The sequence below is a fragment of the Gasterosteus aculeatus genome, chromosome Y, assembly GCF_964276395.1.
Source record: "Gasterosteus aculeatus chromosome Y, fGasAcu3.hap1.1, whole genome shotgun sequence".
Lineage (NCBI taxonomy): Eukaryota > Metazoa > Chordata > Actinopteri > Perciformes > Gasterosteidae > Gasterosteus > Gasterosteus aculeatus.
The window spans coordinates 12,953,591-13,075,486 of record NC_135709.1 but is presented as its reverse complement, the minus strand read 5'-3'; the positions used below and the strand labels follow the sequence as shown (position 1 = coordinate 13,075,486).

At 43.3% G+C, this 121,896-nt stretch overlaps 3 protein-coding genes and 10 long non-coding RNA genes across 13 annotated transcripts; 7 read left to right on the top strand and 6 right to left on the bottom strand.

Annotated features, from left to right (window-relative positions):
• Positions 1 to 1,180: 1,180 nt before the first annotated feature.
• On the top strand, positions 1,181 to 2,960 carry LOC144391195 (uncharacterized). Its single transcript, XR_013455084.1, has 2 exons — positions 1,181 to 1,711; positions 2,309 to 2,960. It is a non-coding gene; the product is annotated as an uncharacterized LOC144391195 (long non-coding RNA).
• Positions 2,961 to 8,354: 5,394 nt separating this feature from the next.
• On the bottom strand, positions 8,355 to 13,931 carry LOC120812218 (uncharacterized). The gene is made up of 10 exons (XR_013455086.1): positions 12,987 to 13,931; positions 12,790 to 12,883; positions 12,306 to 12,422; positions 12,065 to 12,216; positions 11,520 to 11,666; positions 11,312 to 11,369; positions 11,029 to 11,116; positions 10,682 to 10,735; positions 9,602 to 9,656; positions 8,355 to 9,422 (listed from the first exon to the last, which is right to left on the bottom strand). It is a non-coding gene; the product is annotated as an uncharacterized LOC120812218 (long non-coding RNA).
• Positions 13,932 to 13,952: 21 nt separating this feature from the next.
• Positions 13,953 to 17,199, bottom strand: LOC144391198 (uncharacterized). The gene is made up of 6 exons (XR_013455089.1): positions 16,560 to 17,199; positions 16,068 to 16,207; positions 15,556 to 15,908; positions 15,122 to 15,321; positions 14,895 to 15,042; positions 13,953 to 14,809 (listed from the first exon to the last, which is right to left on the bottom strand). It is a non-coding gene; the product is annotated as an uncharacterized LOC144391198 (long non-coding RNA).
• Positions 17,200 to 19,733: 2,534 nt separating this feature from the next.
• On the top strand, positions 19,734 to 24,654 carry LOC120835664 (uncharacterized). The gene is made up of 3 exons (XM_078097959.1): positions 19,734 to 23,671; positions 24,373 to 24,454; positions 24,536 to 24,654. Exons 1-3 carry the CDS (start codon positions 22,007 to 22,009, stop codon positions 24,652 to 24,654), a joined length of 1,866 nt encoding a protein of 621 aa, XP_077954085.1. The 5' UTR covers positions 19,734 to 22,006.
• Positions 24,655 to 33,646: 8,992 nt separating this feature from the next.
• Positions 33,647 to 38,886, top strand: LOC144391196 (uncharacterized). The gene is made up of 2 exons (XR_013455085.1): positions 33,647 to 34,144; positions 34,937 to 38,886. It is a non-coding gene; the product is annotated as an uncharacterized LOC144391196 (long non-coding RNA).
• A 1,419-nt stretch (positions 38,887 to 40,305) lies between these two features.
• Positions 40,306 to 77,481, top strand: LOC120812206 (ran-binding protein 10-like). Its single transcript, XM_040168018.2, has 15 exons — positions 40,306 to 40,677; positions 47,925 to 48,036; positions 53,357 to 53,409; positions 58,696 to 58,863; positions 59,006 to 59,028; positions 59,845 to 60,029; positions 60,663 to 60,775; positions 60,996 to 61,104; positions 61,272 to 61,420; positions 61,520 to 61,739; positions 62,685 to 62,824; positions 63,102 to 63,250; positions 63,358 to 63,469; positions 63,555 to 63,696; positions 64,638 to 77,481. Exons 1-14 carry the CDS (start codon positions 40,479 to 40,481, stop codon positions 63,683 to 63,685), a joined length of 1,863 nt encoding a protein of 620 aa, XP_040023952.2. The 5' UTR covers positions 40,306 to 40,478; the 3' UTR covers positions 63,686 to 63,696; positions 64,638 to 77,481.
• Positions 40,684 to 44,866, top strand: LOC144391199 (uncharacterized). The gene is made up of 2 exons (XR_013455090.1): positions 40,684 to 43,187; positions 43,223 to 44,866. It is a non-coding gene; the product is annotated as an uncharacterized LOC144391199 (long non-coding RNA).
• Positions 77,482 to 95,526: 18,045 nt separating the features above from the next.
• On the bottom strand, positions 95,527 to 96,269 carry LOC144391197 (uncharacterized). The gene is made up of 2 exons (XR_013455087.1): positions 96,154 to 96,269; positions 95,527 to 96,081 (listed from the first exon to the last, which is right to left on the bottom strand). It is a non-coding gene; the product is annotated as an uncharacterized LOC144391197 (long non-coding RNA).
• A 4,927-nt stretch (positions 96,270 to 101,196) lies between these two features.
• On the bottom strand, positions 101,197 to 102,958 carry LOC144391193 (uncharacterized). The gene is made up of 5 exons (XM_078097782.1): positions 102,308 to 102,958; positions 101,998 to 102,059; positions 101,832 to 101,909; positions 101,619 to 101,733; positions 101,197 to 101,524 (listed from the first exon to the last, which is right to left on the bottom strand). The coding sequence occupies exons 1-4, from the start codon at positions 102,560 to 102,562 to the stop codon at positions 101,724 to 101,726; spliced, it is 405 nt and encodes a 134-aa protein (XP_077953908.1). The 5' UTR covers positions 102,563 to 102,958; the 3' UTR covers positions 101,197 to 101,524; positions 101,619 to 101,723.
• A 9,923-nt stretch (positions 102,959 to 112,881) lies between these two features.
• Positions 112,882 to 116,610, top strand: LOC144391192 (uncharacterized). The gene is made up of 2 exons (XR_013455083.1): positions 112,882 to 112,984; positions 115,960 to 116,610. It is a non-coding gene; the product is annotated as an uncharacterized LOC144391192 (long non-coding RNA).
• Positions 114,281 to 115,699, bottom strand: LOC144391191 (uncharacterized). The gene is made up of 2 exons (XR_013455082.1): positions 115,172 to 115,699; positions 114,281 to 114,570 (listed from the first exon to the last, which is right to left on the bottom strand). It is a non-coding gene; the product is annotated as an uncharacterized LOC144391191 (long non-coding RNA).
• An 881-nt stretch (positions 116,611 to 117,491) lies between the features above and the next one.
• LOC144391189 (uncharacterized) lies at positions 117,492 to 118,543 on the top strand. Its single transcript, XR_013455079.1, has 2 exons — positions 117,492 to 117,621; positions 118,229 to 118,543. It is a non-coding gene; the product is annotated as an uncharacterized LOC144391189 (long non-coding RNA).
• A 1,023-nt stretch (positions 118,544 to 119,566) lies between these two features.
• On the bottom strand, positions 119,567 to 120,933 carry LOC144391190 (uncharacterized). The gene is made up of 2 exons (XR_013455081.1): positions 120,829 to 120,933; positions 119,567 to 120,243 (listed from the first exon to the last, which is right to left on the bottom strand). It is a non-coding gene; the product is annotated as an uncharacterized LOC144391190 (long non-coding RNA).
• Positions 120,934 to 121,896: the final 963 nt, after the last annotated feature.

Sequence of the window (121,896 nt, the reverse complement as noted above, 5' to 3'; positions counted from 1 at the left end):
ACAATGTTATAACATATTTTTACCATTTTCTTAACGAACAATCCATGAAATGTAACAACAACATTAAATCAGTCGCTGGCTGGACCGGAAGTGGATGCAGCATTTTCCTCTGACTCTCCTACAGCGGGAGGTATGACTCAATTTTCTCCTTGCTGTTAATAGAAAATTGAAACAAATTTGACAAAAATGAGCAGTAACCCTAAAATACGTATTGGGACCCCTTCATTTTTTACACATTTTATGTCGCAGATAAGAAACATCCCGAAGATGATCCAGAGAAAATGGAGGAACTTGAGCTTGTTTTAAAAAAATGAAAGCGACGTAGAAGCGGAATGTCAATGGGAAGAAATTCTAAAATATATATATAATTTTTTTTTGGTTGTTGAATTTTGAGGCAAAAACATGGATTCAAGCGCACAACACTGTCAAATACCAAATTCTGAAAAAAAGTGAATGGGTATGAAAGTTTTCTTAATGCACTGTACATTTCCAATTGCTTCTCTGGCTTCCAGCCACAATTTTTGTAAACACCCAAGCGTACCTCAATGTTTTCTCCCTATAAGAGCACAACGGTCTGATAGCGACTACAGAATCAGGCCAAACCACAGTTGGGGAGTTATAGGTACTCAAATCAGGGGGCTCGTCCGGGATGAGAGGTTTTCCTGCACAGGCGAATTCGATCTAAAACGCTTACACCTGCTGAACGCGACGTACTCCCAGGCCGGCCTCAAAATAAGGTAAGCAGAAACCTGTTACATCTAATTCTGCATATTGAATAAGCTAAAGTAAGGAGTACGTTGTGGATTGGTGGTGTAAGAACCAAATTAATACTTGAGTAATTCTCTAAAAGAAAAAAGAAAAGAATAAAAAAATTGCATCGATGGGATGAACACCGCCGAGTGTTTGTTTGCGTGCCGCCGGGTACGGGAAAAGTACTGCAGTGCTTAAGGTCTGGAATCCAAAAAAGAAGTCATTACTGTTGTTTAGTGGGTACCTGCCTGTACCAAGGGATCAATCCGTCATAAATCAAAGGAATCGAAGGGCGCTGAAGTTTGGGAATGAATAAATTAACTATGGTTTTGTCACCACAGTTTAGTGTACCTAAGTATCAAGGGATCGAAAATCCGACATGAATTAAGGGAATTGATTCGGAGTCAATATCCTGGTCTCTGGTTTGGCAACCCCCAGTGAGCACAAGACGTAATTTCAACGTTGAAATATGGTTGAAATCGGGTTGAAATGAGGTCTGAACGTCTAAGACCTCATTTCAACGTCTTTTCAACCGGCTAAAAATGGGATAAAACATCAACGTGCCAGAAAACATCAATTTGTTGACAAATGTGTCATGATGTAACGTAAGGTTGAAAGATAGACGATATTAACGTTAAGATTTTCATAATAATTAATGAACTGGTCGGCGAAATTTGGTCTACGCGAAGACGTAATTTCAACGTATTTAATATTTCACTTAAAACGTTATAAATATGAAACTACAGACTGCGTGCTGTTAATAAGATGCGTTTAAGACATAATAATGCGGGCAGGTTCAAACATTACTTGTAAACACGTAACTCCGCTCACATCTGTAACGCGCATGCGCGAGTTCTTAGACGCCTGCAGAGCTCCGAGCGGACGCAGCACGAGGCGAAGTTACGGCAGCAGAGCGACATGAACGGGCTGATAGAACCACGACTACCGGCTCCACTACTCTGTAAGTACGCGAGTGTTTGGATGAAGCACACATGGAACTATAACCGGGTGTTTTACTTGTGCTGCCCACCCGATACGGGAAAGACGGCCCTTTTTGTTAAGCTAGTTAGCGTTAGCGCAGGTAGTTTGCTAGTTAGCATGCTAGCTTGGAGCATGCTAGCGTGCAGCATGATGACCTGGACCAAAAGCAAACATCCCAGAATATTTTTCGTGTGTTTGGTGTTACTAATGCGTTAGGTTGTTGCTGTACCCATAAATGTTATTGCATTTCACACTGAAAACGTTTTTAAAGCAATGGGGGCTAAATACAGATTGCAAGGGTGAAGGGCTGAATTCAACAAGTTGTGGTCTGTAAACAAGAGGGCCAACACATTGTAAGTTACTGCTGCTTAAAGCATGATACTGTGTAATATACCTGGACATGTTACTCCAGAAATACCATAAGTTGCAGATGAATTGTTATCTTGTTGATAATGTAATAAGTGAACAATCTATAAATGAGTGTTCTAACACACCTGCTGCTGTTATTATTACTAGTTTATTACTGTCATCATAAACCCAAATGACCAACTTTGCCGTTGTGCTTCTCTCCTCACAGGTTTCTGCGGGTGGTGGTTGCATCTGATGGAGGTTACGTCTGATGATGGTTGTCCCTGCACTGGTCCTGCCTTACCCCTGGCTTAGTAATCCACAATATTAGAATCATTTCTGTCGTAGGAATTGGATGTACTGTACATCTTTAAATTGTTCATACTCTACACACCTTCGGCCTTGCTGTTTTCTCCTCAGGTTTCTCCTGGTTGAAGGTTTTTTACATTTTGGGGGTTTTGGGACAGGATGTTGCATGTTTACAGATTGCAAAGATGAACAAAATAAAATGATTTGAATTGAATAAACACGTTGACCAGAGAAATCTGCAATTGAGGGCTGTTCTCTGCACTCTGACTCCCTTTACACAAAGAATCATCAAGTGAGGATGACGGAGATGCAGCTGATTTCAGGTATACTATCCCAACTCAAGTGACTCAGATCCACATCTTGTTACAGAATCTAAAAATGAAGTTCAAATGATTCAGAAAAATGGTCTACAAACACAGAATTGTTGTTGTTGAACACAGAATTGTTGTTTCTGCACTTTTAAATCCATAGTTTATTTCCCTGAAATATATATTTTATTTTTGTATTGTTTTTAATTAGGAAAAGTGTTATATGTATAGTGTTATATTTATAATAAATGCAAATGAACAAAATAATGTGTTTGTCCTTGTTAAGGGCTGTTAACATGACAACTGTGACTAAGTATGTAACTTGTAAGTTTCCAGCGAGCAATTTATCCCTTGAAACAACGTTTAAAAGACGTCTATGGCCGGACGTTGAAAAGACGTTGCAAATTGGTTCAAAAGTGAAAGTTGTTTCAACGTCTATTCGTAGACGTTGAAAAGACGTTTACGTTTAGACCACATTTCATCCAGCGAGCATTTCAACGTTGAAAAGACGTTTAAAAGACGTCTATGGCCCGACGTTGAAAAATGGTTTAAAAGTGAAAGTTGTTTCAACGTCTATTCGTAGACGTTAAAAAGACGTTCACGTATAGACCCGTTTTCAACATGATTTATAATATCGGTGGTAAACTTACAAATGTGGACGTAGTTTCTTTTTAAACCTCTAAAATAATGATATAGCACACGAGAGGACGAAATATTACCGTATTAAAAAATCACGTTGAAATGTGGTCTGAACATAGACGTCTTTTAAACGTCTACGAATAGACGTTGAAACAACTTTCACTTTTAAACCATTTTGCAACGTCTTTTCAACGTCGGGCTATAGACGTCTTTTAAATGCCTTTTCAACCAAAAAATGCTCACTGGGTATAGACTGCTGAGAGTGTCAGCTGAAATTAGACTTAAAAGCGTAGGAAAGATTTATTTACTAAAAAGAGGGGAAACAGTCATTGGAAATTAAGAGATGAGAAATAAGGAGAATTGTTGTATATAGTGCCCGTTTTTTGTATTGATGTTTGTAGTTTTTTGAGTCTTTTCCTAAACTCAGAGAGAGGCTGTAAATTGTTGAGTGCTGCTTATTGAGTGTATAATGCACGATACACTTGATACAGTATCTTGATGATGGAAGCAAATGTCTGATCAAAGGAACATTGACAGCACCAGTACAGAAAATATGCAAACTTGTTAGACGGTCATCCTGTAATGGTTCAACAAGTAGTACACCTTTACGTTTGGATACGAAAACCATGAGAGGTTGGTGATCTATCAGTGATGAATGAATGGATTGGATCAAACTAAGCATGAGCTGAGTTTGTGTTTGCAAGTTACAGACATGTCTCCCACCCTCCACTGTGCTTTTGGGCTGAAGAGCAGTAAAAGTGGAGATTAACACTGAAGTGGGGGTCTGGAACAGATGGGTCCGATGCTAAGTTGATTTATTATCTCCTGGTACTTTTTGGGATCCAGGGACACACACTATTCATTGTTGTTTTATGACCCACAAGTGTTTGGAGAACTTTTTGTTTATATCACTGGGGTTTGAGGTTCAAATTCTAATACATTGTTGGAAGCTGTAGGGTTTAGTGACTGATAATGCAAATGCTCGTCCACTTGTGAAAGTAGTTACGAAGGTCAGCAAATTGACTGTAATGATGGAGGCCTTCAGTGAGGCCATCGGATGGTTTATTTTGATGGGAAAGGAATGGGGAGGTAAGCAAAACGGGAAAAGGAAGTTGAAATGTTATGAGAGACACACACAGGTATTTGAAAGTATGACCGAGGGCAAGTGGAAGTATAAAGATGGAAAAAGAGGTTGAAGAATTATGCAGTAATGCACAGGGTTTTTTAGAAAAAGGTGATCACACATCATGAGAGAACAAACAGGCTGGAGGTAAAAGGAGAAAGAATTGACTGTGAGGGTGAGGACGTGAGGTAATATTTTTGTGTAATCTTGGTATTAGCAGATCTATTACTTCGAGGTTCGACTGAACAAAGAGAACTTGGTTGGTCAATTAGTTGATGAAGACATGAAACAGTCATACAACACCATGAGGGTGAGACCTACAAGCTCAAAAAAAAAACCTCAAAGAGATCATTGAACGGGGACATTCAGGCAATATTGGTGTTAATTTTTCCTGATTTGACTATGGGGGTCAATAATCAGTTATGTCGGAGATTTCAATTTTTATAAATGAATTGCTCATCAAATCGGTTGGAAACAAGGCCGTTTGAGAAAGGCATTTTTTTTAAAACAATGGGTAAATACTCTAGGGGCAGATGAAGATATGCAGAGGCATTCTTTACATCAATGAATTGCATTTTTCATTCAGCTGAGGCTCTAATCCAAAGTGACTTGCAGTAAGTGATTTTGAAAGGGAGGGAGAGACAGATTCTCAATCAAAAGCCTGCAGCTGCAGAGCCATTTTTAAGCTCTCCAAGCTATTACTACACTTTTGATTTAAAAATAGTAGAATTGTAGACATGCATTTAAGAAAGAAAAAGAAGATTTAAAGTCTTTAAAGCAACAACGGCTAAAATAAGCGTAATAAATCTCTGTTGAAGCAGTGAGGGTTTTATGGGAGTAAAAAGGTCACAGCAGTGAGAAGATGTGTGGGAGCAACGATGGAGGCCAAGGCTGGACGAAGGTTTTATACCTCCTCACTTTAAGAAGCACACACACACACACACACACACACACACACACACACACTGCTGAATAAAGTTAATCCTGAGTGCTATTATTTCTTAGTGATATAATTAAGTCTATGCATCTTTCTTGAATACCATGATATGTATAGAATAAAGAGGATAAATGGTCCGTTTGCTTTTCAGTTCAGAAGAATAAGCTCATCATTACTGGGCTGTCAAAGGTCGGCCAAAAACTTTTACATGAACAAGCAGATTGTAGAGGGGATTTTATGAAATCAACTAACAGGTTGATAAGTCATTGCAACTTTTAGTTTCGCTGAACTACTTTCTTTTTAAGTGTAACACTTGAGTCAAGGATTTAAAATGATGAAAATTTTAGATAAAGATTATTAGAACAAATAGAAATAAAGGAGCGTGTTGAGGAGGTCCTTATGCAGGGGGAGGAGGAAGAGGTAGCCGCAGATGGGGAAGAGGTTGTTTCCACTATGGTATGGAGGGGCACCAGGTTAAGGAGTGTCCTGGTAAAGGAAGACAGGGGAGGGGCAGAGGTGTCTCACCCCAAGAAGCATGGGCTACCAACTCACATGCTGCACCGCCCCCTAGAGGACAGTACCCCACACTGGAGGACTGGGGCTATGAGGCAGATGCCTCTCAGTGACACACCCCCGAGAGAGACCCGGACAGCAGGGGCAGGGCAGACCCCATGATGTCACTCACGGTACTACAACAACTGCCGTTCCTCGTTGACACTGGGGCCACGAACTCCACCATACAGGCAGCGGGCTCGTCTGCTATGTCCAGGGTTAAAAAATTCTGAGATCAAAAGGGGGAATTGTGAGATGCATGTAGTGGTAAAAACATTCTGTAAACATTTGTCCGGTGCTAAAAGCCAGGTCTCAGTGGTTGACCCTGAGATGGAGAGATAGAAAGATTTAGGGTTTGCAGCTGTGTTTGGGGAAGGGGATCATCTTGCTCTCACGGACCTTCGATCAGAGGAGCATTGTGTGTTACCCTCAGCTTCACCTGAGTTCTTATCTCAACTTGATTAGTGGCTTCTCGAAACTGGCGCTAAGAACTGTCTTCAAGTGTATAAAAACTCTTTACTCTTTACTGCTCGGGGACGCCATTACACAGAACGCTGGAATACGTGCTGGTGTGTTGGACCTCCTGCCTGCAAGCAATAGTTAGAGACAGATATCTGCGGAGAATTGCTCATGTAATCTTTTTCTCTTCTAAATAAATGTTAACTTTTTGACTTTAATTGATCAACGTGCTGGATCCTTCTCATCAATCGACTCGGGGGGATCGGAGATCCCGACAACGGGGAGGTTGCCGCTCTCAGGGTCGTCAGAGTTGATTGGGTCTTTGAGGCGGTCGGATCGACTCTGTCTATGAAACAAACTCTCCTCCATCTGAAAAACAACAAACAGCTTTTTAATGGAAACAGTGGCAGAAAATGCTTGTTCGCTCATGCAATGGGTTATGGGAGAAGTTCTATTCTACTCTGGTATTCAGCTTAGCCCAAGAAATGAAACACGGGTAACAGCTAAAGTCACTCTGTGCAAAGTAAAAAAAATGATTCTACCAGCAATTCATGTTACATCTTATTTGTTTCTATTAACTCCAAAATAATTCTAGGGATATAATGAACAATTAGTAAACTGGTAAGCCGGTCTTTGTTTTAAAAAGTAAAGAGTTCCCTGTTCGCCTTTATGCTAAGCTAAGGCAAGCTGAGCTGGCTGTGTTCCCTTACATTTAGGGAGTGCCAACAAACTATTTAGCTTCCAATTTGGACACACAACTCAACACCACGCTAGAGACTGTTAGAATTTGAAATTGTGCATTCTGTGTATGTGTACATGGAGGTGTGCTCAGTGTGTATGGTGTATGTGTCTGTATGGCCACCTGTAGGAGGTTCTGTTTGTGTGTTTGTTCCAGGATGTCCCAGTTGCGTTTCGGCACGACATCCCAATAGTCTGCCTTCATCCTGTTGAGCTCCTCCTGGACTTGAGTCAGGTCTTTCCGACACACATTCAGAGCGAGCTGCAGCTCCATCCACGTCCTTGGCCACTTCTTTCACAATGGAAGGAATACCAGAGCAAAATAAGATGTATATGCATTAAATTGCAAAATGTAGGTGGGAATATATTTATAAAATTCTAAAATTAAAGTTTTTTTTTTTATTGCTTAGATGTCATTGGGCGAACGTGACTGGCTTTCTTCCAGATCGTTTTATGAAATCCAGAATGTACTTTCACTGCCGGTACTACCACACCTCATTTTTGAATGAATAAAACAGACTGAATAAAATGTTTTGATTAATGACCTTTACATATGCTAGTAGGTAGGGCTTCTAACTTTGGACAAAGTCAGGGTTGCTGTTCCCTGTTTCCAGTACTGGAGCTAAGCTGAGATATATGACTGTGAGAAAGTGCAAAACTATTATTCAGACCGCAAAGTGAAAATCAGTGGGCAACGTTTTTAATGAGAAATACTATCTGCAACTGACAATTTTCATTATTGATTCATGTGTATTTTATTAGAAAATTAAATACACATTAATCAATAATTAATAATTTGATGAGATAAATGTCAGAAACTGTTCAAATGTGCACATCACATCCCAAGTGAAGTCTTGGAGAACTTGTTTTCTGCAACCGTGTTGGGATATGTTCATTATGTCCTCAGTTGTGGTGATGGTGTAGTACAGTGCTGATCTATGTTGTGCATGAGCCACAAGGGGGCACTCGTTTGCATTGCTGTTTTGTTTGTCCCAAAATGGAGAGACAGCGAGATCCTCCTTGTGGCACTGGCACGCAGTGGCACAACTCGCGTCAAGTAAGGGGCGGGCGTCGCAACGCCACCCCGAGTGGGCGGAGCCAGGCTTTCCCGGAAACGGCCGTTGTTTGTGCGACAGGTTAGCTGCCGTAAATATGTTTTTTGTAGTTCTTTTTATTTTATTTAATGTTTTTTTTATTTTTTTTTGATACACTACATATTCCCCACCTCTATCTCAAGTCCAACGTATTCCGCTGGGGGCGTTGGAGAGGGGGGCGCAGACGGGGGTGTTCCACGGGGGGGATCGGCGGTGTTCCGCGGGGGATCAGCGGTGTGTAATTCAGTGGCAACAGTGGCACTCAATGGCACAACTTGTGGCACTCAATGGCACAACTTGTGGCCACAGTGGCACATCAGTGGCAACAGTGCCACTCAGTGGCACTCAATGGCACAACTCATGGCACTCAGTGGCCACTCTGGCAATTTATTGGCAACCTGTTAGGCGTCCTCAAAGCGCCACTCGATCTGAGAGGCTGCCGAGCTGTTTCTTGTTTTTTATTGACTTGAGTGGGGTTTTGTTTTTCAATTTATCGGGTTTGCTGAGCATGTTGAGCATGTTGTTTTGTTATTCTAGCACTTATTTTTCCTATTGCCACTTGTCAGAGGATATCCAAGCTGCCACAATAATACCTCTAGATGTCAGAGTTTATTCCAAAAATACTCTTTTTAAGGTTATTTTATTCTGTTATGTTTTCAATGAAAAGTGCTATTGGAACAGAAATTCAGTTACACATGAAAGCATAAATATTTGCCTAATCAATAGAGCTGAAGTTGTCATAAGTGGGACCATTAGAAGAATTAAATGAGACGCAGAGACCGTCAGGAAGGATATATATATATGAAATAAGAAATGTAAACAAAAAGAACAGTAACAATAAATAATATAAACATGTAAAAACAACCTGAAAATGCATTTTAAAAACTGAACTAGTCCCACTCTTTGAACAAAGCATTGACTTTGTAGCCCTTGTCAATAAATGGTGCCACAAACATTTCGTAGTCACTTTTGTACTGGAATTTCACGACAAAGACATTTATCGGTGCGTCTGCGTCGTCCTCATTTTCATCCATGGAGTTCTTGTGGTCTTGCAATGCTCGTAGCTGGTTGCCTCTGTCCATGTTGGTAATTTCAGGCAAGGTTACCTTCCCCTTAAATTCTTTTGTCTGCAACCACTTTGCTGCCAACAAGGTGTGCTCAAGCATTTTCATTTTGCCCTCATTCTGCATTTGAAGAAAAGGAGTATCATAAAAAAAAGGCATACATTTTAAATATATATATTTTTAATTAACGTTGACTATAAAATATGAAACAATAAAAAAGCAATCCATTATATTTTAACAAGACTGTATATATATATATATATATATATATATATATATATATATAGCACAACAATTACCTGTTGGTCTTTCTCATCTGTGCCTGCAGTGCGGCTGGTTGGGCTATCTGCTTCACTGAACATAACGAGAATAAATAATCACATAACTGGCAGGATATACTTTTCTCTAAAAGATGAAAAGTCCAGTTATCCGAGGGAACTACATCATTTTATTATCACACATTTCTAAATTCATTAAAAAATGTAATTTATCTGTTGTTAAATGTTGTTGTAGAAATCCATAATTCATTCAACACAGACTTCCTAGCACCTCTATTTATACACCTTACTTAGAAATTAATTCACAAACAAACATTTCTGTCATTAATTTCATTAACTTCACACTTAAAAAAAACAGACCACAAAATGTCTGTACCATAATTTTGCCTGCAGCAGCCTTCTTAAATAAAACCAGTAGTACAAAATCCACTTCTTAATGTTATTTGCTTTTTTTTGGGATAATAAATTTATATTTCATTTCTTCAATATATTTAGAATTGGCCCCTATTTGTGTCTTTTTTATTATTATTTCAAAGTAGGTTTTTGAGCCAATACTAGGACTCTGTCTCTGTGTGAATTCAACTCCAGCTGAATCTATCAACTCTGCTGTGGTCCATCTCTGTCCGGGATTCCCCCCTAGAACACCCACGCGTCACAATGTGTATATATCCTGTAGGTAGTATTCAGATGTATACCCATTACAGACATTGGTTGGACTACTATATAAAAAGAAAGACTAAAGGAGGCAGGCAACAGGAGAAATGCAAAATTAAGTTTAACTATACTTCCACCTTCCACCTCTACACCTATTGCTAACCACAAAGCCCCACCATGTCATCTTTACTTTTCGAAAAGAAAAGCAATTACTTCAATCTCACAAATAGGTGTTACCGTTTACCGTGCAGAAGGAGACTTTCTGCCTTGTGTCGCCAAAGACCAAACTTCTTTCTTAGCCACAGAATTGTTACCTTAAAAGCAACTAGAATGCACATTTTCTCACCACAAAACACATTATATTTTGTATTACGAAATGTGATGCTTTTGTCCCTCAATTGCTTATTAAGTGTATAGTCATTTTGTGTTGAATTCTATGATTCCTACCTCTGGCAGAATTACTTCTTCCAGGTACATCTTCTGCTCAACTTCTGTTCCTGTCTAACACATTTAACAAACGTTTGTTAATATTACACATGATCTCATAAATACAGACCTTTGCGTAGAAGCCGTGGTTGCAATTTTGTCTTTGGATATTATTTTAATTGCATTTTATAATTTACTATTGAAATGTAACATAAAAATACCATAGTTATTTACTATATAAGAGTTGATAAAACATTTTATTGTGAAAAAAAAACAAAAAAATGTGATGTTTGTTATGTGGTAACATGTGAATGTCTTTGGCATACCCGAATTTCATCCAACAATGTGTTGTTGGTGGCGTACTTTACCTTATGTCCAGGATAAAAAACCCTTGTTGAGGTGGAGATAGACTCTGTTGGACAGAATCTTGCCATTTTTTAGATTTTGGTCCGTATCCTTTGAACAGCATGATACATCACATGTTAAAGTAGTTAATAGCAATTGAATGTGAGTAAGACAAAGACAAAAAGAACACTTCAGCTAAGAAGTTTGAAAACAATCAATATAGATCACTTATAGCTATATTTCAAAATAATTTGTTAACATAAAAAAAGTTCTTCAAAATTAAATAATTTTGAGATACTATTTTACCTTTATTTCCTGGTCAGTCAGCATGTTGTCCACCTCAATTGATTCCAAGCTTTCCTTACTAGTGACAAAAACAGTAATTATTTTCTATGCAACCCTCCTGATATACTCTGAGTTTCAAATTAAAATTACCTTAAGATATTAGTGGAAGGAAATCATTTAGGCAAAGGTTGTTTAATTTATGTGAGATCATTACTTGCACAGCACTCACACAATTGGCTGGACAACTTTACTGCAGCCACAATCAAAGTGTTTGTCAGTCCACTCTCCATTGACCCCAGCACATTGGAAATGTATCCATTTCTTGCATTGCTCGCACTCCAGCCATTTGTAATCTCTCAGGTTTTGGTGGAGACACCTAAGTAGAACAGATAATAACAATATTAATATTCCAAAATTAACTAAATTTGGAAAATGGCTGAAAATGATTAATCTTTCTCTAGGTTTTGTGATCTATATTTTCAAGATACAGTATTTTGTGGAATTTATCAGTTAGGTTTTAGATTCCAACCAACTTAAATTTTTAAGTAAAAATAAGTTGGTTATCATGAAAGACGCTAGATATGTAGATATAAACAGCTTATTAAATGGTACTGAAAAAAAAACATTCTTATTTTTCCGTGATCATGAACTAAATAAAAAAAAATTGTTGTATTGTCTTGCTCCAATAGATTCCTCTCAATGCTACACACTGTTATTGTAACAACTAGTATTTGATTTAATAAAATTGGAAGTAAACACAAACTTATAACTTACATGCTTGTCCCCACGACACGCTGAAAAATGCAGGCACTTATGCCCCATGCAAGGCAATGGCAGTTGGATTCCGTTTGTTTTTTTTCAGCTTGTGTGAGCTTGGCCTCTTCTTTTTGTATTTCCTCTAACTGACTCTTGGTGAGAGGGAAAGCCTTTTTTCAAAGCAAAAAAAGGGAAACTGGACCAGTTAAAGTATGTACATATTATATTTATTAAATATACAACCATAAGTTTTCATTACCGTCTCTGGGATATCTTTCATCATCTTTGCTGCATGGTATTGCCGCAGAGTCCGGCATTGGGTCCGCGTCAGTGACTCTTCATCGACATTTGTTTTGGTTAATTCATTCTCAGCAGCCTATATGAATGAGAATGTAATGTCAATTGCACACAATCTGTAGGGAGTTCTTATAGTAATGTGCAATATGCCTATTCAAATATTCTAACATGCACACTGTACACCAGATTTGATGCTTGACTTTTTTGACGCTTAACAAAGTTGTCGATATTCCACAAATGTGGCTTCATAGAACGACTTTTGAACATATCAATTAAATATAACAGCCTTAATATAACATAACTGGAGAATTTATTATGTGAAATAGGGTTTAAAAAAATACAATAATAGGGTAAATGTACTTCAACTACCTCAAAATTCTTTAAAAGCAGGCATGTGCCACCCATCGTAAACACTGGTCTACACAGAAGGACTTGGATTTACTCACTGAGCAGACAAAAACCCCACAGTCTTTCTGAATCCACTGGACAGGGTATGTTACACTCCAGCCTTGCAGCCCACCCTTCTTCCGAAAGACATTTCTGGTAGTGCCCAAATGTCAACAAATTAATGAAATAACAGGTCATAGAGATGCAAAAGTTTTATGTTGTTGTATGTGTATTTTTGTTTCTGACGTAGACTAACTTGAGAAGATCAAAGTCCTCCTCCTCCAAACCGGTCCTGGTCTTTAATGAGTGATATATAGGGACTTCTTTTTTCGAGAAATCCAGAACATAATAAACAATAATTTCAATATGTAATTCACCAGATGTTGCTAAACATGGTAATATTAAAAGCACATTTTCACAATATCAATTCTATAAACAAATTAGGTTGCAACAATGTCTTAACTCAAGAACAGGGATGTTAAATATATGTCCCGGTGTTCGGTCCACCAGATACTATTCCCAATCAGTACACTGGGCACACTCTCCATGTCAAGGAACGCCCGACAACGCCTCCTCCTGGTTTCACCAGATCCCTTTCTCCTGAGTACTAGGACTGCATCTCCCATCATCCACCTCTGCTCTCGTTATCCATCCTGATCACTGTATTAGAATCACCTGTGTGCTATCAGCTCCCCTTTATCTGGACTACCCTGTTCTCTGTTCATTTGTGAAGTCTTGTTGTACCGGTACCCTTGAATTCTCTGTTTGGAGCTTGTGATTTTGACTTGGATTTTGATATGGTTTTGTGCTGTGTGCTCTGCTTTTCAACCACGGGGTTGCTCCTGCACTTTAGCTGCTTGTGATTTTTATGTCGGCATTTCGCTGGTGACTTGCCTGTGTAAATAAAGTACTGCAAATGGATCTGAATGCCTCTGCCTCTTCGTCACACTGCAACAAACACTTTTAGATAGATGCATACCACATGCCAATTTGGATCATGGTGTCACATGTTTTTTCTGGCACACTTGAGATCAAAGTGTGCTCCTTTACTAAAATTGCTCCATAAGCATTATTCATTAAGTCCTGTACTGTGACAGTACTTACCTTTGAATTGTCCATGGCAAGCTGTGCCACACGAAAGTTGACTGCCTTAAGGGAAATATTTAATATTAATTATTTCCAAAAAAAAAAGTATATTATATTGAACTTGCATATCACTTACATCATCAGTGAGCCATGGCATAACCCATGCTGATTCGCCTAACAGCTTCAGAGGACAGACACTGTTGATGTCCCGTATGGATAACGGATATCTTTGCTTAATGTTGGTCAACACCTGCCTTTCATCATGTGAGCCTGTGAAAAGTTTCCTTAACTTCTCCTGAGTGATATACAGATACATTTATTAATTAAGTTAATGAAGTACAAACTCTTGTAGTGTCCACATTTATTCAAGGTCATAAAAAAGACGCCATATATTACAAAACAATTGTAAACTACTTACTCAAAATAAAAACATTGCTTTGTTGGGTGAAATTATAATTCACACGTTGAATCTCACCTTGGCAGTATCATCAATGATGTACCTCTGGGCTAAGAATGTCTTTCTCTGGTCCATGGCTGACTTTGTTTCAAAATGTTGTCCAGTGGCTGTTTGCTTGACTACAAAAAAGTAGGTAAAAAGTAGTCGAAGAGCAGGGCATATGTTTAAACTCCTTAGTTTTTCTTCTGCTCTGCGTTGGTTTTTCTGGTGGAACCGGTCATAGAGGGCATACCTCTCAATTGTTTGGGTAATTGGATGTAATGCAGTGAACTTGTTGGCTCCGGACCGGTTTCAGTGGTGCCCCCGGAGACCTGAGATTTCCGATCCACTCCAGGACCAGTTCAAGTTTCTTTTCCCTTGCTGCATTGATGTCTGACTGTGATGGTTCACAAAGCCGACCATCATGGGGCTGAAAGAACTTCTGTTGGGTTCTATTGTTCATGTGGCGTGAAACCTGGCCCGCCACATCGGAGATGTAAACAGTTGGAAAACTGTTAAAGCTTCTCTAGGTGTACAGGAAAAGTGTAACACACCACCTATAAGAAAATCAATAATTGAATATATTGGTATCTATGAATTTGTCATTGCTTTAAAAAATAATGTGTCCCCTTTATTAATCACCTCCTGTTGTTTGAAGTTTTACAAAAAGCTTTGGATAAAGCTCCTTGAAATTCAGCAGCTCTTCCAGTCGGCTGATAAGATCGCTGATGGAGCCCTCGGAAGTGACACCGAGTGCTGCACAGGCATCTTGTAGTTCTTTCTTTTGTGGCTGAAATAATACATGTAGCCTTCATTATACAATATAAACAAAATCTTCAATTATAATACATGTTTTACTTTATCCACACCTTTTTAGACTCAAGAAGTGCATGTATGATGTCTTCATCCACCTTTTGGTTTGACACCTTTGTTTCACCGGACCTTTTCTTTAACCCTTTTTTCACCTCTGTCTTTGGGAGTGTGTTTCCAGTGCGCGTGTCCTTTCCCATCCATGGAGCCAACGTGGAATACGAAAGCAAGGACCTGTAAGGGTTTATTGTGGTGGTTCCTATTTAACATAAAAGTACAGATGACGTACACTTATGCGATATAGGAATCTTTGTATAGTGATTATACTTATTGTTTTTTTACAGGTGGCCATTAACAACATTCTTAAAACTAGCATGTTGATTTTGTCAATGACAATAACGAATAATGAATCATAAATACTAAATTTGAGTCAATAGAGCAGACCACACCAATGTTAATATAAGTGATACCAATATAAACAAAGGGGATTTACCCGGCGTGAAGCCCTCAGCAATCATCGCCTTGTCCAGGTCTGCCCATGTCCTCTCAATATCAATATTGAGGTCTGTGTCCGTCACTGTGTCCAGGTCCGGCCTTTTGACTTAAATGTCATAAAATGTACTTGTACAAATGTACACATTTACCTGGCACATCAAAAGCAACTTTCCAGTTGGCATCAGCAATAATAACTGGAGGGTTATGGCCACATTGGTGACAGGAGAACTTAAATTCAAAGTCCATGAGGGAAAGGAAGTGATGGAACGCTTTGCGTACTGTCTGGTGGTGGTATGTGTTTCTATTAAAAAGATGTATGGTGTCCAACATGCATTCACAGGCGGTCTTGTTCTGGAAGGAGAAGAAACAGCACACGTAGAGGATTCACTGTTATTTTAAATTAAAAACACAACATGTACAATAAAATGATACACTAAATGCACATTCTTAAAATGAACAAATAACACAACGCTAACATCATGTGTAATCACTAAAATTTGATTAACTTACAGCCAAAGCAGAGAGCAGGAGTGCACATAGCGGAAGAGTAAGCAACACCCTGTTGTTGAAATTGTGGAACCCGGATGTGTTGTCTTGGAAACGAACATGATTTCCGCAGACAGGGCACTTATTTATGGCAACAGAGACACCTTCAATTCCAGCAAAAGGAAAACATGTTTCAATTTTCCAGCCAGTAAGTAAAACTATTGCTTCAAAGTAAAAAGCGTTGTCATTTTGTCCATTTAAAATTACAAAAAAATCCCTGTCACAAATGAATATAAAATCATTTATTCAAAAGTTCAAAATAGAACAAACAGTTAGTGATTTGACTAACAAATAAAAAGGGTTTTTGTTCCGATGCCACTTCTTTTTGTTCACTTTAATTTCTCATACAACACTATTATTGCAATATGTTGATTAAAATGTATAATGTATTCTTTAATGTGGTATGCCGTCCTAGGTCACAAGGAAAACTGATTATTTAATAGATCATATTATTACCTTTTTCAATGTAGGTATATCCATAAACAGTGGCTGGTGTTGTTATTGTTTCCTCTATCAGACCTGGGGGCGTTGGTCCAGGGCAATATGGACAATTAAGCTCACTTGGAATGAAGCTCTTCGGTGGTGGTTTTTCTTTTGTGCGCAGTTCAATGGAGATGTTATGCAATGCAGGTATCTTCTTAGATTTGGCCAAGTACTCTGTCATAACGAGGACTTTTTGGTCATTGACATTGTATGATGAACATGGCAGTTCGGGGTCAAGGAGCTCACTTTCCATGTCTTCAATGTCCTCTGGCTGGGTATCACAGTTACTGAGAAGATTTGGATACTCCTGAAAGATCCACCACATGGCCATGTGATGGACACAGCGGTGTGATTGTCCCCTCTCCCGACAAGGACAATGCCATTGATCCCCCACTGAGTCAAAGCTCACCATAGTACGTTCAAACCGGCACCAGTTGTCGTTTTTGTCAAGACAGAAAAAAAAAAAAATCAAATATATCAACATATATGTTGAAGATGTCTCCTGAAGGTTGCAGTTCTGGCAAACACTCTGTAGTTGCAGAATGGACAATGATTGTGGCATCTATGTCTTTGATTTGTGTCCTGGCAATACGCGATAAGCCACGACACCACAAATTTCTCTGTCAAAGAACATTGAATAAAATTAGGAATATTAGTTACATGAACATTAGCTTAAAGTGTTGTAATAATTTGATTATACATTATTTTACAATAATCATGTTTAGGTACCTGTATCTCCATCTTCAAAATAAACAGCATCCCTTATATGCTTTTGATGTAGATGCCCTACAGAAGCCTCCACTTGCACAGTGCAAAATATACACTGGGGACCAACAAACTGAAGAACAGACTGTGCATCATGGAAGATCTGATGTGAATCTGTAAGAGAATATATGTATTTATTTATTGTAATAAATAAATTGTAACAAGCAATTTCAGGAAATATGTAGTATAAATCAAAGGTCCCTGCTTCATTCTAGGGGAAAAAAAATGAACAAAATGTATGCCTGACCTGAATGAGTGAACCTTTTGGTCACTAATAGTTGTTGGTAGGCCTATAAATTGGTGTATAGGCCTACCTCTGGGAAAGGGGGTTATTACCAAAACAATGTCTATGTGTCATCAGTATAGAATACCTTTGACTGACTATAAAGTCAATAATATGCACCTGCGTAAAAATAGCATGTGTCTAGTTCACTTAAAATGTTTAAACTATCACTCATTTTGTAATACATGGGTGAAAAGTAATATCACTTTAGGAATTTCTCAAAAACATTTTAAAAGTAGCCATCGCTCAAGCTAATTGTATGCTAAATGTCTTAAAACCCATTTGGTAATTACATTTATTTGAGTTGAAGTGTTTACTACTATATATACAAACAGAAAATATGAAGATCATTCATTAATTACACAATGGCCATGACAAATGACCATTACAACAATTTATTTTAAAACATCACATGTAGTGTATATACAAACAATAAAGAAAAAACTGAATATTTTTTTCAGTTTAGAGTTTGTTTTTTCACCTGTCCCTCCACAGAGGCACGGACTGCTGACTTCAAATTGCGTTTTGAACTATTAACGTGATATTACAAAAAAGTTTTTTTGTAAATTCACTTAAACATCTTCAAATGGATCAATATTATTTTCGTATTCATTTTATTCTAATCCATGAAGATCTGAAGCTCCCCAGTGAGCACAAGACGTAATTTCAACGTTGAAATATGGTTGAAATCGAGTTGAAATGAGGTCTGAACGTCTAAGACCTCATTTCAACGTCTTTTCAACCGGCTAAAAATGGGATGAAACATCAACGTGCCAGAAAACGTCAATTTGTTGACAAATGTGTCATGATGTAACGTAAGGTTGAAAGATAGACGCATCATGACACATTTGTCAACAAATTTTATCCCATTTTTAGCCGGTTGAAAAGACGTTCAGTCACCCAGGGTTAGGGTTCCTTAGAAAAACCATACGTTCGATTCCTAGACACGTGCAGCCCTTGGAGAGGTGCTGGGATACAGTAAAAATAAACAGCGCGCTCTGGAGTGCGGAGGGGGAGAGAGAGGAGTGATTAAATAAATAAATAAATGCGTTGAGAAATGCACTTAAAGAAATAAGTTTTGGAAGTACGTTCTAAGGAATTTACAACGCAGACAGACAGCAAGGTTAAAACATAAACTTGCGGTTTTAATAATTGAGTCTTAGAGGTTAACATATAGACGCATTGACTCCGGAAGGTTAGTATAAACTTTCGGCATAAATTCATTCTGCGAGACTAACATAAGCTCGCGGACACCAACATTTTCTCTGAAAGGTTAGTATAAACTTTTAGAACATAGCTGTCTGGTCCGGTAAAATACATACGAACGGGCTGCTGTTAAATTGAAATCTTTTTAACGTCTACGAATAGACGTTGAGACAACTTTCACTTTTAAACCATTTTGTAACGTCTTTTCAACGTCGGGCCATAGACGTCTTTTAAACGTCTTTTCAACCAAAAAATGCTCACTGGGCACTGACAACATAAGTTAAAGGAACACTCATGTACTACCTATGTCATCATTAATAGCCTATACAGGACGCTTTTTTCACATTGAGAACTGACTTGTTTTCTAATCTACGCGTCACCAGGCGTTTTTCTTGTCCTTTTACCGTGCACGACCGGCGAACACAGAGCGCGCGACTACTACCCACCCCCCCACTCGGTCGTTCCGCCCGCAACGACTATTACCTCCCCCCCCGTCGGACCTTCTCGACCGGTCCACGAAATATTGTCTGACATGAAACCGGTCCGTGAGGTAAGAAAGGTTGGGGACCACTGGGCTGATCCACAACGTGTATGTGTTTACACACCTCCTGGATCCTGATAGGTGTCGCTGCTGCAGCCGCAAGGCACTGATTGCATGCTCACAGACCGTAATACAGCGCAGATGAACATGATTCAGACTACGGCGTTTATATGTTCAACAATAGGAAACGTAGTCTTAGCTGTTTTAAAATTACACCAATTTTATTTTGGATTATTCCAACGGAAGAATACAAGGCGCAGGGAACTTTGAGGTGCGTAAACGCTGTTTATAGGTGCGTAAACGCTATTTATAGGTGCGTAAACGCTATTTCCAAAATAACAGAGGTGCGTAAACGGCGTTTACGTGTGTGATGGGTAGAGCTCTCCCCTCCCCCCCCCTGCCTGTTTGGCTACACCACCTTAATTGGTGATGCCTAACAGGTGTGACCAGGTGCTCTTTAAATGGGAGCTTTTGCCCCACTAGAGCTAGAGGGGGGCTTGCTGTAGGTCTCCCACGGCATAGGCACAGCACTCGCCACGTGCGGATGGGTTTGAGCGGAATCTAGAGGTATGTCAGGGGTTTTCTGTTTCATGTTTTAATATGCTTTTTAGCAGTGAAATGTTTATTGGCGTTATTTACCTTTTCTTTCTTTTATACAGGAAATGATCAGGTGGTGCAACACTGAGCCTGGTCACTGCTGTTTTTGCCTTTGATTTAAAATAGATTATGGTTACCCGGTTTATATAGTATCTTTGATTATGAATTGCGAATTTGTTTTCTTTCTGGGTTAGTGTCTTTGTTTTGTCCTACATGAACAACCATTACTGCGCCCTATACTGGGGGTCCCTTTAATGCCAGTGCAGGTGGGCATATAGTAGGCCTACAGGGGGTGGCTCACGAGGTGGAAGGCCCTTTCGGTTTATTTTGTTTGTTTGCTGTGTTTTAATTCCTTTTGATTTGCTGTGTTTTCTTCCCTTTGACCTGGTGGTGGCCCCCTTGTCCCCTTTCACTCCCCCGCCCCGGTGGGCCTCAAGTAGTCACCTTATACTGGTAGGGTACCCCAGTATAGTAATCTTTTTTTAAAGCATAGATTATATCTTGCCATAAAACCGACCAATGTTTCTGGATTGATTATTCCTTTTCTTTTAAATATTAAACCTACTTGTAAATAAAAAAAACATTGTTACAAAACTGGAACTTCACCTCTCTGCTCCCCTTTCTTTTTCATTACAACTGATATACTTTGGGTGAGAGCCCCAAAGTGACGTTGTCACCCTTGTGACCAGGCGAACGGCCGCCCCGGTTACAAATTGGCGTTGCTGGCAGGACTCTTTTTATTTTTTATTTTATTATTTTTTTTTTTAGAGCAGAGACGTGTCCTTCTAGTTCACTTTTCTGACAGTTGCTTTATGTAGGACCCCCCCATGTGTATATTTTTCGGATAGCTTACTATTTATTTCTTTTTGGGCAAAAACAGCAGTTGGCCAAAGGTTCTTCTTAAAGAGGAAGAGGAACCTGTATCCCTGTTGGCTCCCAGGTGCCAAAACCACCCAAGTCTATAGAAATGGAGGAAGGCCAGCTGGACTTACGGGACTTGGTGATTCAACTCCGGGCTCAAAATGAACAACTTTCACAAGAACTTTCAGCAACGCAAGCACGTCTAGCAAGCTTGACTCCTGGCTCTTCTGAACTCCCTGGCCCCTCTGGATCTGCTGGTCTCCCAGGGGCAGCGCCTGAACGCCTACTCTACATCCCCAGAGAAAGGAAGTGCCCCATGTTTAGGGGGAATGTGGGTATAGGAGTGGTAGAATGGGTCGAAGAGGTCCGTGCTAGCATGCGGGCCAGGCATTTAGCTCGCATAGATCAGGCCTATTTCATTTACAATCATTTGGAGGGGTCTGCCAAAGATGAGATCAAGTATAGGCCCCAGCAAGATCGTGAGGATCCAGAGAAGGTTTTGACTATACTGCAGGAAGTGTATGGATGTTCACTGTCTTATGTTGCTTTACAGAAGGATTTCTTCTCCAGAAAACAGCTAGAGGGTGAGTCGTTGCAGGACTACTCTCATGCTTTATTTGAGCTTATGGAAAAAATCATGAGGAATGCTCCTCAGGCTATACCTAACTCTGCCATTCTATTGAGAGATCAGTTTGTGGAACATGTTAATGATTCAGATCTCCGCAGAGCTTTAAAACAGGTTGTACGTGCTAAGCCATTAGTTACCCTCTTGGATGTGCGAGGGGAGGCAGTCAGATGGGAGAGGGAAGGTAGACAGCTGGAAAGTAGGCCCCGCAGTTTTTCCGTCCCCTCCATCTGTGCTACCCACCTTTCAAGGGTGTCTGAGCAGACGAGTACCTCATCTCAAAGTGAAATGGCGGAGATAAAAGAGATGCTTAAAGCACAACAAGAACAAATTAACCAGCTTTCCACCCACCTCTTGCAATTACAGAACCCCTCCAAATGGTCTCGGCCTTCGAATACAGGCCCTGTTCTCTGTAGACGCTGCCAGCAGCCAGGGCATTTTGCTCGTAATTGCGATAATGCAAGGGTCCCTTTTCAGCAACAGCGCCCCCAGGCGCATCCTATGCAAAGGGCAACTGCTCAAAATCAGCAGTCGGAAAACTAATGCCCTCTGTTTTGCAGAACCACGATTCAGAAGGGGCCATTACAGGTTCATGTCATCCAGTGGATGAACAGTGTCTCCCTCAACTTGTTAGTCCTTGTCCACATGTTGCAGTGGTCATTGGTGGGGTTGAGGTAGACTGTCTACTGGATACGGGGTCAATGGTCTCCACAATTAAGGAGTCCTTTTTCCACCAGCATTTTGACAACTCTCCCCAGGCATGCCAGTGGCTACAACTTACAGCAGCTAATGGACTCAGCATTCCATATGTGGGGTATGTAGAGCTCGATGTTTCTGTAATGGGTACAGTTATTCCCAAAAGGGGGATTCTAGTGGTTAAGGATCCTCCTGGTTCTTTGCCCGAATCTGACGTTCCTGGTGTCTTAGGCATGAATGTATTACGTGAATGTTATGCAGAGTTGTTCGGGCAACATGCCTCACCCCTTTTTGATGTCTCACTTGTGAAAGAGGCCCCTGAGGCATGGAAGAAAGCTTTCCAAAAGTGTCACGAGAGCCGGGCCAGACCTGCAACAGGTGCCAGTGGAGTTGCTAGGGTGAGGGGGAAACATCCAGTCTACATACCCGGGGGGACAGTTAAATTGGTGGCCGCGACCTGTCCGCAGAGGTGTCTTCCACCTTCCCAGGCTTTGTTTGAACCTTTTGCCAACCAAGAAGCTCTTCCTGGTGGTTTGTTAGTATCTCTTGCGATGGTCACAGTGCATCATGGTACTGCTTACATCCCAGTTGTGAATGTTGGTGACACTGATGTTAAACTTTACCCCCGCTGTGCCCTAGGGATGCTAAACCAGGCCCAGATAGTGAGTTTACCTACGGGCATCAACGAGGTTCCCAGGAAGCCAGCAGGAATGGGTACCCTGGCGACCATGAGTTCTCAGACGGGGCAGGTGAAAAACATCTCTGATACACTAGCTTCTCTTGATCTTAGCAATGTTCCAGAGACAGAGCAGGCTGGGATACGGTCCATGTTTGAGAAACATCATGCTGTTTTTTCGGCATTTGAAGGGGATCTGGGATGTACTAACCTTATAGAGCATGAAATCCCATTGCTAGATGATGTGCCTGTGCGACAGAGGTTTAGGAGAATCCCCCCCTCAGATTACGATTCTGTTAAAAATCATATCAACCAGCTCTTAGAGACCCAGATAATCCGAGAAAGTTGCAGTCCATACGCGTCCCCAATAGTCCTCGTCAAAAAGAAGGATGGAAGCCTACGGATGTGTGTGGATTATCGTCAACTCAACAGCAAGACACGCAGGGATGCCTTTCCTTTACCTCGGATAGAGGAGTCCCTCGATGCCCTGGCAGGAGCACGTTGGTTCTCAACTATGGATTTGGCAAGCGGCTATAACCAGGTACCGGTCGCAAAGAAAGATAGGGCAAAAACAGCCTTTTGTACACCTTTCGGCTTGTTTGAGTTTAACCGCATGCCCTTCGGCCTCTGTAATGCGCCTGGTACATTTCAAAGGTTAATGGAACGGATCTTTGGTGCACAGCATTTTCAGACACTGTTACTATACCTGGATGACGTGATTGTCTTCTCTTCCACAGTAGATGAGCACTTAAAGCGCCTCGATGCCGTGCTGTCTCGCTTGCAACAGGAGAAACTGAAAGTAAAGTTCGAGAAATGCTGCTTCTTTCGCACGGAGGTAAACTATCTTGGTCATGTGATTACCGAAGATGGCGTGGCCACAGACCCAGGAAAATTATCAGCTGTGGCAAATTGGCCGAGACCAACAAATGCAACGGAGTTAAGGTCATTTTTAGGTTTTTGTAGCTACTATCGACGTTTTGTGGAGGGTTTTGCAAAAATCGCAGCCCCCCTACATCGCCTTGTAGCCAACATGATAGACGCTCGCACAAAAAAAGCATCTCGGAAGATAATTGGGGAGCTTTGGACTGAACAATGTGAGAAGAGCTTCCAGGACCTTAAATCCAGATTAATTAGTGCCCCTGTGTTGGCGTATGCTGATTTTTCTCTGCCTTTCATTCTAGAGGTGGACGCTAGCCTCAGTGGATTAGGGGCAGTGCTTTCTCAGGAGCAGGATGGAAAAGTGAGGCCGGTAGCATATGCCAGCAGAACCCTGACGCCAGCAGAGCGAAACATGCCCAATTACAGCTCCATGAGGCTTGAGTTTTTGGGCCTAAAATGGGCAATGGCTGAAAAATTTCGGGACTATTTGTTGGGTCAAAAATGTGTTGTATGGACTGATAACAACCCACTTAGCCATTTGAGCACTGCAAAGCTGGGGGCAACAGAACAGCGGTGGGCGGCTCAACTAGCAGCTTTTGACTTCTCCATTAGGTATCGCTCGGGTCGCTCTAATGTTAATGCTGACTCCCTTTCCAGGCAGCCTCACCATGGCAATACACCGCCAGATCTGGGGACATTCCTTCCAGGAACCGCCCTCCCAGAATTCCTGATGAACAAGGTTGACCCTTCAGTACAGGTAACCCAGATGTCAGTGTTTGCCCTTCCGTCTCACACCCCAGATTACCTTGCCACCCTCCAGCATGCAGATCCAGTGTTGAGAAGCTTCCTTCAGTTTTGGCGCTGCAAACACCCCCCAGACAAGAAGGAACGCCAGGCTCTTTCGAAACCAGTAAAGGAACTGGTGCGACAGTGGAATAGGATGGTGGAGAGAGATGGGCTCCTATATCGTCGCATTCACCGTCCGGATGGTGGAGAAGAAATTCATCAGCTGCTGCTGCCAGCCTCCCTGCGGGAGGAGGTGCTTCAACAACTGCATCAGGGTCATGGACATCAAGGAGTGGAGAGAACTACTAATCTGGTAAGGCAGCGGTGCTACTGGCCAGGTCTGTATAAGGATGTCAAGGACTGGTGTCAAAAATGTGAACGATGCACCCTGGCCAAACCCGTATACCCTGCTGTGAGAACACCCATAGGCCATCTGGTAGCTTCCCGACCGAATCAAATTTTAGCCATTGACTTTTCTCTGCTGGAACGTGCTCGCGATGGAAGAGAACAAGTTCTCATTATGACCGATGTCTTCTCCAAATTCACTCAAGCTGTCCCGACCCGTGATCAAAGGGCCTCCACTGTGGCAGGGGTACTGGTCCGGGAATGGTTTTATAGGTTTGGGGTGCCAGCCCGAATACATTCGGATCAAGGCCGGAACTTTGAGAGCTTGTTAATCCAGCAGCTGTGCAGTTTCTATGGCATAAAAAAAACACGCACCACGCCATACCACCCCCAGGGGAATGGCCAATGTGAGAGGTTTAATAGGACCTTACATGGCCTATTACAGGCCCTTCCACCTGTCAAGAAGCCAGATTGGCCCAGCTACCTCCCACATGTTACCTTCTCCTACAACACAACCACCCATCAAACCACTGGTGAGTCACCATACCTTCTAATGTTTGGCCAAGAACCCCAACTTCCTGTTGATTTTCTCCTTGGCAAGATTCAGGAACCAATTGGAGGTACTATCGGTGATTGGTTGCAAGAACACCAAATGCGCCTCCAGACTGCCTTTGATGGGGCCAAGGAAAGGATCCAAGCAGCAGCTCGCCTCAGGAAGGAACGACATGACCAGCATGTGGCTGGTGGCAACCTGACAGAGGGTGAAATGGTCTACTTGAAAGACAACAGTGCTCGAGGCAGAGTGAAGATCCAGGACATTTGGGGTCCCCGGAGGTACAAAGTTGTCAAGACCCCTTCTGATGGTGGAGCAGTGTATTCTATCGCACCCCTGGATGACGCAGGAAAAATCAAGCATGTCCATAGAACTCTCCTGCGACCAATCCCACTAACCACCCCTATAAGTGAGCCAGACTCTGGGGAGCAAGGGAGATCACCTACCAATGAAGGAGATTGCGAACCGAATGGTGAATGGTGGATTGTCCCCCAACCAGTGACAGCTACGCTAGAGCCCTTGGTTTCCTGCCCTCAACCACCTGCACCAGCCGAATCTATTGCTGGCACCATATCCCCAGTGGATGTGGGTAATGATGACCCTATGGAAGGACCCAGTACAGTGCCTCTTCGTCGAAGCCAGCGTGAGACAGCAGGGAGACACCCAAACCCCCATAATCTCCCTGTGCCCGCATGGAGAAGCGGGAGAGAGGCTGCAACTTCTCGGGTAACTGGGTCGGGTAATATGCTCTCTGCCACTCCTAGGCTGTGGAAGTAGTTTTCCTTAAAACCGTGTTTTATATTTTTGTTTGCTTGTTGCTTGTTTTTTATTATCGGCGGGTCGCCGACAGAAAATGGGGGGTAGATTGTGATGGGTAGAGCTCTCCCCTCCCCCCCCCTGCCTGTTTGGCTACACCACCTTAATTGGTGATGCCTAACAGGTGTGACCAGGTGCTCTTTAAATGGGAGCTTTTGCCCCACTAGAGCTAGAGGGGGGCTTGCTGTAGGTCTCCCACGGCATAGGCACAGCACTCGCCACGTGCGGATGGGTTTGAGCGGAATCTAGAGGTATGTCAGGGGTTTTCTGTTTCATGTTTTAATATGCTTTTTAGCAGTGAAATGTTTATTGGCGTTATTTACCTTTTCTTTCTTTTATACAGGAAATGATCAGGTGGTGCAACACTGAGCCTGGTCACTGCTGTTTTTGCCTTTGATTTAAAATAGATTATGGTTACCCGGTTTATATAGTATCTTTGATTATGAATTGCGAATTTGTTTTCTTTCTGGGTTAGTGTCTTTGTTTTGTCCTACATGAACAACCATTACTGCGCCCTATACTGGGGGTCCCTTTAATGCCAGTGCAGGTGGGCATATAGTAGGCCTACAGGGGGTGGCTCACGAGGTGGAAGGCCCTTTCGGTTTATTTTGTTTGTTTGCTGTGTTTTAATTCCTTTTGATTTGCTGTGTTTTCTTCCCTTTGACCTGGTGGTGGCCCCCTTGTCCCCTTTCACTCCCCCGCCCCGGTGGGCCTCAAGTAGTCACCTTATACTGGTAGGGTACCCCAGTATAGTAATCTTTTTTTAAAGCATAGATTATATCTTGCCATAAAACCGACCAATGTTTCTGGATTGATTATTCCTTTTCTTTTAAATATTAAACCTACTTGTAAATAAAAAAAACATTGTTACAAAACTGGAACTTCACCTCTCTGCTCCCCTTTCTTTTTCATTACAACTGATATACTTTGGGTGAGAGCCCCAAAGTGACGTTGTCACCCTTGTGACCAGGCGAACGGCCGCCCCGGTTACACGTGCGTTTACCCTCCACTACAGCCCTGGTCGTACCCAGAGCATCTTCTCTGTGAAGGCAGCAACCACCAGTGGGGCTACGGTTGTCTTTAAAGAAGATAAAGACGCCCTGATAGCCAGAGACGGTACCAGGTTTAACATTCACGTATACGGAAGGTTGTATTTTTTGCACACTGAAGCTGAGTCTAATGATAAGTGTAACGCATGTCACGACATACAGACATGGCACGAGATATTGGGGCACTGTAACTATGACGACGTTTTTAAGTTGCAGAACGTTGTTGAAGGTATGCAGATCAAGGGCAAAACAGGCAGACCCGAGCAAGAGTGTGAGGTATGTATTCAGGGAAAATTCGCCCAAACCAGAAATAGGGACCCTGATACCAGAGCAAAAGCTCCCTTACAGATGGTACACACGGACCTCGCAGGTCCAGTAGCCACAGAGTCAAGAGATGGTTACAAATATGTGCAGTCATTCACTGATGATTACTCAAGTGCAGTATTTGTATATTTTCTGAGGAAGAAAAGTGACACCGTACAGGCTACGGAAAAGTTCCTAGCAGATGTATTACCTTACGGGAAAGTAAAGTGCATCAGATCCGATAACGGAACGGAGTTTACAAGTGGTGATTTTCAAGCGCTGTTAACCCTTAGATGCACAAGTGGGTCAAAAATGACCCGATGAGGTTGTTTTCTTGAAATATCTTCGTAATGAAAAATTGTTATCATTTCATATTCCAGGTATTCCTCAAAAAACATGTTTTTGATATAATTCCATTTACATTTTTAACTTACCTGTTATACATTTTAAGAAATTGTAGTTTTTGTATTACTACCCCAAGCTTCCATAATTGGGTCAAAAATGACCCGCATGCGTTTTCTATGGAATCCAATGGGAACCTTTGATTCTTATCAACTGTGGCTGTCAGGAATACATTTGACTGTGGACCACACAGACTATATCAGAAGTGTCAACCCTCAGGAAGATTGTTTTCGAACAACTTGTGCCATTCAGGGGTAGGTGCAAGTTTCTATAGTACATGCCGAGCAAGCCCGCCAAATACGGCCTAAAGATCTTCTGGGTTTGTGATGCACGCATCCCCTATGCAATAGATGGTATAGTTTACACGGGGAGACAACCAGGGGAAGAAGTTCAGAAGAATCTGGGGGAAAACATTGTCCAGCAGTTGTGTAGTAGATTTAGAAACACAGGTCGCAACATCACCATTACTTTTTTCTGGATTACTTTTTCACCAGTGTGCCTCTTGCGCAGCATCTCCTGGAGAAGGATCCCACTATTGTGGGGACTCTACGTCAGAACAAGCCAGACATCCCTCCTCTGATGAAGCCTTCCAAGTCCAGGGAGGTTCACAGCACAGAGTTTGGATTCAACGACAGCCTTACCATGGTCAGCTTTGTCAGAAAGAAAGGAAAAGCGGTTGTGCTCCTAAGCACGATGCACCACGACAAAGAAGTAGATGAAAATAGCAGAAAGAAAAAAACAGAAGTGATCACATATTACAACAAGACGAAAGGAGGTGTAGACACCACTGACCAGATGGTTGGCACCTACACCTGCAAGCGCCAAACACAGAGGTGGCCCATGGTGCTCTGGTACAACATAATTGACATTGCCACCCTGAATGCCTACACCTTTTTCACGGCTCCGCACCCAGAATTCAATGCACGACGGCTCTTCCTCAAAGAGCTCTCAAAGGAGCTTGTCACACCACACATGAGGAGTCGACTGGAAGGCTGCCCCCAACTGCAAACCCAATTATTGAAGCAATGGAAAGGTGTGGGGTGACAAAAGCCACAACCCAGCCACAGGAAGGAAGCAGACAGGGCCAACCAAAGAGAAAGAGGTGTCAGATCTGCCCAAGTAACAAAGATCGCAAAGTCAACAATAGGTGTGGCAAATGCAATGTACCTGTGTGCAATGATCACAGCCAGAAACAGGTAGTTTGTCTGAACTGCATTCAGTGATGAGACTTCACTGAATGCAGTTCAGACATGAAATCATTCTTCTGTGGTCCTAAATATAATACTAAATATTATATTAGTGATTATTCTTAACCAAAATGACAAAAAATGGCATAAAAACACATAGATTCTAATATGGGTCATTTTTGACCCACTTATGGAAGATTGTAGGGTCCAGTCACTCGTGCATCTAAGGGTTAAGAAAGAACAACATCAGGCATGAAACGTCAGCTCCGTATTCCCCACACCAAAACACAACTGCAGAGAGAGGTTGGCGTACTCTTTTTGAGATGGGAAGATGTATGATAGTTGAAAGTGCACTACCAAAGCAGTTATGGCCCTACGCAGTTCAAACAGCAGCAATAGTACGCAACCAATGCTTTAGCAGACGTACTGGGCAGACTCCTTATGAGTTGTTGACAGAAAAGAAGCCTAATGTATCTAAGATGCAAAAGTTTGGTTCTGTATGATACACTTACAAACAGGGAAAGGGAAAACTTGATTCCAGATGTGACATGGGACGTTTTGTGGGTTATGATAAGAACAGCCCAGCTTATTTGGTGTATTATCCAGATACAAACAAAGTTCAAAAACACAGACTGGTAAAGTTTGTGAGCAAGGCAGCTGTGGAAAAACAGACACTGACAGGTGAGCCGCAGATCCAAGCGACGACTCTGACAGTGTGAGACCCCTGACTAACGAGACCACACAGAGTAGGAGTACAGAAAATGCTCAAGAACCAAATGCACGAGCACAACAGAGTGTGACGAGTGATGAACCCGAGAGTAGGAGGTATCCAGCTAGAGGAAGGAGCACACAGTTACTTAGATGACTTTGTAACTGAAGACAGTGATGGTGACGGGGTTCATATCACAGTAGACTATTGCTGTAGAGCCGTATGTGGCATTCCACAGACTTATGGGGGAGCAATGGAGTCAGCTAACTCAAAAGGATGGGTAAGAGCAATGGATGAGGAAATCCAATCCCTGAACGAGAACAAAACCTTTACCCCGACAACACTACCAATAGGCAAGAAAACAGTGGGGGGTAGATGGGTTTACTCCATAAAGACTGATACAGCAGGGAAAGACAAATATAAAGCAAGGTTTGTAGCTAAGGGTTACAGCCAGAAACTGGGAGTAGACTATGGGGAAACGTTTTCACCCACTGCAGACTTGACGAGTGTGAGGGTTGTGCTACAGAAAGCAGCACAGGAGAGTTTACTCTTACACCAAATGGACGTGAAAACAGCGTATTCACACGCTCCCATAGACTACGAGATCTACATAAATCCACCAGAGGGCTATCAAGAGAAAGAGGGTATAGTCTATAAGCTGGGAAAATCGCTTTATGGTCTAAAACAATCTGGGCGAAATTGGAATAAGGTTTTGCATGATTGCCTAACTGAGAATGGTTTTACACAAAACCCAGCCGACCACTGTGTTTATGCCAAAGAGTCAAAAGAAGGAAAGGTGATCATAATCATATTGGTTGATGATCTGATCATTGCAGCGAGCGATGAAGAGAGACTGAAAAATGTGAAAGAGATGCTTGCAGAAAAGTTTAAAATTAAAGATCTTGGCAAACTAAAACATTTTCTGGGTATCGATTTTAGTCAGTCAGATGATTGTGTAAAGATGTCACAGGAAAAGTACACCAACAAGATTCTACAGTGTTTCAGTATGCAAGACTGTAGACCAAGAGAAACACCTTGTGAGCAAAAGCTGGTGTATACTGAGTGTAAGTGCAGTAAAGATGGAAGATGTCAGGATGTACAGAGAGGCTGTGGGAAGTCTTATATATCTGACTGTTTGCACCAGATCAGATTTAAGCTTCGTTGTGAGCAGGTTGTCACAATTCTTTGCTGAGCCTACAGAGGAACAGTGGATCACTGTGAAGCATGTACTTAGGTATCTCAAAGGCACAGCAGAAAAATGGTTTTAGGAGAGTTTTAGGAGAAACAACAGTGAGGAACTAGGTATACAGGCCTACAGTGACGCCGACTGGGCGGCTGATACCAGTGACAGACGCAGTACCACAGGATACTGTGAGAGCCTTAGGCAGGACAGCTCTCTAATCTCGTGGAAAACTAGAAAGCAGCCTACTGTCACGCTATCCACGTGCAAGGCAGAATATATGGCACTGGCATCAACCATACAAGAGTGTCTATACCTAGAACAGTTACTGGAAGGTATAGACAACTATGAGTACACACAAACTGTAGTACATGAGGACAATCAGGGAACAATCGCTCTCGCCAAAAACCCTGTAAACAGACGAAGATGTAAACATATTGACATAAAGTATCACTTTATCAGGTCAACTGTGAAAGAGGGAAGAGTGACTTTGATGTATTGTTCTACTGATAACATGATTGCTGATGTAATGACCAAACCTGTAAATAAGTTGAAACTGAAGAAGTTTGCAGGTGCTCTTTTTGGAGATTGATATGTGTATGACAGGAGTCCACATTCATTCGGTTTTATTGTTGTTTTCATTTTGCTTAAGAAGATAGCAATCTGAGTTGCTGATTAAACTTGACAGAAGTGAGGGTGTTGGGATATGTTCATTATGTCCTCAGTTATGGTGATGGTGTAGTACAGTGCTGATCTATGTTGTGCATGAGCCACAAGGGGGCACTCGTTTGCATTGCTGTTTTGTTTGTCTCAAAATGTTTTGCCGTTTTATATGAAGAAGTGATGAAGGCTGTCTGACCGTGAGACTGATGTGTCAGTGGCAGCTCGTGAAATAAATATGCCGAAGACGGCTAAAGATGGCTCATCTGAATCGTCTGCTCTTTTCCTCCGAATGCAACGTTAGCTGCAAGAATGCGAGTAACGCAACTCAACAAACCGACAATGTAAAAACCAAACTTATCCAGTTTACAATCCTAAAACCTATCAAAAGCCTGTAACAGAGATGTATTTAAAAACAAAATAACTTAATTGAATTTTCTTCTAATTAGTTTTTAGTCGATGGACTGACTGTAGATCTACCAGTGTTTTCATCGCTGGGACGGTCCCCATTCACGGAGCCTCTTGTTAGATGATTGAGGTGACAGATCAGCAGTTGCCGAGCTCCCCGCTCCTCAATCACCAATCAATCATCTAAGTATCTTGGACGATATGATGGGGACTTGCCAATGTGTTTTAAAAACTTTTACAAAGTTAATTAGAAAATAAAGACTTTGGACAAGTCTTAAAACTGTGCGATTGGCATTTTGTAATATTTGTGCCAACGACTGATAAACTCAAACACTTCAAATCGAAAATATGGTTGTCACTTTTTATTTTAATGCAGATTCAAAATAATTAAATCTTTTCTATTTATAAATAGCACATAAGACGATTGTGCAAGTTAGAGTAATGCTCTGTGTGTGTTTCTGAAAGATCTGATGTTCTATGTATGTTCCCAATTTCCATTTTCTAACTTTTTTAACATTTTTAGCAAAACTCGCATGGCACCTGTAGGATATTAGAAAGAAATATACGACCCGGTTCATAAAATTAATAAAATGCATATAGTGTACACCAGAATACAGCCATGATTCTGAAACTGTGTAATCCATAAAGTAATGACAATATTGTAAAACCACTGTAAATCTGCAACTGTAATAGAATAATATCGATGCAGTTATGATTGTATTTGATGTAATGTAATAAACTGGAATGCATGCATGTAATACTTGCACAACCACTGATATTGACTAAGGATCATCCGAAATCCGAGTTACACTGAACTCACCAGAAGACCACTCCCAGAGGTGTGGACACTGACTTTCACACCTTTAAGCATTGTTATAAATACCTGTAGGAACCATTGTTCTCGAGTTCACTGGTGGAGGCGACAGACGGGCACTAGGGATGGTCAAAGGACTGACCTGGGGCCTGTTGGTTGCTGAGTCCAGCGGCTCCTCAGCTGAGATGTTCTTTTTACCACAACGCCATCTTCTTTATTAAATACATTTGATTTTAACCTTTTGATCAGCGATGACCTCTGTCCGTCCGGCGTTTCTTCATTTTTGAACACAACACACCTTAACGTCTGCCTGGTATTAACTTCACCTCGATCAAATCCAATTATTCTTAAGAAATTAAAATTCTCTAACCTAAAGTGTTTTCATATTGCTTTTTGATGGCAGCAAGAAGCGGTTGGTAGGTTTTGAACTCTTTGATGAAGCAACCAAAGACATCAGACCTGTGGCCAGATCAAGGCATGTGAGTATCCCCTCTAACTGTGTATTGAATTTGTTTTTGTAAAAAAACAACAACCACAAAACAAAACATAACACCTGTAGTTTCAGTTCCTGGAATTTAGGCCCATGGCAGCTGATAGTATGGAGCTCCTTGTTCACGTAGCTTTCCATGTGCATCAGGAGTTGAGGCTTCCTCCCCGGGCCTGAATAAATGTAACTGCTACCTTTCAAGCTAAACTAGAGGGCGCGACCCATGCACACACACACTGTTAACATATATGAGTATATGCCCTCCATTGTCACAATCTGTTGTATTTACTTTCCTATACATTATATACAGTATTGTGTGTTAAGCGGTGGCCAATAGGATGCCCCTGAATGGACATGTGACCTAGGAGAGGTCAAATGGATCTGCGTTCAATAAAGACGACTCAGTTCAAGTCAAACAGCCATGATGCTCCACTTGCAGATCTACCAACTCTCACGGTTTCGCCGTGTGACACACGCTTTTGCATGTTTTCACACGCACTCACGCCACACAACCAATTTCTCACGGCAAAAAATAAATTCAGATTTTGGGCCGAAGCGCGTTCGTTCGTTTTCAAACTCCCCGACGATAGACGGCGCTAAGGAGCGCGTCTGTGAACCTATTCGCTGCATAGACATCCTGTTTACCCCGAAGAGTCCCGGAGTTAGCAACAGAAGAAGGTTTTCAAACAGACACAACCGCGGGAGAAACTGAGGAGGAGCAAAGACTAAGGTACGTTAATGACATGTGGTTCAATTAAGTACTCACTCTCTTAAACTTTAAATCTTGAAAGAACTGATTAGTTGTGTTTGTGTGATTTTGAGTGGTGAATGTAAACTGTCACAACAAGCAGCAGGAGAGCACCTTGTTAACCTCTTGGTGTACTGCACGCTCAAAACATCATAGCATTGTTTATTAAGCCTTAATAAACAATGCTTGATAAAAAAAAAGACTAACCAGCTTCTGATCTCCTTCTTAATACCTCATCTTTTGTTATTTTATTTATGTGTATTTATATTATGTGTATAAATTGTTTTGCTTTGAAAGGCTCCTGTTTAAGCACTTTATTTGTTGCACTTTTTTGTTTGATAATGAAAAATATTTTTCCCTAACTAAACTTGTCATTTTTTGCTGAACATGAATCATTAAGTGCTCTTAATAATACAATTATTAACAATATAGGTGAGGTTTCAGTTAAGAGTTAGTTGAATACCATTGTAATCAAAATGTCAATCAACCTAAATTGGTCAAATCTTAAACACAGGTCTATTAATTAGGCTATTTTGTGGTACATAGACAGTCATTGAGGCACAGCAATAGTTTTCTGGATGAATGTTCAGCTCAAGTCTAGAAGGCCCCACAAGTCATGAGCAGATAAACATGAATCAGAATAAGTTCAGGCATACCACCCAAAGATCCACTAGAATGCATGAAATAAGATCTACTTAAACCAGAATGTCCTTGGGGTGGACCATCAGCTACGTCTCTGCTTCTCAGAATGTAACCAATGTTGTCCATCTCCAGCAGGCCGCCCCTCTCAACGACGTTGGGCCCCACAAACCACCAGAATGCAGCGTACAACATGGGTACTACGCCAAATGAATTCCGATTTCCTGATATGAGCCACCAACGTGTGTGGCTGCGTGCGCGGCAAAATCTTGGTCACCCCCGACAAAATCTCACTCCAAGGTTTTTTGAAAAGTTGGCAGCTCTGCACTTGTGTTATTTGTACTGCGATAATATTCGGCCTAGCATTGGGTATGAACGCCGGGACCGTTGAGCGAACCATCTCTGCTAACAGGTTATGGGCCCAGAGTTGCCCAGAGAGTTTCCAACGAGTTATCACCGAGAGAAAAGTCGCGACGTACCGCGTGTCCGGTGAGTTAGCATGCTAAGCTAGCGCCATGAGTAGAAGAGCCTACGAGTCAAGTGGCCGATGGTCACGGCTGGTTTTTGACGGAGATGAAAGGAACTACGAACTGTGGGAGACGAAATTTTTGGGTCATCTCCGGCTACAAGGTTTAAAGGACATTATTCTAAACGAGCCAGACGGTGGAGATGATGAAGAGGAAGATAAAAATGCTGAGGCATACGCGGAGCTGATTCAGTTTCTCGATGATAAAAGTTTGTCGCTGGTAATGAGAGATGCAGCGGACAATGGCCGAGGAGCACTGAAGATTTTGAGAGACTACTATGCTGGAAAAGGAAAACCCAGGGTAATAAGCCTGTATACCGAACTGACTTCACTTCAAAAGTTAAGTACCGAAAGCGTAACTGAATATGTTATACGTGCAGAGACCACTATCACAGCATTGAGAAACGCCGGTGAAACGTTAAGCGACGGACTGCTAGTGGCAATGATTTTGAAGGGCCTGCCAGAGTCTTATGGACCGTTCGCTGTTCATGTTACACAGAGCGATGCGAATACGTCTTTTGCGGAGTTCAAAACTAAACTGCGGAGCTACGAGGCTACTGAGAAAATGCGCGCCACAGAGTCGAGCGACAACGCGATGAAGGCGAAAATGCAACCTGCGTCAACCAGTAGACCTACAAGTGACCATGGAACCGAGAGTGCGGACATTGTATGTTACAGATGTGGCCTGAAAGGACACAAAGCTAGATCGTGTCAACGCAAGCAGTGGTGTAGTTACTGTAAAAGCGCCACACACCGGGATGTCACCTGCAGACGGAGATACCAGCAGGACGACGCGCACAAAGTTTCCGAGGAGGAGAGAGACAACGAGTATGCTTTCCGGGTGAGCGACACGGATGAAGTGAAGCAGGGAGCTCGCAGTGCTAATAAGAAAGGACTAATGGTGGACACAGGTGCAACCTCACATATCATCAATGATATTTCAAAGTTCAGGAATTTTGACGACACGTTCCAACCACTGAAACATTGTGTGGAGTTAGCCAACGGTGAAAAGACCAACGGAGTTGCGGAGCGCAGAGGAGATGCAGAGGTCTGCTTGATTGACAGCAGAGGACAACATCAAAACGCGACGCTGAAGAGGGCGTTGTACATCCCCTCTTACCCGCAGGACATCTTTTCTGTTAAAGCAGCGACTGTCAGTGGAGCAACTGTAGTCTTCAAGCAAGGAGAAGATGCCCTGATATGTAGAGAAGATTCAACATCCATGAGTATAACAGACTGTACTACTTACATACAGTGAATGGTGAGTGTGAAGACCAATGTAAGGGAGTATACGATATGCAGACATGGCATGAAATCTTAGGGCACTGTAATTATGATGATGTTCAGAAACTACAACATGTTGTTGACGGTATGACAATCAAAGGTAAAACAGACATGTCAGCCCTACATTGTGAAGTCTGCACCCAGGGAAAGTTTACCCAAACTAGGAACAGGGAGGCTGATGTAAGGGCAAAAGCACCCTTAGAGCTGGTGCACACGGATGTAGCAGGACCTATAGACCCAGTGTCCAGAGATGGGTATAGGTACGCATTATCATTCACTGATGATTTTTCCAGCGCAGTATTTGTGTCCTTTCTGAAAAATAGGAATGACACAGTGCAGGCAACAGAAAAGTTCCTTGCCGACACAGCGCCATATGGCAAGATAAAGTGTATCAGGTCTGACAACGGTACTGAGTTTACGGGGAAACATTACCAAGCACTACTCAGCAGAAATGGCATTAGGCATGAGACCTCAGCCCCATACTCGCCACATCAAAATGGTACTGCTGAACGAAACTGGCGCACACTATTTGACATGGCCAGGTGTTTGCTATTGGACAGTAAGCTACCAAAAGAGCTGTGGACGTACGCAGTCCAGACAGCTGCTGTAGTGAGGAACAGATGGTTTAACAACCACACAAAGCAGACGCCTTACTCACTGCTTAAAGGGAAACGACCTAACTTGTCCAGAATGCAGAAATTTGGTTCAGAGTGTTATGCTTACAAACAGGACAAGAGAAAATTGGACGCAAGGTGTGAAAAGGGGATTTTTGTTGGATACGACAAGAACAGTCCAGCCTATATGGTTTATTTTTCTGACACTGGAAAAGTGCAGAAGCATAGACTGGTGAAGTTTATCAACAAAACAAACACGGAGAAACAGACACAGACTGACATGACACCTGTCGATGATGACTTTGAGCTGCAGCATAGAGTTACCAGTAAAAATACTGATGTGAGTCCAGCCCATACACAAGACCAGGTGCCAGTTCCTATGCTTGAAGTACACAACCACACACAGACACTTGAGCAAAAGAGATACCCTTCAAGAGAGAGGAAGAAACCAGAGTACTTGAGTGAATATGTGTCAGGAGACGAAGAAAGTGATGATCAAGTACTCACTAACATAGACTATTGTTATAGAGTAGCGTCTAACGTTCCTTTAACATTGCGAGAAGCTGTAACCTCACCCCAATCAGAGGAATGGGTTAATGCGATGGATGAGGAGTTACAATCATTAAAAGAAAATGACACATTTACCCATACAAACTTACCAGAGGACAGGAAAGCAGTGGGGGGTAGATGGGTGTATGCTATTAAAAACAATGCAGATGGGTCAGAAAAGTACAAGGCACGCTATGTTGCCAAGGGATACAGTCAGAGGAAAGGAGTGGATTATGAGGAGACTTTTTCTCCTACTGCCAACCTGACTAGTATCAGAGTCTTGATGCAAAAAGCGGTGCAAGAAGACTTGATCTTACATCAGATGGATGTCAAAACAGCCTACCTGCATGCACCAATAGATTTTGATATCTATATGGAACAGCCAGAAGGTTATGAGGTCAAATCTGGCACAGATACAAAGTTGGTATGCAAGCTGAAAAGGTCGTTGTACGGACTCAAACAATCAGGCAGAAATTGGAACAAGTTACTGCACGAGTATTTGAGTGAAAACAACTTTGTGCAAAATCCTTCTGATCATTGTGTTTACACAAAGGAGACCGAAAAAGAAAAGGTGATCATCTTAATATGGGTTGATGACATAATCATTGGTGCCAGTGATGAAAACGCACTGAAGGTTGTGAAGGAGATGCTCTCAGCACCATTTAAAATGAAAGACTTGGGAAAACTCAGACATTTTCTGGATATTGTTTTTGACCAAAGTGATGGATGTGTTAAGATGTCACAAAAGAGATGTGATGACAAAACCTGTTACACAGTCTAAGTTGACTAAGTTTGCAAAGTTCATGTTTGGAAAACTAACCACGTATGTGAAGTAATGTGCATGATAAAGGCAGAAGGGCCTTAATGTTTTTTATTTTTTTATTTGTTTGTTTGTTTGTTAGAGTATGTACCAATGTGAGAGCAAGTGGGGGTGTTAACATATATGAGTATATCCCCTCCATTGTCACAATCTGTTGTATTTACTTTCCTATACATTATATACAGTATTGTGTGTTAAGCGGTGGCCAATAGGATGCCCCTGAATGGACATGTGACCTAGGAGAGGTCAAATGGATCTGCGTTCAATAAAGACGACTCAGTTCAAGTCAAACAGCCATGATGCTCCACTTGTGTTATTTGTACTGCCATAATATTCGGCCTAGCATTGGGTATGAACGCCGGGACCGTTGAGCGAACCATCTCTGCTAACACACACGCACACACACAGCTTTGTTAGCGTTTCAATCATACAGTATTTGCAGCCAGCATATAATAGTCCACTTGATCTGTTCATTATTCATTAATGTGAAGTAAGCTATCCGCCAGGTTCAATGATTACTTAACTTAGTTACCTGGTTTTCTTACCTCTGTCACTGTAGATTGAACAGCCCCCCGGCACTTTCTCCTTCTTGTCCTTCCACAGATGTCTGGGCGATGTCATTTTGTAGTCTATGCTCATACGTCAGTCTAAAAAAAAGATACATTGAACACTGTAGTTTAGTTAACGCAAACTGAAGTAACGTTAGCCCTTTTGGTAGTTAGTGTAAGCTAGTGAAGCTAGTGAATTACAAATAATATAATAACTGTTATATTTTTGACATATGGAAAGTTACAAGTAAGTTTAATACGTTTACATAGCTGCAATGTTTCTATATTTCGTTATTCCAATAATATCCCAGGTTTGCTACATAGAATTGAAAAAACAGGCATTGACTTGACTTGCCTTTCTTTTTGTGATAGTGTTAATGGTGGACGTTTTATATCCTTATTAAATGACATCTCTAGCGACTTTATTGAGGCTGGATAATAACATAATAACCTCTTGCCCTGCTGATATTGTTGAATATGACCCGTCTAGCTCCAAGTTGACATTAGCATCGGAAAAATCACAACACTGTAACATGGTTTCCATGGTAACGAGGACGGACCACGCAGCAGGACCCTCGCAGTTGACCGCGGCGCGCCTAACTAATATTCAAATTTTGTAAGAGGAAAACTTTCCTTTTGAAAGGAATTCACGTAGACTTTCTCCAACCATGGAAAACAGACAATTTGTTTGGCAATGCTTCTATACAGCTGTCAACTCTGACGTTTACCAATGACAGAAAAAAGTATTTCATATCAACTGCACCTTTCAGAAGGCCACAGTATAATAGGCCTGATATCCTAAAAATAAAAAACACACACGAACCAAATCATTTAAAAACGTTTGAGACACATTTAGAGACAAAAACACACTTCTTTCTGTTGTTCTGGAGTAAATAATACCTTCGTCAATTGATGTCCATGCATAGCAAAGCTTTAGATGCTCCACATTCTCATGTAACACATATGCTAACAATTGGGGATGTAGTTAAAAGTATATATCGTTAACGTTCTTAAAAACGTTCCATAAATGTAACTGCTGAAAAACTACATTTCCTAGCTGTCTCTCTCATTGAAAGCCTTTAACCAAGATAACAGCGGCGGAACTGTGTGTAGTCCTTTCCAGAGGCGGCCACACTAAAGCCAGCGTGCTGCGGAACGACTTTACCCAGAAGCCCCTGCTCCAGCCTACAGTTCACGCTGCTGCTTATCCGGGGATGTCACACCGCTGCTATTTTCTCCCCTCAGTCCCTCTCACTCTCAGCTTACAGCTCAAGCCCACTGACACGGGGCTTTGGATAGAAAGAAAAGGACAATACGATACACAACCGGGGCGAACATGGCAGAGCTCGCAGCGGGAATCCTGCCGTCAGGAGATCCTGCTTTTAACTACCAGGAGCACGAGCTGAACGAGCGGTTGAAGCACCTCTACCCGGCTGTGAACGAGGAAGAGACCCCGTTGCCCCGATCCTGGAGCCCCAAGGATAAATACAGCTACATTGGGCTGTCACAGAACAACCTGCGGGTCCATTACAAAGGTTAGAGAGCTAGCTAAGTCCCGATGGTCCGAGCAAGTAGCCACAACAGCTGAGAGGGTCTCAGCTCAAATCTGTCAATGTGCTGTTGGAGAGGGGGGGTCTCTTTCACTCGCATACAGTATGCGATTATGTTGATTGTGTGTGCGTGCGCGCGTGCGTGCGTGCGTGGATGCGCACTCTTGTTAAATCTAGTCTGAGCTGCCTCTCCTGTAACCTTGCTTTGTGTCATAAATGAGCAGAGGAATGGCCAAAGTGGGGGACAGTGAACTTGCTAACCCTGACAGTTGGTGTCACCCCCCTCCGCCCCCCACGCTGAAATTCACCTTCAACAACACGACTCCTCTTTTTGTTTATGTGCGGTTCGTGACGTTATTTGTCCGCAGTGAAGTGTGCGTCGGACGTCCTCCACAGTTCGTACCGGACGGGGGACACTGGCAGCAGCAGCGACGCATCGAGCTTAGCGAACTAATGGTATTTAACACACAGGAGGCAGCTAACAGCTAACCGCTACCTCCTGAGCTGATACAGCAGTTAGCCCCGTGGCTAATGTCAGCTAACCGAGCTGTATTGATCTTAAACAGCAGCATACGCTGGCTACAAGGTGGAAACGGGTCAAACTTGTCGTCAACACATTACGACGCAGCTCACGCTGAGGGCAAAGCTGCAGTGGTTTAGTTTTTTTTTCTTTTAGCGAGCCACCAAAAAGAGAAAGAAAATTGCATTGTTTTGTTTCTCGCGTGATCTCAGTGGCGTTGTTCGAGAAGTCTTTTCCAGAATTGGTAAATATTTGTTTTTTCCAAAGCCTGGAAGAAACCGGATCCAACCGTTGAGGACGGTGCATGTGCCCTGAGCTCAACAACGGTCTCGCGTCCAGCCTCCAGCGGGCAGCCAGCTCGCTTCCAACAGCTGCTGCGAGGGAGGAGGCCTGTGCGCGTTGCATTAGGCCAAATCTCCCCATCTCGTAATCAATCGGTCGGTATCGTGTCAGATTTGGGCATTTCCACAACCAGGGCAGCTCTAACGTTGCCCGTCAGGCGGCTCAATCTATCATTTTTTCAGATAATCTAAACACCGTGAGTTATAGGCCCGCCAGGCCCATCAACTGGATTAAAACACAAAATACACACGTCTTTTTAACTCCCAAATCAAAACAAGGTGGTTCTTTTGAGAAGTCCTGTTCACAGCCCTTTGCCTGCCCTGTTATTTTTTTTCCACTAGCTCGCTCTGCATCTCAGGCGAAGTCAAATCCCCACAGAGGCACGGTGAGGCCTGCTGGCCTGCTGGCTGTTTACATCAGTGGAACATACAGAGGATGAGAGGATACAGGCGATGAAACCCATTTTGGAAAGCTTATTTGGCACGAATGTAGTGACGGTCCTGCGGTTGGATAAAGACTGGGAAGGCCTTTTTTATTTTATTGCTTCAAATCAAGACTCTCAGGCCGATTTGCCAGATATAACCCACAAATTACTGGATGCATAATGCATCAGATCCCTGCTGTTGAATTTAATATACGCCTGCGTTCAGTTTTATCAGTCGAGTAGATATTTTGGCCGCTGCTTTATTGATATGTGTTGAGGATGTGACAAATAGAGGTGTGGCATAGTTATTTTTTCACGAGCCTTCCATTTTCATCAGTACTATTGAGACCTAGGCCGTCTATCTCGTGTTTCCCTTGCACTCGTCACCGCTGTGGCATTGGCACAGAATGATGAATGGAGCCGTGAATGTCTGCAGATAAGATGTGTCATGTCATGTTGCGGTTATTTCCGTCGGTCATTGAGTCTTTATGTCCATGAAAAATGCCCAGATTAAGTGACACTGCACAATTGTTCTGGGCTGCTGTATAAATAGGTCTATTCTGGAGCGTGCAGGATCATTTCACTCTTGGTAGTTTTAGCTCCTGCTCTGTTCCCTCACCCTCGTGGTTTGAATGCTATTTTGACCAGTGTAGGGCTGCAACTAACGATTATTTTGATAATCGATTAATCGGTCGATTATTTCTTTGATTAATCGATGAATCGGATTTTTTTTTAAACGGCATTAAAAAGCTTTAATTTCCAACCCTTTATTCTAAAAAAGAACCTCAAATTCGTCAGAACTAGTTCTCTATACTACACTCACAAACACACCCTCATGTTCACTTGAAGCATATTCATTAAATTATTACCATCATTGTAGTGCAAGTTAAGTAAATGCATACAGCTAAAAAACAACCAAGTGCTATGAGATGAATTTAAAATGGCATTTGTAAATAAATGCATTAGAGGCTTCTTAGTTGATTTAATGGATCACCATGTGTCTCCCTTTACAGGCATAACATCAACTACCGTATAACCCACAGTATATGCGCAAGCGCACTGGACTACCGTATATGACAGCATTAAAAAGTACAACACACACAAATATATTTGTCAACAATAACCGATATGGGACAAAGCACAAAATATCAGACAACACATTGAAAGATGAATGGTCCAAAAGAGGCGAGTAAATAAAAACGTGTCTTAGTCTTGCTAACTGCTTTACTGCTGTTATTAGCGAGCTAACGCTAGCTTGATCAGCTGGATGACGAGTAAACAGGAGGCATGTTACGTCCCGCACGTCAAAACGGGACAACGTGGACTGGGACCCCCCACGCTCGCACACCTTAGACGACTAGTCGAACAGACGTCTCTCCCTGCGTCATGTGACTCACAACAACTGCCGGCTGCTCTTTCCTCTACGTCGGCTCGGTGCCTTTATTTTTATTTTTGCTCCGCGCGCATCTCCGCAACTCATTGAGTGACGTAATAATCGCGCGACACAACGAATCGATAATGAAATTTGATTTGATTTGATTTTAATCTATTTGATCGATTCGTTGTTGCAGCCCTAGACCAGTGTGCCAATTTTCTCTGTTCAAGGCCATACGGTGTCTACGTAGTCCTGCTGTGCACAGAGAGATTTGTTTATCCAATTCTAATAGGTACATAAATGAACACATAAACAAACATACTGACTCAGTGGAAAATCACTAATGAGGAAGTCTCATTTACAAAAAAGTGTAGGCCCGTGAAGGATTTCTCTACTTTATTCTGATGTCAATGAGATTTCCTCTGTACATGTGTGTGTGCATATAGTGTTGTCTGTGCCTCTTGTAAGAAGTAATGAATGAATATATAACTAATTGAAAGTTAAATACCATCCTGTGCGTCTCTTTTCATCGCCCTCCAGAATGACAGATGTTTAGGGACTATATCGGAATGAAAATTTAAAAAGGAACGTGAATAAAAACATGAATAGGTTTTCTGTAGCTTCATGTGGGAGAAACTGGCCTGGCACGGGAACTTTCTGGAGTCTCCGGTGATTGCATCCATGAAGCAAGAGACTGCCGGTGCAATCTCCATTCTGTTCAGGGTAAACATGGCAGCCACGCCAAGGAGAAAAAACAACAACAACAACAACAACAACAACAACAACACACATGGCTTTTTGACACTGCCGTCTGAGTCGCTAATGTTGGTTCATTAAATGAATGAATCATTAAATGTATTTTGAGATAAAACCTATTCTAACATTGCCTGGGAACAAGACAAACCCCTGTTAGCTCATGTCAATTCTTAATGTCTAAACAACCAAGATGGCGGCTGACGTGGAACTTTTCTGTTGAAGCTCCCTTGGGTCAAAATTAGAACAAAGTGAACAGTATAGTTCTTGCTAAAAGAAGAGAAAATCACCTTCAATTCTCAAGCTTTTATCTAAAGAGTGACACAACCTCAGCTTATCATCCTCATCGGTAAAACTACTGCTTGATGTGTAAGTAAGATATTGTTTGCTAACAACTCTTTAGGATCAGTCATATGCAAATGTATTTTTGATTGCAACTTGTTGCACTGCAGCCAAGGGGACCACGAAAATCAATTAATGCAGCTTAAGCTTTAGTAATTGTGTCAGCGCTTCATTCCAAAGCTGATAATTCACCTTCTCACGACGGGAACCATCAGATGCTGACCCTGATCCAAACCATTCTGATGCAAAACCCTCCCCGCGTGATGTAGGTCACGGCCCGACAAAGCCACGGCATCTGACAACTACGTCCTCTGACGAAATCTTACATGCAATCTTTAGATCAACAAAGAAGGTTGGACATCCTCCAGCCCTTGGCTGCGCCTTAAAGTTCTGTCCTTGTGGGAGAAAAATAAATAAATGAATCACAAGCAGAATGACCAAGCACAAAGGAGTAATCTATTGAGAAGGTGCCTGTCGAGGTGCCAAGAGCGAAGACGGTACTTTTGGTCCAGTGATACAAGGATCTAATTTCTCATAGGAGCAGCCCCATTGATCCAAAATCCCAGAGCTATCTCATCTGGACACCTTGCACTTGTCAGGCTCAATAAACCTCTATATCACCGTCATAAGTGAAAGGTACTGCAGATACAAAAAGCAAAATGTCTGCACTGCTAGAAATCTTTGCCATCTGCTCATTAAACTGGTGTTAGCCTTTTCTTTTCTTTTTGGCTGTATCAATTTTTCATCAAGTGAGTTCTATAGGTGGGTTGAAGAGCTATGGAACCGGATTGGGATCACTGTATTTGAAGGTTGAATTTCCAGAATGCTTGCTGATCATTGAATGTCGCCCAAGGACTGATCCTGTAATTTCACCTCAGCAGTCCGACACACTAGCAGGACACTAACCCTTTAACTCGATTTTTTTAACTAGGTTGTTTTGTTGTAAAAAAGAAAAAGCACAGTTTATATCACACCTACCGAGTCAGGAAGTATGTAGGGTCATGAAATGGTTTAAAACGTCTTTTCATAGTTTGGTCTGTATTACTTATCTGTTATAATGATCTTTCTTTGCAACAGAAATAATAACGTGTCCATACCAAGCACCAGTAGCTAAACCATATCAGCTTCAAGTACTAGTGTTGTTAACTGTCACCCACAGTGTAGTGGAATACATTTGTCAGTCGTTGTTGGTGCTGGTGTTTGTTGCAACTTTTGACCCTTGACCTCTAGCCAGGCATGAAAATCCCTTACCTTTCGACGAAATTCGCCGTTTTGAAACCAAAATAGGTGACCTACGTGAATCGTGTAGATTGGGGGAGGGGGGGGGGGTTCAGTGAACTGCGAACAGGTGCGCGTGTCAGAAGGGAGCGCGAGATTCAGTGAATTGCGAAACGGGGGGAGTGATGGTTTTAATATTTTCTGGTATATCTAAGTTAAGTTACCCAGGAGCTTTGTTGACAGAGACTTAGCTAACGTTACCTACAGCTTGATGAATTGAGTCATTTAACACAGCAGGAGAGAACGTGACGTTGGCCTGCTAGCTAAAGCTACGGTGGAAAATGATTAGCTAACGCTAACGCTAAAACCAGTTGAAAACCCCTGCCTTAGAGGGGTAATATCCTTCTCACCTTTTTCACCCTTGACCCGTTTTCATGCCTGTCTAGCGGAGAGGACTGACGTCACAGCTGAAATGTGACGGCATGTTTTCTCGGACAGTTTATTTCAGTTAAATTTCATATGACAGTTACAATTTGGACGGCTGGTTTAGCAACCTTTTATGAAATTGGTGTTTTTTGTCTCTAACAATTTGAACCATCTTATTCGATGTGATTTTTTTTCATGTTGACTGGTTTCAGAGTCTGTATTGTTGAAAGCAGCCAGTGTCCGACGCGTCTATGCAGCAGTAGGGAGACCTGCTGGCCTACCGACGACTCATTTTCACAAGAAGCAGCTAAAAATAGACTAAACCAATGTTGCTGCAACCGTCGGACCAGACAAGCGCACATGTTTCAAACACATGACCGTATTGTGTGTATTAACTTTACAATTGTGTGTACTAATCTTTGCAATTTCTAGTGCCCTTCAAATAAATATGACAATTTAAGGGAACGATTGTCTGCGATTGATCTTCTGTAAACGCTGTACCTGGTGGATGAAATATGAAAAATTGAAGTACGTCATTTAGCTGGAGCTAAACAGAGTAATGAAAGCGACTTCATTTTTAACTCATGGTTTGACATTTTTGCCTGGGAAGCAATTAGGGGTTAGGTGTCTTGCTCAGGGACACTTTGACATGGGACATGGGGCAGCCAGGGTTGGAACCGCCCACCTTGCGGTTCCCTCTCCACTCCATGCGGTAGAACACAACACTTAGTTTCAGACAACTATCATATTTTGATCATAACCGTTTGACCTGTATGTACCGGCGTGTGTGATAGTAGCTGTAACCTTCACACAGCTTCAAGGTATCTGCTAACAGCAAGCTGCCTCGTTTAAGGTTACAGCCTTTCTACATTACACACACACACAGTTCACAATTACTTTATCAGAAAAGGCAGCGTCAGTCACCGGTGTGATTGCGTGTAACCAAATGAGATGCACATGTTTACTGTAGGGCCTAGGTTGCAGTTACACAACACGATAGTCTCTCCCTCTCTCTCTCTCTCTCCCCACCCGAGGGATTGCATAAGCAGACATTTGAACATAGAATGACGGCCTGTAATGGTTCTGCTTGATTCCAATTGGTCCAGAGACCACACATTTTTTACCCATCACTGTATGTAAAGTCTAAGACCTGTACGCACGCATACAAATCCATGTATTGTATGTATTTTATAATGCACTCATGAAAAAGGTCACCTTAGCAAAAGTACAAGGTACTTGGAGTGTTTTCTGAGCTCATTGTGCGCATGACTCATCACTGGACGTCATTTCAGCTCTCAGTGCATCAAGTGAAATTCTTTAGATGCAACTTTTATCTGTGGATTGATATATGGCCCTAGGAAACAAAATATGATGAGAGGAGCTTGTTGGTGAAACAAAGGCTCTCCATGGATCACATTTATCCAACTCTAAAACAAATCAGATCAGTGAAAAACAAAACAGCAATACCAGACTTTCACGGCACATGAGTTTGAAAATGTAGAAACATTTTTTTTGAATAGTCCACTGCCACACGTGAGGAAAAGTTTAACTGGGTCTAGCAAACCCACCTGCGGATTTCCAGCACAATCTCCAGAATTCTGTGGCATATCATTTTTTGAGTGCTTTGGATTTCAGTTTGCAGTCTGCTTTGCCTGTGCTGGTTTTGGAATTAAACTCCGGTTTTGGGGAAACTTGTCTTGTCTGCTGCAAAATCTTTCCAAATGAAGAAGCAAACACTGAAACACATTTTCTAGAAGAGTTAACGTCTCGTATGACGTTCTGTAACGACGATGTACATGAACGCCTTGTAATTCTCCATCATTGTCTTGCAGGCCATGGTAAGAACCACAAGGACGCGGCCTCTGTGCGAGCCACACACCCGATCCCTGCTGCCTGCGGGATCTACTACTTTGAGGTCAAGATTGTAAGCAAAGGTCGAGACGGGTAAGCAGATCATTTTTGTTCAGCCTTGATAGAGTGGTGAAGGGGCGATGTTTGGAAGTTAGCATAGCACTGGGTTGGGTACCAAAAACCAGTGCCATATTGTTTCTTTATAACAGATTTCAGAGCTTCTTTTAGGTGCCTGAGCCAATTCAAATTGTAGTTTATTTTAGTTTATTTACACTACTGATGACTCCGTCCTCTAAGCAGCTAACGGTAGCCTAACGCTTGTTTAGCTGCACTAGCTAGCTAACCATCTACCTTCTATTTAGAATTATCTAAGTCACTGTTTGCCCGACCGTTATCAAAGTCTGTTTATTTGCTGCACACAGCAGTTCCGCCCACATGGACAAACACGTGCCTTGGCAATAAAAACCCCCTGTTAATTTAGTTAATCTTTTTGTGCTTTTTTAAAAAGTATTGGTTAAGGCACCGTTTAGGCAGCAGTATTTGAAAGAAAGAAAAAAAAAAACGATACCCCTACTGTTCATGTGACTGTTTAAAAGAACCTTTTAGTGTTTTTGCACTTCATGTAGCCGAGGAGTTTAGACATTATTAGGCATGTTATCATTCAACATTGAAGCAATATAAATGTCTTATTTCTGACAAAAAGGCCGATGGGGTTTGTACATCGCAGTTCGAATTGTTGTAGAAAATAAGCCCTGTGGAAAAGAAAAATCTTGACGACACTAACAGGTTCCGCTCAGCAAGATGATTCTTTTGTAATTTGGCCACTTTATTGACGGCCTTTTTTAACTTGTGTATTTTATATCATAGAAACGAAATGTAAACCACATAAACGGCCTCTTACCAAAAACGCATTAACCTCATGACGAGGGAACCAAAATTGCTACAATGGAGACTCATTTCCATGTTTTAGGATTCTTGCAGCACTCCGGCAACTTGGGGGACGTGTAGGCAAGAGCTCAGAATAAATTTGGGTAATCAGAGACTGTAATCATTCAACAAAAAGACTTGTTTAATGGGTAATGTTGGGAAAAGGGGGCTGGAGTCAAATACATCAAAAGGTTCTTCCCGCTCTTTGGTCCTACGTCACTCGTCCTGTGTAGACTGAGCAGAGGAGCGAGGTGAAGGGATTGAGTTACATCTTTTCAATGTGTCTCCTCTCAGGCTCTTGGGGACATCCCAGTCGTTGTTTCATGCTGCTTCAGAGCCCTGTCACAAGGGCTGGGCCAAAAATCCATTATTAGTATTTAGAAAGATTCTGACGGTATCCCGGCATGTTACGGTATTGGTTTTTCAGTAAACACATTAATTCATTGACCCGGAAAGGACCGCCGGCTAATCGAAACAGCTAGTTAGCTTGTTAGCGTGTTAGCTGGTTATAACACTACAGACAGACTTTGCAATGAATCGTTTTGTTATCTAACGTAACTTGTCGGGTTTTCCAAAACCAAAGACCCTCCAAACGGACTCAGCTCGTCTCTTGGGCACACGTTGTGTTGTTGCATCTCTGGTCTCTCGTTGTTCCTCCTGTATCTCTCTTTTCCGTGTTTTCATGTAGCAACAGAGTTACTTCTTGTTGTGAGCTGTACCCAGCATGCAGGTCGGCAGGGTCATTTTTTATAAATGTACAATTATTAGTGTTACAAATTGTTTATGTGTCACAAGCTGTTATGATGTGATGTTTTACTCTGTTAAAGAGTCTTTGTTGTGGGTTTTTCATGATTGTTATAAAGTTATAACTATGACTCCATCTCGACACACGTAAGACAAGTAGCTCCGACCGCTGGGCTCCGTTAAGGCGTGTAAAAATAAATTCTGCCACCTGCCAAAGAGCAACATCAGTTGTTATGGCGTATCACCGGTATGAACGGTACGTGAGAAGATCATACTGTACGGAAATCTTATACTGGTACTGTTTGAACCGGTACACCGCCCAGCCCTACCTGTCACTATGTGTCTCCTCTGATCCGGCTGATGGGCTGCAGGTGTGGCCAATGCCAGGCGCCGATTGGTTGCAGCATGTGCACTGGGTAGTACAGACCCTCTACCCCCTCCCCCAACCTGAACCTTTGGATCTGCCCCCTGGGTAACATTGGCTTTGCCCCCTGGGTAACATTGGCGTAGCTCCTCACCCCGCTTCACCACAACTCCCTTGCCTGTGCCCTATGTGGTATGTTCACTTTTTCAGTGTTAGTACTGCACACATTTTTCTGATGCTTAAACAAAATGAAAATAGCTGATGTGATGGAATCAATAACTGCTTAGTGTTTCCGATTACCATTATATTACTCCCCGCCCCCCCCAAATGGCACCCCTGCACTGCCTGGAAGGTCGGGTTGATTTACTTTCATTTTATTTTATTTTTAGCGTCAGATCACAACAACAAGTCCTTTAAGGTTACATTTACGTTAGAAGTATATACCTTGTTCCTTTTATTAAACCTAATAAAAAACTCATTGTATTTATCTTATTCACGCGATGGCAGCGGACGTCTGTCCCCCACTGCTCTCTAAAGACTGTAAACCAAGGGACACAACGACTAAATTATACCAAGCTATTGTTTTTATTGTGTGAAGTCTCCGTTTCACGGTCAGGTCCATGGATTCGCCAACAGGAGCCAATCTCATGGCACGTACCTCCTAAGTGGACGTTCTGATTGGTTGGCACTCACAATGCAGGAGTTAGTGAACATAACATTCAGATGTTATTGCTAGTAGCAACAAACAATAAGTCTTAAATTAAATTTCAGGCTTTTTTTTTCTCAGTTACCATAGCAATGGAGGCTGATTGCTCAGGCATGACATTAACTTGTGTTACTGTGAAAATTGGTACAGAAATTTGGACTTGACAAAGGGTGATCGATGAACGCCTTCGCTCTCGATTACCAAACGACAGCGTTACTTCCGAAGCACGTGGGCCTCAGCCGTGCTTCGAGATGAATGTTAGCGTAGCGCGCTAGCATGCCAACATTATTGATGGAAATATTGTAATAGCCTGCTGACTAGCCAAATGATATCTAAAAAGAAAACCGACTAAACATTCAACAGGCTAATGTTAAACATTAGCCTGTTGAACTAACATGCCAAAAGCATTACATCCGTTTTTTAGTAAGTCTAGTAAAAGACTTGACGAAACTACACCAGAAGGTGTCATTCATTTTAGGTTAGCTAGGTCTGTCTGTAATTCTGCAAAAAGTGACAATCCTCACTCGGCCAGTTTCCGTTGTTTTGATGAGGTTAGTCATTCCGGGGTTACCGTGATGATGAATTTGTGAACGTGCTTCTCAGTTTGCAGAAGAGCAAACAACTACTTATCTTGATGTGACTGTTCCAAGTCGATTACCAAATACTCACACAGAACATCCGTCGGAGCATTGTTTGTCTTGTTGCCAACATCTGCATCAGCTGTCGTCTGACACTTTCCTGCCCAGACATTTTCACCAACTGTGGTGGAAATTATGTTTAAACTAATTTCAGTGTCAGCAAAAATAGGGACGTTACAACCCAAAAGTGGTTCAGCAACATGCTCTGACCCGTCAGGACAAAAACCAGAGTGTTGAAAGTTCTCTGTAGCCGCCACAAATGCGGCTCCTATGCGCTCTACAAGCGCGTTCCTGGTTTCAAAACTCTGCCAATCACTCCTAATAGCTTGTCGAAGCATCCCAGCATCAGCTGTCTATTACTGAATCTTACAGACACAAACCACACTGATGGCATAAAGTTAAAACACTCAACGAAGCCCCATTATTAATGGACATGGCTGAAATCCGGTCATCATAGTCGACAAGTTGTATTGGGGCGCTCGCTCGTTTTGCTTGACGCACGCTCCTGATCTTGAATCTAGAATCGATTGCTCTTCCTTGGGTTCCCGGATGTTGCGGTTAGAATTTTTTTGCATTGAATTTTTGCATTGAATTTTTTTGCATTGAATTTTTGCATTAAATTTTTTGCGGTTGAATTATTTGCGGTTGAATTTTTTGCAGTTGAATATTTTAACGTTGAAAAACATTCAGATACATGATTTCAATGCATAAATATTCAGTGCTAGAAATTCAATCACCTTTTTCTTTCAAAATCCGGCATAAATATTCAGTGCTAGAAATTCAATCACCTTTTTCTTTCAAAATCCGATGACACAGATTTACTTCCATAATCCAACAACTTCCCGAAAAACGTCTTCCAGTTGACTGGTGTGTTACCTTGCGGCCACATCCGGCCTGCCGGGGCGTCCGGTGCGGCCCGCCGGCGCGGAACCTGAAATGAGTTTGAGACCCCTGCCCCAGACGTCTCTGAGGAAAAGGCAGGAAACTTGTGAATAACACTGTCCATCCGGCTCGGCCAAGAAATAAGTCATTGCTGGGTTTGAGTGGTGTCATCGACATGTGCAGAAGCTCGCTGAGACTTTGCCACACGCATTTTACTGACAATATTGACAACTCGTTCAATTATCCTTGTGAGAGGGACTTGATGATGATGTCACTGCGGCCCCCGACGCTTTCAACGCTTCCTGTCACTCATGACTTTCTTCCTTTTTGAGGGAGCTCACTTTGCCATACAATGACAGTGGAATTCAGGAGGAGCGCCACCAACACTGCCTCACCACCCACCCCTCTTCTTTCCTCTCACCATACTCAACAACCTGAAGTGGGCCTCCAACATCGTCACCATCAGGAAGAAGACCCAGCAGAGGTTGTAATTCCTGCGCCTGCTCAGGAAGTTTCAACCTCCCCCAGGAGCTGCTGGTCCTGTTTTACTCTGCCATCATTCAGTCTCTTCTCTGTTCTTCCGTCACCGCCTGGTTTGGATCGGCCACTAAACAGGACAGAAACGGACTACATTGGATCATCAGGTCTGCAGAGAGAATCTGGTTCCAGCCTGCCCTCCATCCTGAACTTGTACACCTCCAAAGTCAGGAAACGGGCAGGATAGATCGCTGCAGACCTTCACACCCTGGACACAACCTGTTTATCGAGCCGTCATCTGTAACACCACTAACAAAGACTGTATAGTTGTTAAATGTTTAAACCTACACCGGTTTTCCTTTTTTAGTGTTGTCCTTGTCTTTATCTTTTACATTTTTCTTGTTTATTTGTAAAAAGAAACCGTATGTACAGTATGTGGCGAGCAAAGGTAAATGAATGCGCCACTGAAGCTGATTCTAACTGATCGTCACTCGTTGGGGCTAAGAAAAGAGATCAGAGGTGGTTTATTCAAAGTTTTTCTGCCTGTCGTTGATCTGATTATATTTCAGAGTTAACCCCACCAAGTGGTGATACCCTGAGGTGGTTTGGGTTATGTGATTGCCTGCTGTGTAAAATCGACTCGGGTTTAAATTTTTCTTCTCATGTTGTGTGCAGGTACATGGGCATCGGCCTGTCTGCCCAGGGAGTCAACATGAACAGGCTGCCTGGTGAGTAACATGTGCATGATGTCACCATAACATAACCGGCGTGGAGATGGATAGATTATTATTATTATTACTAATAAGTCCTTGTTATATTTGTAACAAAGCTGACACTACTTTAAGGATGTTACAGTGGGCAAAAAGGGTAGATGTGTATATAAATTAATGAAAGGATTGTGAACCTCAACTTTCTTAATTCGTTATTGGCCAAACGTTTCGAGCCATTTGACCCCATCGGCAAATATTAGAATCAAGCATTGGTAGTTCTGTGTGGTGGTTGGTTTACTTAAGCCTTTATGTGTGTCATGTCCTTAAATGAACTCTCCGGACGAACAAAGGACATGTTTGATCAAAAAGTTACAATCAACAATTTAATAAAGCTGAAGGCGGGAAAAGTCTCAGCAGAGAATTTGCCAGCTTCTGCAATCCACGCGCCACCGAGTAGTTCAATGACTACATACTTTGTCTCCTGCTTCCAACAACAAACCTCAAACAGGCCAGATTCAGGTATACATACAGATCAGAAAAACAAACAAAGAACGTCTTCTGGTGCGTTCAGTGTAACTAGTCATTTTGACACTTTTACTGATTATGGACACTGTATGGTGCTTTCAATGTTACCTTGGATTTTGAATGTCTCTCTGCCAATGGACATGGCGGTGCCATAAAGTATTACATTGCATGCATTTCTTTATTAAATAAATTTTTTCAAAACCATAGCTGTACACTGATATTGTATTTTATTAATTAATCAAGTTTTGAGCTCGGTTGTCAGTTTGATTGTAATACTCCACACATGACTGACTCGATTTTTTGATTTCTCTCGATTCTCTCTAGAACGATTCGGTCTCGATTTCAGAAAAGTTAATAATCGGAATAAAAAAAAAAAAAAAAGTCCGTCCGAGATATTTTCTCGCTCGCGGAGCGTGAACTGAGGTTAGTCGAAATTATGTTATAAAACGTTGTCAAAAAACAATCGCCCCCCTTCGGTAATCGTAGTGGACCGTGGATGATGTTGTGTTCAAAAATGAAGAAACGCCGGATGGACAGAGGTCATCGCTGATCAAAAGGTTAAAATCAAATGTATTTAATAAAGGAGATGGTGTTGTGGTAAAAAGAACATCTCAGCTGAGGAGCCGCTGGTCTCAGCGACCAACAGGCCCCAGGTCAGTCCTTTGACCATCCCTAGTGCCCGTCTGTCGCCTCCACCAGCGAACTCGAGAACAATGGTTCCTACAGGTATTTATAACAATGCTTAAAGGTGTGAAAGTTAGTGTCCACACCTCTGGGAGTGGTCTTCTGGTGAGTTCAATGTAACTCGGATTTCGAATGATCCTTAGTCAATATCAGTTGTTGTGCAAGTATTACATGCATGCATTCCAGTTGATTACATTACATCAAATACAATCATAACTGCATTGGTATTATTCTATTACAGTTGCAGAATTACAGTGGTTTTACAATATTGTCATTACTTTATTGATTACACGGTTTCAGAATCATGGCTGTATTCTGGTGTACACTATATGCATTTTTATTCATTTTATGAACCGGATCGTCAATTTGTTTCTAATATCCTACACTTAACGTACGTGTCTAACTCAAGTCGCGTGTATGCGTTATGTCACAAAAGGGACATTTTAAAGAACAAACCACCATCGTTTCCTCTGTGTGACCAAGTACTTTTGTTTCTGAGCTGGGAGTGGGAATATGGTGACACAGCTTCTATCCTTAACATCACATGCCATGGCTGCATCCAGAGAACAAAAGTGCTGCTATAAAGATTTTAAAAGAAAAAGAAAATCACCCAAGCCTCTTTCAACTCATACAAACGTGCATTGTGTGGTGGCCCGTGACTGTCTGCGTTATCGTTTTGTTGGAAAATAGCGTAGAGACATTCACATGGCCACGTCGTTTATTGCAGCAAGTCTAAAATGGATTTGGAAAAACACACTCACACACACACATACGGGGACACACGTGAGCGGTTTAGCGATCCCTGACACGGGGATCGTGGGAGGAAGCCCAGTGGTCCCTGGAGCCTGAACGAAAAGCCTCTCCAAGCCAATCGGATCACTGCTCTATTCTGACCAATCGTGTTCTGGGGCCTGTTTGACCTGCTCGTATTAGATGAGATCGGTCCAGTGGCCCTCGTTTGTGGAATGCCGCGGCACCAGTTCGGCAGACTGAGAATCCACTCTTTAACACACACACACACACACACACACACACACACACACACACACACACACACACACACACACACACACACACACACACACAGGTCAATCATACTTGACACATTGAGTAATGAACAAAGAGTGCTCTCCAAATATGCTCCCTCAGTAGTTATAAAAATGTCTGATTGCTATAGGTTTGTGATACAGATGGTCGGTGGCAGTGGTAGACAGATTACTGTGGATTGCCTTAGCTCTGACTAAATTGCTGCATTTGTGTTCTAACTCTGCGGAATTATTTCTGTGTGTGTTTGTGTCCGGGATGGACTGATCTCGTCTTTAAGCGTGTACTTGTTGGTTGTTTGCGTATATGTATGTGTCTGTGTGTGTGTGTATATATATAATTAAAGTTAACTTTTAAGATTTATGATTCAAAATGTTTCAAAAAATGATTCAAAAAAGATTTATGATTCAAGATTCAAAATGTGTAAGAACCCTGTTGCGGTTCAAAATCCCAGTAGGTGAGCAGTTTGTGCCCGTCTGGCACCAACAACCACGGCGAGTTCAAAGTCAAATAAATCCCGTTTCTTCCCCATCCGGATGCTCGGTTTGAACTTCAGCGAGTTGTCTTGGCTACGAGCTGCAACCATGTGATGTCATTGGCTGATTAGGAATTTGTGTTAACAAGCAATTAAACAGCTGTACCAAATAAAGTGGCCAATGAGTGTATACATGTGTGTGTGTGACCTTATATTTCTATATGTTAGTGTGTATCCCTAACAGTACAACGTTCTCCACTGCTGACCTCTGTGTCTGATCCTGCTGTGGAGGCCTGCCCATTTCATTAGCATGTTGGACCAGTGAGCCCGGCTTTAGAGGCAATATCCGTGTCAGCAGATTAATCGAATAGCTCACCATAAACACACACACACACACACTCTCACACACCCAAGTGCACACACATAATGCATGGAGAGACAGCACAGTAGACGCTCAAGTTCAAAAGAAGGCGCCACATGACACGGAAACAGGTCCCCACAAAAATGTGAAAAAGCCATGGGTTTAAAAGTGTAATGTAAGTCGCTTTGGATAAAAGCGTCTGCTAAATGACCTGTAATGTAATGTAATGTAATATCATAGCGCGGCTGGACTACGACCTACTTTTGCTAACCCCGGGCGGCCTGGGATTTGAGGGGAGGGACCACGACGGGGCAGCAGCGAGCTGAGACTCTGTGTGACTCGGAGTCCCACCTCATTGTCAGCGCTTTGTGGATCCAGAATGGATGTTCTTACGGCTGCTTTAGTTTCTGTTGTGTTGCATTCAAAGAGAGATTAAAGTGATTTCTGCTTATGCTTGTGTTTCGTCTTCAGGGGGACATACAGAGATGTGTCTGCTGTCAGTGTAGCTCCGTTGGACGGATACGTGTAAATCACTCACATAGAATGTGGTGTGTATTCATATTTGGGGCATTTGAGTTGAGACTACACATTTGCTCATGTTGTGACTACTTGGCCGTCTTCATCTGTGCGGTCTTCTTTTTTACTCAGAGGTTCTTTTATCAGTGAGAAAACATGGTTAATGTTGAGTACACAGATATAAAATCAGAGCAGTGAATGTACTTATGAGAGCTCCCTCACGTTTGATAACTCGAATAGTAGTGGTTTCTTTTAATGCAATGTTTTGGTGATTTTAAAGTTTCCCTTCAAATCCTAAAGGAGTATATGATGTTGGACTTAAAATATTGGTGAAATATGGGGGATTAGGGTGAAAGGGCAAGCCTGGCTCTCTCCTAAGTGACACCTCTAAGGAACTCGTTATACTGTAGCTTGTTTGAAACTACAATTCAATTATTTCTGTTCCTGACTTTAATAATGGATACATCAACTCTGTAGGCCTGTATACAAATTGTTTAAATGGTGCAACGACTGAAGGCAACCTTTGAACAGTGTTTTCGTCCAAACAGTGTTTCTTTTTTTTCTTCCCTAATGTCTCTTTTCTGTGAGACGTCTAGTGAAACTACAAGAAAACTAGGATTATTCCCATCATTTGTCCTGTGAATCTCACAGCTCTGCTCAGACAAAACTAAACTTACAAACACACTTTTTTCTAAATTAAGTCTTGTACCTTTTTGAGTGACAAAAGCCTGCCGCTTGTATTTTTACAGATATTTAATTGCCAAAAAGCATTGATCTCGCTAGCAACTGGTTTTAAATAACTAACTTTTTTTTAAAGTGTCTTTTTTTAAGAAAGGCAATTCTACTTGTTGCAGTAGGAAAAGCACAGATGTCAATAATAAAACTAACTAACTATTCAATTTTACATTTTTCCATTGTTGATGTTAGTAGATGGCGCTATTGTTAGACACACTAGGGCCTCCACTACAAGGACAAGTAAAAATGTCTGCTTTAAAAAATACCCTTCCCTCATAGTCTTGTTTTTAATTCGTACCAAAAGAACTCATTTATTTCCAAATAAACTCCTTGAAAACTAAGCAAAACGCTTAGTCTGCTTTAATAAATACAGCTCAGTTACAGGCGTCGACAACAATGCATGACCTCCTCCTCCTCCTGTTGGCAGTGACTCACCAGTTTGTTTGCATAGAAGCGATCCGCCTGCTGGTCACCCATTTCACTGCTGTGTGTGTGTGTGTGTGTGTGTGTGTGTGTGTGTGTGTGTGCACAGCAGTCGATGAGTAACCGTCTCCACTCCTTCAGCAGCAACTTCCGCCTCGAGCGAGTCGTTTCACCTCAGATGCTGCGCTGGTTCTTAGAAGCAGTGTTTATGGCGAGCAGCTCTCTCTCGATGTCTGAATAGGGGGCAGACTAATGCTGTGAAGCAACACGCTGAACTCCTGCAGTTCTGTTGTCAGTCACAGGGGTTTGGCCTTCATTTTTGGGGTTGGGGTCGTCGTGGCGCAGAGAGAAGGTGTGCTGGGAAGCACAAGGTTGGTGGTTCGATTCCAGGCTGCCCCATGTTCCATGTCGAAGTGTCCCTGAGCCCTGACACCTAACCTAAGTGTAATGTAAGTCGCTTTGGATAAAAGACCTGTAATGTAATGTAATTTGCAATTTCTTCGAGTGTAAAAAAAGAAACTCACCCTGCTCACTCTTTCAGGATGGGACAAGCACTCGTACGGCTACCACGGAGACGACGGCCACTCTTTCTGCTCCTCCGGGACCGGCCAGCCGTACGGCCCGACCTTCACCACGGGGGACGTGATTGGCTGCTGCGTTAACCTCATCAACAACACTTGCTTTTACACCAAAAACGGCATCAGTTTAGGTCGGCGCAACACGTGGTCTCCCTGGACATGAATTGATTACAGTTGTGTGACACATACAGTAGCGTTGTGTCTGCTACAGCTTCATCTATAGCTGGAAATCCTCATGTTTCACTATTAACCGTTTGTCCTGTTGTCCCTCAGGTGTAGCATTTACAGACCTCCCTGTAAGTATCATCATATCTTTATCTCAGAAGTATACAAACTTAACTTGCTTTCTTTTTCTCAGTTCAGAGTTTTGATAGTATAGCATTCGGCAGCCATGAAAACAATCAAATCTGGTTCTATCAGCAAACCGGTTTGCTTCTGGAGAAAAAGCCAAAATATGAATTCAGCTATATTAGTTTTCTGCACTTTGAGCTAATGATTATTGTTGTTATTAATATTATTTTATATTAAACACAAGTGTAGCTGTAGAGACAATGACAATACATGGATGGTTTTCATATTCTACATGCGTGTCCACGACTAATTGCAGCTTGTGTTTGCAGTCGGTTTGGTAACCAACCTTTTCGTGTCCAGTGGCCGCATTAGCTGGAACATTCCCCAGAAAGAAAACATTGTAAAGTCCAAACATCCACTTTAACAGTTTACTGGCAAAATGTTTTTTTTTTTTTAAGAATAGAACAAGAACTCAAAATCACAGTTGTCGACCTAACCAGCATTTATGGTTTCATAGCCTGTTGGTGTTTTTTGTTCATTCTAAAATAGTCCATCTAAAACAGTATGTACTCACTGACCGCAACTTAACAATTATCACAGTTGAAAGAAAGTTGTGAGGCTTAGGCACAAAGTTCATTTTTGCATTTCAAGTATCCTTTAAATGGCAGGTTTTTATATTTTGTGGATCATTTGCAAGTGTCCCACTTCGTATAAGCTAATAAACTGATAACTATGACGAAACTTATAGCTTTCTCATAATAACCAGACACGCACTCTTGTATGTGATAAGAGTCCTCATTTCTTTCTACACCCTCTACCAGCCCAACTTGTACCCCACCGTGGGGCTGCAAACTCCGGGAGAGATCGTAGACGCCAACTTTGGCCAGCAGCCGTTTGTCTTCGACATCGAGGACTACATGAGCGAATGGCGAGCCAAGATCCACGGCATGATCGCCCGCTTCCCCATCGGAGAGCGGCTGGGCGAGTGGCAGGTTGTCCTGCAGAAGTAAGCTTTAGTCACCGCCGCTCGCTGAACACACACACACACACACACACACACACACACACACACACACATCCGTGTTGCTGTTGAGTGAGTTTATCTGAAAGCCTTTGGGATGACGGCTCAGAGCAGCTGTTCCATAGAGCTCCACTCCTGTCAAAAATGTATTAAAAAAGCGTCTCTGTTGCACTGGGTGACACATTACCTTGAAGATTGGCACCGTAATTTATTTTGATTAAATCCCACTGACACCTTCCTGTTGCTGTAAATACTTATCAGATCTCCAAAATTTATATTCATCTACTGCGGAAAATACTCCCCAACAACTGCACCATTTACCAATGTGTGAGTGAGGTTTGCTGAACTGTGTTTGGACATTTCAATCAATGTTTAATGATGAAACGCTTCGTCCATGGGCTTTAAAAAAAAAAATGCCAATAAGAAAATTAGCATTGTTTGTCGCCAATAGGAACCAGTGTGCTCGGGGCCAAAAGCCACAGTCAGGAAGCCTTAGAGACGGACTTACTCACCGTTGATGGGATCAACAACAACAACATGAATATAGAACACGCAAACTCATCCTCTTTAAGAAATTCAACCTTTAACCATTTACCTTCCGTTATGTTCCGTCTCCAGTATGGTGTCTAGCTACCTGGTGCATCATGGGTACTGTGCCACCGCTACAGCCTTCGCCAGAGCCACAGAGACTCTGATACAAGAGGACCAGACGTCCATAAAGAACAGACAAAGTGAGTGAACCAACCGACCACGTCCATATTGTGACGTCACTCAAAAGGGCCAAAGAACGGCCCGGGCAGCTGCCCGCCTTTACAACTTTTCTTAGTCAAATATTACTTATTTTAAAAAGGAATTCTCTCCGTGTTTGATGACTCGGTGGTCTCTGCTGTCTGCGTCGGTTCCTCTTGATCATTTTGCTGTGAATAGCCCTGTGTCTCTTTGGTCCGATAGGAATACAGAAGCTAGTGCTGGCAGGACGGGTGGGCGAAGCCATAGAGGCCACTCAGCAGCTTTACCCCACCCTCTTAGAACATAACCCCAACCTACTCTTCATGTTAAAGTAAGTCAGTGTTTGGAGATGGAGGGCAGGGTGGAGGTGCTGTATGAAACTGTGAGGCCGAGCGTTGATCGTTTCCCCTTGAGAAACTCGCTACCTCTCGCTTTTTATCATTTATTTGAATCCGCCATTGTGACGTCAGTGTGCCTCTCCTTTTTTTCTTTTTTTAGGTGTCGTCAGTTCGTGGAGATGGTGAACGGCACAGACAGCAAGGTCTGCTGCTTGAGCGTTCGCTCCCCCAAGTCACAGGACAGTTACCCAGGCTCCCCCGGCCTCACCCCCCGCCACGCGGCCGGCAACGCGCACCTGCACGCCGCAGGTACACATGCTCACCGCCGCTACGCCTCTGGTCTATTTTTAAGACCAACAGATCGTCAACGATGGAAACAACGTGTTCTTTTTTAAATCCGACTTGCAGGAGCCGACAGCCCAACCTGCAGCAACGGAGTGACCCCCCCCGCCAAGTCAAAGAGCCACGGCTTCACCGGCGGCGTCAAATACGCCAGCGTGTCGTCCTCCTCCGCCTCTGCCTCCTCCTCCACCTCCTCCTCCCCGTCCTCCGTCAACTACTCAGAGTCCAACTCCTCCGACTCCACGAAGAGCCAACCACACAGCGCCAACAGCACCCAGGAAACCAGGTAGGGAGGGGCTGAGCCCACAGCGGACATGCAACACGAGTGGAGCGTAAGGGAGCACGTTATAAAGCGGTTATAAAGCAATGGATCATTGAAGGTGCCACATAGGATAGGTTCTTATTAATGGAACAGAGGAAATATTCTACTTTTCATCTTTGTGTTGAGTGAGGCGCGATATGTTCTGTTAATTTCCCTGAAATGCTTTTGAAACGCCCAACTGTGACGCTCTGGTTTTATCGGCCAAAGGTTTTTAGATGTTTTGCATGAGGACCTCCAGTCTGTGCTGGGTCGGGTCTTCTTGCTGATTTGAAATGGGTGGGGCGCGGTTGATAATATGTGACATCACATTGTTTTCGGCAAGCCAATGTTCACCCTCATTCATCAACCTGGTGCACTTTGAGTACAAAGTGACTAGACCTACGAAGAGCTTTGCCTCGGTTGACAATCAAAAATTGGACAAAAACTGTTTGTGCCCCTTCCATCTGGCAGGAGGCTGAGGTCCATCAGGACTAAGACCTCCCGCCACACGAACAGTTTCTTCCCGTCGGCAGTCGGGCTCATCAACAGAGCCCGGTCCCCCACTGCCTGACTATAACATTCCACCGGTCACTCCCCCTCACACTGCACATGCCACTTTAACTGCAATTCATCACTTTGTCGTCACTTGTCACTTTGTCTCTTGTCTGTTACTTGTTCGTTAGTGCACTTTATGCTTAATATTTCTCTTAACTTTTTAATATTTAAATTTTTTTAACTTTATTCCCTTGTTTTATACTAACCCATAGCCTTAGCCTTATTCTACTAACCCATTGCATTAGCATTTCATTCCACTTTATTTTATTAATTGTGCACTGTTGTCTTGTCTGTCTACTGTCGCGCACTAACCGCCAAGACAAATTCCTTGTATGTTTGACATATTTTGGCTAATAAATGTGTGTGCGTGTTTAGCGACAGTGAGATGGATGTCGAAGCAGAGCACTATACCAATGGCGTTGTCGAGGGCTCCTCGGCGCGAATCATGAACGGCACGTACAAACACGAAGAAATCCTTCAACCTGATGACAACAGCATTGGCAACGGGGTCACAAGTAAATGCACACACACACACACACACACACACACACACACACACACACACACACACACACACACACACACACACACACACACACACACACACATCTACACTCTGCATGTAGCATATTTGCAGAATCATGAATATTTTATGTTGTTTTTCTCCTTTCACCTCTTGTTTCACTCATTATTTTCCTTCCTTTTGAAGAATCTTTGTGTGCTTTGTTGTGTACCCTCCTTTTTAAAATGTTCTGCGTGTCTATTTTAACTGCGTGTGTCTGTTGCCTGCAGATGACAGTTGCAGTAATGGCAGACAGCTGTGTGGAGGGAACCAGGCAGCCACAGAGAGGATGATCCAGTTTGGACGGGAGCTGCAGATGCTCAATGAACAGCTGTGCCGCGAGTACGGCAAGAACACCACGCACAAGAAGATGTTACAGGTATACTCACACATATAGAGAGAGAAGAAAAAAAAGTATACCTTGACCCAAACAACAGCATCTGTATTGATATGGGCCGTGTGTGTCTGTCCACCCTGTATGTGTAGGATGCATTCAGCCTGCTGGCGTACTCAGACCCGTGGAACTGCCCCGTTGGCCAGCAGCTAGACCCGACCCAGAGAGAATCCCTCTGCTCCGCACTCAACAGCGCCATACTTGGTAAAAAGCAAACGCCATTCAAACTACAAGTCAAACTGTGACTCTCGTGTGGCTCCCTTGCCTGACCGTGTTTTCCCCACTCCAGTGTCCCAAAATCTGCCCAAGCAGCCTCCGCTGATGTTAGCGCTCGGCCAGGCCACTGAGTGTGTTCAGCTCATGGCCCGGGTCCGGTCCGGCTCCTGCTCCTTCGCCAGAGTAGACAACTTTTTGCACTAGCCCAGGTCCAGGTGAGTGAGTTAATGTGTTGTAAAGTAATTGAGCTTTCAGCCTTCAGACCAGGCGCCCTGCTGCCTGCTTTCTTTCCCCCCTTGCTGAGGAGATTCACAAAGGTGGACAAAATAACTGACTGCCCCAGTATGACAGTTTTAAAATAAGTACATTTTGAATATAGTTTTAAATGAATCCTTTCACTAAAACTGAAACGGAACCTGGAAGTTAGCCCCCTGGATCAGTAATTAGCTATTTGCTTCCTGGGCATTTTTCCAGCAAACCCAACAGGCTGTTCAACTGCAGTAACAACCAAGACGTTTTACTTATTACTACGTATTCATTTAATGACGCAGAACAGGACAGATAAAGGATTTCTTTGTAGGTGTATTTGCTGTTGCTTGGGTTGCAGAGAGGGGGATCCCAAATGTTTCCTCCAGTTGTTTTTTGGGAAGTGAAACAATAACGCTTGATCTTCCTCATGATAGTCCTCGGTAAACACTGCTCTTAGATTCTTTAAAGAAACAAAATCCCTTTTATTTTTGTTGTTGCTGTAGCTTGTGTTCACAGCCTGGCTACGTATCCACAAGTGTCTCCATGTGGCTAAAAAAAACTAGGTTCACATTACCTGAATCTCTACTGCAGACGTGACCTCAATTAAGAAAATACGATCCAGAATGAAATATATCAGTGTCCTGTTAGTATTAAATGTTATTTTATATAAATGACCTCACTCTCCATTCATTATGTTCCTACAAGGAGTTACATTTATGATAAAATATTTAGTTGGCACATTTTACACTGGTCATATGGTGCATGAGGTAAAGGGAACTACAATTACTAACTTATGAAAATACCAAAACATCACATCACCACTGTGCAGGAATATGACCACAAGCTGTTTGAAATCATGCTACATTCCTTCATTTCCTTGCTTAGATGACTACCCGTCTCTCCACAGGTTAATGTTAAGTGGCACCGGGAGAAGAAATGTCCAGCAGATAGTTGTCATGGCGACAGAGGAAAGAGCATGCGTGTGATTGGTGTGTTTGGCTGTCCATCAGACCGAACAAGTGGCATAGCCAAAGGAGGAGAGCAGCAGAGAAGAGAGCTTCCTTTTTAATTTAGTATTATCAAACAAAGAAATGTGTGACACTATTTAAGATCATTTATTATTATTCTGTTTATCTAGTCATTTTTATAGTTCTTTATTTTTTTGTCAGTTTGTTACAAACAAATTGTGAATGCCCTTTTTATTTTCTCTTCTATTTTTACATGGATGGATTTTAATTTTCTGCGATCAGTATTTTACTCACGTTGATGTTCACCATATCACAGGCATCAATACCATCACCAAGCTACCACGGTGACCCACAAGACTCTAGGTCAGCTTTGCAAACCCCGAGACATATTAACGTCATCTTAGATAAGTTGCAAAAGACAAAGATTTGTTTATCCTCCTAAAGTACTCAGTGCATTCGTGTCTTGAAATAAATTCAACCGGGCCGAGCAAACAGGCTCAGCATGAACAAAAAAACACCATTAGTGGTGTGGAGCAGATCAGGAGGTCCAGTCAAGCCTGATTCCGTATAATAATAAACACTGCTGCTGATATTAAACTAATGAATGGATTTATGTGAGAGAAAAGAAAATCCACTTACTGCTTTTCTATTGGTCACAGTAAAAAAAAATCTTTGTAAGAAAACATAATTGAAGGGCCTCTGTAGTAACCAGGGGTTGATGGATGGGTGGATGAAGAAACAGTTTACCCCTAAAGTCTAAATGATATACTTTTCTTCTTACCGAAAGTGCTGTTAGTTAATCTGGTTTTAGTTCCTGAGTGTTCGATATATCGGCCTTCATGATTTTGTGGTTTCGCATAAATAGAATGGGACTTGATGACACTTGGCTCGGGGTGCTAAAAGCACCAATAAGATTAATTTGACAAACTATCTCGTAACAAATCATAACCCAGTAAAGATAATATGCTGACCTTGTTGTGCAGAGGTTAATGCGCTTTTCTTTTTTTCAGCCAAAACTATAACCCCCAAACGCAGGTCTTTTTTTAGACCAGCGCTGTATAGTCCCATTATAGGGGGGAGAATGTGGACATCTCTATTGCAACTATCTCCAATCCTCAGCAACTAACACCAAAACAACCTAGACTGATAAATAGCCTGACAGGTAATGTGAAACATATGTGTCTCTGATGTGGGGGGAGAATTTTCCCTTTTTAAATTGGAAAATAAAGGTGCCGGAACCTTAGTTTTACTGTAACGACCGATCCGCACCAGCTGCACACCTGTTATTTCGGTTGCCAGAGTAAAGAAAATCTGTATGAAAGGCAGACTAACAAGCGCAGCAGCTTGTGGACTGAAGAGTGAAGTCGCTCTTGAGAATTTCACTTGTGGCGCTTGATGTCAAACCCCTCTCAGGTTGTGAAAACCACCTATGCGTAATGGAAGAAGGTGTTGTTTATTCCATTCAGATCCCTCTTGTTCTTTAACATCCAAAAACTTGACTTTATTATTGTGTAGCCCCACTTTGTAAGTTTGTCCAGGAGTATTATGTCCAAAACAAAGATGTAAAAACAAATTTTTCTATTGACCAGGTTCGCTGCTGACCACTATGAGATTTAACCACATTGCTCCTGATTTGGGGTCTGACCAATGACCGAAAAACGTCCAAACTATCACTACTAGGCCTTCGACAGCATGAAATCACAGCTACAGCCTCCTTTGTCAACCACTACTGGTTGTCAACCCCAAATTGTCTGATATTAAATGAATAAATATGACTATGAAATAAATATATGAATAAAGCAATGCATTGTGCAGTAATTAAATTACATATGGTGGTCTATTCAAAAGGCCCCCTTTCAAATGTCTTCTCCCCCAGTTCCCCCTGTTCAACAACTGCTATCAAAATGTAGGCAGCTAGCTCCCAGAAGAGAAGTTACTCGCTTGTAGCTAACCAACCAGCTAGTTAGTCATTTTTAATCAACCAATTAGCTGTTGCTGCTCATAAACACAGTCAATGGGAAGCAAGCTTTGTTTTGATCTAGCTTAGCAAGACTTTATCACATATGCTACCTACTAACCTAATGCTAACCTAGCCAGCAGAGCAGCTAGGTTAGCTTATGGGGTTAGGGATTTTATTGCGCAGCTCCAAAGCAAAGAGCGGGTGTTTGCGGCTATCATTAGTTAATTCAGAGTTACTTATTCACTTATTGTTCCTCAGTGCGCAGAAACATTTAAGAGGTCTTAGTTAGCAACATCCCGTTGGGCTGAGTTGGGTTTTGGAAAATGTATTGAAATTTTTTAGTTTATTGGCTCTTTTATGTTCATTAGATTATTTAGTTCATTATATTGTGGTTATTTATTAAGTATTTGAGTTTAATATTGAGTTAATGATTTTGACATGACAACTTTCACAACTTTCTGTCTCTGTATTTAATCAGAGGATTGTTCTTTGCAACGAGTAATTGCACTGTACTTCGCCCTAATCGTATAATTGGATTTTGATTACAGACTTTTGTTTTGTTCCATCCCTTAACTTTCTGTGAAACATTGTGAACAACTTTTGTTTTTACACCAGTTTATTTTCTACCAGATAGCACTGATTTACTGTTATCGGACTTGTGGCCAGCTGTCACTTTCAGCTGCTTTGTTATGACCTGGCAAATATCTGGTGCAGTCACCATCAAGTATAAAATTCCGTTTATAAGATCATGTCCTTCTGATGTAGAGAAATATGGAATAATATGTGGGGTTTACTCCAGGATATACGTATGTTCACACTTACCAAGCTGTTTTTTATGAAGACCCTCTGCTATAATAGGGACTATTTTATAATATCCACACACATAGCACACATTTGACAACATCTTCTTATTCAGCTGTAAAGGACTTCTGTTACACACACACATACACACACACACACACGCACACCTTTACATGGACGAACAACCTCTGTTGCACACCTGTAAGGAACAAGCCTCCCAGCTGTCCTTTGTGTTTGAGTCTGGGCTGTGTCTCAGCACTGTTACCACGCACCCTTCCTCTCACTCCTGCATAGACATAACCACTGATGTGATCAGCGTTTGTTTTAAGGAAAGGAGGGATGTTAGCGGCTTTCAGAAGTTGGCCCGGGGCCTCTTGAAGCCACATGGACTTCTCCCGAGAGGCCGGATAAATGGATTGAGGCATCGCGGATGAGCTGTGCACAGTTGACTTATCATTTTGATTTCATATTTTGACTTTTGAGTTTTAGCAAAAAGAAAAATTGTGAATGAGTTACCCTCTACTTAGCATGACTTTTAAAACGATATTTAAAAAAAGGAAAAAGAATAATTGAAAAAAAACAATGTATTGAAAACATGTTAAAGAAATATTGTATTCTGTTTAATTTTGACAGAATTATTTTTATTAAAATACATCCATAAGCATATAATTGATCTACTGATTTCATTTGGTGTGGTTTTCTTTTCCTATAGATACAAATGTGCTAAAAAGAACAACTCAATATGGAAGTAAATCAGTGTCATCGGATTTTGAAAGAAAAAGGTGATTGAATTTCTAGCACTGAATATTTATGCATTGAAATCAATGTATCTGAATGTTTTTCAAAAAATTCAACTGCAAATAATTCAACCACAAAAAAATCAACCGCAACATCCGGGAATCCAAGGAAGATTCAAGATCGGGAGCGTGCGTCAAGCAAAAGGAGCGAGCGCCCCAATACAACTTCGGCTGTCGGCTAGCACGATGATCGGATTTTAGCCATGTCCGTTAACAATGGGGCTTCGGTGAGTGTTTTAACTTTAACTTTATGCCATCAGTGTGGTTTGTGTCTGTAAGACTCAGTAATAGACAGCTAACATTTGTACATTGTACATTGTACATTGTACAATTGTACATTGTACTGATCCAAGATGGCGCCGTTGATGGCCGCCACGGTGCTTCGGTGCGCTTCGTTTTTTGTTGTTTTTGTTGTTAATTACGTTTGCTGCTGCGATTCCCGGAGCTCTTTCACCAGAGATGAGCTCTTGAACATCCGTGGAACAACTCCAGCGGAGTTACTTCCAACTTTCCTGCTTTCTTCCGTGGAATTACTGGACATTATAGTCAAAGGTGCGCTCACCTTTCGTCACGCGGTGAGACGCCGTAGGAGAGGAAAACGGGCCGGCTCGCTGGTGAGACTCCGCAAGCGTGGTTCTCCTGCATACAGGCAGAAACTAAAGCTCTGCAAACCTGTGGTGAGGGAATTCAAGAAGTGGACCAGTGAGGCGCTGGAGGATCTTCGGGCGTGCTTTGACTGCACAGACTGGGATGTTTTCAGGACTGCTACTGACAGTCTGGATGAGTTCACAGAGGCTGTAACTTCCTACATCGGCTTCTGTGAGGACAGCTGTGTACCATCATGCACCAGGGTGAGTTACAACAACGACAAACCCTGGTTCACAGCGGAACTCAGAACACTACGCCTGCAGAAGGATCAGGCATTTAGGAGTGTGGACAAAGACTTGTACACAGAGGAAAAATACAAGTTTAGCAAGGCGGTGAGAGATGCTAAACAACTGTACTCTGAGAAACTCCAACAACAGTCACAGCAAGTGACTCTGCTTCGGTCTGGAGAGGCCTCAAACACCTCACCAACTACAAGCCAAAAACCCCCCACTCCATGAATGACCTCCGCCTGGCAGACGAGCTCAATGAGTTCTACTGCAGATTTGAAAGACAATGTCCTGATCCCATCCCCCACAGCTCCACCAACCTGCTGCAGTCCCTCTCCCCTCCCTCCCCCAGCCCATCAGGTGCTCACGCCTCTTCATCTATATCACCTTCCCCTCCCCCACCAGCAACGACCCTCTCTATTCTGGAGAGAGACGTTAACCGGCTCTTTAGAAGACTAAATCCCTGTAAGGCAGCCGGTCCGGACTCCGTTTCCCCTCACTCCCTGAAGCATTGTGCTGACCAGCTGTCTCCGGTGTTCACTGACATCTTCAACACCTCCCTGGAGACATGCCACGTACCAGCCTGCTTCAAGGCCTCCACCATCATCCCTGTTCCCAAGAAGCCCAGGATCACAGGACTCAATGACTACAGGCCCATCGCCCTGACCTCTGTAGTCATGAAGTCTTTTGAACGGCTAGTCCTGACCCACCTGAAGTCCCTCACCGACCCCCTCCTGGACTCCCTGCAGTTCGCCTACAGAGCCAACAGGTCTGTGGACGATGCTGTCAACATGGCCCTCCACTACATCCTCCAGCATCTGGACTCCCCAGGAACTTACGCCAGGATCCTGTTTGTGGACTTCAGCTCTGCTTTCAACACCATCATCCCGTCTCTGCTGCTGAACAAACTCTCCCAGCTGCACGTGCCCGACTCCACCTGCAAGTGGATCACAGACTTCCTGTCTGACAGGAAGCAGCACGTGAAGCTGGGGAAACATGTCTCAGCCTCTCGGACCATCAGCACCGGTTCCCCCCAAGGCTGCGTTCTTTCCCCTCTGCTCTTCTCCCTGTACACTGTAGGATATTAGAAACAAATTGAAGATCCGGTTCATAAAATTAATAAAAATGCATATAGTGTACACCAGAATACAGCCATGATTCTGAAACTGTGTAATCAATAAAGTAATGACAATATTGTAAAACCACTGTAATTCTGCAACTGTAATAGAATAATACCAATGTACAGTTATGATTGTATTTGATGTAATGTGATCAACTGGAATGCATGCATGTAATACTTGAACAACAACTGATATTGACGAAGGATCATTCGAAATCCAAGTTACATTGAACTCACCAGAAGACCACTCCCAGAGGTGTGGACACTAACTTTCACACCTTTAAGCATTGTTATAAATACCTGTAGGAACCATTGTTCTCGAGTTCACTGGAGGAGGCGACAGACGGGCACTAGGGATGGTCAAAGGACTGACCTGGGGCCTGTTGGTTGCTGAGACCAGCGGCTCCTCAGCTGGGATGTTCTTTTTACCGCAACGCCATCTCCTTTATTAAATACATTTGATATAACCTTTTGATCAGCGATGACCTCTGTCCGTCCGGCGTTTCTTCATTTTTGAACACAACAACACCAACAGCTGCACCTCCACCCACCAGTCCGTCAAGCTCCTGAAGTTTGCGGATGACACCACCCTCATTGGACTAATCTCTGGTGGGGACGAGTCCGCCTACAGGTGGGAGTCTGACCATCTGGTGTTGTGGTGCAGCCAGAACAACCTGGAGCTCAACGCTCTAAAGACAGTGGAGATGGTTGTGGATTTCCGGCGGAACAGAGCCCCACCCTCCCCCATCACCCTGTGTGACTCACTATTGTGGATTCCTTCCGTTTCCTGGGCTCCATCATCACCCAGGACCTCAAGTGGGAGCTGAACATCAGCTCCATCACCAAGAAGGCTCACCAGAGGTTGTTCTTCCTGAGGCAGCTGAAGAAACTCAACCTGCCAAAGACGATGATGGTCCACTTCTACACGGCCATCATCGAGTCCATCCTCTGCTCCTCCATCACCGTCTGGTACGCTGCAGCCACAGCCAAGGACAAGGGCAGGCTTCAGCGGGTCATCCGCTCTGCAGAGAGGGTGATCGGCTGCAATCTGCCGTCATATTTGGCTAATAAATGTTTCCTGATTCCTGATTAACAGACTGTATAGGACATGAACTAAGCGGAAGTTAAACGAGAGCGTACAGCTGGTCAGAATACGCATTTTCTTCTAGTTTTGAATTAAGTTAATGATGCTGTGATGCTTCGACATGCTATTAGGAGTGATTGGCGGAGTTTTGAAACCGCTTGTAGAGCGCATATGAGCCCCTACAGCGTAGTGGAGGGGAGGGGCGCTTTAGCGGAGCGTGTGCAGACGCATAACTCTGACAGTACGTGCAGGTTATGCTGTTTACATGCACGACCATTGTATGTCCAACGGGGATGGGGCTTCGGTGTGTTTTAACTCTATTATATGCCATCAGTGTGGTTTGTGTCTGTAAGATTCAGTACTAGACAGCTAACATTTGTCCATTAACAGACTGTATAGGACATGAACTAAGCGGAAGCTAAACGAGATGACGTTCGGTTGTTGTTTTTTCAAGCTCTCAGTATGATGTCATATATTATATGGTATCATAAAAAACCCACCAAAAGCACGAACATATCAGACATATACACATTATAGTGTGACAACGGTTTATTGTCCCATACGAGCTTACAGTTGTGAAGCAGAGATTGTGATCTGTCACTGAATTTTTAAAAAGTTCTTAAAGTAAAGACAGTTGAGTAGAAGTTATGATACTAGTTTAACTTTACAGAAAGCAGTTTTAAATAAGCACAAATGAATGAGGTTTCGGTTTAACGAGTAATGTGTTAACTAGTCACTCAGCATGCATCGTGGTAACCTTAAAGTGATGGAAAAATGAACAGAACAGCCTTCAGTTTGACTTAAATGAATGCGGATTTCAGCTGTAGAAGTATGTAAGTTAGTAATCATTACTATAGATTATAGACTGGTCTTACAGTAATGGTTTTGTTCATCTATTGGTAGTTTACATGACATAACATTTTTTTCTCTTTCCTAGGAACTGCTGCTTAATCACCTGTTGGAAAGACTTCGCTCTCGATTGGAAAATATTTTGGGACGCATGCCTCTAAATCTGGACTTCTTAGAGTTCACTTGCACACAATAATTTGTGTTGTTAAATGCTGTATCCTCTCAGGTAGCTGTTAGTCCAGCAATTTGAGATGCACTTACTCAGTTGCACAGTCTTATAAACATAGAAAAAGAAAAAAGTAAGCAACATATTGCATTTGTGCAGTTTGAGGAAGGACCAGCTGGGAGACAACGAATAGCCATATCCCCAGACTACCCATGCAACCTTCTTGAACTTAATCTGTTTGTCCTCTGTATCGCTAAACCCATGGGGATTTCCAGAAGCACTGTGTACCGGCGCATGGCTGAGTATAATCTCTCAATAAAGGCACTATACAGCACCATGACAGATGAAGAGTTAGACCAGTGTGTGAGAGAGATTAAATCCAGACAGCCTCATTCTGGATACCGAATGGTGAAAGCACTTCTGCAAGCCAGAGGACTAAGGGTGCAGTATAACCGTGTCAGAGCTTCCATGCACCGTGTTGACACCACTGGTGTCTTCTCCCATATGCTCCATTTAGGATGCATTGCTCGACGGACCTACTCAGTTCCAGGACCCCAGTCTTTAATTCATATTGATACAAACCATCAATTGATACGGTAATTCTTTTCAAATAATGTTTTTGAAAAAATGCAAATTAATTAAGAGTATGTTAGCTCTTAAGCAAAGTTATTCAGTTCTGAGCGTTAACACTATTTCTTACTTATAGTACGTTCTATACAGTTGACTGTCGGGGGAGAATTTGTTGAGGTGCATATTGTGAGAGTCTCAAGAACTCGTATGTGACCTTTCTTGGGAAACTCGTGACCTGACCTAGTCTACGATGAAATCCATATGTGGCTTGGACAGACCATATCATGTTCTTCTATTTACCTTTCTCCTCTGTTTTCCTGTCTGTCAAAATGATTGACTTGGTCCCACTAAGAGAGGGTCGCGGAGGTTCCCGAAACAACATCTGGTTACCATTCCTCGAACCTTCAGAGATGTATAAAAGCTCCTGGTTCCCCCCAGAAAGATCTTTCTTTCAAAAACTTTGTCAGATCTTCCTGCTCCTTTTGGGGGAAGGAACATTCTGTCCCTTTTCAGCTGAATTGTAGTCATTTGACTTCTGTCTGTGCCTACGACTTGTGTTGATGATTTTTGTATACTTATGATTTTTCCTATATCCTAGTTAGTAAAATACTTAATCATAAGCGAGTCTCTGATACTTTTGATTTCTCACAAGGCCTAAATCCACAATTTCCACCACAAACTTGGCGACGAGGATGGGATGGACGCGTGATCTGGATTCTGACGGACGGACAGAAGGCCATTTAGTATAGGTGATTCCTCCATAAGGGTGAGAAGCTGCCGTCCCGACGAGACCTGGATTGCCGATCCATCCAGTTCAAGGAAAGAAACGAAGAACACGCGGTGAGAGATCAAAATTATTTTAAGGCAGACAGAGTCATGACAAAAGGGTTTTAGGCCTATCTCACAACGAGTGTGTTGTAGACAGACGTGTCTGGGTCACCTGTGGTATTCGTCACAAAGTTGCAACGTCCTGTGTCTGAAGTTCACAGGCGCGACTTTGGATCAATGCAGTAGACTGAGTGACCAGAGAAAGCAACGGTCAACTGACTTAGTTATGCATGTGGTATTTCTTTGTTTGTATGCACCTTTATAGACGCGCACACTCCGGGTATACAGATACAGATAACTAAAATGGGTAGTGTTCAGAGTAAAGGGGAGACAGGTGAAAACCATGAGACTAATATCCTGCCACCATTGTGTAAATTTATGTCAGAGCGTTATCCTGGCAGTTTGAATCAAATACAAAGGTGGGTTGAATTGGGGTTCCCTTCAAAGGGGAGTTTGAGTGAGAATCAATTGGAACAGTTGGAATTGCAACCGAGGGAAAAGGAGAAGAACGATGCAGCTCAGCATGCAGACCTGTCGAGAAGAAAGCAGAAGAAGAATGTGGTATTTAAGGCAGACTGGGAAGCCTTCAAGATGTGGAAGTATGAGTCAGAGAGAAGGGAGAGAAAGAGGTTGAAAGCATTTAATTCATAAAAAACAAAGAATCTACAAAAGGTGCTGAAATATGTACCCCCTGCAATCCTAAAACACTTTATTCTTGTTTTTCTGAGATCCTGAAGAGATCGGTGGACACGGATCTGGACTCCACCCCTCCCCTCACTGCTCCTCCAGCCTACGTGAGCCCCCAGTTTCCTCAGCAGGAAGCAGCACAAGCAAACCTTCCTCGGCTTGACAACAGCCCGCCAGGAGAGAGGCCAGATTCAACCTCCCACGCCAGCCAGATGACCTTTTCACCTGCCATGACCCGCTCGCAGGCTCAACAAAGGCAGGCCTTGCTAAGAGGAAAACAGGAGGCATTGTTTGATTCTGAAGCTTCTTTTCCAATGGTAGAAGTGGCGGGTGCACAAGGGACGATGTTGGTGTTCAGACCCTGGTCCGACACCGACGTGGCCGAAGCAATGAGCCACGTTTGCAATCCTAAGGATAATCTTGCTAAGTGGGAGACTGATCTGAAGCAGTTTGTCAGAGAATACCGTCCTACCATGTCAGAGCTGCGGCGTCTGATGTGCAGACTTCTGAAACATGACTATCACAGAGTTCAAGGTGTGTTCACCACCACAAGAATGACTGCTCGCCTGAAAGATCCTGATTATGAGAATGACACAAACGCAGCCTTTAGAAACGCTGTTGATGCTCTCGTTGTGATGGTAAAAGAACAATTTCCTCTGAGACTGAACCTTTCCACCATCACTTCTATGATACAAGGGCCACAAGAAACATGCAGCTCCTTCCTGGCACGCCTGACGACAGCCTTTGACACTCACAGCAGCCTCAACCGACCTGATCCGATGGGGGCACAGCCCCTGATGCCATATGAAGTCCATCTGAAAGAACATTTTATAAGCAGAATGAGACCTGAGCTTATACAGATGGTGAAAAGATCATGTGTGACCTGGAAAACATGTGCTCTTGCAGACATCCTTCAGCACGCTGAACACGCTGAAGATGAATTACACAGAAAAGATGAACAAAAGAAAGAGGGCAGACAAAAAAGACTGGAAGAAGCTCAGTTTGCCATGTTCAACACGCTTGCAGAGCCAACCCACAAATTTGCCCAAGGTCAACGTGGAAGAGGAAGAGGCTACGGAAGGGCTCGTGGCAGAGGCAGATCAGACCGAAGTTACAGAAGGTATGATCCAAATATTTGTCACAACTGCGGAAAACCGGAGGACAAAAGCATGAGGCAATCACACCACGCGTCTGACTGAGAGGGACAGTGGGAGGGGCGGACCCCAGAGACGGATCACCCCACCACAGAGGAGAAAGTAATGCACCCTACACACACTCATATACAGAACAAAACAGTTAGCGCAGGCACAACCACACACATCTTAAATTTTGCCATGTATGTTAGTAACCCAGGATATAAGAAATTTCCCCAATTAACATTGATGATTTCTAGCCATCCAGTAACATTTTTAGTTGACTCAGGAGCTACAAACTCAGTTTTAAGAATAGATGCCTTGCCCCAGCCTCCAAAAAGGAGTGGCAGAACACGTCTTACAGTGGGATCAAGCGGTGTTCCCGTTTTAGAGAGTTGCTCTGTTCCTTTAAGATGTGAGCTTGATGACCAGATGACGAAACATTCTTTTCTGGTGTCACAAAATTGCCCGGTGAATCTGATGGGGAGAGATCTGATGTGTTACTTTGGCATTGCGTTAAGCTCAACATCAGATGGCATCAAGGTGTTGAAAAAAGCTGAGCTCCCATTAATTCAGATGTTTAACTGTAGTCCAAATCCCCTTCTGTACGTATACGAATGGAAACTAATGTTAGACCAGGAAACACCAATTACTCATGACCTTGTTAAAATTGCAAATACACACAGTACTGCAGCAGAAGATTGCATGCACGAACAGTCATTACATTGTACATCCCATGTAAGCATAGGGCCACACAGAAGGTACGAGGATGTGTGGCATGACCAAAAGTTGGAGAAAGAGAGATTGTGTTTGAAGCATGTGTATTGGTCATAGGAGGCTGCTGCGGTGTCTGTATCTCTCTCTCCCTCCCAGGAAAAAGTGTTCTTTGGTTCCACTCCACACATTTCATTGGCTAAACCATCTCACTGGGAATGGCAGGATCTTAGTCCATGGTTGCAGCAGTGTCTCGGCCTAACAGATTTCAGACCGGGTGCAGAGGATCCTCATGAAGAGTATAGGGCTAGTGGTAATTGTTAGGGATTTAAGCCAGAAGTGCACCCCTAGTCAGGGAATTATAGTATGTTGTGTAATAATGTTTAGTGTTAGAATTATAGGTTGTGTGTTATTAGATATTAGTTATTACATTAACATGTTAGATGAAGTGAATGCAATTTCAATCAAACACAATTCATAGTCATTTAAATCATATAAACACTGTACACATTAACATTCTGTCACAATGTGATGTTAAAACCTGGGGACGGATGCCAATTGCCGTTCTTTATGGATTTCTCCCAATTTTATCCCCAAAGAGGGTTTTTTGGGAGTTTTTTCTCCTGTCAGGTAATAAATGAACAACTTCATGTAAGGCAGCCGACTGAGGCAAATGTCTTGAGAATTGGACCACATGAACTGTCTTAGATCTTATGATGAAGTGTGATGAACGGTGATCATTAATGATGGGTTGTTGTAATGAAAGTGTACTAGTTATAAGATGAAGACTTAAACGATGTATGCTTTGTTAAATTCACTCATTGAGGCATAAAGCCGAATGTATCTACATTGAGTGCATTGGAGTGTGAGGGACAGCTAGGACAGAGAGGTTTCAGGTTACAGCTGCAGCTTCACACCTCGACGTGGAAGGGACAATGGAGGAGGTGACCCTTTGGAGAAGAAGCCAATGACATTCAAATGCACTAAAGAAGACACACCTCAAGAGTTTTCAAAGGACCATGGCGGGGAAAAGACTGTTAGATCTTCTCCTGCAGCCGCGTTGATAAGTCACTCTAGACTTGCTCAGAGAATTCTCTATTTCGCGAAATATTCCACTGTTCGCTTAGTATTTCACTTTGTAATTGTAATCCCTATTACGTTGTTCAGTTATTAAATAACTTTTGATTTTTGAATTTAAACGAATTGACTCATTCGTGTCCTCGTTTCCGGCCGGGACGAGAACAAAGGATTGAGTCCTCCCTCGAGAGCTTCCGAAACCTTAACATAATGTAGGTCGCACTACATTGAGCACACGAGTAAGTGTACACAGAACGGTAGAGCTCGTCGAGGAACACACACAATACGCAGAGTTGTATCCGATCGCAGCAGCAGACGAAATTCCAGAGCTGTCACAAGTACCGCCTTCACTATGGGCCGCACACAAGTACGATTTGGGTCTCATAAAAGGTGCGGCGTCATTGGTTGTGTGTCCTAAGTCAAATTACAGGCCGTGCCTTAAACAATACCCACTCAAACAAGAAGCCATTGTGGGTATAAAACCAGTGTTTGAATCCCTTTTAAAATCAGGTATTATTGTACCATGTGAAGATTCACCTACACACCTATTTTTCCGGTAAAAAAGGTTCGCGATAAAGGTCAGCCCACAGAATGGAGATTTGTGCAGGATTTGCAAGCAGTAAATGCAGCCACCTATCAGCGAGCACCAGAAGTGGCAAATCCACATACAATTCTGTCACTGGTCCCACCAGGCTCCATGCATTTTTCTGTTATTGACCTGGCCAATGTATTCTTTTCTGTTCCAGTTCACCCAGATAGTCAAAGCTGGTTTGGGTTTTCTTTTAATGGGCGCGGCTACACGTGGACCAGATGTCCAATGGGTTACCACGAAAGCCCAGGTGTATTCCACAGAGCGCTTAGCGAAAATCTACAAAATTTACACCTCCCTGCAGGGTCAGCCCTTCTAAATTATGTGGATGATATGATGATTTGCAGCCCATCAAAAGAGGCTTGTAAAACCGACACGGTAGCGCTACTTAAACATTTGGCAGAGAACGGACATAAGGCTAGTCTGCAAAAACTTCAATTCGCTCTAGAACAAGTGACTTATCTGGGACATGTGATCACAGCTGAGGGCAAATCCCTCTCTCCCAAACGTATTGGGGCAATTCAATCGGTACCAAAACCAATTACGAAAAAACAAATGATGAGTTTCCTGGGGATGACTTCATACTGTAGACAGTGGATCCCAAATTATTCAGAAAGAGAGGCACCTCTCTCGTTCATGGTCCACGGTAAAGGCCTCAGCGCGCATGACAAACTGACTTTGACTACTGAAGCTGAAAAGGCTTTTCAGGACTTAAAGACTTCCTTATCACAGGCTCCGACTTTGGGCCTACCGAGACCTGACTTGCCGTACACTCAGTTTATAGACCAAAAGGACTGCTATATGACAGTTTTGTGTCAGCCTCATGGAGGGAAACTTAGGCCTGTTGCCTACTTCTCCTCAAAACTTGACCCTGTTGCTTTGGGTCTTCCTCTCTGTTTGCGAGCAGTGGCAGCAGCCGAGAGAGACATTTTAGCATCACGCGACATTGTGGGCTACTCTGATGTCACACTTATGGTCCCCCATGCTGTCTCCCATATCTTACATGCCCAGAAGACTTCTCACCTCTCTGCTCAGAGATGGCTCAGGTATCATACAACGTTGTTAGAACTGCCTAACGTAATTGTCAAGCGATGCAATGTCCTTAACCCAGCTACACTCCTCCCGACTGCAGATGACGGGGAGCCTCATGATTGTGTCGAAGTCTTGCAGCAGACATGCGTTCCGAGGCCTGATCTGTTGGACACAGCTCTTCCCAATGCAGATTTTGAGCTTGTTTGTGGACGGCTCCGCTGCACGCTCACCCGAAACCGGCAGCGGTCAGATTGGGTTTTCGGTAGTTACATCACACGGCACACTTGTTAGTGGCAGGCTTCCTTCACACTTCTCAGCTCAGGCAGCAGAGCTGATTGCACTTACGGAGGCATGTAAGGTAGCTGAAGGCAAAACAGTTAACATCTATACAGATTCACGTTATGCTTTTGGTGTGGGGCATGATTTCGGAGCTCTTTGGAGACACAGAGGGTTTCTTACGTCATCTGGCAAGCCTATTGCACATCATACCCTTGTGTCGGCTCCTCTGAATGCCATTTTATTGCCCAGAGCCATTGCAGTCATTAAATGTGAAGCTCACACTTCTTCTCTTGACCCTGTATCCGTAGGAAACAGGGGAGCGGATGCGGCAGCAAAGAAGGCAGCCTCACAGGGCTTCCTTTTCCCCCTCGCTCAAATGCTCTCTTCCACACCGACCGATCCTAGTCCTTATGCCGATCTTCCCACACTTCAATCTCTTGCCAGTGCACAGGAGAGTTCCCTGTGGAAACGATCTGGTGCCGTTCTTGAGGGCGTAATCTGGACGGGACGAGACAGTAGGCCTTGTTTGCCACATGCTCTCTTCCACACTTATGCCAGATTGTCTCACGGAAGAGACCACGTGGGCAAAGGGGGAATATGCACTGCTATAAATGCAAATTGGTACACAAGAGGGTTTTCAACTTTTGCAGCAGAATTTTGCAGGAAATGTGTTATTTGTGCAGCAAATAATGCATCCGGGGCAATTAAAGTGCCACAACAAGGTCACCCGCCTCCAGATAAACAGTTTGAGCATTTAATGATGGATTTTATTGAGTTAACTCCATCGGAGAGGAAGAAATACTGCTTGGTGATAGTCTGCATGTTTAGCAAATAGGGGTAGAAGTTTTCCCCACGTCCAAGCAGGACGCAGGAACAGTAGCAAAGATTCTAATGAGAGAGATTATTCCTCGCTGGGGCATACCTCAACTTATTAGCAGTGATAATGGTCCTGGGTTTTGTGAGATGCATGTACTGGTAAAATATATTATAACATTGTTTTGTGCTAAGGCCGTGTCTCAAGTGTCCTGTATTTGACCCTGAAGTCCAAGAAGCAGCATGATACAAAATGTTGCTTTGCAGCTGCGCACTGAGAAGGGAGAGCGGTTAACTCGATCTAGTAGAAGCTTCAAAACAAAGGACTCCTGTTCATGGCCTTGGTTCCTATCTTTTTCTGAGCTTTCGTTCCGGATCCACGTTTTTACTTTATGTCAATTAATAATGATTTGCACCGGCCACTGAGGAGGATCTTGTGTGTGTGTGTGCTACCCTCAGCTTCACCTGGGTTCTTATCTCAACCTGCTTTGTAGCTTCGCGTAACTGGCACGGAGAATGTTCTTCACTTGTGTATAAAAACTCAGCGTTTTCACTGCTCGGAGACGTCATTACGCCGAGCGCTGAGATAAGTGCTTTTGTGTTGGACCTCCTGCTTGCAAGCAATAGTTAGAGCCAGATATCTGCGGAGAATTGCTCATGTAGTCTTTTTCTCTTCTAAATAAATGTTAACTTTTGACTTTAATTGATCAACGGGCTGCGATTCTTCTCATCAACCAACTCGGGGGATCGGTGATCCTGACAATTTGGGGGCTCGTCCGGGATGAGAGGTTTTCCTGCACAGGTGGATTCGATCTAAAACGCTTACACCTGCTGAACGCGACGTACTCCCAGGTCGGCCTCAAAATAAGGTAAGCAGAAACCTGTTACATCTAATTCTGCATATTGAATAAGCTAAAGTAAGGAGTACGTTGTGGATTGGTGGTGTGAGAGCCAAATTAATACTTCAGTATTAGTTCTCAAAAAAAAAAAAAAAAAGAATTAAAAAAATGCATCGATGGGTTGAACACCGCCGAGTGTTTGTTTGCGTGCCGCCGGGTACGGGAAAAGTACTGCAGTGCTTAAGGTCTGGAATTCAAAAAAAGAAGTCATTACTGTTGTTTAGTGGGTACCTGCGAGTACCAAGGGATCTAGTATCCATCATGAATCAAAGGAATCGAACGGCGCTGAGGTATGGCAATAGATAAATTAACTATGGTTTAGTGGGTATCGTGGGATCGAAGAGATCCTGGTCTCTGGTTTGGCAACCCCCTCAGACTCTGACGAGGGCTGATTTTTCTAGGTGTGGTGTCCTGGGGATCTGGGGACCCCGGAAAAACTGGTCTTGGTTTTGGCAACCCCCCTCAGGACCCTGACGAGGGCTGAGTCCGCTAGGTACAGGCGCCTGGGAACTGGGGACCCCCAAAGGTCTGCGGGCTGGTCACCCAGGGTTAGGGTTCCTTGAAAAACCGTATGTTCGATTCCTAGACTTGTGCAGCCCGTGGAGAGGTGCTGGGATACAGTAAAAATAAACAGCGCGCTTTGGAGTGTGGAGGGGGAGAGAGAGGAGTGATTAAATAAATAAATAAATGTGTGGGGAAATGCACTTAAAGAAATAAGTTTTGGAAGTGCGTTCTAAGGAATTGGGTTAAAAGGTTAAAACATAAACTTGCGGCTTTAATAATTGAGTCTGAGAGGTTAACATAAACTCATTGACGCATTGACTCCGAAAGGTTAGTATAAACTTTCGGCATAAATTCATTCTGCGAGGCTAACATAAGCTCGCGGACACAAACATTTTCTCTGAAAGGTTAGTATAAACCTTCAGAATATAGCTGCCTGCTCCGGTAAAATACATATGAACTGGTTGACGGCTGATAAATGGAAGGTGAATTTGATGGAGAAGTGGAGGACGGCGGCTGGGAGCCAGCGCCGGGGTATCGATGGAAAATAATAAATGACCAACTGAGGATGTGTTGGTGGCGGTGAATGGAGACACCACTGAGAAAAAGAAACATGATGTGGAGCACATGGGACACGCGGTGAGAAAGTTGTTAGAGGAGAAAGGCGTTAGTTTGGCAGACAGAGCGTCACTGACGCACATATTGTGGGAGAAGGGAGACTAGAGATTATAGACTGCTGAGAGTGTCATCTTAAATTAGACTTAAAACCGTAGGAAAAGATTGATTTACTAAAAAGAGGGGAAACAGTCATTGAAAATGAAGAGATGAGAAATAAGGAGAATTGTTCTGTATAGTGTCTGTTTTTTGTATTGATGTTTGTAGTATTTTCCTGAACTCAGAGAGAGGCTGTAAATTGTTGAGTGCTTCTTATTGAGTGTATAGTGCACGATACACTTGATACAGTATCTTGATGATGGAAGCAAATGTCTGATCAAAGCAACATTGATAGCAAAATGTGAGAAGGTGAATGTTTGGGGAAAAAGGAAACTTCACAAAGAAATTGACAAAATAGAGGACTTGAGGTCCGTATGGTTTTCGTTTTGGATAAAAAGTAAAGCCGTAGACAAAAACAATCCAGAACGGTGTAATTCGGAAAAACCACCTCCATACGAGGGTAGAGAAAAAGAAAAAAAAGGAGAGACTGATTCTCAACCAACAGGCCTGCTGCTGCAGAGCCATTTCTTTTTTTTAAGCTCTCCAAGCTATTACTACACTTTTGATTTAAAAATAGTAGAATTGTAGACATGCATTGAAGAAAGAAAAAGAAGATTTAAAGTCTTTAAAGCAACAACGGCTAGAATAAGCGTAATAAATCTTTGTTGAAGCAGTGAGGGTTTTATGGGAGAAAAAAGGTCACAGCAGTGAGAAGATGTGTGGGAGCAACGGTGGAGGCCAATAAGGCTGGACAAAGGTTTTATACCTCCTCACTTTAAGAAGCACACACACACGCTGTTGAATAAAGTTAATCCTGAGTGCCATCATTTAGTGATATAATTAGGTTTATGCATCTTTCTTGAATACCATGATATATAAAGAATAGAGAGGATAAATGGTCCTTTTGCTTTTCAGTTTAGAAGAATAAGCTCATCATTACTGGGCTGTCAAAGGTCGGCCAAAAACTTTTACATGAACAAGCGGATTGTAGAGGGGATTTTATGAAATCAACTAACAGGTTGATAAGACATTGCAACTTTAATTTCGCTGAACTACTTTCTTTTTAAGTGTAACACTTGAATCAAGGATTTAAAATATGCTGAAAAATTATTACAACAAATAGAAATAAACATGAAAACTAATTCAGTACAGCAAATTTTCTTGGGGGCGCTTATTTGGACGAATATAAGGAAACATGGGTGAAACACACAGGTCATCACCCAGGCACTGCGGGAGTGCAAAGGGAATGGTTTAGACAGGCGGTACTGGAGGGCGTACCAGAGAGTGTGAAAGCTAAAATGATCACTAACCCAGACCTGCCAGGTTGTGACTTTGCTGTGTGGGAGAGACATTTGCTACACCATTTACAAGACACGACAGAAGAAGCGGCAGGGAAAGATAAACAGTTAAAGGAGCTGCAGGCTCAACTGCTGAAGCTCCAGCTCGCCAAAGTAAGACAGGAAGTGAGCGACAAGAAGCAGAAGGGGAAAGACGAGTGATAGATGGTTGCACATGGCTGCCCCAGCTGGAGGTAACGCCCCTGATTTGTATCCACTCCCACCATGGGAGGAGACGTTGTATGGGTTTAAACCAAGGGGGTGGTTACAGGGGAGGCTATGGAGATAACTGCTGGGGAGGAGCGTGTTGAGGAGGTCCATATGCAGGGGGAGGAGGAAGAGGCGGACGCAGATGGGGAAGAGGTTGTTTCCACTGTGGTATGGAGGGGCACCAGGTTAAAGAGTGTCCTGGTAAAGGAAGACAAGGGAGGGGTAGGTGTCCCACCCCAAGAAGCATGGGCTCCCAACGCACATGCTGCACCGCCCCCTAGAGGACAGTACCCCACACTGGAGGACTGGGGCTATGAGGCAGATGCCTCTCAGTGACACACCCCCGGGAGAGACCCGGACAGCAGGGCAGACCCCATGATGTCACTCACGGTACTACAACAACAATTGCAGTTTCTCGTTGACACTGGGGCCACATACTCCACCATACAGGCAGCGGGCTTGTCTGCTATGTCCAGAGATAGCGTCAGCGTTGTGGGGTTCTCCGGGGTGTCACAGAAACTGCCTCTAACAGTCCCCCTACTGGTGAAAGTGGGAAATCGGACATTGACTCATTCTTTTGTTGTTTCGCCTCAAGTTCCAGTGAATCTTATGGGGAGGGATCTTCTCATTAAGACGGGGGCTTCGATCTTGTGCAGCCCAGACGGATTAAGCGTCACCATGATGGATGGAACGGTTCTGCATTGCAATGACAATGGACAAACGAGTGGTCAGTGGGTGGTGCAGCCACTGCAGCAACGACAACAATATGCTGACATTTATTGGGGCCTCTTGAAGCCTGAGTGTCCTGAAGCCCCAGGGGCTATGACTCTTTACCAAAAGTGGAAGCCTTGGATAACTCTTCTTGATCCGTGTTGGGGGAAAATTGTTGAGCCTGCGTGGGGTGAGGCTCTCAGGAATGTGACCCTTGATGTGAGCCGGTGACTTAAGGCAGTCCAGGGTGAGATAAGACACAGATGAAAACATACGTGCCCTGACTGACCTTTTAGATGTTGTTGATTGTCTGGGTCCATAAAGGGAGGGTCACAGGGTCACCCCTACATCATCTGCTACTTTTCCCACATTCCTCTTGAGGGGTGGGCTGTCCTGAGGCAGCACAAACCCCCCTAAGTGTATAAAACCTCCTGTTCTCCTCTTTGACTTTGTCAGATCTTCCTGCTCCTTTTGGGGGAAGGAACCTCTGTCCCTTTTCAGCTGAATTGTAGTCATTTGACTTCTGTCTGTGCTTACGACTTGTGCTGATGATTTCTGTATTCTTAATATTTTTCCTAATATTCTAGTTAGCAATAAATACTTAATCACAAAGCAAGCTCAAGATACTTTTGATTTCTCACATGGGCTAAATCCACAAATTTCCACCACAAACTTGGCGACGAGGATGGGATGGACGCGTGATCTGGACTCTGACGGACGGACAGGAGGCCATATAGTATAGGTGATTCCTCCCTGAGGGTGAGAAGCTGCCGTCCCGACGAGACCCGGATTGCCGATCCATCCAGTTCAAGAAAAAGAAACGACGAACACGCGGTGAGAGATCAAAGTTATTTTAAAGGCAGACAGAGTCATTGACAAAAGGGTTTTAGGCCTATCTCACAACGAGTGTGTTGTAGACAGACGTGTCTGGGTCACCTGTGGTATTCGTCACAAGGTTGCAACATCCTGTGTCTGAAGTTCACAGGCGCAACTTTGGATCAATGCAGTAGACTGAGTGACCAGAGAAAGCAACGGTCAACTGACTTGCCTTAGTTATGCATGTGGTATTTCTCCGTTTGTGCGCACCTTTATAGGCGCGTACACTCCGGGTATACAGATACAGATAACTAAATGGGTAGTGTTCAGAGTAAAGGGGAGACGGGTGATAACCATGAGACTAATATCCTGCCACTATTGTGTAAATTTATGTCAGAGCGTTATCCTGGCAGTTTGAATTAAATACAAAAATGGGTTGAATTGGGGTTTCCTTCAAAGGGGAGTTTGAGTAAGAATCAATTGGAGCAGTTGGAATTGCAACTGAGGGGGAAGGAGAAGAACGATGCAGCTCAGCATGCAGGCCTGTCGAGAAGAAAGCAGAAAAAGAATGTGGTATGTAAGGCAGATTGGGAAGCTTTCAAGATGTGGAAGTATGAGTCGGAGAGAAGGGAGAGACGGAGGTTGGTAGCATTTAATTCATTAAAGACCAAAGATCCTACAAAAAGTTCTGAAACGTGTACCCCTTCTAACCCAAAAACACTTTATCCTTGTTTTTATGAGTTCCCGAGGAGATTGGTGGACACGGATCTGGACTCCCCCCTCCCCTCACTGCTCCTCCAGCTCCCGCCTTCATGAGCCCGCAGTCTCCACGGCAGGAAGCAGCACAAGCAACCTTTCCTCGGCTTGACAACAGCCCACCAGGAGGGAAGCCAGATTCAACCTCCAACACCAGCCAGACGACCTTTTCACCTAATGTGACCCGCTCGCAGGCTCAACAAAGACGGGTCTTGGTCAGAGAAGGGAAAAAGACGTTGTTCGATCCTGCAGCTTCTTTTCCAGTGGAGGGGGCGCAAGGGCCGATGCTGGTTCTCAGACCCTGGTCAGATACCGATGTGACCAAGGCAATGAGCCACGTCTGCAGTCCCAAGGACAATCTTGCTAAGTGGGAGACTGATTTTCAGCAATTGTCAGAAAATACCATCCTAGCATGTCAGAGCTGCGACGTCTGATGTGCAGACTTCTGACACATGACTATCACAAGGTTCAGAATGTGTTCAACACCACAAGAATGGCTGCTCGCCTTAAAGATCCTGATTGTGAGCACGGCACAGATGTGGACATTAGAAGTGCTGTAGATGCTCTCATTGTGTTGGTAAAAGAACAATTTCCTCTGAGACTGAACCTCCCCACCGTCACCTCTATGACACCATGGCCACAAGAAACATGCAGCTCCTTCCTGGCACGCCTGACGACAGCTTTTGATACCCACAGTGGCCTTAAGCGACCTGATCCAATGGGGGCACAGCCCCTGATGCCATATGAAGTCCATCTGAAAGAACATTTTATAAGCAGAATGAGACCTGAACTTAAACGGATGGTGAAAAGATCATGTGTAACCTGGAAAACCTGTGCTCTTGCAGACATCCTTCAGCACGCTGAACACGCTGAAGATGAGTTACACAAGAAAAAGGACAAACTAAAAGGTTTGGAAAAGGCTCAGTATGCAATGTTTACGTGCTTGCAGTGCCAACAATTTGCCCAAGGCCAACGTGGAAGAGGAAGAGGTTATGGAAGAGCTCGTGGCAGAGGCAGATCGGACTTACGGGAGTTATGATCCATTGGCGAGCAGAGTGTCCTGAGCACATGAGGATGAGACACATCACACCTCTGACTGAGGAAGGCAGAGGGAGGGGCGGACCCCAGAGACGGAGCACCCCATCACAGAGGAGAAAGTAACGCACCCTACACACACTCATAAACGAAACAAAATAGTTGTGCACACACGCACACACACACATCTTAGATTGCATGTCGAGTTATATTCAGAAATTCCCATAATTAACGTTGACGATTTGCCATCCGGTAACTTGTAGTTGACTCAAGAGCATTTGGCATTGTGTTTGAGCTCAACATCAGATGGCACACACGAAAAAAAAACAAACATGAACAGTAATTACATTGCACATTCCATGTAAGCACAGGGCGAGATAGAAGGTATGCGGAGGTACAGCATGACCAAAAGTTGGAGAAAGAGAGATTATGGTTGAAGCATGTGTATTGGTCAGAGGAGGCTGCTGCGGTGTCTGTATCTCTCTCTCCTTCCCAAAGGAAAAAAAAAAAAAAAAAGGTGTTCCTCGATTCTACTCCACATTTCATTGGCTAAACCATCTCACTGGGATACAGGATCTTGGTCCATGGTTGCATGGGTGTGTCTCGGCCTAAAGTTCAGACCGGGTGCAGAGGATCCTCATGAAGAGTATAGCGCTGGTGGTAATGTAGATCTCACTACGTTGATCACACGAGTAAGTGTACACAGAACAGTAGAGCTCGTTGAGGAATACACATAACACGCAGACTTGTATAGCCTCCCAAACAAGAAGACATAAGTTGGTTTGTTTTTTTTTCTTTTTTGGGCGCGGCTATAAATGGATAGGATGTCCAGTGGGTTACCACAGAAGTCAGGTGTATTCCACAGAAGCGCTTAGGAACATCTACATAATTTATAACTCCCTGCAGGGTCGGCCCATCTAAATTATGTGGCTGATATGATGATTTGCAGCCCATCAAAGGAGGCTTGTAAAATTGGTACAATTTCGCTACTTAAACATTTGGCAGAGAACGGAAATAAGGCTTGCCTACGAAAAACTTAAATTTGCTCTAGAACAAGTGACTTATCTGGGACATGTGATCACAGCTGAGGGCAAAATCCCTCTCTCCCAAACGTATTGGGGCAATTCAATTGGTACCAAAAACAAAAAAAAAAAAAAAAAAACGAATGATGAGTTTTTTGGGGATGACTTCATACTGTAGACAGTGGATCCCTAATTATTCAGAAAGAGAGGCACCTCTCTCGTTCATGGTCCACGGTAAAGGCCTCAGCGCGCATGACAAACTGACTTGGACTACTGAAGCTGAAAAGGCTTTTCAGGACTTAAAGACTTCCTTATCACAGGCCCCGACTCTGGGCCTGCTGAGACCCGACTTACCGTAGACTCAGTTCATAGACCAGAAGGACTGTTAAATGACATCAGTTTTGTGTCATCTTCATGGAGGACAACTTAGGCCTGTTGCCTACTTCTCCTCAAAACTTGACCCTGTTGCTTCGGGTCTTCCTCTCTGTTTGCGAGCAGTGGCAGCAGCCGAGAGAGACATTTTAGCATCATGTGACATTGTGGGCTTCTGTGATGTCCCACTTATGGTCCCACTTACTGTCTCTCATATCTTATATGCCCAGAAGACTTCTCACCTCTCTGCTCAGAGATGGTTCAGGTATCCTACAACTTAATGTAATTGTCAAACGATGCAATGTCCTTAACCCATCTACACTTCTTCCAACTGCAGATGACAGAGAGCTTCATGACTGTGTCGAAGTCTTGCAGCAGACATGCATACCAAGGCCTGATCTGTTGGACACACCTCTTCCCAATGCAGATCTTGAGCTGTTTGTAGACGGCTCCGCTTCTCGCTCACCAGACACGGGCAGCGGTCAGGTTGGGTTTTCAGTGGTTACATCACACAGCACACTTGTTAGTGGCAGGCTTCCTTCACACTTCTCAGCACAGGCGGTAGAGTTGATTGCACTTGCCGAGGCATGTAAAGCAGCTGAAGGTAAAACAGTTAACATCTTCGCTGATTCACGTTATTCTTCTGGTGCGGAGCTCTTTAGAGACACAGGGGGTTTCTTACGTCATCTGGCAAGCCTATTGCACATCATACCCTTGTGTCTGCTTTTCTGGATGCCATTTTACTACCCAGAGCCATTGCAGTCATTAAACGTGAAGCTCACACCTCTTCTCTTGACCCTGTATCTGTAGGAAACAGGGGCGCGGATGCGGCTGCGAAGAAGGCAGCCTCGCAGAGCTTCCTTTTCCCCCTGGCTCACATGCTTTCCACACCGACCGATCCTAGTCCTTATGCCGATCTTTCAACACTTCGGCCTCTTGCCGGTGCACAGGAGCGTTCCCTGTGGCAACGATCTGGTGCCATTCTTGAGGGCGGAATCTGGACAGGGCCGGACAGTAGGCCCTGTTTGCCACGTGCTCTCCCCATATTTATGCTAAGTTGTCTCACGGAAAAGATCACGTGGGCAAAGGGGGGATGTGCACTGCTATAAATGAGCATGCTGAGATATTGTGCTAACCTCTCCCCTTCACTCTCAGCACTGCACGAAGAGGTGAAAGCGGCGCTTCCATCCACAGCTACAGCAATGCAGCACCACCTAAAACCAGGAGACTGGGTCCTCATTAAGGATCACTGGAGGAAGCAGAGACGCTACACGGGGCCCTTCCAAGTACTCCTGACCACGGAGACGGCAGTTGAGGTGGAAGGGAAAGCGACGTGGGTCCACACCAGCCACTGCAAACGCATCCCGGATCCAGGAGGCGAAGGAGCACCTCCATCTGGTTCCGGTTAAGGGGTTGCAGGGTGGAGAGCCCTCCCCCACTGCAGTGTTCCAGGACACCGACGAGCCCGGTAGAGACGGCAGAGACAGCAAGGACGGCAGCCACCCGGAGAAAAGCGATAAAAGACAGATCTCCAGCGCCAAAGAACACTTAGGAAGCATGGTTGGAGCCTGAGAATGAACATGTGTTTATCACTATCACTGGCCACATTTGTGCTGATTCCCCTTACGATCAATGAACTACAACCTCCTTATGTGAACATCACGGATTCCAGCGTTCTCCACCTCTCCAATAGAGAATTTCAGGAAGTTTCCACTGTCCAGCAAAACAATGCGACAAGACAGAGTGTTTGCTCTACACAATCGAACATGATGCATGGGTTGAAATAGAAAGTTACGTAAATGAAATTGTGTGTGTTGCCGGGTTGGGAGAAGAATATGTACTGTGGGGGTGCACAAGAGTTTTGATTTAGCAGATCCACCATTCTGGTGCAGTAAACCGCGATCGTGTCAGGAGATACCAGCCTACACTGGCTCCAGCAACTGGAAGGAGGCATGCAAAAGAACTTACCAGCCTGTCCGAGAGACACAGCCTAAAACAGCACAACCTGAAATCATTTACGGGGCCGTTAAACCACAGGCCCTGACCTCCCTTAGGCCAGAACAGCCCCCCACTAAAGCAACTTGGAGGCGAGGGTTGATCTCTCTCAATTGTCCGAGAGGGGGGACTGAGAAGGAGGGTTGTAAAGCTTACATGTTACGGCTGAGCACGCCGCACTTAGGTCACTGGTCAGTCCTGGACTCGGAGGACGTTAGAACTCAGTGTCAGACAAATGATACTTGTACGATGTCTGTAAGTCCTAAATATGATGCAAGTTGGGAATACCCGTTCTGGTGCGCTCTACCTGAAGGTTGTACGACGGAACCAGCCCATTTCACTCGGCTAGATTGGCAGTATGCGTGCAAGTAAGCCTAACGTTAAGAACTTCCAAACCGTACACCACCGTACAAGCATGATAATATTGCGTTGACTATTATGAAGGATTTTGCTAACAAAAGGAATGTCTAATTGTTGGATATGTCAGCATATGCCCATTTCATCTAGAGCACCTATGCTGGTTCCTGTTCCATTCACGGAAGCCGACTGGGATGTCATGGGGTGGCCTGAGCTATCTCATCGATTTGTGAGTAATGATGTAGACTGTTACACTCCTCCACCGCACACGGCGACAACAGCGCAAAGCACAGTTGCCTATGAGGGTGGAAAGTTGTACGTTTTGCAGTTTAGCGGTTTAGCGGTTCAATCGTGAAAATAGACGGTATTAATCAAGCGATGTTGCTTAGATTAACCTATCACAAAAGGTATGTCTAACAGGGGTTACAATATCAAGTGCAAATGACTCTCAGGGAGACTAATTGCACACCGGACAGTAAAGTGTTGAAAAACCTGCATGTACTCTCATACCAAATACAGCATCTATTCGATTGGAGATGGGTATACAGAGCATCCCCTGGGCAAATGATTTTAAAGTCACACATACAACTTGGAGTAGACATAATTGTAGTAAACCTTTAATCCCAACTAGACCTCCGAATAGAGATTGTACTAACCCAGCACCTCCCATTCCGGTCCATCCCTTAACCAACGTCAGCCGCTGTGTTAACTTCTATGCCCTGGATGGATTTCATCTAGGTACGAGTGACTGTAGTAATGATATTATCAGCTTTGCCACTGAGTTTAAGGACCTCGCATTACTGGGAAAGGTGTATTTAGTTTGTGGCAACATCGCTTACAGCTGTGTTCCGGTCGTAGGGAACGTTCGTAAAAGGTCAGTAACTGGTAAATGCTATTTAGCATATCTTATACCCCTAATTAGACAAGCTGACTCCAAGGGACTTGCGCTATTCCATGTACGCCATAAACGCGCCATTTCACTAGGTTCAAGGATTTTGAGCATACTAATACCGTCCTATGGCACCTACAGGAGCCAAGAGGAAATAAGGGCACTCTCAACAGTACTGGAAAGACACATGAATAAGACTTCAATAGCACTTTCCGAAATGCAAAAGGAAGTAAATGACATCAAACACATGGTACTACAAAATAGAATGGCTCTGGACCTCGTTCTGGCCTCACAAGGCGGGGTATGCAAGATAATTAACAGTGAATGTTGCACTTACATCTCTGTTGCAACATCGCAGTTTATGATGTGGTGGCAGACATAGAGCAAGGCATTAAGGAATTGCATGAAGACCACGGCTGGAATTCTTTTGGGGAAATACAGGCACGGGTTGGATCACGGGGAACTTCTCTCTTCAAGGAACTGCTATGGGAATTAGGGGGCATTAATCTGTCTGTAATTGTTATAACCCTAATTGTAACTGTTTTAAAGCTCTTTGTAAGGAAGGTTGTTAGTACTCATGTATCAGTTGAACACACAAGTACTACTATACGGTGTCCGGTTCAGGAATGGACTCCACCCTATCCGGATAGCTTTGACAGTGATGATGAGTGTGAGGATTGTGTGTAACTAAACAGCATGTATGGTGTTAATGTTTAGCAAGAGTTCTCAATGTACCTAGAAGTTAATGATGTGATGTTCTGAATCTTCGTGAATTTACACCACTCATGTATGTTCTAAACGTTTTCTTTGTTGTTTAATTTTCTTTCTTAATTTCGATTTGATTGTTGTTTAGAGTTTCTTAAGTTGATTCCGGATTGTCAAAAATGACAAAAAGAGAGGGATGTTGGGGGAAAATTGTTGAGCCTGCGTGGGGTGAGGCTCTCAGGAATGTGACCCTTGATGTGAGCCGGTGACTTAAGGCAGTCCAGGGTGAGATAAGACACAGATGAAAACATACGTGCCCTGACTGACCTTTTAGATGTTGTTGATTGTCTGGGTCCATAAAGGGAGGGTCACAGGGTCACCCCTACATTATCTGCTACTTTTCCCACATTCCTCTTGAGGGGTGGGCTGTCCTGAGGCAGCACAAACCCCCCTAAGTGTATAAAACCTCCTGTTCTCCTCTTTGACTTTGTCAGATCTTCCTGCTCCTTTTGGGGGAAGGAACCTCTGTCCCTTTTCAGCTGAATTGTAGTCATTTGACTTCTGTCTGTGCTTACGACTTGTGCTGATGATTTCTGTATTCTTTATCTTTTTCCTAATATTCTAGTTAGTAATAAATACTTAATCACAAAGCAAGCTCAAGATACTTTTGATTTCTCACATGGGCTAAATCCACAAATTTCCACCACAATCCGTATGTTCCTCCTCCAGATCCTCCTCATGTAACATTGTTTTATGATAGACAAGGGGATGAGTGCTATTGTGACGAATTCATGGAACATTTAGAAAACACGGAATAGGAGGGGACGTCCCAAAATCTCTATGTGGGCCCGGAAGGGGTAGCCTCAGCTGTCATCCTCTCCCCCGATCAATCGAACTAGTATTTGATGAATCAAGATGCGGTGCCGCATGTGTCGTTGGCTCTGCATCCCAAACATCAGGCTAAAGACCTAGGTCTAATGACGAAACGGGCGATGCTGCTAGACGACTGTGTATGCACTCAACTGCCTGATGTTTGTTTTTCTCCCTCCGCTAAAAAGTACAGAATTACAGGGAAAGCAACTAACTCTGGCATTTTAACACACTGTTACGTCCCCAGAAATCTGGGTTCGTATAATGTTTCCAATTCGGGGATTACGTGTGTGTGTGTGTGTGTGTGTGTGTTTGTTTTCCAGATAGGATTGGGACCCGGAGCTCCACCCCCCTCGTCAGTGGTTGCAGCTGGCTAAAAAGCCCAGTTTTGGACCAGTTCTCGCGCTGGATGCTTGCTGCATATTCACACATGTTGCTTTTTGGTTTGTACCCTGTATGAGGAGATATTCATTTGTGTTTCGTGTTAGATAACTTGTGTTCCTTTTGGAAACGTGTAGCAGCAGAAGAGAGCAACTGTTTGTTTGGGTCGTTTGACTAATTATTTGTTTTCTTTTTTGTTCACAAGGAGTGGGGAGTAGATTTAGAGCTACCCCGGGGTATACATCACCCGTAGTTTTACTTCTGTCTAGAAACACCAGTTTAGACCTGAGCGGACCACCACCTGTAAGTTTGGTTAGGGCGCCTTGACCGTGTGCCAGGTAGAGTGTTTTTCGATTGGGGGGGGTTAGTACAGGTTAGGGGTGGGGACCTTTTGTTTATTTCTTTGTTTTGGTCCTGCCAGCCCTCCCCATTTCCCAGAAAGTTATTGTTTGTTTATGTGTATTTATTTTGTTAGATAAATGCGTTATACTATATTTGGTGTTTGTCCTTTTCTCGCACCGCGACTCCATACCCCTTTTGCTGGCACCGGTGGGCCGGAGCAGTGGGTTGTCATGTTCCCCTCCCTTTCGGGAGCTGGAACGTAACACACACGAACAGGTGTCCAGAGACCACGGACGCGAAAAGACCGACCATCCCTGCACAGCAACCCTTCTTGAGAAACTTCCAGACTACCTCTGGTCAGAAGATCCGACTGACGTAGGTTTTTGTAATGCATGTAAACCAGTGACGTTTGAAGTTCATGACGGTCCTCCCATTTGGCAACCTGATCAAAGAAACTATCGAGGGCCTCATCAAATCAGGTGTATTGGAGCCCTCACAGTCCGCCTGGAACACGCCCATTCTTCCTGTACAAAAGACAGGGACTGGTAAATATTGCATGGCACATGACCTCAGAAAGATAAATGACATACTGGTAACCACTACAGTACCTGTCCCAAACCCGTACACTGCATTGACTAGTCTGACACCACAGCAGCAATGGTTCACTTGCATTGATTTCGCGAACGCGTTCTTTTGCCTGCCGCTACACGAACACTTACGGGATGTGTTCTCATTCACGTATGGGAACAGACAGCTACGGTATACTCGGCTACCACAAGGATTCGCGCTTTCGCCAGGTATCTTTAACCAAGTGTTGAAACAAGCGTTAACAGGGTGCTTCCTGCCAGAGCGCACGACATTAATCCAATACGTGGACGACATCCTCCTCGCATCCACTTCAACGAAATCCTGTTTGGAGGCAACAGACACCGTCCTACGCCGGTTGGCCGAAACAGGTTTTAAGGTCAGTAAGTCTAAGTTGCAGGTCGCCAGAAGACAGGTTTCATTTTTGGGCAGAGTACTGTCGGGAAGCGGCTCAGGGCTCTCGGCCGCTCACAGGTCCAGTATTCTCCATCATCCGCGTCCACAAAACGTAAAAGAAATGCTTTCGTTTTTGGGCCTCACAGGGTTCAGTAGACAATTCATTCCGCGCTATTCGAATCTCACTCAAGTTCTGCGTGCAAAGGTGAACGAGAAAGGGATGCGAAATCTCACTGCGATCGAGTGGGATCAAGGGGCGGAGGAGGCGTTTATCAAGCTAAAAACAGAACTGGCACAGGCCGCGGACGTCGCGGTACCGGATTACAGCGCGCCGTTTTACCTGGATGTTTCCGAAACAACAGGGGTTTTTAATGGGGTTTTGTTTCAGAAAAAGGGGGGAGGTAAAAGGAAGGTGCTTCTGTATGTGACCTAATGGACACCTAAAATACTTTGGGAATAGTATCCAGACGTGACAACCCCACTCTCTTTGGAGGGGAGAGACCCTGAATTCAATTATCTTATTGGCCAAAACCCCATATGAGGTAGATCATAGACAGACAGAGGCTTCTGCGTGTATAATGCAATATCACTTTTATTTAAACAATAACTTTATAAAACCACATCCAAATAATTTATACCAGTAGTGATTGACCGGGGGCACAATGACACTTCCAACAATAAAAACACTGCACACTGTTAAGAAAGGCTAAAATAAGCAACACTACAAACCAACACACTCAAATACGATTACTGATCCTGGTTAAAAGACACAACACAATAGAAGTGGGGAAGGGGGAAGCAACGGTCATCAAGAGGGCACAATATCAGTGTGTTATTTCTATAAATAGAGGGAGCAAGATGGAGGCACTAGAGCATAATCTAAACTAAAACTATGGTCGGAGAAAAAGAGCAGTGGCTGTCCTGCTGACCACTCCGTGTCACCAGTTCAGCCTGAAATGCACAAAACAGCCATTAATCACCAAGTACCCATCATCCTTCTCATTACAAAACGCATAATGTGCTTGCAAGCCCAACTTCCTACCTCCTTGGCCCAATGCACCTGTGCACCAGCAGGTAGGACCCTGGGCTCACCAGGTCTGGTTCAGGTCTGACCTTCTACCATATAAAAGAACATTATATTAATTTCCCCATGGCCTACAGGATGTAGATTAAAATTGCACAACCTACCTCCTTAGTATAGTTTGCTCACCCGCACGGTACTGGCGAGCAACAAACAAAGCAACCCAGACTTCAGCACATGCCGGACAATGAGAACAAACGTGAGTTGCTCAACTCTCACGGGATCTCCTTTATACGGAGAGGCTCTCCCTGAGTTTAAGCCTCCCCCTCTATGCTGAGGCTCCCAGGTCCTAAGGTCCCACCTCTCACATGTATAACAGTATCATGTTGGATAACATGGAAAACCAAATCATCAATGCCCACAACACGCAGCAGGGGTCGCAAAGCTTGTAATGAAAATAGCACACCACTGATTGGCAATTGTTCACTGATGGCAGCTGCTTTAGACATCCACAGAAGGGGTTCCAGTCGGGATACGTGGTAGTCAGAAGCCATGGGGCAGTGACAGAGGTTCTGGAAGCAGAAAAGATTCAGGGAAGTCAGTCAGCTCAAAGAGCTGAGGTACTTGCATTGATAAGAGCATTACAGCTGGCAGAAGGGAAGGCAGTGAACATCCATACTGACTTGGCGTATGCAGTAGGAGCAGCTCATGTGGAGCTGGGACAGTGGTTAAGAGCAGTTTTTCTGACGCCTGGAGGAAAACCGATTCAACAGGAACAAGAAATGAAAGATTTGGCGGCAGCCATGGCTCTACCGAGCACCGTGGCTATTATTAAGTGCAAAGGACACAAGAACTCCAACAGTATGGTGGCCAAGGGAAACCAGGCAGCGGACCAAGCTGCAAAACAGGCTGCAGGTTACCAAATTGGGCTCCAAATGGTAAGTGCAGAAGATGAGGGACAGTTGGGGCCACAACTTAATGAGGAACGGATTAAGGAAGCCCAAAAGGGGGCGTCTCCTCAGGAGAAAACGGTGTGGAAGCAAAGAGGGGCTACAGAGGTTGGAGGCCTCTGGAGGTCCGCTGATGGTCGCCCAGTAATGCCGCCGGGCATCAGAAACAAGTGTTTACAGGAGGTACATGGGATGGCTCATGTGGGGCTGAAACACGCTTTTGGTACAGTATATCATCCACAATCTCAAGGCAAAGTAGAACACATGAACCAAAACTTGAAACAAAAATTGGCTAAAATCTGTGCACAGACAAATTTAACCTGGGTTCAAGCGCTCCCACTCGCGTTAATGGCCATTAGAACCTCAGTAAATCAAGGTACAGGTTTCAACCCGTATGAACTGACCAACGGGAGACAGTGCCCTGGATCCAGTGCCGGCCAGAAGCTTAGGCCCAACCCGGAAGCTCCACCAGGTGAGTATGCATGTCGTATAACGATCTACGAGCTCTTGTTTCAGATTTTGCGGACCAGGTGCGAGACAAAACAGGGGATCAGAACGCCCACAACCCCCACACGGAAGCCTGGGTCCTCCTGAGGGTCATTAAGATAAAGTGGTCGGAGCCGCGGTTGACAGGACCATACCAGGTGGAGTAGAGAACCTCACATGCAGCGAGGCTGAGAGGGAAAGGTGATACCTGGTACCACTGGAGCCAGTGCGCCACCGCAGAGGAACCAGCTTGCACTCTCCAGGGCGTCCTGAAGGATCAGGAGCAAAAGGCGGCAACGGGTACCGGAGGGTCCCTAAACGCACTCTCAACGGGCAGTTGACCGACAGACACCCAGAGCATGGTGATCTGTGTCGACTGTCTACAACCAAGAAGACCAAGTATAAGTGTATAACTATCCTCTCCTCTGTTCTATCTTTCTCAATTCTCCGCATTAGTTTAGCAAAAAAAAACAAAAAAAAACCCCACAAGAACAAGACACAATCCCGTTATCGGCCTGGAAGGGAGGCAGGATGAGGAGGCTGATCCAGCAGACGTTGTCCAATAGCTGGGGTGATCTCTGAAGAGATCAAAAGGGGGAATTGTGAGATGCATGTACTGGTAAAATATATTATAACATTGTTTTGTGCTAAGGCCATGTCTCAAGTGTCCTGTATTTGACCCTGAGGTCCAAGAAGCAGCATGATACAAAATGTTGCTTTGCAGCTGCGCACTGAGAAGGGAGAGCGGTTAACTCGATCTCGTAGAAGCTTCAAAACAAAGGACTCCTGTTCATGGCCTTGGTTCATATCTTTTTCTGAGCTTTCGTTCCGGATCCACGTTTTTACTTTATGTCAATTAATAATGATTTGCACCGGCCACTGAGGAGGATCTTGTGTGTGTGTGTGCTACCCTCAGCTTCACCTGGGTTCTTATCTCAACCTGCTTTGTAGCTTCTCGTAACTGGCACGGAGAATGTTCTTCTCTTGTGTATAAAAACTCAGCGTTTTCACTGCTCGGAGACGTCATTACGCTGAGCGCTGAGATAAGTGCTGGTGTGTTGGACCTCCTGCTTGCAAGCAATAGTTAGAGCCAGATATCTGCGGAGAATTGCTCATGTAGTCTTTTTCTCTTCTAAATAAATGTTAACTTTTTACTTTAATTGATCAACGTGCTGCGATACTTCTCATCAACCAACTCGGGGGGATCGGTGATCCTGACAGTTTGCAAACCAGGCCATTGATGAAATTTCACAATATCTAGGTTTTAACATCAGACATCACTGTTCTTACCATCCACAGTCAGCAGGTGCAGTTGAACGGGAAAACGGCACAATTAAATCTAAGCTTGCAAAGTGCTGTGAGGAAACGGGGCTATCGTGGGTGAAGGCACTTCCATTAGTGCTTTTCCACATGCGCATGCGTATCAGGAACAAACACAGTCTTAGCCCTTTTGAGATAGTGTTTGGGAGACCCCCCTGCACTGGAGTGGGTCCAGTAAAACTAGCTATGACATCTGTTAATTATGAAGATAGCATGCTGAGATATTGTGCCAACCTCTCTTCCTCACTCTCAGCACTGCACGGGCAGGTAAAAGCGACGCTTCCATCCCCAGCTACTGCAGTCCAGCACCACCTGAAACCAGGAGACTGGGTCCTCATTAAGGACCACCCGAGAAAGCACTGGAAGCAAAGACGCTACACGGGACCCTTCCAAGAACTCCTGACCACGGAGACGGCAGTTAAGGTGCAAGGGAAAGCGACGTGGGTTCACGGCAGTCACTGCAAACACATCCCGGGTCCAGGAGGCGAAGGAGCACCTACATCTGCTTCCGGTTAGGGGGTTGCAGGGTGGAGAGCCCTCCCCCCCCCACTGCAGTGTTCCAAGACACCAACGAGCCCAGCGGAAGCAGCGGAGATGGCAGAGACAGCGAGGACGACAGCCGCCCGGAGAACAGCGATAAAAAAGCGAAAAAACAGCGAATAAAAAGACAGATCTCTAGCGCCAAAGAACACTCCAGGAAAGCATGGTTGGAGCCTGAGTATGAACATGTGCTTATCACTATCACTGGCCACATTAGTGCTGATTCCCCTCACGATCAATGAGTTACAACCCCCTTATGTGAACATCACGGATTCCAGCCTTCTCCACCTCTCCAATAGAGAATTTCAGGAAGGGAAAATAAGCTTCCACTGTCCAGCAAAACAATGCGACGAGGCAGAGTGTTTACTCTACACAATCGAACATGATGCATGGGTTAAAATAGAAAGTCACGTAGTTGAAGTTGTGTGTGTTCCCGGGGTAAGAAGAGATAGAGTATGTACTGTGTGGGTGCACGGAACATTTGATCTAGCAGATCCACCATTCTGGTGCAGTAAACCGCGAACGTGTCAGGAGATACCGGCCTACACTGGCTCCAGCAACTGGAGGGAAAAATGCAAAAGAACCTATCAGCCTGTCAGTGAGACACAGCCTAAAACAGTACCACCTGAAATAATTTACGAGGCCGTTAAATCACAGGCCCTGACCTGCCTCAGGCCAGAACAGCTCCCCACCAAAGCAACTTGGAGGCGGGGTTTGATCTCCAAGAGGGGGGTGTGAAGGAGGGTTGTAAAGCTTACCTGTTACGGATGAGCGCGCCGCACTTAGGTCACTGGGCCGTCCTGAACTCAGAGGACGTAAGGACTCAGTGTCAGTCAAATGATACTTGCACGGTGTCTCTAAGTCCCAGATACGATACGAGTTGGGAATATCCGTTCTGGTGCGCTCAACCTGCAGACTGTACGACAGAGCCAGCCCACTTCACTCGGCTGGATTGGCAGTATGCGTGCCAAGTAAGCCTACAGTTAAGGAAACTTCCAACCCGCACACCACCGTACGAGCATCACAATATTGCGTTGACTATTATGAATGACTTTGCTAATGAAAGGAATGTCTCTAATTGTTGTCAGCCCACTTCATCTAGAGCACCTGTGTTGGTTCCTGTGCCATTCACGGAAGCCGACTGGGATGTCATGGTGTGGCCTGAGCTATCTCATCGATTTGTGAGTAATGATGAAGACTGTTACACTCCTCCACCGCATACGGCGACAACAGCACAAAGCACAGTTGCCTATGAGGGTGAAAAGGGGAAAGTTGTACGTTTTGCAGTTAAGCGGTTCAATCGTGAAAATAGACTTATAGGTATTAATCAAGTGATGTTGTTTAGATTAACCTATTACAAAAGATATGTCCAACATGGGTTACGATATCAACACTGCATGAAAAGTGAGATTTTCGTCCCCGTAAACGCCCGGAAATCTCCCTAATTTCCGACAATTTGCAACCCGCGCACGTCGCGTTTGTCTGTGCCACAAATTGTCGGAAACGACAATGACATGACGTATGTGGAGAGCTGGCGGAGGTGCGAATGGCCCTAATTAGCATATGAATGCAGCGAAACCGCGGGTGGCCGAGCGGGCTTGAATATCCTTACTCCTTATTGGATGAAACCACAACTTACTAACAAATAAAATCACTCGTGATTGGCAGCAAAACCACACCTGGGCAGACCAGCCTTGAGTTTCCTTGTTCATGATTGGATGAAACCACAACTTTCAATCACTCGTGATTGGTTGGCAGATCTGTCGCTATTGGTCACCCGCCTCATTTTATTTATATATTCATATTATGCTGTATATTCATTTCATGGTTATCCTATGTAGGCTACTACACTATTATTAGGATACCAACCAGGACATCAATGAATTTATAGAGAAAATGAACATTTGACACACGTTTATGCAAAGAAAGAGCTTTATTAACAACACACAAACAACAACTACATACAAAGTGAGGATCTGCCCACACTTGGGTAACGGCGGGTTAAAAACTACAGCTCAGTAAACTGTCCGTTTGCCTCCTCGGGGTCGTTGACCGTCACTGGCGCCGTGTTTTCCGAGGCAGGTCTGTTGTGCAGGCGCCTCGTGTGCGGGTGGCGACCGTACAATCCACCCGAGACGCCGCCAACAACGCCGTCCCCTCCGCCCGACGTGAGCTCCACGGTGGCGGATTTCCAGAGTTCCACCTCGTCATCAGCCAGCACACGTTGTCTCGATTCCAGCAGCTGTAAAAACAACAATGAATCAGTACTTTACGATGCGTATGGACACAACACATCGATCAATGCACCTGATACAAGTCAGCAAATAAACTCTGACCCTCTTTCTTCTCGCTCGACTCCGCGCTGAATCCTTCGCAGTTTCCGCCCGCAATGAGAGTTCCGGCTGAACCTGAAGCTCCTGCGTCCCGTCTCACAATACGTCTCACAGGCGGCTGGAAAACAATTAAATGAGTGTGGTACAAATACAAAAAAAAAATCAAACGCAAGTCACAGTAACATTTAACAAGGAAGGAGAAACAGTGTCACTTACACACAATGACGTCGTCTAAATCTGGACTTTTCCCGGAGCAAATACGAGGTCACCGCCTCATTATGAGGCGAGATTAGTCTGTGAAAACAAAATGTAGTTATGATCGGTATCTATACGTATATATTCCCTTATAGCGCAGAATGAAAGCATATTCTTTAAATCTGACCCTTGCTCCGGTTCGTAGCGCCTGTAGTTCGTCTCGGAGTTGTGAAGACGGCGCACCGCTTCCTGTAAACGACACGGCAAAGAAAACACACTTTAATAAAGCTGTTTCTGCTCACTTGTAAGGCTACTCGGCTACTCTTAGCTTAGCTTGAGGCTACGCTACTCTCAGCTTAGCTTGAGGCTACTCGGCTACTCTTAGCTTAGCTTGAGGCTACGCTACTCTTAGTTTAGCTTGAGGCTACGCTACTCTTAGCTTAGCTTGAGGCTACGCTACTCTTAGCTTAGCTTGCAGTCATCGAACGTATTCTTACCGCTATCGTGGGATCGTGCGCCCGTCTCCTCTTCTTTGAGTCGGTTCCTCTCCTCCGTGGACAGAAACCCGCAGAGTCCCGAACGCTCCAGTGGAGCGAACCGCTCGTTGATATCGGCAGTTTGTTGTTGGAGTTGACGAGACGATCCACTGAGAGCATCAGCAGCTTCTTCTCGTCTGTCTGCGGACTGGCCGAAAGTTGGTGACCGCGGAGAGGAGTTGAAGGCGAGTTGAACGCGAGACGTCGTCCAGCCATTATTCACGAAGCAGCAAAAACCAAACAAAGGAACTGGAGATACAGTTCTTCTGAATATAGTAACACACACGTGTCTGTTTGTATGCTCGTCTTGCAAGTACTGCTGTATCAGTCATGCCTATGACCTCACACGTGATTGGACGAGGAGTCTAAGGGTCCTCCAATCACATACGAGGTTATTGTTATACGGAAGGACCAGTATTTTAGGAAGACAAATGGTTGGGACTTTGAAACAGCTGATATGCTTTATGTAAAGCAGTGTTTTGGTGTCAGCAGAACGACTTTCCCTAGAAAACTGTACAGTGGTGCCTCTTTCTCCATTCCACCAGACACTCTAGAGTCTGACAGACATGCAATGTTGACAATGTATCATCAGATGTACCCTTGTGTCACTGAGGTTGAATGTTTTGCCATGACATGTAAACGGGTAACATATATGAATGTAACTTACTCAATCGATAGATGCAGAGCATAAAGGTCGGCATATGTTCATGCTAAGTGGTGTGGAAACACTAACAGTTTTGAGGAACCCGTCCTTGACCCTCTAGCAGAACTACGATCAGCCATTATAAAGCAGTTTATAGTTGTTAATGTTGTGTCAAAGGGTACGGCATTTAAACATGTTCTTGCACAAGTTTCCTGGCTTCATCTCCACCCGGACAGACATTTTTATGGAAAGCCAATAGAAGTTTGGGGCTTGCAGGGAACAGACACGTCATACCCAGCATCATTTCTGCCAGAAGATGTGTGGTTAATACATCCTCTGTGCATTTAAGTAAGACCAAAGAAAAGGTCACTGTAGTCCTGCCACTATGCACTGTAGTTGAGCTCTAGGAGACTGTGATCTCTGCAGACTCCTCATGCTGATTCAAATGTTGTTTGCATGGAATGCTCATTTTACCTTGATTAAAACAATTTTTTTAAAGAAGTTATTTTGTGTATATTTTTTACATAACATTTGCCATTGCTAATGGCGTACACAGTAATCTAGCATATTTGAATTAAATAAATCAATTCAAGCTAAAATGTAAGAGTCTATAATTAGGCTACTGAGCCTGATTTATTTGTACCAGAGATTTTCTTACCTTTAAAAAAAATGTCACCTGGGCTAAAACTCCCTCTGCGACTCTGATTTGCATTTGTATAGCTCACAGCATTTTCATTTACATGTCAAAGCCTCCCCTAGAATTAGGAGAAGGGGGGTCATGGGGGGACAACTGCCAAGGGAGGCCCACATCAATTTCTGACAATTTACGGCAGTTTTAGGCGTTGCCCGCAATTTGCTGCAAACCTGAAATTCCACGACAATTTACAGTGCCGCATACTGCCGAAAATCCCACTTTTCATGCAGTGCAAGTGAAAATGACTCTCGGTGAGACTAATTGCACAGCTGACAGTGAAGTGTTAAAAACTGCCTGTGCTCTCTTACCAAATACAGCATCTATTCGATTGGAAATGGGCATACAGGGCATCCCCTGGGGAAACGATTTTAAAGTCACACACTCAACCTGGAGTAGACATAATTGTAGTAAACCTTTAATCCCAACCAGACCTCCGAGTAGAGATTGTACCAAACCAGCACCTCCCATTCCGGTCCATCCCTTAACAAATGTCAGCCGCTGTGTTAACTTCTGTGCTCTGGATGGATTTCATCTAGGTACGAGTGACTGTAGTAATGATATTATCAGCTTTGCCACTGAATCCAAAGATCTTGCATTACCGGAACAGGTTTATTTAGTTTGCGGCAACATCGCTTATAGCTGTGTTCCTGTCATAGGGAACCTTCATAAAAGGTCAGTTACTGGGAAATGCTATTTAGCATACCTTATACCCCTAATTATACAGGCTGACTCCAAGGAACCTGCTCCGTTCCATGTACGTCATAAACGCGCCATTTCACTAGGTTCAAGGATTTTGAGCATACTAATACCATCGTATGGCACCTACAGGAGCCAGGAGGAAATAATGGCGCACTCAACAGTACTGGAACGACACATGAATAAGACTTCAATAGCACTTTCCGAAATGCAGAAGGAAGTAAATGACATCAAACACATGGTATTACAAAATAGAATGGCTCTGGACCTCGTTTTGGCCTCACAAGGCGGGGTATGCAAGATAATTAACACTGAATGTTGCACTTCTCTGGTGCAACATCATCAGTTTATGATGTGGTGGCAGACACAGAACAAGGCATTAAGGAGTTGCATGAAGACCACGGCTGGAATCCTTTTGGGGGAATGCAGGCATGGGTTGGATCATGGGGAACTTCTCTCTTTAAAGGACTGCTATGGGTGTTGGGGGGCATCATTCTGTCTGTAATTGTTATAACACTAATTGTAACTGTTTTAAAGCTCTTTGTAAGGAAGGTTGTCAGTGCTTATGTATCAGTTGAACACATGAGTATTACTACACAGCGTCCAGTTCAGAAATGGACTCCACCATATCCGGATAGCTCTGACAGTAACTAAACAATATATGCGTGTTAGTGGTAGCAAGGGTTCACATGCACTTAAAAGTTAATGAATTGGTGTCCTGAATCTTCGTGAATTTACACCACTGATGTATGTTCTAAGAGTTGTTATGTTTACTATTCCTTTCTTGATTTTGAATTGATTGTTTAACGTTTTCTGAGTTCTTAGTTGTCAAAGAATGACAAAAAGAGAGGGATGTCGGGGGAGAATTTGTTGAGGTGCATATTGTGAGAGTCTCAAGAACTCGTATGTGACCTTTCTTGGGAAACTCGTGACCTGACCTAGTCTACGATGGCATGTGACCTTTGACCTCAGACACGTGCAAGAGGGAACTTTTGGGGGGTAGGAGGGGTGGGGGGTGGGCATGTGACCGCCGCCATTTTGACCGGAAATGCGTCATTGAACTTTTGGGGGGTAGGAGGGGTGGGGGTGGGCATGTGACCGCCGCCATTTTGAAGTCATGCCCGGAAATGCGTCATTTTACGAATGGAAACGTAAACCATTTTTGACGATGATGTGCGTGGTTTTGATTGGAAATTTGCCATTTCAGGGGGTGTTTTATGCGATGGGCGTTAGTTTTGACCGGAAACACGGGACTGTAGGAGGGGTTTCATCATATATATATAGAGGGGTTATTTGGCGCCTCGATCGAACTTTCCTTTTGGACTGGTTCACGCTCCAGGATTCTTAGTGAAACAGCAGAGGCCTATCCCAGTGTGGTCCCAGTGGCGTCTTCTTCTTCTTCTTCTATTCAAAGGTATGAGAGGCCCCGCCACAAACCAGTGAGACATTGGTGCTTCTGTTCAGATTCACCAATATCAGCTTAATGCATGAACTAGGGGGCTATCTTCTTAGCCAATAGAACACAATTTGTAACCTAACAGAGGAAAGCCCTCAGGAAAACATACATCTTAAGGTTTAACGAGGAACACATATGTCGACTTAGTGCAGCATCATGTGACACAGCACACCAGCCGGGGCCAACCCCCAAACGTCTTCTTCTGCTTCTCTTCAATGGTATGAGAGGCCCCTCCACAAAACAGTGAGACACTGGCGCTTCTGTTCAGATTCAAAAATAACAGCTTAATGCATGAATTAGGGGGCTATCTTCTTCTTAGCCAACAGGACACACATTGTAACCTAACAGAGGAAAAACCCTCAGGAAAACATACAGTTTTTAACGAGGAACAAGTGTGTCGACTTAGGGTCGCATAATGTCACTCAGCACCCAAACGGTGCTAAACCCTAAATAGCTTGAGAGCCCCACAGGGATGGAGAAAAACAGAGTCCTTATGTGGTAAACAGTGAGCAGTTTGTTTAGTTTTAATCAACATATGAACCCCCACCCCCACTGAGACCCTGGTGTGTGAAAAACAGGATCCTTACTATATAGATACAGCCACGGTTCACTTCTTGACACCCTGGCAGACTGGTGCATCCTCACATTTAAGCCATTTCCATATATATATATACACACATACATTGGTATAAATTAAAAAATAAAAATAAAAAGCTTTAAAGATTGTACTATGGCGAGTGATTCATATTTGTTTTTATATATATTTGTATATATTTTTAATAGGTATTTACACCTTTTAGAAATAGATGACAACTCGCATCCTATACATGGGAGTCTTGAAAAACTGAAAAAGGAGATTGCTGCACTCAATTGTCTACCAACAACGACTACGTGCCCCAACCAGAGAGCTGGCAAAGGTAGGGAAAAATGTCAGTATGATATAAGCTTTCTATATATTTATTATTTGACGAATCATTCAGATGATTTTATAATTCTCTTGAAAGAGTCGACATCTCGGGAAAAGTCGGCTGACCGTCGCTGTCAAACAGGGGTTGCAGGTAACTGGAACAATATCAAATATTTTTTATGTATTTTAGTGATTATTGTTGTTAAACCGTGTATGCTTGTACAGTAGGGAGCAGCTTGACCTGTCAACACCAACAAAGGACACATGGTACTATCCAGAATGTTTGACTGACGAGGAAATGCTGCAGGCGGTCTGTGACTATGAAGAAGAGAGTACTGCAATAGGAGCAACATCGGCAGAGTGTGTAACCCCATTTCAACAAAACAGAGCAGGTATACCCACAGAACCCACGGTGGTGATTGTGCACCCGAGGGACACCGCTAACCCCTTATATGTAGAGTTGATAAATGAAATCAGTGAACTGCGTCGTTCCAACACCGCATTAAAAGAGATAGTAACCGATCTATGTAAGAAACAAGAGGCTAGACAAACACAGGACGCCAACGGCTGTTCCATAAAACAATACCTGATAGCTCAGAATGCATCCAGTGAAGCTATCATAGCTCTACTTACAAATAAATTTTATCCAAGGTAATCTACTAGGCATGGTGTCTATAAGGGGTGGTGTCTAAATAAACAATACAGACGTGTAGTATGCCTCCCCCCCAGAAAAGTTTTGAAGAGGGGCACGGGTGATATACATCGATCAGGGGATAACCATAATAATAATGATGATGGGTATAGGGTCCTGTTACAGAATACAGAGAAACAGCTTAAAAGCCTACATGCACTGGTGGAGAGATCGCGCGTTGATGCTGCTGCTGCTGCTGCTGCATACGCTGCAGAAGCTTTTCATGATGTTGACAGAATTCATTATACAAAACAACATTCATCGTATCTAGATAGCGGCTATGTAGACTTGGTCAGTGTCCTAGACCCAGGGTTTAATACCACAGGCGCAAATAGCCACGTGTTGGATCATGCAGACGGCCCACTTGTGTACACAGACAATGATGCAGGGGCTGGGGGGTGTGTGTTGGCAGAAATATGTGACGACCGGCTGAATCAGATGGGGGCAAATGGAGATGTGGAGCATGAACAGGGTGTTGGGGGGCCTGCTGAGGGTCAAGAGGGATGGTCATGGGAGCAGGCCCGAACAGAAGGGGGGCATGATGATACACTAACAGGAGGAGGAGGGGAGATAATGAGGGGGGGTGAGACCTCCTCAGGCATAGAGGGAAGGACAGTCACCATGAGAGAGATGCCTTCATTCAATGCATTTGAGCTTAGACAAAGGGTTGATTTCAGAAACGTGGATCTTACTGACGTCGAGCAAATCCCCTACATGGTCAGAGAAAGAGTGGCGGGTGTAATTGATAGAGCTGTAGAGGCCTCTCCAGCTGGTAGTGTGCTGAACGTTTTGTTACGGGGCCCTTCATTGGCTAGTGACATACAAGCTGTTCTACGTGTAAACGAGTCGTACAACTCTGACTTGTTTATGGAGCAAATTGCACAAGTGATACAGAGCAATGATGAGACTATAACGGATGATGAATTGCTAAAAATAGAAACGGTGGGGGTTATCTAAAATTAGCAAATGTCCCATATGATGTGATATTATCAAAGAAGGGTCGGTTTCTGCACACCCCTGACAATACTGATAATAACCTGTGCTTTTCGCTCTGTTTAGCACATTTTAATCATCCAGACATGTCCCTGCAAGATAAAGTGAGATTTGCAACTCAACTACATAGTTCGTTGGGTTTTGGACCAATGCACAAGGTCTCATTCTCCGATGTAGATGCTTTTGAAAGACATCTGGGTGTGAAAATCATAATCTTCCACCATGCAGCAGCAGGTCGTAAACGACTTCAGTGTTTCCAAACCCACGATGCGCCTCATCCCCGGACAGTCTGGTTATATCTACACAATGACCATTATCACCTGATTGAAAACCAGCAAGGCTTTTTTGGGGCAAAACAAGTATGCCGGTATTGCTACCAAGCCTATGAACATCGATTATACCACAGCTGTGAACAGCTGTGTAATGTGTGTTTTACATTAGAGTGTCGTACACAGTTGGGTAAAACACAGAAATGCGGTGATTGTAAACGCATATGTAAGTCGAAATATTGTTTTGATCAGCACAAGCGGCCAGAAAGCGTCCATGCCCTCATCCCCTGTGATGCTATGAAATACTGTGAGGCATGTGGAAAAACATACAAAGCAGGACAAAAAGCGCACAAATGCGCTCCAAAAGTCTGCGCCCACTGTGGTGAGCAACAGTTGGAGAGCAATGATAAACATGAGTGTTTTATTCAGCCTCTTGAAAAGAAAGAGCCGCAAACAACCTACATATTATTTGACTTTGAGACAAGGTTTCATAACGGAAAACACGAGGCAAATTATGTATGTGCTATGGATTTAGAGGGAAAAAAGTTTTGTTTCAGTACTTTGAATTGTGTGGACACCTTTGTGAAGTATTACAGAAGACCGAGATACAAAGGCTACACGTTTATCGCCCACAACGCATCCGGCTTTGACAACTATATTCTGTTGGAATATTTTGTAAAACAAAAGATCACTCCGCAAGTCACCATGAGAGGGAGTAGGGTAATACTGATGTATGACATTTCATAGCGGCAGAGATGGATTGACTCATTCAGTTTCCTGCCCATGCGATTGTCAAAACCCCCCGCTGCCCTAGGGTTCAGTGATGTCGAGAAAGGCTATTTTCCCCACAAGTTCAACACCCGGGAGCATGAGTATTATGTCGGTAAATATCCTGATCCGTCCTACTACGGCTTTGACGATATGAGTGATAGCGATAAAGCGACATTCATGGAATGGTATAATGCCGTTTCAGGAGGAACATTTGACTTCCAAAAAGAAATCGGACGCTACTGTGTTAACGATGTAGAAGTGTTGCGAAAAGCCTGCACCATCTATCGGGAGACATTCATAGAGTGCACGGAGCTTGACCCCTTCTCATTTACCACCCTAGCATCCAGCTGCATGGGGGTGTTGAAAACCCTGTTTCTCCCAAAGGACACAGTTGCTCTAACGTTTGAGGGGGCATACACTGCTCAGAATAAGACGTATTCTGATGTATCGATGCAATGGCTTGAATATGTGGCCCTCACAGAGAATATCGAGATTAAACATGCTCTCAATCACGGTGAACAGCTTTTTGGGCCGTTCTATGTGGATGGCTATGACTCTGTAACAAACACTTGCTATGAATTTGCGGGATGTTTTTTCCACGGATGTGTCAAATGCCACGTCCAGAGCGACATGAACCCTGTTACAAAAATCACCTACGGTAGACAATACAGGGTGTTCATGGACAAAATATATTCTCTACAAAAACAACACGGGCTGCGAGTTGTAGTGATGTGGGAGTGTGAGTGGTCGTCGTTAAAACGGACGAGCGGGGCTGTACAGGCTTTTATGGCTACTTACAAAAAGCGTGAGCGTCTAGAGCCTAGAAAGGCCCTCTTTGGGGGACGTACAAACGCTATGAAGCTGTAACACAAGATCGGTGCTGATGAAAAAATCAGGTACTACGACTTCACCAGTCTTTATCCGACGGTTCAGGCTAAAAAGCAGTATCCCGTTGGACATCCTCAGGTTATCCTGAAGGATTTTGAGTCTATTGACAAGTATTTTGGACTCATAAAGTGCACAGTGCTACCGCCCAGAGGGCTGTTTCACCCGGTCCTACCATACAGATGTCATGACAAACTCATGTTCCCATTGTGTGGCAAATGTGCTGAGGATTTGAATCAGAGTGGCGAGTGCACTCACAGAGACAGAGACAGACTGCTGCCGGGGGTCTGGGTGTCAATTGAACTGCAGAAGGCTGTGGAAAAGGGATACAGGCTTGTGTCCATTGATGAAGTTTGGCATTTTCCCAACAAAACAGACACATTGTTCAGCGGGTATGTGAAGACATTCATGAAGTGTAAACAGGAAGCGTCAGGCTACCCTGGCCATGTCAAAACCCCCGACGACAAGGAGAAATATGTCAAAGACTATTTTGAAAAGGAAGGCATTCAATTAAACCCTGACAAAATCATGGTCAACAAAGCCATGAGAAGCTGCAACAAACTCCTCCTAAACTCTTTGTGGGGCCGTTTTAGTATGCGCAATAATATGCCTGCATGCGAGCTGATCACAGATCCGGCTCGGTTCACACAATTGATGTTTAGCGACCACTTTGATGTGCGACAATTCTGTTTTATCTCAGATGACGTGTCTTTGGTACAGTGGCGACATGCAGACGCCCGCGGTTCCCGTATAAAAGACGTAAACGTCTTTATAGGAGCCCTGACAACTGCCCATGCCAGATTGATGCTCTACGACTTGTTAGACAAACTGCAGGAGAGGGTCTTGTACTGTGACACAGACAGCATTGTCTTTACATCGCGAGGGAGCGACTGGGTGCCGCCCCTGGGGGCATATCTTGGTGACCTGACTGATGAGTTAAACAGCGGAGACATATGCGGGCTGCCTAGTGAAGACTACATCACAGAGTTTGTATCAGGAGGACCCAAATGCTATGCCTATAACACGGTACAGGGTAAAACAGCTGTCAAATGTAAAGGCGTCACATTAAACGCTAGAAACGCCTCCGTCGTCACCCCCCAGTCACTGATTGGTCTCGTACAGGCTTATGTAACCAATCACAACACACACACTTTGACCACTGTGTCTGAAACTATCAGGCGTGATAAAAAGAAGTTCTATCTTAAAAACGAGACAGTTTTTAAGCAAGTCAGAGTGGTGTACAATAAGCGGAGGGTGTTGTCTGACTATACGACCCTTCCTTATGGATACTAACAGCGATCAAGGATTTGATGCACGACTACAACACCCCTTTAGTTTGGTAGTGAGTGGACCTTCAAACTGTGGAAAGACTTTTTTTGTCAAGGACATAATTGCAAATGCTGAGAGGGTTATTTCACATCGTATTGACAATGTCGTCTACATTTATTCATGCTGGCAGCCTTTATATGATCAACTGCTTAAAACAAGAGACATTAACTTTGTAGAGGGCTTACCAGAGTCTCTGTGCGATGATGTTTTACTAACTCCTGCCAAAAACAATCTACTCATTATAGACGATTTAATGAATGATGCTGGGAATAATATAGAAGTTCAAAATGTTTTTACCAAATATGTACATCATAGAAATCTCAGTTGTATATATTTAGTACAAAATGTATTTATTCAGGGTAAATCTAGTCGTACTATTAGTTTAAATACCAACTATCTCATTCTGTTTAAAAACCCTAGGGATAAATATCAAGTCACACTACTGGCCAGAGAGATGTTTCTGGGTAATACTAAATATTTTTTAGAGGCCTTTAATGATGCGACCCAGCAATCATATGGCTATCTTCTCATAGATTATAAAGCGTTGACCCCCGAACATTTAAGACTCAGAACGGCTTTGCTATCGGACCAACAGGTTGTGTATATCCCCAAAAAAACAAACAGGCGTTAATAACGCTAAAATGTCATCACGCATGCAGAGCAATTTGTCATTGTTGGAGTTGATATATAAATCTACGCCTCGTGTGCGGCGTGTCATTGTTAATAATGCCAGCACGGATTTTATCGACTCTCTGTGTGAGATCGCACTCAATGTACCCAGTGAGCACAAGACGTAATTTCAACGTTGAAATATGGTTGAAATCGGGTTGAAATGAGGTCTGAACGTCTAAGACCTCATTTCAACGTCTTTTCAACCGTCTAAAAATGGGATGAAACATCAACGTGCCAGAAAACGTTAATTTGTTGATAAATGTGTCATGTTGTAACGTAAGGTTGAAAGAGAGACGATATTAACGTTAAGATTTTCATAATAATTAATAAACTGGTCGGCGAAATTTGGTCTACGCGAAGACGTAATTTCAACGTATTTACTATTTCGCTTAAAACGTCATAAATATGAAACTACGGACTGCGTGCTGTCAATAAGATGCGTTTAAGACATAATAATGCGGGCAGGTTCAAACATTACTTGTAAACACGTGACTCCGCTCACATCTGTAACGCGCATGCGCGAGTTCTTAGACGCCTGCAGAGCTCCGAGCGGACGCAGCACGAAGCGAAGTTACGGCAGCAGAGCGACATGAACGGGCTGATAGAACCACGACTACCGGCTCCACTGCTCTGTAAGTACGGGAGTGTTTGAATGAAGCACACATGGAACTATAACCGGGTGTTTTACTTGTGCTGCCGACTCGATACAGGAAAGACGGCCCTTTTTGTTAAGCTAGTTAGCGTTAGCGCAGGTAGTTTGCTAGTTAGCATGCTAGCTTGGAGCATGCTAGCGTGCAGCATGATGACCTGGACCAAAAGTAAACATCCCAGACATTTTTGTGCGTGTTTGGTGTTACTAATGCGTTAGATTGTCGCTGTACCCATAAATATTATTGCATTTCACATTGAAAAAAATACGTTTTTAAAGCAATGGGGGCTAAGTTGCATTGCAAGGGTGAAGGGCTGAATTCAACAAGTCCCAGTGAGCATTTTTTGGTTGAAAAGACGTTTAAAAGACGTCTATGCCCGACGTTGAAAAGACGTTGCAAAATGGTTTAAAAGTGAAAGTTGTTTCAACGTCTATTCGTAGACGTTGAAAAGACGTCTATGTTTAGACCACATTTCAACGTGATTTTTTAATACGGTAATATTTCGTCTTCTCTTGTGTGCTATATCATTATTTTAGAGGTTTAAAAAGAAACTACGTCCACATTTGTAAGTTTACCACCGATATTATAAATCACGTTGAAAACGGGTCTATACGCGAACGTCTTTTCAACGTCTACGAATAGACGTTGAAACAACTTTCACTTTTAAACCATTTTGCAACGTGTTTTCAACGTCGGGCCATAGACGTCTTTTCAACGTCTTTTCAACGTTGAAATGCTCGCTGGTTGAAATGTGGTCTAAACGTAAACGTCTTTTCAACGTCTATGAATAGACGTTGAAACAACTTTCACTTTTGAACCAATTTGCAACCTCTTTTCAACGTCGGGCCATAGACGTCTTTTAAACGTTGTTTCAACGGATAAATTGCTCGCTGGAAACGTACAAGTTACATACTTAGTCACAGTTGTCATGTTAACATCCCTTAACAAGGACAAAGACATTATTTTATTGATTTGTATTTATTATAAATATAACACTATACATATAACAGCACTTTTGCTAATTAAAAACAATACAGAAATAAAATATATTTTTCAGGAAAATAAATTATGGAATTAAAAGTGCAGAAACAACATTTCTGTGTTTGTAGACCATTTTTCTGAATCATTGGAACTTCATTATAGATTCTGTAACAAGATGTGCCTCACTTGAGTTGGGATAGTATACCTGAAATCAGCTGCATCTCCCTCATCCTCACTTGAGGATTCTTTGTGTAAAGGGAGTCAGAGTGCACGGAGCAGATTCCTCTGGTCAACGTGTTTATTCAATTCAAATCATTTTATTTTGTTCAGCTTTGCAATCTGTAAACATGCAACACCCTGTCCCCTAAACCCCAAAATGTAAAAAACCTTCAACCTGGAGAAACCTGAGGGGAAAACAGTAGGGAAGAAGGTGTGAACAACTTAAAAGATGTACAGTACATCCGATTCCTACAACATAAATGATTCTAATATTGTGGATTATTAAGCCAGGGGTAAGGCAGGACCAGTGCAGGGACAACCATCATCAGACGTAACCTCCATCAGATGCAACCACCACCCGCAGAAACCTGTGAGGAGGGAAAGCACAAAGGCAAAGTTGGTCATTTGGGTTTATGATGACAGTAATAAACTAATAATAATAACAGCAGTAGGTGCGTTAGAACACTCATTTATAGATGGTTTACTTATTACATTATAAACAAGATAACAATTCATCTGCAACTTATGGTATTTCTGGAGTAACATGTCCAGGTATATTACACAGTATCATGCTTTAAGCAGCAGTAACTTACAATGTTTCGGCCTCTTGTTTACAGAGCACAACTTGTTGAATTCAGCCCTTCACCCTTGCAATGCAACTTAGCCACCATTGCTTTAAAAACGTATTTTTTTCAATGTGAAATGCAATAATATTTATGGGTACAGCAACAATCTAACGCATTAGCAACACCAAACACGCACAAAAATGTCTGGAATGTTTACTTTTGGTCCAGGTCATCATGCTGCACGCTAGCATGCTCCAAGCTAGCATGCTAACTAGCAAACTACCTGCGCTAACGCTAACTAGCTTAACAAAAAGGGCCGTCTTTCCTGTATCGAGTCGGCAGCACAAGTAAAACACCCGGTTATAGTTCCAGGTGTGCTTCATTCAAACACTCGCATACTTACAGAGTAGTGGAGCCGGTAGTCGTGGTTCTATCAGCCCGTTCATGTCGCTCTGCTGCCGTAACTTCGCTTCGTGCTGCGTCCGCTCGGAGCTCTGCAGGCGTCTAAGAACTCGCGCATGCGCGTTACAGATGTGAGCGGAGTCACGTGTTTACAAGTAATGTTTGAACCTGCCCGCATTATTATGTCTTAAACGCATCTTATTGACAGCACGCAGTCCGTAGTTTCATATTTATGACGTTTTAAGCGAAATAGTAAATACGTTGAAATTACGTCTTCGCGTAGACCAAATTTCGCCGACCAGTTCATTAATTATTCTGAAAATCTTAACGTTAATATCGTCTCTCTTTCAACCTTACGTTACAACATGACACATTTATCAACAAATTAACGTTTTCTGGCACGTTGATGTTTCATCCCATTTTTAGACGGTTGAAAAGACGTTGAAATGAGGTCTTAGACGTTCAGACCTCATTTCAACCCAATTTCAACCATATTTCAACGTTGAAATTACGTCTTGTGCTCACTGGGGTTGTGCTCTGTAAACAAGAGGGCCAACACATTGTAAGTTACTGCTGCTGAAAGCATGATACTGTGTAATATACCTGGAAATGTTACTCCAGAAATACCATAAGTTGCAGATGAATTGTTATCTTGTTGATAATGTAATAAGTGAACAATCTATAAATTAGGGTTCTAACACACCTGCTGCTGCTGTTATTATTACTAGTTTATTACTGTCATCATAAACCCAAATGACCAACTTTGCCTTTGTGCTTCCCTCCTCACAGGTTTCTGCAGGTGGTGGTTGCATCTGATGGAGGTTACGTCTGATGATGGTTGTCCCTGCACTGGTCCTGCCTTACCCCTGGCTTAGTAATCCACAATATTAGAATCATTTCTGTCGTAGGAATTGGATGTACTGTACATCTTTAAATTGTTCATACTCTACACACCTACTGCCTTGCTGTTTTCTCCTCAGGTTTCTCCCGGTTGAAGGTTTTTTACATTTGGGGTTTTTAGGACAGGATGTTGCAGGTTTACAGATTGCAAAGCTGAACAAAATAAAATTATTTGAATTGAATAAACACGTTGACCAGAGGAATCTGCAATTGAGGGGTGTTCTCTGCACTCTGACTCCCTTTACACAAAGAATCATCAAGTGAGGATGAGGGAGATGCAGCTGATTTCAGGTATACTATCCCAACTCAAGTGACTCAGACCCACATCTTGTTACAGAATCTAAAAATGAAGTTCAAATGATTCAGAAAAATGGTCTACAAACACAGAATTGTTGTTGTTGAACACAGAAATGTTGTTTCTGCACTTTTAAATCCATAGTTCATTTCCCTGAAATATATATTTTATTTTTGTATTGTTTTTAATTAGGAAAAGTGTTATATGTATAGTGTTATATTTATAATAAATGCAAATTAATAAAATAATGTGTTTGTCCTTGTTAAGGGCTGTTAACATGACAACTGTGACTAAGTATGTAACTTGTAAGTTTCCAGCGAGAAATGTATCCGTTGAAACAACGTTTAAAAGACGTCTATGGCCCGACGTTGAAAAGACGTTGCAAAATGGTTTAAAAGTGAAAGTTTTTTCAACGTCTATTCGTAGACGTTGAAAAGACGTTCACGTATAGACCCGTTTTCAACGTGATTTATAATATCGGTGGTAAACTTACAAATGTGGACGTAGTTTCTTTTTAAACATCTAAAATAATGATATAGCATACAAGAGAGGACGAAATATTACCGTATTAAAAAATCACGTTGAAATGTGGTCTAAACATAGACGTCTTTTCAACGTCTACGAATAGACGTTGAAACAACTTTCACTTTTAAACCATTTTGCAACGTCTTTTCAACGTCGGGCATAGACGTCTTTTAAACGTCTTTTCAACCAAAAAATGCTCACTGGGTATTGAGAGGTAACCCAGTGAGCACAAGACGTAATTTCAACGTTGAAATATGGTTGAAATCGGGTTGAAATGAGGTCTGAACGTCTAAGACCTCATTTCAACGTCTTTTCAACCGGCTAAAAATGGGATGAAACATCAACGTGCCAGAAAACGTCAATTTGTTGACAAATGTGTCATGATGTAACGTAAGGTTGAAAGATAGACGATATTAACGTTAAGATTTTCATAATAATTAATGAACTGGTCGGCGAAATTTGGTCTACGCGAAGACGTGATTTCAACGTATTTAATATTTCACTTAAAACGTCATAATTATGAAACTACGGACTGCGTGCTGTTAATAAGATGCGTTTAAGACATAATAATGCGGGCAGGTTCAAACATTACTTGTAAACACGATCACATCTGTAACGCGCATGCGCGAGTTCTTAGAAGCCTGCAGAGCTCCGAGCGGACGAGGCGAAGTTACGGCAGCAGAGCGACATGAACGGGCTGATAGAACCACGACTACCGGCTCCACTACTCTGTAAGTACGGGAGTGTTTGGATGAAGCACACATGGAACTATAACCGGGTGTTTTACTTGTGCTGCCCACCCGATACGGGAAAGACGGTCCTTTTTGTTAAGCTAGTTAGCGTTAGCGCAGGTAGTTTGCTAGTTAGCATGCTAGCTTGGAGCATGCTAGCGTGCAGCATGATGACCTGGACCAAAAGTAAACATCCCAGAATATTTTTTGTGTGTTTGGTGTTACTAATGCGTTAGGTTGTTGCTGTACCCATAAATGTTATTGCATTTCACACTGAAGATACGTTTTTAAAGCAATGGGGGCTAAATACAGATTGCAAGGGTGAAGGGCTGAATTCAACAAGTTGTGCTCTGTAAACAAGAGGCCGAAACATTGTAAGTTACTGCTGCTTAAAGCATGATACTGTGTAATATACCTGGACATGTTACTCCAGAAATACCATAAGTTGCAGATGAATTGTTATCTTGTTGATAATGTAATAAGTGAACAATCTATAAATGAGTGTTCTAACACACCTGCTGCTGCTGTTATTATTATTATTATTAGTTTATTACTGTCATCATAAACCCAAATGACCAACTTTGCCGTTGTGCTTCCCTCCTCACAGGTTTCTGCGGGTGGTGGTTGCATCTGATGGAGGTTACGTCTGATGATGGTTGTCCCTGCACTGGTCCTGCCTTACCCCTGGCTTAGTAATCCACAATATTAGAATCATTTCTGTCGTAGGAATTGGATGTACTGTACATCTGTAAATTGTTCATACTCTACACACCTTCGGCCTTGCTGTTTTCTCCTCAGGTTTCTCCCGGTTGAAGGTTTTTTACATTTTGGGGGTTTTGGGACAGGATGTTGCATGTTTACAGATTGCAAAGCTGAACAAAATAAAATGATTTGAATTGAATAAACACGTTGACCAGAGAAATTTGCAATTGAGGGCTGTTCTCTGCACTCTGACTCCCTTTACACAAAGAATCATCAAGTGAGGATGACGGAGATGCAGCTGATTTCGGGTATACTATCCCAACTCAAGTGACTCAGACCCACATCTTGTTACAGAATCTAAAAATGAAGTTCAAATGATTCAGAAAAATGGTCTACAAACACAGAATTGTTGTTGTTGAACACAGAAATGTTGTTTCTGCACTTTTAAATCCATAGTTCATTTCCCTGAAATATATATTTTATTTTTGTATTGTTTTTAATTAGGAAAAGTGTTATATGTATAGTGTTATATTTATAATAAATGCAAATGAACAAAATAATGTGTTTGTCCTTGTCAAGGGCTGTTAACATGACAACTGTGACTAAGTATGTAACTTGTAAGTTTCCAGCGAGCAATTTATCCGTTGAAACAACGTTTAAAAGACGTCTATGGCCCGACGTTGAAAAGACGTCTATGGCCGGACGTTGAAAAGAGGTTGCAAATTGGTTCAAAAGTGAAAGTTGTTTCAACGTCTATTTGTAGACGTTGAAAAGACGTTTACGTTTAGACCACATTTCAACCAGCGAGCATTTCAACGTTGAAAAGACGTCTATGGCCCGACGTTGAAAAGAGGTTGCAAAATGGTTTAAAAGTGAAAGTTGTTTCAACGTCTATTCGTAGACGTTGAAAAGACGTTCGCGTATAGACCCGTTTTCAACGTGATTTATAATATCGGTGGTAAACTTACAAATGTGGACGTAGTTTCTTTTTAAATCTCTAAAATAATGATATAGCACACAAGAGAGGACGAAATATTACCGTATTAAAAAATCACGTTGAAATGTGGTCCAAACATAGACGTCTTTTCAACGTCTACGAATAGACGTTGAAACAACTTTCACTTTTGAACCAATTTGCAACGTCTTTTCAACGTCGGGCCATAGACGTCTTTTAAACGTTGTTTCAACGGATAAATTGCTCGCTGGAAACTTACAAGTTACATACTTAGTCACAGTTGTCATGTTAACAGCCCTTAACAAGGACAAACACATTATTTTATTAATTTGCATTTATTATAAATATAACACTATACATATAACACTTTTCCTAATTAAAAATACAAAAATAAAATATATATTTCAGGGAAATTAACTATGGATTTAAAAGTGCAGAAACAACATTTCTGTGTTCAACAACAATTCTGTGTTTGTAGACCATTTTTCTGAATCATTTGAACTTCATTTTTAGATTCTGTAACAAGATGTGGCTGTGAGTCACTTGAGTTGGGATAGTATACCTGAAATCAGCTGCATCTCCCTCATCCTCACTTGATGATTCTTTGTGTAAAGGGAGTCAGAGTGCAGAGAACAGCCCTCAATTGCAGATTTCTCTGGTCAACGTGTTTATTCAATTCAAATCATTTTATTTTGTTCAGCTTTGCAATCTGTAAACATGCAACATCCTGTCCCAAAACCCCCAAAATGTAAAAAACCTTCAACCGGGAGAAACCTGAGGAGAAAACAGCAAGGCAGTAGGTGTGTAGAGTATGAACAATTTAAAGATGTACAGTACATCCAATTCCTACGACAGAAATGATTCTAATATTGTGGATTACTAAGCCAGGGGTAAGGCAGGACCAGTGCAGGGACAACCATCATCAGACGTAACCTCCATCAGATGCAACCACCACCCACAGAAACCTGTGAGGAGGGAAAGCACAAAGGCAAAGTTGGTCATTTGGGTTTATGATGACAGTAATAAACTAGTAATAATAACAGCAGCAGGTGTGTTAGAACCCTAATTTATAGATTGTTTACTTATTACATTATCAACAAGATAACAATTCATCTGCAACTTATGGTATTTCTGGAATAACATTTCCAGGTATATTACACAGTATCATGCTTTAAGCAGCAGTAACTTACAATGTGTTGTCCCTCTTGTTTACAGAGCACAACTTGTTGAATTCAGCCCTTCACCCTTGCAATCTGTATTTAGCCCCCATTGCTTTAAAAACGTATTTTCAATGTGAAATGCAATAACATTTATGGGTACAGCAACAACCTAACGCATTAGTAACACCAAACACACGAAAAATATTCTGGGATGTTTACTTTTGGTCCAGGTCATCATGCTGCACGCTAGCATGCTAACTAGCAAACTACCTGCGCTTACGCTAACTAGCTTAACAAAAAGGGCCGTCTTTCCCGTATCGGGTGGGCAGCACAAGTAAAACACCCGGTTATAGTTCCAGGTGTGCTTCATCCAAACACTCCCGTACTTACAGAGTAGTGGAGCCGGTAGTCGTGGTTCTATCAGCCCGTTCATGTCGCTCTGCTGCCGTAACTTCGCTTCGTGCTGCGTCCGCTCGGAGCTCTGCAGGCGTCTAAAAACTCGCGCATGCGCGTTACAGATGTGAGCGGAGTCACGTGTTTACAAGTAATGTTTGAACCTGCCCGCATTATTATGTCTTAAACGCATCTTATTAACAGCACGCAGTCCGTAGTTTCATATTTATAACGTTTTAAGTGAAATATTAAATACGTTGAAATTACGTCTTCGCGTAGACCAAATTTCGCCGACCAGTTTATTAATTATTATGAAAATCTTAACGTTAATATCGTCTATCTTTCAACCTTACGTTACATCATGACACATTTGTCAACAAATTGATGTTTTCTGGCACGTTGATGTTTTATCCCATTTTTAGCCGGTTGAAAAGACGTTGAAATGAGGTCTTAGACGTTCAGACCTCATTTCAACCCGATTTCAACCATATTTCAACGTTGAAATTACGTCTTGTGCTCACTGGGCTTTGACCGACAAACAATTCGCCCTCTTAAAGAAGAAGAAGAAGATTATCCGGCTGGTGGCGGATAAAAAAGTTAAACGGACCAAGAAGAAAAAGACCCTCAACCAGTCGGGGGGCTTTTTATTACCGTTATTAGGAGCTGCTATTCCGTTTATAATTAGTCTTGTCAATAGGCGGGGCTAAAAAATGGAGCACACCCAAAAAATGTTTCTGGTCCCTCCGCATCAGATTGGCATAGTAAAGCAGCAGCCTCATTATCAGCAGCAGGATCAACGAGGGTCTATAAGACAGGCGGTGCAAAATGAGCTTGATAGAGTTATGATTGACGTGTTGAATCAACCTGATACAGACATGTACGAAAAAGCCAAAAAATATTCCGTTATTTTACAAAGATACTTGGCTGTGGTGAGACAGGGAGAGCGTGAGAAGGGGGCGTTGCCTTTACCACTACCCTCCGGTGAAAGGGACTCGGGCTCAAATCCTGTCGTTTCAGCAGATGACGTACCAGGAAAAGATGTGATTTTAGGCAATGTGATCAGGC

Coding starts and splice junctions, on each gene's coding strand:
- LOC120835664 (XM_078097959.1), top strand. CDS start 22,007: ATGCCCTCTGTTTTGCAGAACCACGATTCAGAAGGGGCCATTACAGGT. Junction 23,672..24,372: donor GCTGCTTCTTTCGCACGGAG/GTAAACTATCTT, acceptor CTCCCTTTCCAG/GCAGCCTCACCATGGCAATA. Junction 24,455..24,535: donor CAGAATTCCTGATGAACAAG/GTTGACCCTTCA, acceptor GCCACCCTCCAG/CATGCAGATCCAGTGTTGAG.
- LOC120812206 (XM_040168018.2), top strand. CDS start 40,479: ATGGCAGAGCTCGCAGCGGGAATCCTGCCGTCAGGAGATCCTGCTTTT. Junction 59,029..59,844: donor TAGCATTTACAGACCTCCCT/GTAAGTATCATC, acceptor ACCCTCTACCAG/CCCAACTTGTACCCCACCGT. Junction 60,776..60,995: donor GTCCATAAAGAACAGACAAA/GTGAGTGAACCA, acceptor TTGGTCCGATAG/GAATACAGAAGCTAGTGCTG.
- LOC144391193 (XM_078097782.1), bottom strand. CDS start 102,562: ATGGCTGGACGACGTCTCGCGTTCAACTCGCCTTCAACTCCTCTCCGC. Junction 102,060..102,307: donor CGCACGATCCCACGATAGCG/GTAAGAATACGT, acceptor TGTCGTTTACAG/GAAGCGGTGCGCCGTCTTCA. Junction 101,910..101,997: donor CGCTACGAACCGGAGCAAGG/GTCAGATTTAAA, acceptor TTGTTTTCACAG/ACTAATCTCGCCTCATAATG.